Source organism: Protopterus annectens, chromosome 1.part0 (genome assembly GCF_019279795.1).
Source record: "Protopterus annectens isolate FY-2018-M chromosome 1.part0, PAN1.0, whole genome shotgun sequence".
Lineage (NCBI taxonomy): Eukaryota > Metazoa > Chordata > Ceratodontiformes > Protopteridae > Protopterus > Protopterus annectens.
Window position 1 is genome coordinate 1,392,060,580 of NC_056725.1, and position 144,179 is coordinate 1,392,204,758.

A 144,179-nucleotide genomic window follows, 5' to 3' on the forward strand; every position below is an offset into this window, starting at 1 on the left:
CCATCTTTGAAAAGAATGACACCTTTGGAAATGCCTTGTAACTCAGTCACAAAGTAACTGCAGTATGCCAGTATTCCTCGAACTGTGTCGTCAGTATGCAGTAAGTTCTGCAAAGCATCTTTCTGCTGTGCTTAATGAAGAAGATGAGTGCTGGACATTTGGAGAGGGCATTACTTTGTGCATATCATCACTGATCTTTCTCACCCGTTGTTCCTGCTTGCCATGCCACAGGTAAATAGCACAAGTACAGCTTAGATCTCCAAGCCTCATGCAAAACAGCAGACCTATTGTGCTTTACCCTGCCTCAGTAGCTGCCTTTGCATATACCCCTGTGAAGCCAGCTGTTTTTCCCATTTTAGTGACTAAACATCACAAAAGCAGAAGTTCTAGCTCAGCATACATCTGCATATAACAAAAACATGTTATGTTTTTTGCTACTCTCAGCAACCTATTTTCAGTAATGTTATCAAAAATGTGAACACAATATGCAAAGTTTTGTTTTAATAACAACCTCCGTGTTTTCATTGAAAGATGTATTTTAGTCGTTTGAGTAGAAAATTCCAACCATTGAAAATGCCCATATTTGCAGCTACATTCAAATATGTTGTTGAAATCAGATTATTTTCTTCTCCCTTATTCTCTAAAATTGGAAAACAGAGCATATAAGCCAGCGCCTTTCTTACAACAAAAGAAAATGTGTCCAGTGACTATGATGATAAAACCTGTTCCTTGCCTATACTCATCTTCGCCTCAAAGGGGGGGGGCTAGGGACCTGCTGCCATACCACTGCCTGAATGAGCAATCAGATGATAGCAGAAGATAAAGACAGCAATCATCACCAGCTTTATGAGTGCAGAGCTTTATGAACTAAATATTCTCCGGTGCCTTAGTATTTTGGACTTGGCAGAATATGATAGAAAAATGCTTCCAGATATGCTCTGTGCTAAGCTAGAGATGAAAAGTGGGGACATACCTAAAGAAGAATACTAGAAATATGGGGAGAATGGAAACAAACTCCTTACAGTAGCTGCTCTATTCCACATAAACAAATTGTCTACCAGACATTAATTTATCCTTAAGAGAAGACAGGGATTCCAGTGAGCCAGCATTGTACAGCAATACTATGACTTGGGCTAAAGGTCTAAATTATTCACAGCTGATTTCTGGGTAGCCCCACTTCCAGAAATCTACTTAGCGTGTGCTTTTAATAAGGTACAGACTTCATCTGTACATACATTTGAAATAGCAACATAAGTCCTAAGGCCTCACTTCACTGGGAGTAGGTCTTTTCTGATTAGGCTGTACCCCACTACTTCAAAGGGCCCACATGAGAAAACCACTTTAACAGGTATCGCTGAAAACCTTATATTTGCCAAAAAAGTTAGTTTAATCTCATATTTTTGTTTAAATGCTCTAATATCATTCAAACAAGCATTACAGTGTTTTCTGTGCCTCAAGAAACAATGTTTTCAAAGTTAATATAATAGTAGGCTCAGTTCTTGCTCTCTGAAATGTATTTTTCTTAACACTCAGATTTATTAAAATTGTGTTTAAAATGACTATCACAGACATAACAACAGAAAGGTACAATGTGCTGATCCCACAGACACCACATGGCTACATGGCTAAATAAAGTCTATCTATCATCATGTCCTCAAGTGGCATACAGTACTACAAACTCCTTTAGTTAGCAGGAAATGTTGACTAGCACACTTCATAAGCTCAAGTAAGAAAAGCAGCGAAGCTGAAGTGCAGTGAACACAAAGGGGCACACATGAACCCTGAAGGGAGCCACTGTGCTGATTCGGCAAAAGGCAAATTTCAAGTCATCTACATTACTTTGTTTCAGCTTTCACTTCATTTTCTGTATTTCCTTCAAATGCCTAAACTCTTGTAACACATGAGTAAAATACTTCCTTTGCTCACATGAACCCATTCATAAGCGACTGCTAATCTTCTTATAAGTTATGCTGTGATCGATTTTTTTTGTCAAATCAAAACAAAGGTCCCTTTCGCCAGTTTCATTACTCTTGGAAAAAGATGGAAAGATCTAGGTGTCGGCCATTAGTATAACTCAACATAATGATATACTTAGAGCAGTTACTAGCATCTGTGAAATTATTTTTTGACAGCCAGCTCCTTTGTTTTTAAATGCAGGCTCATTAACTAGTCAGCGGTATTCTTATATGTCAGACTTCTGCAAATTGGGTTGTTTGGATAGGCATCGCTTAAACCTAATTCACTTCATAATTCACTTGAGTCAGTCAGTCAGCTGACAGTGGATGAAAATTAAGAACTTCATAAGCAATTTGTTCTTTAAATAAATAGTATCTTAGAAGCTTGTGAATGAGAACCTACAGGCAATCCAGACAGAAACCTCCAGTAATCGACTCCATACTTCTTAGGTGCTGTTCCCCCATGAGCCCAGCCCACATTACTAACTACCCGGAACCATGGATTTCCACTTCCAAACTGGCTCTCTAGCCAGCAGCCTGGTTGAAGTGGACATCCTGAGATAGTCCTGCAATTTCTTAAGTTTACTGACAACAACCTGCTACTTAAACAAACTGACACAGTGTGTGAGAGATGCAGTTATGTAATGCTATTGGAGACAAAACTCTCACATGAAGACAATACAAATAACAAACAGGTTGTCAGTACCAAACACCATAATAAACCTACCAGACACACAGATCAGACCAAACACATAAACCTACATATGTTGAGGCTCTTAAAAGTAACCTTCCTAAACCACAAAAGCCTCATAAACGTAACCTAAGAAACAAGTGCCCCCAGCAACTTCCCAAACTACTATACAGACAGCACACACCATGAAACATACATCAGAGGGTCATGGTAACTCAATTCAAAAGCCCAAAAGGCACACCTCCATACAATCTAACATCCTATTCATAGGTGACTCCATTTTGAGATATACGGATGAACCACTCACCAGGCTGTGCAAGGACAGGGTCACTGTCAGTTGCCTACCAGGTGCCAGGATTTACCACATTATGCAGCACTCCAGTTCCTGCAGCACAGAAGTACTCATATGACACAGTCAAAGTGTGCATGGTGTAAATGATCTGATAAGTACTTCCCTGGACTAAATGCAGAGAGACAGGATGGAGGAATAGGAATCAGAGACAGCTGTGACCTTTTACAATCACTAAGAATGATGTTGCAATATGAACAAAAGATTACTGACTTCAACAATTGGCTTAGCTTCTGGTGTCATCTTACTGTGGGATCCTCCACCTCAGGCGACCCGAATGTCCGGCTCCTATGCAAAAGCTTAAGCATCGTTGCTGCCATGTGCATGGGACGTCACATGCAGGGCCATAAACCATGGCCTTTAAATATGACGTTTGCATGCAGAGGCCTCAGAACTGACTGCCCAGTCAGACAACAGTCTAAGGAATCCAAGAAAGATGCCATCTAGACAGGGTAAATGTAATGAAGGGGGAGGTGGGAGGGAAGGAATACTGCAACGTGGAAGAGAAGGACATCTACGGTTATGGTAAGATTTTACACAACTAATCTATGTCCTTCTATTCCCATGTTGCAGTATTCTTACTGTGGGGAGTGCCACAGCTCAAGAAAAGGAGTGGGTGGTGGAGGAAGCTGCAGTTTCCAAGAATCCATGGAGGATTTCCCTTGCAAATCCTGCCCTGGCTCTGGAGACATAGTCCAATTTGTAAAGTTTGGTAAAGGTATGCACAGAGGATCATGTGGCTGCCTCAAGAATTGGTGGCTGTGTCCAGGCCTTTGAGGAAGGCTCCTGACAAGTCCATTGCTCTTGTAGAATGCGCCTTAACATTGTAAGGTAAGTGTTTGCCATGGTAAGAGTAGCAGAAGGAAATAGATTTTCTTATCCAGTAGGATATAGTTTGTTTGGATACAGCCTTAACCAGGGCCCTGGGGTGGAAGAACACAAAAAACTGATTGGACCTTCTAATGGTTTTGGTCTTGTCCAGATAAAATCTTAATTTATTGTGGACATCAAGGGAGTGAAGTACTCTCTCACTGTCATTCTAAGGAGAGGGAAGAAGGTGCATAAATGAATGGACTGATTGATGGACACTTCATTGACCACTTTGGGGGTGAAGGAGGGATTGGTGCGAAGGGTCACCCTATCTTTGTGGAAGACTGTGTAGGGTGTGGATGCCATAAGGGCTTGCAGTTCAGAGACCCTTCTGGCTGAAGTAAGGGCTACTAAAAGAACAGTTTTCCAGGTGCACATCTGCAGAGAATCAGAGTTTGCTGGTTCAAAGGGGGCATTAGTGAGCTTCTCTAGCACGTAGTTCAAGTCCCAAGGGAAGGAAATTGGTTTCTCTGGCAGTCTGACGTGGAGAACCCCTTTTAAGAATAGTTTGGTATCCAGCCTTGAAAGAAGAGGTAGATCCAATGGTAAGTAGGCTGAAATGGCAGATAAGTGGACTTTCACTGAAGAGTATGAAAGTTCTGATTTTATGAGTTCATAGGCTAGGACTAGAGGAACATCCACTTGGAAGGGGTACGTTTGCCTTTGGAGACACCATTTGGAGAACCTTTTCCATTTTGAAAGATAGGCTCTCCTGGTAGTGGGCTTTCTGGCCTCCTGCAAGATGGATAACAAGTCTTCTGAGTACTGGTGTCTGAAGGGGATCAAGAGTTTATCACCCACAAGGTTAAGCAGAACATCTCCAGGTGTGGATGAATGACAGATTCCTTCTGTTGTGTGAGCAGGTCCACCCTGTGAGGCAACTTGTGGTGATTGCCCTTGGCAAGAGATAGAAAAAGGGGGAACCAATGCTGTCTTGGTCAATAGGAAGTCACCAACAAGATTCTTCACTTGTCCTTCTGGATTTTAGAAGGACATTCTGAATGACAGGGATGGGAGGGAAGGCATAAAGGAACAGTCCTTTCCATGAAATTGAGAAGGCATCCATTCTCCAGGCTAGGGGGAGGGATCCCTAGAGCAGAACAGCTGCAATTGTTTGTTCTGGGCCCGGGGGAGGCAAACAGATCTATCTGTGGTGTGCTCCACTGGTGCTCAATGTCTAAGAACACATCTCTGTGCAAAATCCACTCATGATGTTGAGAGAATGATCTGTTAAGCTCATTCACCTGATGGTTGTCCTGGGATGGAATGTAGACCTCCTGCAGTGTGATAAGAATACAGAGTAGGTAGGACCTGGTCCCCCCCTATTTGTTGATGTACCACATCACAGTTGTATTGTCTGCAAAGATTTGGAGGGGGCCTGCCTGCATTAGAGGAAGGAAGGTCTGCAGGGCTAGATGGAGTGCAGTCATCTCCCTTATCTTGATATGTTTTTTCTGGAGGGAGGGCTCCCATTGAGCCTGCACCTTGAGGCTGTTCATAGTGGCTCCCCACCCTAGATCTGTGGCATGTGTGTGTATACATTGCACTGGATTGGTGAGTTGCAGAGGTAGGCTGGGTTCTGGTGAACTTGTTGGATCCACCACCTCAATTCTGTCTTCAGGCAGGGTACCAAGGGTACATGAAAGTCCAGGGGGTGGCTGCGTTGTGACCAGAAATTTTTTAGGTACCACTGGAACGTCCTTATGTGCAGCCTGGCTAGGGGTAGCATAGGGATTGTAGCTGCCATGAGGCCTAGAAGATGTATGAACTGCCTGGCCAAAATGCGGGTGCCCAGGAGAAGCTTGTGGAAGTGGTTGACTAGGGAGCAGACTTTGTCCTGAGGAAGAAAAGCCCTCATTAAGTTGGTTCTTATCCTACAGCCCAGGAAGGTTTTGTACTGGGCTGTGGCGAGGGATGATTTTGTCAGGTTGAGGGTGAACCCCAAGCTCTGAAGTAGGGACATAGTGAACAGTAAGTGGTTATTGAGAATGCGTTCCTCTACTGATAGAATGAGGATATCATCTAGGTAGGGGTACATATGAATGCCTTTTGTTCTGTAGTAGGCTACTGCTGGGGCTAGACACTTTGTGAAGGCTCTAAGTGAAGTAGATAAACCAAAGGGCAAGGCAGTAAATTGAAAGTGTGAAGAGGGCCCAGCAAAATACAAAATCTTTCTGTAGTTTGAATGAATGGGAATGTGGAAGCATGCCTCCTTCAAGTCCACAGTGGCCATAAATGCCTTGGGTGTCAATAGTGGGAGAAGGCTTTGAAGGGATAACATTCTGAAAGAAGGGACCTTCAGAAAAATACTTAGGTAGGACAAATCCAGGATGGGACTCCAAGGACCATCCTTTTTTGGCACTAGAAAGAACCATGAGTAGAATCCCCTTCCTACTTGGCCTGAGGGACCTCTTTCTATGGTCCCTTGGGTGAGTAGATCCTGGATGATATGGGAAATTAGATCTAGCTGTTTTTGGGTGGGAAGGGGATGCCTTGTGGTAGGAGCTTTTCCTGCCAGGACATGAAGTACCCTTTTTCCACTATTGCTAATACCCAGCGGTCTGAGGTGATTTTTTTCCAGAAGGGTAGACAGTGAGAGAGGCGGGAGGTGGCTGAGCCAGGCATGCATTACTGTTTCTATCTGGAAAGGGCTGCCTAGAGGTAGGTTGAGGAGGGACTGCCCTTGGGGAAGGTGCCTTTCTAGATCCTCTCGTGTGTCTAGAGGAGGAGGAGGAGGTGGATGGGGCTGGGGCCCTCCTGACAAAAGTGGTCTTGGCAGGGTAGTTTCTGTAGAATTTGGGAATGGAAGAGACCAATAAATGTTTGAGGTCCTGAAGTTCTTTGCTCTTTTCCTGGAGGCTTTTGAACAGTTCAGCAGACTGTTTGCCAAACAGGAATTTGTTGTCAAGTGATGCATCTAGGATTTTGGTTTTAAAGTCCTCAGGAAGGGGCTGAAGCCTGAGCCAGGAGTATCTGCATAGTACAGAGGCTGAAGCAGCGGACCTAGTGTAGGCCTCAGCCACATCATACCTGCACTTTTGAATGTCTGGCAACCTGTGATGCTAAAGACAACTTAGATGCTACCTGAGATTTGTTAGGAGAGTCCGGCATGGAGGAAAGTAAGGAGGCTGCCTGAGAAACCAAGTCTAGGGCATATTTGACCATGTAGGTCTGATAATAGATAGCCCTGAAAGCCAGCATGGAGGGTATGTACATCTTTTTCCCCAGTCTGTCCATGACCTTGCTGTCCTTGTCTGAAGGTAGAAGGTAGGAGGACGGTATTAGTCTGGAGTGCTTGTCACAGGCCATTGCAATGACTGCAGGATCTGGCATATGTGGCTTAATTAGGTGTTTTGTGCTCATCAGGGACCTTGTAAAACTGGTCAGGTCTCTTGGGAGCTGGGGGCTGTGATTCGGGGGTCTTGGAGGCTACTGCAAATGCATCAAAGTAAGCTGGAATCACAGGGGGAATTGCAGAGGGGAAGGGTGACGCCACCTGGAATACTTCAAAATACCTCTTTTGAACCTCAGTCATCTGGAGTGGCATCCCACTTGAAATACTCCCTCATTTTGGTAATTGTTTCCCCAAAAAAAAATATCTTCAGGGGGTGAGTCTCCTTCTAAGGAGACCTCATCTGGGGAGTAGTAATTCCAGAGGGGAAGCTAACTGAGAAGTATAAGTTACAGATTCATCTGAGGAGGAAGAAGAGGAGTCTTCCTCTTGAGTATGGGGTTGTGGGGCTGAGAGTAGGCAATGTAGCAGCAGGGGAAGCTATGGGCCTAAGAGCCATAAAGGCCTGAACCAAAGACTGTGAAAATGTATTCCAGTCTGGTTGGTCCTCAGTGGAAGTAAACAAATGTTTAGATTTTTGCTTCCTCTTGAGAGGAGTACTCTTAGTGGATGGCGTAGGCCTAATGTTGGGTGTTTGGCCTGTGGAAGAGGATTCTGTTTCCAGAACTGTGGGCAGGCATCCAGTGAAGCCTGGTTCCCCCTCGATCTTAGCCAAAGCCAATGTCAGAGTGACCTCCGAGGACATGTCTACTGGGGTTTCCAAGGCTGCTTCCACAAAGGTAGCAGCTGAAAAGTACAGTTGTGTACACTTACCATAAATGTAGATGTTCAAGTGTATTCACTGTTGCAGTCATCACTTGCGGGTTATCCCTGCTGTGGTAGCCCTCGGCCAAAATGAATACCAAAGACAATGTTTTTCTACATCGGCTGCTGTTGCTTGTTGACTGACATCAGGTCATCAGTGCTATAAAGCAAGGCAGCCAACGCCATTACATCAGTTTTTCTTGCCCTAACCAGTCAGAAGCCCAAGGAGACATGCTAAAGTAGTCCTGGTGGCTAAAAGCCACCATAAGAAGCTTATGTCTCCCTAAGGAAGGAGGATATAAGGGGGAAGAAGAGAGGGAAACCAGGACAGCAACACTGAATACACTCGAACATCTACATTTTTGATGAGTGTACACAACTGTACTATGTTCTTCATGCTTCAATGTTGCAGTCATCACCTGTGGGAGGATTCCCAAAGCTGAGGAGAGGGGTGGAAGGATTAGTTAGAGACCTAGGCATGGGTAAGCATGCCCTGTAGAACTGCAGGGGCAAACCCTGCCCTAGCCTTAGAGAAAACAGGTAGGTGGTAATTCTTTGTAAAGGTATGGACAGAGGTCCAGGTGTCAGCTTCCAAGATGTCCCTGGTGGGAACTCCCCTGAGGAATGCTGTGGAAGTGGAGGCTGCCCTATTGGAATGGGTACGAATAGACTTAGGGGGTGGTTTCCCATGTAAGCTGTAGCAGAAATGGATACAGTGTGATATCCATTTGGAAATGGTTTGCTTGGAAATGGGCTTCCCCTCTGCCCCTGGGGCAAAGCTGACAAGAAGTTGGTCTGTTTTCCTGAAGGGTTTAGTATGGTCCAGGTAGTATCTGAGCTGCCTGTCCAAATCTAGTGAGTGTAGAATTCTTTCCCCCTATTTTGTGGGTTAGGGAAGAAGGTGGGCAGATGTATGGCCTGGTTGAGAGTCACATTAGATACCACCTTGGGCATAAAGGAGGGGTTAGTCCTCAGGGAGACCCTGTCTGCATGGAAAATGATGAAGGGCTCAATAGCCATCAGTGCCTGACCCTGAAGTTCTGAAACCCTTCTGGCTGAAGTGATAGCTAGGAGAAAAGCAGTCTTCCAGTAGAGGTATTTTAGTTCTACTGAAGCAGCAGGTTCAAAGGGTGGTAAGGTTCATTTTTCCAAAACATAATTCAGGTCCCAGGCTGGCATGGGTGGCCTTCTGGGAGGTCTGATATTAGAAGCCTCTCTGAGGAATTGTTTAATCATAGGATGTGAGAACAGGAGCTGGTCTGTATCGAAATGAGCTGAAATGGCTGAGGCATGGATTTTATTAGAAGAGAAGGAGAGGCCACTATTGAGTAACTCCACTAGATAGTCCAAGATAAGAGGGATGGAAGTTTGTGAGGAACTTCCCCCTCTGGACTGGCTCCAGGAGCAGAATCTTTTCCATTTCCCTGCATAAGAATTTCTGGTTCTGGGTCTTCTGGCCTCTGTGATAATGTCTAGGACCTGTTTGCTTAACTGGGGCCCAGTGTTTGGTTTTAGAGTATTAGCCATGCTGACAGTTTGAGAGTCTGCAAGTCTGGGTGCAGCATTCCCCCCACCTGAGTCAAGAGGTCTGAAATCAGGGGAAGCTGCCTGGGAGGCTATGATGTCAGGCTGCGCAGTAAGGGGTACCAATGCTGTCTGGGCCAATCCGAAGCAATGAGGCTAGCCTTTGGTCTCTCCTCCCTTATCTTGATCAGTACCTTGGGAATAAGAGGCAGAGGAGAGAATGCATACACAAAGAGGGAGTTTCAGGGGAAGGTCAAGGCATCCACCTTCCACGTTAGGTGGTGATACTCCCTGGTACAGAATTTTTATAGCTGGTGGTTGAGGTGCGAAGCAAAGAGATCCACCTCTGGAGTTCCCCACTCCTGAGTGACTTGCAAAAAGATCTTTCTATGGAGCTGCCATTCGTGGGGGTCTAGTAAGTTTCTGCTTAAGTGGTCTGCCAGGGTGTTGTTGATTCCTGGTACGTAATGGGCTATTAGGTGTAATCCCATGGAGGAGGCTGTCAGCCAGAGGTTCATGGCTAGCCTGCACAGAGGGTAAGGTTGGGTCGTCCCTGTTTGTTGATGTACCACATTACTGTGGTGTTGTCTGTTTTGATAAGGAGAACCTCTGGCCTGAGATGGGGTTTGAAGGATGCCAGAGCCTTTTGTACTGCCATAAGTTCCTTCTGGTTGATGTGTAAGGGAAGGTGCTGGGCATCCCAAAGACCTTGGGTGCACCTGCCTTCTAGGTGAGCACCTCAAGCAATGTCTGAAGTATTGGTGGTGATGGTCTACCCGCTAGGGTGGAGGATGAAAGGAAGACCCTTGTTCTTCACACAGGCCCCTGCCCACCAGAGAAACTTGGCCCTTACACAGGGGATCAGAGGGAGAGAGGTCTCTGGAGGCTGAGAGTGCTGACACCAAAGGTTCTTTAGATTCCACTGAAGTTTTCTCATGTGAAGCCTGGCTAGAGGAATTAGAAGAATGCAAGATGCCATGTACCCCAAGGCTTGCAGGAACTTCCTTGCCATGAGGTGACTTCTGGAAGCCAGCTGGGTAAAGGAGAGAGGCAGGAAGCTCTGCTTTTCTGGGGATAGGAAGGCCATTTGGGATGCTGTGTCCAGCAGTGCTCCCAAGAAAATGATCCTCCTGGAGGGTGTTGTCTTTGATTTCTTCTTGTTGATGGTGAACCCTAAGGAAGTTGGCTGACAGATGCCATTTTGGAATACGAGGACGGAAGATGAAAATACGTCCAAAATAAGAGCTCTACGATGAATGGTTCTCACATTAAAAAGGGCACAGAACGGGCAACGGGGGCTGTCGTGGTCTGGGTCTAAACAAGTGACACAGTATGAATGGAAGTCTCGGTGTGGGATCTGCTTTCCACAGGCAAGACAATTGTTAACTTTTTCAGACATCAGTTAGTGCAAGAAAAAAGGATCTCCAATGGGGTACTTAGCTTTAGACGTTTTCAGCTGTAATTCGAACTCTGGTAGCGACCGACCAGCACACTTGCGAACTGCTTTTGCCATGGGCTCCATGGCAAGAAAGACTGATGTAATGGCATCGGCTGCCTTGCTTTATAGCTTTGATGACCTGACGTCAGTCAACAAGTGACAGCACCCGACGTAGAAATACATTGACTCTGGTATTCGGGCTGGCCGAGGGCCACCACACCAGGGATAATCCACAGGTGATGACTGCAACAGTGAAACATGAAGAACATCTGCCGGTTCTACCAGATGCCCCTCAACCCCTATATCAGTGGCTGGCAGGGTGTCTGACATTGAAGGGGCAGAAGTAGTAGGCTATACCATGTTGGCCTTCTTTTCAGGAGGCTCCACCTCAACAGCCGATTCTGGTTACATATGTAGGGGTAAATGTTTTAGTTGCTGGTTTTTGAGATAAAAGTTTTAGGACTGACAGATGACTATGAAGGGTTTTAGGTAAGAATGACTGGCAAATGCTACAGGCAGTATGGTCGTGGTCTTGGCCCAAGCACAAACAAAGTTTGTGCGAGTCCTTGTGCGGAATCTGGCGGCTGCACTTGCATTTCCCCTTTCTAGTGGACACTGGCTAAATAATAAGGGCAAAGCAACCAAAGTGCAAGCAAAAGAAAATTTTCCCCAACGGGGTACTTATCTTTGGACATCTTCTGGAGCACAGAGCGAAGCAACTGATCTGATGTTTAACTGCAGCAGAGAAGTTCTGAGGCCTGTGCGTGCAGACATCACATTTAAGGCCCATGGTTTATGACTCTGCGTGTGACATCCCACACAGCTGGCAGCAACCAGGCTTAAGGTTTTGCATACAGCCAGATGTTCAGGTCACCTGAAGCTGAGGATCCCACAGTAAGAATACTGCAACATGGGAATAGAAGGACACACACACACACACATATATATCAGCCTGGGAGGAGATGGTAAGACAGTCCTAAATGCTTTGCCAGGGATGGCCTGTACCAGTCCTCTCAATACTTTCATATACTAGCTAAAACTTTCTCCATCCCCATAGTGCCATTTTTAGGCAATATCAGTCCTCAAAATATTCCAACAAAAATAACAGAATCTGGATAACAATGTTAGGAGCCCAAGAAAAATCTGCATTCCCAACAAGCATGCCTTACCATGGAAAACATTAACATATGTATAGTTAATGAGACATGGCTCAAAACCATTGAAAGCAATCCATCAGTGCAGGGTTTCAATGCCTACAACATGCTCAGGCCCATCGGTGGCAATGAAGGCACTGAAGGTAGCAGTGTCCCCATTTGTAAAAAGTACTTCTCCTCCCCACTAGTGACAAAATAACAATCTGGAACTCCTCATGTCCAGCATACCACTAACCCCCCCCCCTTACCACATCGCAACTAAGGACAGGACCTCCTCAATGCTCCCCTGAGTCCATAACTCTTACCTAACTAGTATGGAGTCCCTCTGCATTAAGCCAAACACCATTCTCCTAGGGCACTTCAACTATCCGACCAATAACTGGAAGACATGGTCAGAATTGCAGGTGCCACATCAGACTCCAAACCAGTTACAAGTGGCATCCCACAAGGCTCAGTCCTGGGACCTCTCTTGTTCGGTATATACTTCTCTGAGGTACAGGCTAATACGGGAGGACTATGGCTGACCAAGTTCGCAGATGACTGCAAGCTGGGCGCCATAATCAACTCTCCGGCTGACACAAGCATCCTCCAAAAGGGTCTCACAGAGACAGATAACTGGTGCCAGAGCCATGGCCTTAAGCTAAATGAGAAAAAAGTGCATAGTCATCCCCTTTGGGAAAAACAAAGTGCCCACAAATTACCACATAGGTGGCAATCTATTAAGTACAGAAGAAGTAATTAGGGATTTGGGGACCCATGTAGATAGAATCCTCTCTTTTGACAATCATGTTGCCAGAGTGGTTAGAAAGACCTTCTATATAGCCTACCTTATCATAAAAGGGTTCACATCTAGAACAAGAGAGGTCATTGTGCCCCTCTACTCATCACTCATCAGGCCCATAATTGAATACAATGCCCCATTTGGGATGCACCTTACCGGACACCTGCAGCAACTGGAGAGTTCCCAAAAGTACCTCCCAAGAAGATCAAAGGACTCAAACAGATGCCCTGTGCAGTTCGGCTAAAGAAACTCCAGCTCTACTCAGTTGCTTACCGCCTACTCAGTGGTGATCTATGTCTGACTTATAAAGCCATGTCCAACCCAGAATTAATGGACATGCTCCACCTCAGGAAATCCAAATCCCTTAGAGCTACACGCTCCAGGGACCTAAACCTCAGCACAGAAATAAATAGGACATGCTGGAGGGACAGATTCATATCCCAGAGGCTGCCCTCACTCTGGAACAGAATCCCAATCCATGTTAGGCAGAGCCCCTCACTGACTCTCTTCAAGAGAAATCTTGACGAGTGGATGGGAGATCGTAAGTTCACCCCGGGATCTCTTCTGTGTCCCTGCTAGACAGGGGCACAGTAAACTAACCTTAAAAGGGCTATCTTCTGTGACCTACTCTACAGAGGCACAGTCAACCAATCTAAAAGGGTGGTGAAAGCCAAACACACTGGCTAGGAGTGTAAATACCCCAGGGCAGATAGCCTAGTATCAACCTATGAACCTATGTATTCATCCTCTAACATGAAGGCCCAGAAATTTCTGGACTTCACCAATACAAACTCTCTGGAATTAGTCTGCATGCCAACCAGGGGTGGCAAAATACTGGACTTGGTCTTCACCAGTATGGGCCAGCTTTGTTCACTACCAGCTGTAACTCTCTACCTGGTCAAACCAGATAACAAATCAGCTCAGCCACATTCCCCTTAAAAGTGAAGCCAGAAGTATCCTCCAATATGTTGTTATTCAAGGAATATACCAAGGCAAATCTACAGAAACTGAGGGATGACCTGGCTCAATTCAATAGTCCCTTCCAACCTGATGACCCCACTGCGTATGCAGAATCCTTTATTTATAAATTATATGCACATGACAACAGCTGCATAGATGCATATCACTTACACCTAGAGGGCACAACCAATCTATTAGTGGATATGCTCAACTCTAACTTCATCCCTCCCCCTTCATAAATTCCCATATCTCATAACAACATCTACAATGACCTCAAAACTCCCATACATAAGTCACTATACAAGACCAGACAACATACCAGGCTGCTTACTGGCCAGCCTGAAATACTGAAATGTCAGCACTCGAAATGCTAACTGCCTACAAGCTGGAAAAAAAGACAGAAAACCCAGAAAAAAAGAGCAAACTTCAACGATCACACTTCTCTAAATATCTTTTTTTCGCAGGATGGCAAGCCCCCCCCACACACATACACAAACTTGTATATGCCAACTTCGAGACTGCCAAAGCCTGGAGTAAAGTGAATATTCTGGGAAACAGCCATCAGGGACTTAGTATATGTAAGTCCATTTTTCAACCATTGAGTCTCCATATTTCAGGACTTAATCTAACAGGGTCTATATTATATATTTGAAGCTTCAAAATTTCGAACCTCATATGTTCGACAACATATGAGCGAAACTTGAAACCTCGAATATATAATAAAAAAGTAAAAAAAAAAAAAACTTACCTTAATGCTCTGAGCAAGCCCCCCTGCACCCCTCACTTAAATATACCAACTCCGAGACCGCATTTCAGTGCAGAAAAGGGAAATTTTCCCATTCTGCGTGTACGGAGCCATTGCCTTTCACCTTCAAACTTTTCAAAGTTCAATCAAATGGTGTCGACCATATGACAGTCGAACTTTGAAATGTTCGACAATTTAATAGGTACCCCTCTAATGTGTCTCAACATTTCAAATGGTTACAACCTCCAAACAGGCTTTGTACCAGATGAATGGAGGGTAACAACTGTTATCCCTTTGCACGAAGGTGAGCATCAACAGACACGAGAAATAATACACCCAGAAATCTGAACAACCTTGTCAGTAAGGCTATGGAAAAGATCCTTATGGAACTCACAAATATGGACATAGGTATTCTACAAACTCTCAACCTAAGCCAATATGGATTTGATAAGGGCAGATCCCACCTACTAAAACTGGTTGACGTCTTCTAGAAGGTTACTAAAGTAATGGATGATGGCAAATCAGTATACAATGCATATCTAGACCTTGCAAAGGTGTTCAGCAACATCCCACACTCGGATATTGTAGATAATCTATCTCAGTTAAATGTTAAAACCTATGGAATCCATTGGATAGCCATCTAGCTCACAAACAGAACCCAGGAAATTAGGGTGGTATGCCTACCTCCTCCAAAACACCCACCCCGAAACATACAGCAAAGAGTTACCAAAAGCCCATAAGCAAACCTCCACACAATCTAACATCCTAGTTAGAGATGAGTCCAGTGTAGTTCACCAGTGATGTACCCCAGGGTTCAATCTGTGAGCCACTATTCTTTGGCATTTACTTCTCAGAGGTCAAAGTTACTCTTAAGGGTTTACGGCTGACCAAGTTTGCAAATGAGTGGTGCCATCATAAACTCCCCAGAGGACACAAGACCCTCCAAGTGAGACTTTCCCAAACCAATAGCTAGAACCACAACTTTGGGCTAAAACCGAATGCCAAGAAATGTACAATAGTACCCCTTGGCAGCAAGAATGTCCTTGTAACTATTACATTGACAACACACTTCTAAAAATTGATCCAGTCACTAGGGACCTGGAAAACTATGTAGACAATGAACTGTCCTTCAATCAGCACGCACTCACTATTTTAACAAAGTGCTTTTTCACTGCACAACTTATTGCTAAGGGTATGGCATCTAGGTCTAGAGATGTGATCATTCTAGTGTATGCTGCCATCATCAGGATGATCATTGAGTGTAATGCCCCCTTCGGTATATACCTGTTGAAATATCTGACTAAACTTGAATGCCCACAATGCTTTCTCACTAAGAAAATCAAAGGCACAAACCATAAAAACTATGCAGAGCATGTCAAAGCCTTGACCCTCTTGTGCCCTACAAGCTACTGAGGGGCGATCTCTGCCTTACATACAAAGTCTCAACAGACACTGTCCTTTGAGAACTATTGTATGACCTACTGTACATTCACAAGTCTAATGCAGGCGTAAACACCCTCTCAAGACATCTACATCTCCTGCAACATAAACAAAATATGTCACAGGGATAGATACGTATCACAGAGAATACTACTTTTTACGACTGTCTTTGTCTTCACATAAAGCAAAGTACTTCTCTTACTCTATTCAAATGTAATTTGTAGTACTGGATGGGTAACTGCAAATTCACCCCTGGTTTAGCACCCTTGTTTCTCATGGATAGGGGCAACATGTACATGTTTTGCTCATCCCTGGGTTATTTGTACAAAACGGTTGAAAACTTCATGGGAAACTTACATGGCTAGGCTTCTAAAGATCCTCATAGATCAACAGCCCAGTTACTACCTATGAACCTATGAGGATTGAAGTTACTAAATAATAACAGACACGTGAATTTCAGACATTGTATCCTTAAAGAAATCCATGCTAAAACCAAAGACCTATTATTGTAGCAACTTTCTAAGCTTACAAAAGAAATATTTAAAATCTCTTCCTGATTTTGGGCCTTTGCCCCCCCTTCCCCATTATTTTTGGCTTTGTACAATATTCATGTACTAAGAGGTTGAGAGGTATGTGTGTTTCAAACACTAACTACTTATTATTTAATAATGAGAGGGTTTAAACAAACAGGGATATTCAAAATATTTCTACGTTTGGAAATTCTCTTCACATACAAAAAGGCACTTTCCATTAAGATATAATGGAAATGTGTACTTCTACCTGTAAGAAATGCCTAGTCATTGAAAAGAATGCACCTTGTAAGACAAAATTAAGTAGTGTCAGGCCAGTCTCCTTATAATGGCAACAGCATGCTTCAGAAACCCCCTCAGAAAGGCGACAGCCTGCTAATGAATGGGTGGGGACTAATAAGGGAAGAGTACCTGCTGCATGTTCTCCTTAGGGATAATTGGGGGAGGGGCAGGGGCGGCTCGTGGCATAGGGCTGCCGGACTGCAGCCCCCTCAAAAAGAAAAAAAGAAAGAAAAAGAAATGAAAAAATAAAAAATATTTTTAAAATTCGCGGACTTCACGCATGCGTCCCGCGTCCCGGCTATCGTCTCTATGATCGCGCACTCAGGGCCGGCCGGTCCCCATAGGGGACACGACTGCAAGAGGAGCAGCAGGGACTCGACAGTGCCTCAGGGATCTCGTCGGCGGGAAGGAGCATGTGGATCTGAAGGATGTATGGATTGTGACGTTGTATTCATTCAGGATTCAGGTAAGGTGCCTTTCAATTTACAATGTTTATTTTTCTTTGTGTATGGTGCTTGTGCTTGTGTATGGTGCTTGTGCTTTACTGGAGTTTGTGTATGGTGCTTGTGCTTTACTGGAGTTTGTGTATGGTGCTTGTGCTTTACTGGAGTTTGTGTATGGTGCTTGTGCTTTACTGGAGTTTGTGTATGGTGCTTGTGCTTTACTGGAGTTTGTGTATGGTGCTTGTGCTTTACTGGAGTTTGTGTATGGTGCTTGTGCTTTACTGGAGTTTGTGTATGGTGCTTGTGCTTTACTGGAGTTTGTGTATGGTGCTTGTGCTTTACTGGAGTTTGTGTATGGTGCTTGTGCTTTACTGGAGTGTGTGTGTGTGTGTGTGTGTGTGTGTGTGTGTGTGTGTGTGTGTGTGTGTGTGTGTGTGTGTGTGAAAATGCCCCAGGTGCTTATGGTGGTGTGGTAGGGAATGCCTCAGGCTTGAACCCTGTACCCTGTATGCAGGTGTTAAAGACTTGAGTTCCCTACCCACCACCAAAATTTCAGATTTTTACCTCATATTTGATCTGATCTGTTCCTCATAATATCTGTGGTTTGTAAATGTTGTAATGCTTGATATTTGATGGTGTAGTAGTAGCATTGTTGCCTCACAGCTGCAGGTTCTTGGGTTTGATTCTTGGCTGGGGTTCCTTCTTTGTGGGGTCTGTATCTTCTCCTGTGTTTGTGTGGGTTTGCTTTTGTGCCTCCCATGTTACAAAGACATGTCTGCATTATTTCTTCCTGGGCCTCCGCTGAAAATTTGTTTATTTGTTCCAAGTCAGACTGTCCTGATTAAAAATGTTAAATAAAATTGATAGGCATTTGAATTTCAGACTTAAGGGTTTCTGAATGTTTAATTCCATTTGATGGTGCAGTGGTAGTATTGTTGCCTCACAGCTATAGGTTTTCTGGTTTGATTCTTGGTTGGGGTGGCTTCTGTGTGGAGTCTGCATCTCCTGCCTGTGTTTGTGTGGATTTGCTCTGGTGCCCTGCCATTTTACAAAGATGTGTCTGCAGTTTTAATCCCTAAATTGTTTTGTTCTGTCCGCAGTAAATTTGACAGGCATTTGAATTTCAGACTTCAGGTTTCTGAATGTTTAATTCCTTGCAGATTTGATGGTGCAGTGGTAGTATTGTTGCCTCACAGCTATAGGTTTTCTGGTTTGATTCTTGGTTGGGGTGGCTTCTGTGTGAGTCTGCATCTCCTGCCTGTGTTTGTGTGGATTTGCTCTGGTGCCCTGCCATTTTACAAAGATGTGTCTGCAGTTTTAATCCCAGCGTCTCTGCTGAAAATTGTTTTTGTTCTGTCCGCAGTAAATTTGACAGGCATTTGAATTTCAGACTTCAGGTTTCTGAATGTTTAATTCCTTGCAGATTTGATGGTGCAGTGGTAGTATTGTTGCCTCACAGCTATAGGTTTTCTGGTTTGATTCTTGGTTGGGGTGGCTTCTGTGTGGAGTCTGCATCTCCTGCCTGTGTTTGTGTGGATTTGCTCTGGTGCCCTGCCATTTTACAAAGATGTGTCTGCAGTTTTAATCCCTCGTCTCTGCTGAAAATTGTTTTGCTCTGTCCGCAGTAAATTTGACAGGCATTTGAATTTCAGACTTCAGGTTTCTGAATGTTTAATTCCTTGCAGATTTGATGGTGCAGTGGTAGTATTGTTGCCTCACAGCTATAGGTTTTCTGGTTTGATTCTTGGTTGGGGTGGCTTCTGTCTGCATCTCCTCCCTGTATTTGTGTGGATTTGCTCTGGTGCCCTGCCATTTTGCAAAGACGGTCTGCAGTATTAATCCCTGCATCTCTGCTGAAAATTGTTTTGTTCTGTCCGCAGTAAAATTGACAGGCATTTGAATTTCAGACTTCAGGTTTCTGAATGTTTGATTCCTTGCAGATTTGATGGTGCAGTGGTAGTATTGTTGCCTCACAGCTATAGGTTTTCTGGTTTGATTCTTGGTTGGGGTGGCTTCTGTGTGAGTCTGCATCTCCTCCATGTGTTTGTGTGGATTTGCTCTGGTGCCCTGCCATTTTACAAAGACGTGTCTGCAGTTTTAATCCCTGCTGAAAATTGGTTTTGTTCTGTCCGCAGTAAAATTGACAGGCATTTGAATTTCAGACTTCAGGTTTCTGAATGTTTAATTTGCATAATTGATGGTGCGGTGGTAGTATTGTTGCCTCACAGCTATAGGTTTTCTGGTTTGATTCTTGGTTGGGGTGGCTTCTGTTTGGAGTCTGCATCTCCTGCCTGTGTTTGTAAAATGGCAGGGCATCAGAGCAAATCCACACAAAGAGTATTAATCCCTCTGCTGAAAATTGTTTTGTTCTGTCCGCAGTAGAATTGACCGGCATTTGAATTTCAAACTTCATGTTCTTCAGAATACATAGTAGCACAACCTTTTTTTCTAGCAATTTTCTAAGTTTATAAGATGAATATTTTAAATTTGTCCCTATTTTTGGGACTGTATTTCCAGGTTTTTGTGCTAAGGTTGACAGCTATGGCAAGAACTGAATTCACTGAATATGGACTGTAGAATTGTGCATATTTACTGATAAAGGTGCACTGTAGAATTGTGCATATTTACTGATAATGGTGGACTGTAGAATTGTGCATATTTACTAATAATGGTGGACTGTGGAATTGTGCATATTTACTAATAATGGTGGACTGTAGAATTGTGTATATTTACTAATAATGGTGGACTGTGGAAGTCTGAGTAGACTTTTTATGATAAATGTTCTCAACTGGGCAGTTTGCCATTATGGTGCCAATATGTTTTGTTTCATTGCTTACTGGAAAATGTTCAAAACAAATTTAAAACACCCTCTAACAAGTGTACTGTATTGTACAAGGAATATAATTTTAGTACAATGAGGAAGGTGTATCAAAGAGCACATGTATGTTTCATATGCAAGGGGCCTATGATTCAAAACAGCCCAAAATTAATCTTTATCTGCCACTGGCAAAATGTATTTTCTTTGAATGTGGGTTTCAATGAATGTGAGTTTCAAGGGCAGAGAAGTTTTAATGCTAAGTTTTCATTGTGAGACTGCATTGCTTTGTTTAACAGATTACTTAATGTTTGTGCTGTAAAATACAAAATAAAACTTTCAAATGAAGTCCAATCATTGAAGTAAAGCAGTATGCACATTAGTGTTTATGGTAAATGGAGGAATGGAATGGCTGCAGAGGCTCCAGTTCAACCATTATTTTGTCAGGGGAAGGGCAGCAAACTCAGACAGGCCCAGCTGAACTATACCTCCCAACTGTCCAGATTTTCAAAGAATGAATAGATTTTGCTTCTTATTTTGGTTTGTTGTTCATAAAATTTGTAGTTTTAATTCCTAAATGATTTGCCAGAAGTCACTAAATAATAAGTTTCAGACTTCATAACCTTCATAAAAATGCATGTTAAAGTAAGAGCCGTTCTATCAACTGTCTCAATTTATACAAGAGCAATTTTTAGTACTGTTTATATGTTCCCCCAATATATTTGGCCTTGTTCAGATTTACTGCATTAACAGGTTGAGAGGTACATGCAAATAAATTGCTTTATAGAATTAGGCATAGCCAACCTCTCAACTGTCCCCAATTTTGGCTCAAAATGTTGCTCTTCCCCTAATAATCCCTCCATAAAATAGCAATTTTGGAAGAAAACATGGAGGGTTTACAATTAAGAAATAACTGTAATAATCAAAGTTATAGATTACTTGAAATGCATGTAGATTCTTTTATTTTGTCAGCTGCTCAAGGTAGCAGTACTAATATTAAAGTGTCCCTTCTTTGACAGGTAGAAGCTGTATTGTGTGTCTATTTTATACTTTTGCATCACATTTTTGGTCCATTTTTCATAAAATTGTGTTTTTTGGCAAATTAGTGACAAATCACTAAAGACTGAAGTTAGAAAATGACAGACATTTGAGTTTCAGATTTTATACCCTTCAGAAAATTCATACTAATGCAAGACCTATTCTATTATCTTTCTAAGTTTATTAGAGCAATATTTAAAATTGTCCTTCTTGTTGTGCCTTTGTCCCACTTCTGTGTATGGCTTTGTCCAGATTTCTTGCTCTTGAAGTTGAGAGGTATGACAAATGTGTCAGGGCCATCACAGTCAGCCAGAGAGATTTCAAATTGTGACATGCTTGTTGCCCCATGTAGTGACTCTGGATGTGTCCAAGCAAGGCAAGGAGTAGTTGTATCTACCTTGGATGGGGAGGACACACTGCATAAGTACTACAGTGGCTTTTCATCTGTCCTTGATTTTGCAGAATGGTCTGGTTTCTGTCATATTTTTGTACTGTTGATTTATGCTTATTACTCAAAGTGCCTGTTGCTCTGTGTTTAAGTAGCAATGCTTTAATGACCATAAGGTAAGCTTGTCTGACATCGTAAGATGCAAGTAAGCTTTAATAAGCATACTGTTAAAGAATTGCCAACATTGAAAGCCTTTCTGTTGTTGCCATGCAGAGAATACTTGACTAGATAATGTATAAGCCTTGGGTATTAAAGGACAGGATTCCATTATTTTAAAAGCTCATTACACTTGTTGGAGACTTCCAGTCATCTCTACAGGCTTTACGTAAACTAAACAGAATGCCAATCATGTGTGGTCCATAACCTGTACAGTAATCCTTTAAGCAATGTATCTTGAGCTTGTTTCTTGTTTGCTTTTCATTTTTACTTTTATCATGTTTTCCCCATGAAACGTTGTCAGGCAGCAGGTCTTTTTGGATAAGAAACATTTTTACAAGTGGGGCATCACATAGATTTCTACTTTCAGCATGTTGCTTGGTACTTTAATAAAGCTGAATATATTATAATTAGAACTGCAGTGCAAGGAGAAGTAGTTTGAGTTGAGTGCTTCTGGTTTTTCTTATACTTGATTTTGACTGGCATTCCAGTAATGTATTTAAAAAGTAATTTATTTTTCATGCCTCACAACCTTTTGTTTCCATCTAGATATTAAGTAAGCTGTCATGCAGCCAATGCATTGAAATATTTTTATTCTTCTACACTTATTTTTGTCTTGATTGGACTTTCATAATGATGGTTTGCCACCCAGGGCAGCGTATTTAATTAAAGTTAGTTTTTTTGTGGTTTTGTGCATAGCTCCTCCCCTTTATGGTTGACCACACCCCTTCCCTTTGACCCCGCCCATTCAGCGTCTCCTGCAGCCCCCCTGTGATTTGAAGTCACCAGCCGCCACTGGGGAGGGGGTTCTATCCTTTGCACAAGTTGTCCTGATGCAGATGAAGGAAGGAGACAAACAATGAAGGTGAAGCTGAACTGCTTGTCATAAAACCTCATGTGCTGCAGTTTAGGAAAAGCAGCAGTTCAAAAACTGCCCACAGCTGTAATATGATGCCCCAGCCTGACTTTAGTCCCACTGAGGTGTTAGGTCCAGTTCCGTCATCCTTCATTTCTGCAAGCTGTCCTTGGAAAACAAGACTTTACACAGTTAGAACATCATAAATCACCCAGCTACTCTGTTAATAAAGTCAAGTTTACAATAAAACAGTGACATATGAAACCAAGACTTTTGGTTTTCTCCTACTGCCAACGTTGTGATAAAATATCAAACTGATTAACATCCGTGGTTGACATATTATATGTGCATCCGCAGGCAGTCACAGGGACACACTCAGTAAACGAAAAGATAACAAAAACCTTGCTTCAAATTTCCAAGTATAAAACTTCGACTTATTAAAAGATACAAATGTAAATGTACAAACACACTGCAAACAAAATTATGGTCTTTTAGTCTTGAAGTACCTGCATATACAAGCCAGCAAATCCATTATTAATGAAGGAAAGTGATCGATTTATATCATCAACCTAGATCAAATTTTAATACAATAAAGCAGCAAACCATTGCTCTCCAAAAACTGCACTTCTAACAGCATTCACCTGCTTCTTTTTCTCTTTTCCAGACTATGCAGCTAAACCGCTTACACTGACTAATCCTGACTGTGAGATAATAGAATGTAAATACAGGTATCAATATTATATTTGCGCACAAATACATTATCAGCTTCATGTTCAAAAATGGAAAAGGTGAGACAGGCTGAGTAAAAGCAGGCAGTTTTGTCCCGGCAGCCATCTGCAGTATTTCCTTTCATTGTGCTGACATTTGTTTTTTTTCCTCTCTTTTCCTAACTCATTTCTCTCTCTTGCTTGTCCTCTCCCTCTGACTTTCACTCAAACACAATGCCATCAAGTCTGGCTGAGTAAAGTAATTTAGTGGAGTGGAATTCCCGTGGCACCTGCTGTAGCACTCCATGACAGTATCATTTATAGTCGAGCTGTGACACTGATACATGGTCACTTCACTGTCATTTGTTGCGGCATGCATGTTGTTTCACCTTCCTCTTTGTCCTTATATACACAGCCTGTACAGATTTATGTTTTTGTTTTTTAATCAGAAATTGCATTTGAAATATCCTTAACAGATCCACACTTCATAGGCAGATGACCTACATCACATAAAATGTTGTCAACGTTATTAGTTACAGCTGTGATGGTTCGATGCCAGCTCATGGCACAATGTGGATATTCTTTACCACAAACTAAACATAGGTCATTGCAATATTGCCTGGTAATAGGATATTCTAACTAGTTATACTGACTGCTGCTGAATAAGACTGGTTGCAGAGTCTGAATGTATTTCTTTTGATGACTTCTAATATGCTCTGTTCACTTGCTCTGCTTTCTGTACAATATTTATGATGGTTGTACTTATTTTGATGTCCTTATTTTATTGTTTTTAGTCTTAAATTCTTTCCTTTTCTCTTCTTTGCAACTTTTAGAGTCAATGAGGACCTGATCGCTTTGGGCCCCCTCCCCACTTGTGTGAGCAAGGAATCCTCTCACTCCAGCTAAAAGCAAAGAAAACTCTAACCAGCAATCATCCAACAATAGACTGCAGCCCCTGGTTTAACTCTAGGAACCTTGTTGTTGCCACTTGTGTAGTGTAGGTGCCAGCTTTGTGACTACTGTTATGCCTTGTTAAAATCTGTTACAGTCAGCTAGAGTGCTTACCTCAGGGGCAATCAGCTGCAAATCTTCTTCCTCTTAGCCCACCCTCACCCCTTTCATCCGTTTCACTGTTGACACTTTGTTATACTTTAAGGTATTTTGCCCCTCTCAATAGTCATAGCCTTCAGTCCCTCCTCCTCAATACTTGTTCTTCACTAAACACCAAACAGGGGTGCAAAGTCTCCAGCTACTTTTATCTTTAGCTACAATGAGCAAAGGGGAACACAAATATAAAAGAGAACAAAATCTGCCATTGCAGACTAGTAAGCAGCATACAACTTCTACCTGTGGTGTACTCCTACACACAGTTTTTCTTGGAGAAACCTTCCAGTCCTTGAACTAGGGTGCCTGTATGTTTACCTTATTTACTTGGCTGTCCTTTGATAATTAGCTAGGTTAGCAGAGTGTCTTGGATTCTCTCCTGCTACTTTAAATTCCAATTGATGGTTTCCCTCCCTTCCCCCACCCCCCAAGTGGTTGTTCAGGTACAACACACCAAAGGTTTTAAAAACCCTGGTTGCCATATTTGCTCTAATTGCAGATGAAAGCCCTCCAGGTGTTGCATCTCTAGTAAGTGTCCCTGGACTAGCTGATAGAACTTAGCTAAAAAAAAAACTATCTGGAAGGTGTAGCCCCGCTCCATTTGCTCCACTCACTTCGCTCTCCTCCCACCCACCCCCCATATCATTACCTTTATATCTATCCATACAACCACACACCCCCACTTCCTCCCAAATCCCCCACTCCTCTACTTCCTGTTCTCATACTACCTCCCTTCTTTGCTCCTCCCCACAAATATCTACTATCCACTATCAAAGACTACTATACCTTACTTCCACCCCTTCCACTCATCCTCTGTTCTACATCCCATAAAGTGACATGTCTCTTACAATTCAAACTATACTCTTACCTTCTCTACTCCTTATACTCTATCACCTCACCTCCTATCACTCACAGTTACCTACTCCCTATTTCCATCCCTCAGACACCACTCTTAACTCAAGTACTACACCACAACCCTATCTACTAATTTATCCCTCCATCCTTCCCCCCACCACTCCCATTCCTAAAATAAAAATATCTCCCCCCCTCCCCTTTAAAACAAAAAAACAAAGTCTACTTATTCAAACTAAAACCCTATTACAAACCTCTACTTTTATCTGGCGACATTCATCCTAACCCTGCCCCTACAGACACTACTCTGAACAATAACCTCCCTGTATCTAAACCTGCCAACCCCTCCAACCCACAAAAACAAGTACAATTCTGCTCTATCAATGGCAGAAGCCTTGTAAATAAAGTTCAAGAACTCCATGCTTGGATAGTTAACTATACTCCTGACATAGTTACCGTAACTGAAACATGGTTAAAACCACACCATCCGGACAGTGAAATCATCCCTCCTGGCTATAATATCCTTAGATTAGATCGACCTAAAAGAAAAGGAGGAGGAGTCTCCATACTCAACTCCAATTGTCTCTCCCAAATCAGTCCCATACTAAACTTACCATCCTTCTCACCAGCTGAAGTCCTACTAACTTCAGACTTAACAGTTTCAGCACAATAACTGTTGCAGCAATCTATATTCCCCCTGGTGATAATATTAACATACTTGAGAACATCCTGTCTCACCTCTCACATATCATCCACAATGAAATAACTATACTGGGAGATGTAAATATTGACTGGCTTACAATACAAGCTCCCATCACTACTTTCTGTATAAACCTACATGGATTTGAGCAGCTAATCACAACCCCAACCTACATTAATAAATCTCACCTACCTAGCTCTCTTCTTGACTGGATATTGGTCTCCCACCCTCAAAACTATCATAACTACCAAACCCCTCCAAATGCCCTCAGCGACCACTGCCCTATAACAGTTACCACATATACTCCCCACCTTACCAAACCTAACAAATTTATTACCACCCGCTCACTTTCGCATTTTTGTCCTAACTCCTTTATTCACCAACTTTCCAAAATTAACTGGTCTTACCTCACCACTCTTCCTTTAGATGAAGCTGTCCACTCCTTCAACACTACATTCCTAAACATTATTAACTCCCTTGCTCCTCTTCGCATGATTAGAATCAAATCTAATACTGCTCCCTGGCTCACTAAATCTACCAGAACCCTCATGAAAGACCGGGATAGGATATGGAAAATGTGGACTAAAACTAGGACCCCTTCTCTTCTTCAGAAATATAAAGACCTCAAAAATAAAATAAATAAAAAAATCATCCATTATGACAAAATAAACTTCTATGCCAATCCTCCCGTTACTCTCAAATCAGACCCAAAGAAATTCTGGAGCTCTATTAAGCAGACTCTTCATCCAGGAAACCCTTCCTCTCCTAACCCATATCCCATTGCAACACCTGAAGACATGGCCAACAAATTTAACAATCATTTTATAAACTCAATAACCTCCATAATAAATTCTCTCCCAGCCAGAAACAACACTAGCATCCCCACAAACACTATACCTCTTCCAAACCCTCCTAACTCCTTCTCTCTAAAAGCAGTATCAACTAACTATGTAAAGTCATTACTTTCTAAACTTAAACCTTGCTCCCCATCTGTTGACAAGCTACCCTCTTACTTCCTGCAGATTGCCTCTGAACCTCTTGCCTATCCTGTATCCATCTTAATCAACCGATCCATTTCTGAATCCTATGTTCCCACTGTATGGAAGAATTTCTTTACTCTACCCATTCACAAAGGGGGCAACTCCTCAGACATATCCAACTTCAGACCGATTGCCATACTCTCTCCACTCTCAAAAATCCTAGAGAAATTCTTTCACAAACAGGTAATGCATTATCTTCACCAGGAAAACCTTCTCACACCCACACAGCATGGTTTCCGTCCCAAGCATAGTACAACTACTGCACTCATATCATTCATCAACATAGTCTCCCTAGCTCAGGATAACAATAAACTTGTCTCCTGCCTATTCCTTGACCTTTCTAAAACCTTTGACACTGTCTCTCACCTACTCCTTCTAGATAAACTCACTAACTTACATTTCTCTCCCCCTACTATCTCCTGGTTCTCCAGCTATCTCTTTACCCGCCAGCAATCAGTTAAATGGCTCTCTGCACTATCCTCCCCTCTCACTGTACAATTGGGAGTCCCCCAAGGTCCATACTTGGACCACTACTCTTTAATATTTTCACCAACTTGCTCTACTCCTCTTGTCCCCAGTCATCTCTTGTGCAATATGCTGATGACTCAACTGTTATAACCATTGCTGACAACCCAACTGACCTCCACTCAACTACCCAGGCATCCTTCCACACCATTGAGACTTGACTTAGTGATAACAAACTAATACTTAATCCAAAAAAAAACTAAGCTCCTAGTCTTCCTCCCTAAAAAAAGATCACCACACTCAAAAGTACATTTACCATCTTATCCTTCAACAACACTATCATCTCAGCTGAATCTATTACTAAATTGCTAGGTGTTACAATAGATGATCAGCTTATGTTTGATCTCTACATTACTAACTCCGTAAAAATAACTCATCAGAAACTTGGACACCTTTTCCGTAGCCAGAAATACTTAATTAACACTGCCCGAATAACTCTCTACCAGGCTTTATTACTCCCAACACTCCTGTACAGCTGCCACATATTCACAAACCTAAATTCTGCACTTATTTCCAAGCTTGAAACTACCTATAATAAGATCGCCAGATTTGCAGCTAACCAAACCTACAAGTCACACCACTGTTTAGCACTACAGCAACTAGACTGGCTATAATTCCCTCAGCTGCTCCAACTATACCAACTACAAATCATCCACTCTATCCTCTACCTACCCTCCTTCTGCCCCAGCCTCTCCACTATCATATCCAAATATTTCCCCTGCAAGGATGCTACGTAGCTCAAATCAAGAATTATTAGACATCTACAAACCCAAAACCAAAATAGGCTGCCTTCTCTATAACTATAACCCAGCTACATCCTGGAACCAACTCCCCTTGGAAACAAAATCCCTCCAGCATAGCAAAAGTTGCAAATTAGCCACAAGGAAATACCTAAAAACAAAGTGGTCTTGCCACTGTAGCCAACCAGCATCCTTTCACCTATTTCACCACCTCACTCTTAATGCATCTCTAACACTATTCCCCTGCCTCTTCTGCCTCTTCCCTTCCTCTATCTCCAACCACTCTTAATTCTTCCATTCTCAAAACAACCTACCTGTCTAGTCTGTCTCCTATACTCTACCTCCCCTACATCTCCTACTAGCCATTCTTACTTTCCTTTCTTGTTTCCAAGCTCCTATACAATTAGATCCTACCCACTTTAAATAAGCATCTGCCTATTAACTCATTTTGCTCTAAGCAGCTTAAATAATATTGTAACTAGTCACATTTTCTTCTGCTAATTGTTTAAAACCTTGTTTGTAACAACTCACATACTTGTCTGCCAGTTGTTAATACTCTATATAATTGCATTGCCTGAGGAGCTTTTTTTTTTCTCTCCAGGTTTCTGCTTGTAAGATCCTATAGCTGATTGTTACTACTATGTAATTAAAATTTAGTAAATTGTTTTCTAGTGTTGAGGAGCTTTTCTCCCCGGGTCTCTGCTGAAAATGAGCCCAAACCTCAGCCAGACTAACCCGGTTAACAAATGTAAAATAAATAATAAAATAAATAAAATATATTTGCTGTCTTGTTACATATTATCTAGTATCGTCATTAACATGCAGTTAAGTTACCTGACTGTCGGGCTCAGAGGAATATACTTTTAAAATACCATAAAAGAACATTTATCTTCTGAATATGCAAGTTTACATACTATATATGTGTGTGTGTGTGTGTGTGTGTGTGTATATATATATATATATATATATATATATATATATATAGATATATAGATATATCTATATATATGTATATATATATCTATATATATATATATATATATATATATATATATATATATATATAAACACACACACACACACACACACAAAACAGAGGCTGCCTATTACAATATCAATGAGGTGCAATAACAAATTAGCATGTCAGGGCACATGACACTTATGTTGATATGTTCTCGAGGAATAGAAAAGAAGTATTTCACTTTGACTACAGAGTATAGGACACCCAGAACATTTATGTAATACTAGACATAAACCCCATTACACATCATTCCCACTCTAATGAAGTGATTCATAAATTAAGACCTCAAAGGAGTGTGGTTTCTCATTTTTCCAAATTCTGGACAAACGGAACTACTCAGTCACTTGGCAACCTATCACTCAACTCATATTAATATGATAAATCAAAGGCACTGTCTTACAGCACAGCCTTCTCATCTCTGCTGCCTCATAAACTACATGTGCCATAGATAGTTTTGCCAGTTATGTGAGAAGTACTCACTGTGGTCCTTCACATCTGAAATGTGCTCTCACTGCATAGCAAGCAATATTATTTATTTATTAAATCTGTAATTAAGCAAATAGGCTATTCTAAAGCCACCAGAACAAACAATTTAAAGATGCAATGTTACAAGCTGCATTCCTTTTTTTATCTAGGGATAGAAGGCTTGCATGTATGTATGTTTCTCTCCCAACCAAGCCAAGACATTGCTATGTCTCTCAGCTACACCCTGGAAAGTTGGAGACCGTTTCTTATTAAATCTATTAGGTGAAAAAAGCCACAAAAACAGGACTGGAGGGACAAATGCACAGCATTTTTCTCTCACACTGGACTCTAGAATTCCACTCTGACACTCATAATAGGAACAAGCAGTGATGAACAGATGGATGTGTCAAAAGTGCTAGATATTCTTCATATCCACTGACACATATAACCGTAAACAAATACTGACCATCCACTGGCATTCACAACAGAAGAACAAAGGTGCACTTAGCTTAATGATTCAAAGATTACTTGGTTTACAGTATACCAGTCAAGAGAACTAGATAGAGATGGTGACATTAAGTACTTGCAACCTGTAGAATCCTACTATTTTAACCCTTTCAAATGGCAGAAAGTATGTTAAATTACTAATGCAAAATTATATTTGTGCATGTGTGTGGTGTTGATTGGTTGGTTTCTTCCAATTCATGTGTTTAACAATATCTATGTTACGAGAAATATATTTGGAAGCCTTTCTGCTACTGTAAAACTTCACAAATTCTCGCACATAATGGTGTTGCTTCCTTTTCAGATTAGGTCAGTTACCATGCATCTGAATGCAAATTTTGCTGATTTTTTTTGAAGAAACTTGTGGACAATTCAGTGGTAGAAATCTCACAAAAAAATGTAGCACCTTTGGACTTTGCTGCAATACTTAGGAGAGGAGTGGAGGTATATCCTTCCCATGGCATTGGGTTAGGGGACTGCTTTGCCCCCATCCATCACACACACAGAAAACCCCTGTTATGAACTTCCAGCTAATTTACTTCTAGACAATTGGTCCTGTCTTTAAATTGAATTTGATATTTAACTGTGATTAATTAACCTACACCCAAAAACAGTGTCATTACTTAATCTTGTCAGCATCATATAATGTTTTAAATAAATCTGAATGATTGAATTGGATGATCTTTAAAGCTAAGACTTAGGAGCTTTCCTTATATGGTCCAACAAAAATGTCTGCTCTCTGATGGCATTCAGTAAATTCTACAACAGTCTGTCAGCCAACATCTGGATTATCAGGACACAGAAAAGTTTGTAAATGTGGAAAGGAGATCACTCGAACTTAAAACCAATACAAGAGAAATTGGATTTCTGTACAACTACTGAGCATTAAAATGATGACAAATGTTTTGCCCGTCGGAGTCTAAAACTGCACACACATTGATCAGGATGTATTTACCTTAACTTACTGTGTTGCCACTGTAACTTGCTATAATTTGCAATATACAGGGTCATGTACTCAAGTGTTAACCAAAAGCACTGAGAAATACTGACTGAAACAAAACCACAACTGAAGCAAGTTTTCACAAACAAACAAGTGACAGTATCATGCCGAATTACAGAGAACATTGTGAAACAGGTCAGTTTTACCCTACTGATGATGTGTTGTTGCGATAATAATCCTACTCAGTATGAGAGGAACCGCAGGTTCAGACATTTGGTGTATGTGCTTGGCTGAGGAGCCAATGGTGCGAAGCTACCATCTGTGGGATTATGACTAAACACCTTTAAATCAGAATCCCACCTAACTATAACAATATTACTAAATTTCAGAGTCCCATTTCATTGAGTCCTGCTGTGTCAATTTGCTACCTTGTTGAATGGGTATGTCGAATGGCTGCATGTGTTTTGCTGTTAATGTCGTGTGCTTTTTCTGAGACTGGTTAATTAAGTAGGGAAACTGACTTTGCAAAGTACAGACTGCTCCCCTTTATTCGTGGTCATGACTGATGATGTCATCACGTGCAGGGTAGTAACAGATTCTGCACACATTCCCTGGCATATGGTACTTTTACTCAAGCATGCTCAGTAAGTTACCTGTTACTATGAAGCTCTACACATGATACTTGCTTGACTCTTTCAAAACAGCTTAAATAAATATATCCCAGTATATATCTGTGACTACACCTGCAGACTTCCTAGACATAAATGTGTATTTCCACATAGATACCTATACATATGACCAGGAATAAACAGCTGTATATTGCTCACCAGTTAGTGCCCCCCCCCCCCAAACTAAAGTCAATTTTCTTTTGAGAAATACTCAAATCTATAAAATAGCATTTCATTTCCTCTCCTGTTTCATCTGTAACTAACCCCAGCTTTAATTCTATATCCTTTTAAGAATGTCAGAAAATTATACTCTGTGCCCATAACATAGTCTATAACTTAGTGCAAACATACAGTTTAATTACAGTTAAAATGTTCAGTTTAACATATAACCATTTAAGCTAACACTGCATACTTACCAAAGCCTAATGAAACACTTGGAGTCAGTGTTAGCCCACTTCGCTCGCCCTCACTGCGCCCAGGATTGCTCCGCTCCCTCCCTGCCCCTACTACTTCTACTTTTATTCTAACCTTTAATCACCTGACCTGTAGTCCAACCCCTAATTCCCTAACTAGCCCAACCCACTCATCCTACCTCCCCTACCTCCAGTCCAATTACATCCCACACTGATCCCACTCCCAACAACACATTCCCAAACAACACACCTCTACCCTCACACACAACCAACCAGGAATCCTAATTGTACTACTCACTCAAAGTAGTATCATGTTACCCACACTCACATCCCTATCACTAGCTCTACTATCGCTAACCTTCCTAACTTCCTTACAAACAGACCTACTGCTGCACAACTACTCCTATCACACTACCCACACTAGCCCACCCTCTCAAACCCACTCACACTTCTACATCTGCCCTACAATCATAAATCTTACAACTACATATTACTCACTAAAAAAATGACACCATCTCACCACACTAAAAAAAACTCTCATAAACCAAGCTCACAAACAATTAATATTAAAAAACACATACTGACACTCCTACAAACTCTGCTAACCTCTGGTGACATTCACCCAAATCCAGGTCCCCTCTCAGCCAGACAAACATCTGACCTGCTAATCCTAAATCTCAACATAAGAAGTATTACCAACAAGCTAACAGACCTACATGCATTCATAGCCCACTACAACCCTGATATACTCACCATTACAGAGACCTGACTTGAACCCAGTATCCAAGATGAATACTTTCTTCCCCCAGGGTATAATACACTTAGATCTGACAGAACAAACAGGAAAGGAGGAGGAGTAGCCATTCTCTTTAAAAAAACCCTTAACCTCCAGCTCCTGCACACTACACCACCCACTTTTCAAAATGCTGAAGTCCTATTTTCTGTCCTATCCATAAGAAACACCAAGAAGATCAATATGATATGCTGCTACATACCTCCAGGCAACAACTCACTCATAATAGAAGACATCCTACACTGGACAAAAAAGGACAATCTACCTCAGGAAACAATCCTACTAGGAGACCTTAACACTGACTGGGCAGCCTGTAACTCCAGCAGCCCCTCAACACATATCAATCTATATGGGTTCTCTCAACTAATTGAAGAACCAACTAGAATAGATGAGAAAACAAAGAGAGAATCCATACTGGACTGGACACTAACCAACTATCCCAAACAAAACTATACAGTAGGCTGTCTCTCAGATGACCTAAGTGATCATCTCCCCACCTTCCTACTCCACAAACACTCCAGTCACCCCAAACCAGTAGTCTACAAATTCGTACGAGATGACCGTAACCTGACCCCACAATACCTAAATACTGTCCTAAGCCACTGCAACTGGGAACCACTGCGGACACTTCGGTTAGACCAGGCAGTCGACTACTTCAATACTACCTTCTCTAACATCCTTAACAGTCTAGCTCCCAGCAGAAAGATCAGAGTTAAAGCCAACTACGCACCCTGGCTAAATAGGAATGCCAGAGCCTTACTAAAAGCTAGAGATAAAGCCTGGAAAATCTGGAAAACTGACAAAACTCCTAGCTCAAGGCAATACTATCAACAGCTTAGAAACAAGGCCAAGGCTGAATCCAAAGTAAACAAACAAAACTATTTTCTTAGCACCCAAAGGAAATATTCAAATAATTCACAAAAATTCTGGCATGCCATTAACTCCCTACTAAAGCCAGGCAAAACTACAACTCCAGCACCCAGATCTACTAACAATACCCTAGACATAGCTTCTCAATTTAATAACTATTTTACTAAATCCATCTTATCCCTGTCCAGTCAAATAACCAAAAACAGTCTACCTCAATCCCAACCTAAGCTACCCCATACCACCCCCTCTTTTAGCCTATCACCAGTGCCCACCTCAACTATCAAAAAACTCCTCCTAAAACTAAAGCCAACCACACTGGCAGCTGATAACATACCTGCTGCATACCTAAAAATGGCTAGTGACTCCCTATCATATCCTGTCTCCATCCTTATCAACTGCTCCATACTAGAATCCTACATACCCAAACTCTGGAAAGTATCTCAAATCATTACTCTCCATAAAGGAGGTAATTCTTACGAATTCTCCAACTACCGACCTATTGCCATCCTTTGCCCCTTATCCAAAATTCTTGAGAAATGCATCCACTTGCAAGTCATGACATTTCTTAATACACACAATCTACTATCTAACACACAACATGGTTTACGTCCACATCACAGCACTACCACAGCCCTTCTATCCTTCACTAATTATATAAACCTTCACAGGAATGATAACAAATATGTATTAGCCATTTTCCTAGACCTCTCAAAAGCATTTGATATGGTCTCCCACTCCATTCTACTAGACTCACTAACATCATTATCCTTCACCTCCACTACCATAGCCTGGTTCAGAAGCTACCTATCTGACAGGCAACAATCAGTCCAGTGGAAAGGAACCCTGTCTCCACAACTTCCAACCACCATAGGAGTCCCACAGGGCTCTATACTGGGCCCACTATTGTTCTCTATTTTCACAAATAACCCCAATAACTCTACACAACATGCCACACTCATACAATATGTGGATGATTCAACCCTGATCTGCTCCGCCTCATCTCCCACCACCCTACATACACTCACTCAAGATACCTTTAACTCAGTAGAAAAATGGATAGCAGGTAGCCAACTAATTCTAAATCCCAAAAAGACAAAACTGCTACTATTTACCCCTAACAGATAAAAAAAACACTCTCCTTTACCATAACATCTAAGGACGGCACCACCATCTCCCCATCTAACCACACCAAACTTCTGGGCATTGAAATAGATAATAATCTCCACTTTGATGTTCACATCTCACATACCACAAAACTAGTACACAAAAAACAAGGGTCCCTATACAGGCATAATTCCTTTCTCTCACAAAAAGCAAGAGTCACTCTTGCACAAAGCCACCTCCTCTCAACTCTATTATACGCAGCACCAATCTTTACCCAAATCAGACAATGTGACCTAGACAAACTAGAATCATGCTACAATAAAATAGCCAAGTTTGCTACTAACTCAACCTATAGAACCCATCACTGTGCTGCACTAAAAGAACTAAACTGGCTTGAGCTACCACAGCTACTTAACTATCACCAGCTGGGCACAGCCTACAATATTCTCAAATATCCTGAAAAAAACCCCTTCATTATCCAACCTACTTACTGTCTATACCACAAACCGGTACCTAAGATCCAGTGAAAAATCTGTCCTCTCCATCACCAAGGCTAACAATAATGCAGGGAAAGCGCTCTACTCCCACACCATTGCCAGAAATTGGAACTCTCTTCCCCTGTCTGTGTCCACTGCCCCCTCCACATCCATATTCAAAAACTTCCTCAAATCGCACCTTCTTAGTACCTGGTTATGCCCTTGTATCACATAACACTACCCATACTGCTACTAACTCCCCAAACTCCTCTCTGATCACATGCTGGATCTCTGATCCCCTGTGGGCTTGGTCATCTGAAAGGGTACTTTAACTATAGAATCTTACTTGATAAATTTTCTTCTCTTACCAATGTATAACTGACATTGTCTTTTTACCCATGTTCTATATCTTCTTTTACCTGGAGTGTTTTATTAATTTCTTGTTGTATTACTATGCTCAGCATATATAATAAAACCTGTTTGTGTATTATGCTGATGTACCGTAACTGACATCGTCTTTTACCTATGTTCTATATCTTCTTTTACCTGGAGTGTTTTTATTAATTTCTTGTTATATTACTATGCTCAGCATACATGATGTAACCTGTTTTGTGTATTATGCTGGATGTACTGTATTTGTATAACTTGATGCTGGAGCTTTTCTCCCCGGGCCACTGCTGAAAATGGACCTGGTCCAGTTGGAATTTCCCGGTTAACAAATGTAAAATAAAATAAAATAAAATAAATAAATATGAAATGGAATATCGCTGTTGTACTCCTACAAAATCATTCAAAGGCAACTGAAAGTTTATTACCCCCACTACAGCACACCTGCTCATGTGAACAGGTAAAACACATTTGAAAATAAATTATTCTGTGAAGGACAGAATATGACCCCTACATAGTAATGAAACTGCACAAAATTAAACAGTCACAAGATTGAACTATCCCTTTTTGCCAGTGGTTGTAAAATATTCAGTAATGGTAGATAAAACACAACGTGTAACAAATGAACTGCAAACAACACCCTATTTTCCTTACTCTATCGTCTAACTCTGGAAGTCATGGTACTTAAATAAAAGAAAACATCTGAATGCCACCTTCTTTCATATGTTTTCTTTTATTTCACTAACTTCACTAACTAACAAGAAGAGGCGGTCTTTCTGCTCAAAATTTTAGCTCAGCCCTGTGATCGGCTATTAAGTCCTTCCCACTGTACTCATCACGATGCACACCATTATAACCTGGCATAATCAGGTGTCATCACACTAGGGTTACCACCTGTCCCACTTTGCGAGAGACAGTCCCACTTTGAGCAGTTGTGTCCTGCAAAAAAATTGTAAAAATGGCAAATGTCCTGAGATTTTAGGACAAAATTACTTCCTACATTTTATGTAATAGTTGCATAAAACAGTTATTCTGTATCTGAAACACCTAAATATTATAGGAAACAGAATAAGCAACTAAAATACTACAAGAATAAGCTTTAATTAGGCAAAAAAGTGAAGTTCTGTATTTTGTACTGGCTGTGGGTATATTTTGGCCTGCAAAATCTGACGTTTGTACCAAAAATGTCCCACTTTGGGCATTTGAAAAGGTGGCAACCCTACATCACACTACGAATCAAAACAATATGCAAAAGTACCAAAACACTTTAGTGCAGCACATGGATGGCCATGACAGCACTAAGGGCACTTTGTTTATAAGCAGTGCCATTTAGTGTTGTTAGCATAAAATAAGCTATAGAAATATTACTTTGTTTGACTCTCAGAAATTGAGCTTCAATTGAAAATACTGAAAACAAGCAGGACAATAATGCTACTGTCACCATGTGAAATGCATACTCAATTTTGGTGCACTGGAAACATTTCAAACCTATATTTTCAACCTACTGACATTATGACATTACGATTTAAGGAGATAAAGTAAAAAAACATCTTTACAGAGCATGACAGAATAAAATCCAATCAATGGCTAACGGTGAATTTTCCTCTTCTGTGTTCTAAACCAGCATTTGTCAATGTTGAATGCTGGAACTACGAACATATTGGGTTTCAAAGGGCATACTGAGTGTAGTTTTCTAAAGTTTACTGATAACAAATTAATAAAACTACAATGGAAAACATTTCCAGACTGGAGCCTAGACGTTTTGCTTTATACCTTTGTCTTTTGGCTTTTCCCGGTTAGGAGTCGCCACAGCGGAACTCCGGTCTGCTAATGATTGGCAGTAGATTTTTATGTGCCGAGTTGCCGGCTCTGACGCACAACCTTCAAAGAAGGTACGCCCATTCACGCATGTCTCCACACAGAAGATGCTCTAGCTGAGAATCGAACAGGACAACATCTTACTGTGAGGCGACAACGCTACCGCAGCACCACCACCGCAGTTGTGAGAGAAAAGAAACATACATTATTTAAAATAATTCTAGAAAGCAACATTTGGCATTGCAGTGGTTTTGCTAACTAGTGGAGTTCTGACATTTCATTTTGCATTCTTTCATTATGAGGAAGCAAGGTACAATATTTTAAAATGATGCAGAAAGCAGTATTTGACATTATACTGCATACTACAATGTACTTCTGAATTTAAGAAAAAAAAGATACAGAAACTGTGAGCAATGCGGGGATATTCTGTAATACACACCTGACAACAGCCAGTGAAAGCAACAGGTGCTTTGTGCAATACATATTAACTCACATAAAAGGGGAAGCAGCATTTTCTAAGTGGAGCTTTGTCATTTTCATAGGTTCAAAGACTTATAGGTTAGTACTAGGCTAACTATCCTTGTGGCCATTTTAAGCCTAGTCAATTGCCCCATGTGAGAGTCAAACCCTGCACCTTGTGTCTGTACGGTAAACAACTTAACCATTAAACCATTTTGTCAGGGCAGAGAAAGCAAAATACAACACTTATAATTACTTTGAAAACCAGAATTTGACCAAACAGTGTTGGAAAAAAAACAAAAGAAACAGTGCACACATTGTCAGCGACATAGAGCTATTCTGAATTACTGGACTATGCCTTTTATGGTGAATATGAAACAGCTTGTAGTATTTTAAAATGATCTCAAAAGCAAAATTTGGCACTGTAATACTTTTTGAAATGCGGCTCAGCTGGGATATTTTGATTTGCATTCTGCCATGATAGGGAAGCCACATACTGCATTTTAAAAATAATTCCAAAAAAGTACTGTTCAACACTATACTGTTGAATATGAAAAAGGGTGGACAGCACACTGCTAACAATGTACTGTTGAGTTAAAAAGACAAAAACAGAGATGGTGAACAGCACAATGGTAACCTGCGATACTCTTCTGTGCGACAGACAGCTGAAGTAGCTGTGTTTTGTAAAAACAAACAAAAAAAATATCACTGTATAACCGATGCAGAAACAATTTCCAAATGCAGCTGTGACATTGTACTTTGCAAATATTTTAAAATGATTGTAGGTACCAGCATCTGACATTGTAGCGTTTAATATGAAAAGAGACAGGACACATATTGTTAACAATTTAATGCTATTTGTGGTAAGAAACACTATTCAGAGATACCCAATGAGGTACACCTCAATGGAGCACTTTATGGTGTCAGGGAAGTAAGACAGTATTTTAAAATGAAATGACACATTAGTAATTTCCCGGAGTATAATTATGATATTTTGTTTTGCATTCTATGAAGAGGCAAAACAAAATACAGCATTTTAAAATGACTGAGGAAAGCAAGGTTTAACACCATACTGCTGAATGTTATATCAACTAGCAGTAGGTGTTGGGGATGCGTTTTCCCACATGAGTTATGCAGCAGACTTAAAATTGACTACTTGTTATGATATTCTACAGTAAACAACACTTCAGAAAAATAAAACTGATGGTAATGTTCATTTCAGTCACAACACTTACCCTTAATGAAATCAGACACTGTTAGGTGGGGTACATGCCAGCATTTCAAAGAAAGGACCCTAAATAACAAAGCTGGACAGCTAAGTGCACAAAGAAAGCCAAAAGTGAGATGATGTGAGGGCACTTGCTTTTGTAAATTTTTGTAAATAAATGTGCATGCTGACTGAGAAACGGCAGTAGAATGCACTGCAAATAGAAAACAACACATGCAACATCACACACGCAGCTGCGGCATATAAATATATGTCTTGAGTTTCCATCTCTGGACTAGGAATCAGGATGGTACTGCCTCATGCCTCTTACCCTCTATAATAACCCAAAAGCTCATTTGCATATGTATACAAAGTAAAAATGAAAAAGGAAGCAAGCCCAGTTAATTAGAAGAAAAGTAATGTTCTCAAAAATAAAAAGCTACGTTTAAATTTACTTGTTTGTTAATCAGATAACTGAAATGACTTTACAAATCATTTGCAAAAAAACCCCCAGCAAATAAAGTAATACTGTTACATGTATTACATTAAAAATGCCACCTATGTGGTAAGCTATCCATATAGCCATTGTGATCTATACATATAACCATTGTGATGAGTAACAAGATAATTTCACTTGCCTTTATGTTTGTCATCAAAGCCTTGTTAATTAATGGCAGTATGTATGGGTTATCTACCCTGACTCCAACTGCACTATTTATATATATATATATATATATATATATATATATATATATATATATATATATATATATACATACACACACACACACACACACACACACACACACACACACACACACACACACACACACACACACACACACACACACACACACACCTTTAAAAAATCACTGTCACATCCTATGACAAAATTCTACCATGCCTACTTTTTCAGATTACATACTGACAAAGGTAAATCTTTTAACACATGGTTCAGATGGTAGGACTATTTGAAGAGCTTTGACATCTGTCATAACTCATGTGGAGGAATTGATAATGCCATTTGAGGTGATTAAGAATATTACTTTGCTGAGCAAGAGAAACGGTGTAAGAAAAAGAGAGGATTGAAGAAGGTGTTACAACATACTAAAATATATGTCTCAAGAGAAAAACATTTGAAATGCTACACTTTTTAGAAACAGGAGGCTTGAGTTACTATCAACAGCAACTTAAAATATGAAGACTAATTAAAAGGATAAGCAAGCTCCGCAAATCACTGTATGAGCTTATTGTTCCACTGTTGAACCCACAACAAAAAGAGCTTTTGCAAGTATGTAAACTGCCAACTAAACCTCTTCATAAAACTTCGTAACATCTGCATAAAATGTAAACATTGTAAAAAATCTAACTCTACAAGCTAATTCTCATGTACAGTTTTTACACTGTTTTCTAACTTTAGCTATTTTAATACCAAATATACAATAACTGAAAGAAGTTTACTACAAACTACTATGCTTTAATTTTGTTTTTTTTTTTTTTTTTTTTGTATTTTTTACTTTATAATTTACTGCTGAAAGTTTAAAATGTTCTGATTAGTGTAATTTATGTAAACAAACATAAATAAAAGCATACAATCATAATGGCCCTGCTAAACATGCCTCATGCACAACCAGAACAGTACATTTTACACATTTTTGTTACTATTTTTTTGTTAATTTATTACCCCTTTAAATAATTCACACTCCTAGAAGAACATTGGGTGACTAACACCAACAAACAAATGCAACACCAATGTATTATAAATCAGATCTTCCACACTGACACCAATTTTATTCAGCAGCAGCTCCATATCTGACAATATGTAAGATTAACTCGACTGAATCACTCTGTTTTAATGTAAAGACTATACAAGTGGAAACTTCCTGAAACTCAAGAAAAATCGAAGAATCATCTCTATCTAAAAGGAAAAGGGACGGGAACAGGATCTGATAACTTAAGTAACATAAATGATAGCTTCAGCAAAAAAAAAACAATAAACAGACGAATTGGATTATATTACAAATATGAAAAAGATAACATTAATAACTATTTGAGAAGCTTGGGACTGTGGTAATTTAAATCTACCTGATTACACAAAATACAAAATAATAAAAAAGGATAGGAGGGGTGAAGGAGTCGTGATCCTTTAGTTAACACTAGTTTGCTACATAAAAACGATGACAAGGAAATCATGTCTACTACGCTTAAAGGGATGCAAAAAACTTGGTGATGTTAGGATCATAATTAGATGTTGCAGTCTGAAAATTGACTCACTCACATAATATGCATTTACTGAAGATTTGAGACAAAACACAGATGTACCACTGACATTAATACTTGGTGACTTATGCAACTAGTATGGGGAACAGCTTTACTTCTAGGTACAATTTAAGAAGTAGAAAGAAAAAGAAGTGCTGGTTATCAACAACATTACATGTTAAATCATTTAAAGACATGTAGTACATATGATGATGATTAATAGGAGGAGAAAAAAGGAGAATACAGTGTAGAGAGAAAAAAACACCAAAATGTGGCTTGGCTAAAGGGACAAGTAAAAATGTCCTCAAATTACACTTGAATATCCGTTTAGTCAGGATGTGGGTACGAGTACACAGAGAGAGTGGATCCCGGTAGTGAGGTCCAGGCATGTATAATAAACATCATTGATATCAAGGAGACACAACAAAGGAAAGGAAGCAGGACAATGAACATAAATACCAGGCTGAAATCACAAGAGATGTTAAGGACATGAAGACCACACTGAAACTATCAGAGAGAAGAGAACTTAAAAGACAAAGGACCCCTTCACATAGAAATGATAAGAGATCAAATACACATTTATCCAGAAGTTATAATTACAAACAAAATAACAGAAAACAAAGGAGATAATAACTGTGAAATATGTGACAGGGCTGAGGATATAAATGAGGGTAAGACCAAGCCAAAAAACGAAAGGCAGAGAGAGGAAATTGACAGCTAAGGACACCAGCATTGGGGTAATTAGCAGGATGGAGGAGGAAACAAACAAAGCTGAAAGTATAGAGCAAAGAAAGAAATTAAAATAATCATGCAAATGAATTCAACAGGTAAAAAAGGGACCAAAAGAAAAGAGCAAAACAGTCTGCCAGAGGACAGATTTAATGTTAAAATGAAAGGACATAATCATGTACTTGCTAATCTCAAATATGACAGAGTAATTAAGTTACTGGACAGTGAAAATATAAAAAAGTTAACAAGAAGATTTTTACCGATCAGGGATTCACATCTAGCATTAAGCAAGATTAGTGTCACAGTCAGTTCTCCAAGTTGTTTAAAGCTCCATGACTTGGCTCAAACATGTGAGGAACTTAGATTTGAAAAATATGGTTATATGGACATATTTGTAATGGCAGTTACTAATGACTTAAAGTGGATTCCGCTGGATATATAAAACTGCAGTGGTGGTGCTGCGGTAGTGTTGACGCCTCACAGTAAGACGTTGTCCTGTTCGATTCTCAGCTAAAGCGTCTTCTGTGTGGAGACATGCGTGAATGGGCATACCTTCATTGAAGGTTGTGCGTCAGGGCTGGCAAATCGGCACGTAAAAATCTACTGCCAATCATTAGTGGACCGGAGTTCCGCTGTGGCGACCCCTAACCGGAAAAAGCCAAAAGATACAACATATACACACACACACACACACACACACACACACACACACACACACACACACACACACACACACACACATACATATGTATGCCCATATCTATCTATCCATCTCTCTCTCTCTCTCTCTACATACATACAGACACACACACACACACACACACACACACACACACACACACACACACACACACACACCTTAAAAAAAATCACTGTCACATCCTATGAAATTCTACCATGCCTAGCTTTTTCAGATTACATACTGACAAAGGTAAATCTTTTTAACACATGGTTCAGATGGTAGGACTATTTGAAGAGCTTTGATGTCATAACCATGTGGAGGAATTGATAATGCCATTTGACATGTTTGGATATGACAAGAGTCACTTTAGTATGAGAGGACATAACTAAAAATTATTAGAAAAACATTTGAAATGTACACTTTTTTAGAGAAAGGAGGGAAGGGAACAGGCTCTGATAACTTAAGTAACATAAATGATAGCTTCAGCAAAAAAAAAACAATAAATAGACGAATTGGATTATATTACAAATATGAAAAAGATAACATTAATAACTATTTCAGAAGCTTGGGACTGTGGTAATTTAAATCTACCTGATTACACAAAATACAAAATAATAAAAAAGGATAGGAGGGGTGAAGGAGTCGTGATCCTTTAGTTAACACTAGTTTGCTACATAAAAACGATGACAAGGAAATCATGTCTACTACGCTTAAAGGGATGCAAAAAACTTGGTGATGTTAGGATCATAATTATATGTTGCAGTCTGAAAATTGACTCACTTACATAATGTGCATTTATTGAAGATTTGAGACAAAACACAGATGTACCACTGACATTAATACTTGGTGACTTATGCAACTTATAAAACAAATATAGACGGGCTTCCCATGGAAATGATGTATGAGAATTATTTTTTCCAACAAGTAGATAAACCGAGAGGGTATAATATTGTAGATTTAGTATAAACCAGTAAAGATGGCCTGGTTACTAACATTGAAACCTTTATGCGTACAGATAATTCAGATCATGATTCGAGGTTGTTTCAGATGGATTGAACTCTGAAACAGTAATTATTGGAAAGACAAAAATATATCATCTGAATAGATTGGATAGGTTTAAAGTGAGTCATTACTTGTTAAATATAAACTGGAATGAAATTAACTTAGCATGTGAAGTATATGGTTGGAAGACTTTGAAGAATATCTGTAATTGGCATTTACATGAAACATACAAGACGATAGAATAGGGAACTTGGGCAAAGAATCCCTGATAGAACAGGAATCTACCAAAATTATTGATTAAGAAGAAATGCATTAGAAATGCTTCAACTGAAATAATAAAACAATCAAATTAATATTACAGATAACAGGTGATAGATGAAATATTGTTATACAATAACTTCTTTGGCTCCAAACTCTATACCCGGACAGTTTCTATTTCTTACATCCAATGATTTAATAATGCCATTGATTATCACAACTACTGTCCAAATGCAACAGCAATTTTGCTCTCAGTATAATACTCCAGGAAACCAAGTAGTAAAACACAATTATTTTATTCTAGTGCCTCGGTGTAACCAACTTCAAGGAATAATACACATACAAAAAAACACACCCTTTTTATATGATCAATCAAATAATTAATTAAAAGAATTCACTTAAAGCAAACAGTTCCAGTTTAACTCATTGTTTAAGCCCCTAGGAATCAAAGTCTTGTACTTTAAAATATATACACTTTCTTTATACATCAATTTTTTTTAATACATTTTCATTGTTCTCAATACATTCAATTTTTTTCTAAAATAGTGCCATGCAATAAACTCTCATCACTATTGTGATATACTTCAAAACGTGAGGATATTATTTTCTCTTCTTTTTGATTTCTTACATCCCTCAGATGTTCCATGAATCTAACCTGGAACTTTCTTTTAGTCTCCCCTATATAATACAGTTCACAAGGACATTTCAATGTGTATATTACTCCTTTACTTTCACATGTATATGTCCCTCTGGATACAACTTTAACACCATTCATACTATCAACTGTATTAATAATATGCGTGCATATACTACACTTATTACATCTAGAAGTTCCTTGTAATAAAGGTCTTCCAGTATTCACTTTTGGCATAACAAATGCACCATGAACCACCATGTATTTTATATTTTTGCCTCTGTTAAATAAAAAAAGGTCTTCTTGGTAAAATGGTTGACAAAAACTTGTCCTGTATTAAATATTCCCAATAATATTTAATCATGTCAACCATTGCCCTATTCTGATGTTACAAAAAGAAACATAATATATGGAATCCTTCATATTCTGATCACTCAAATCACTACTTTGATAATCCTTCATTACCTTTTTTCTTTTTCTTATGTCCTTTCCTTCAAGTACTTTTTTCTGTGCTGCTTTTATAGACTTTAAATTGTACCCCCTCCTCCTAAACATTTTTATTGTTTGCCCCATTTCTTGTGCCAGGTTAGTTTCATCATTACATAACTTAGATAACCTTAACAATTCTCTGTAAGGCAGGGCATCCATTACATGGAGGTGGTGTGGGGGTGGGGGGGTGGCAACTAGCTGCAAAAAGGTATTGGCTACCATCTTCAAACTTCCTATTATGTTAGTTGTGACACTTCCATTCTCTTTACCTTCTAAAATCAGATCCAAATAAACTACTTTCATTCCTTTTTGTAGACCATCAAAAGATAGGCTGAATGGATTTTTATGCAAATCAGTTACAAAACTCTCTACTTCACTCCAACCACCACCTTCACAAACAAAAATCAAATCATCAATATAACGGAAATAAAAATCAACATATTTTTCCATAAAACTTAACTTCCATAAAAATGTAACTTTAAAAAAATGACATAAATAAGTTGACATAAATAGGGACAAATGCTGCCCGCCATTGCTGTTCCTTGTTTTTGTCTATACATTTGATTATCAAAGTAAAAATAATTATTTTTCAAACAAAAATCGACCATTTCCATAAAATATGAGAAGGGAGTGTCACCTAGAAAGTATTTGATAGCTTTTAACCCATCCTCATGTCTAATTGAAGTGTATAAACTTTTCACATCAAGTACCAACCAGTATTTTTCTTTATTCCATACAAGAGGGGATATTTTCTTGAGAAAATCAAAACTATCTTGTATATATACAGGTGACTTCTGAACATATGGCAATAATATACTATGTAGTACTATACCCATATTATGAAGAAAATATCTACAGGCTAAAATTATAGGTCTACCGGGGGGATTACTAAGGCTTTTATGTACCTTTGGTAGGCAAAAAAATATATATTTTTCACTATTCCTATTGAACAACTTATTTTTTACATCCTTTGCAGTAAAATATCCTAGTCTCACATTCTTTTCCAACAATATTTCATATTTAATTAAAGCCTGTTGATACACTTCTTTTGAACATTTTTCATAAACTTCCTTATTTTCCAAGTGTTCCATACACATTTTATAATATTGGACTACATTCATTACCACTATCTTGTTGCCTTTATCGGCTGGTTTTATTATTAAGTCCTTCCTATTCTGTAGTTCCTTTAATGCTTGCCACTCCTTAAAAGTTAAATTATATTCTATTTTTCTTTTATTTTTCAAAATTCCTCACATATATTATCACCCCCAAAACCAAATCAAAGTACCGAACTGTTTTACATGTATATTGTCAAAAGGAGGAATGAACTTATTTGACTCAGGAATGTTAGAAACATGCACTTTGCAATATGCAGTGTCCCCAAAACAGAATTAATTTCATCCTGACAGGAATAAATGCTATCCTCTAAATCACTGGATGTTTGAATTTCTTCACTAACTTCCTCATTAACAATATTTTTTACATGGCAAAATAACATTTTAAATGTAAATTATGAATAAATCTAAATATTTATTGGTTTACTACATGGGCCCTCGGTGTAACCGTAGGCACAAACGAGTCCATAATTTAAAACTGTAACCTGTTCCTCTGTTAAATTACAATTAGATAAATTAAGTACAGCACTGAATTCAGTACATACCTTAGTAGTACTATCATCTACATTTTTTATTATATTGTTGTCCATTACCTTGCCCATACTTATAGTCCCTTCTTTGGCCTTCAATCGTGTTGTATTCATTTTAGGTATAATTTCTGCCCCTTTTCCAGCTCTGCTGATGCTGGTTTCGGTCCTCGTCACTCCAAAATTCCCTGTATTCTTCTGGTTATTGAGGCTGTGGTAGTTCAGGAAAATCTTCATTTTTGTCCATCACATAGTAGCTAGTCCCCTCCGACGACACAAAGGAAGTTGAGGGAGCTCTTTTGAAACTTATGCAATGATGTCGTCGATTTCTTGCCTTCCGAATGGTCATTGACAAAAAAGCATGCCCCCCTCCATAATCATTGATATCTATGGTTAACTTAGTTTTTTTATATTCAATCAAGTCCGTTTCCAAAGTGGACAACTTTTTATTAATTTTCTCCAGGAATATATACAGTAGTTGGTACGTGTGTAAAAAAAGTGGTGCCACTGCTCAGAGTTTAGCCTTCATACTCTGGATATACTTAAAACGTCTTACATATACTTATGATCTTGTCAAAAGGTATATTTTTCTGTGAGTAAAACGCAATTCTGATGTTGCCTGTGACAGTTATCACACAGCAAGTCTTTGAATCATAGTTCAGGTGGTGCCCATATACCTGATCTAGAGGAAGATCCTTCCCTGTGTATTGACAGTCAAATTTTAGCCTTACTATTGTCAAAGCATCACCAGGTTTTCTTTTTAGACAGACTGTGTGCATTTTACTTTACCTGCTTAAAGCTACTTGTAGGATAACATTAAGCGCTGCTTCTAGACAGATATTTTAAAAGCAGCCTAAACAAACGAGTTAAACAAGGCTTCACTCATATTCATTTGAATTACAGTCTAATGAGATACATTTCATTATTTACAATAAACTTAACTTGTAAATGACAAAAAGACAAAGAAGTGTTTTTGCAAGGGGGCAAAACCCACCTGCATCTCCATGTCAAAAGCAAGACTTCCTTACTTCCGACCATATGCATTTCAACCCCAAGGTCAAATAACAGTGGGGCAAAGTGAAAATAACCTCGCTAGCAGCAATCAGAATCTCACTCTAACAGTGGGAGCACTGTGAACAACACAAGTCTAATACTGTTCAATGAACTTCAATGAAAAAAAAAACAAACAAAGCCACATTCTGAAATGTTGCTAACCATTAAAGCAGAGGATGATAAAGTGTGCAGCTAGTAGGTATGAAGGAAAGGGGGGGGTGCAAGTGAAATTTAATACAAATGGAGGGTCTTTACAATATGATATCGCAGTGATAGGAGTAGGAGTGAATGAGACAGGAGAGGTGAGCTTTTGAAGTTCAATTAAAATGAAACAATGGATAACTTAAAATTCACTGCAATTAATTATAACACGTGAAAAGGGTGAGGTTGGTGGGGAAAACTGGATTCCATTGAACTGTATCCTCTGGTAGCAGCCTCAATAACATCTTTAAATGGAGTTACTAATTTACCTTAAAACAATAATCCACTTCCAATTCCTCCTCCAGTTTGCAAGCAATTATTTTGCCTTACACCTCACAAAAACAAACATGGGGTCTACATTCCACCCTAACTTATAATTGTAAAAGACCACAAAGCACTTAGATGAAGTAACGTGACACTGCAATAAGAACTGAGGAAAACTAGAGAACAGTTCAAGTACACATGCCGAAAAAAAATCAAATTTCTTCATGTACCAGTATTTTCTGGCGGTTGTCTTAAGAAAATTTTGAACTGCTTTTCATTTTTACCTTAAGAACATAGACCAGTTTTAAGAGTTCTCAAAATTTTTCAAATAACTGATACTCTTCTTCTTCTTCTTTCGGCTTTTTCCCGGTTAGGGGTCGCCACAGCGGATCACCTTGTCCGCACATTGAATGGCAGTGGAGTTTTACGGTGTCGAGTTGCCAGCCCAGCGCCCAACCTTCCACAGAAGGCACACTCACACGCACACCTAGGGCCAATTTAGAGTGTCCAATCCACCTGCAGCATGTCTTTGGGATGTGGGAGGAAACCGGAGCACCCGGAGGAAACCCACGCAACCACAGGGAGGACATGAAGACTCCGCACAGAAAGCACCCCAGCCGAGGATCGAACCGGAGAACCTCTTGCTGTGAGGCAGCAATGCTAACCACTGCACCACCGTGGCCGCCCAAATAACTGATACTCTAAATATCAAAAAATATAAATTGTGCTTTCTAACCTATTCAAGAACTTTTAAAACGTAAAGAAGAAAAATAAATTTAAAAGAAACACGTGAAACACGAGAAAAAACAAAAAAATAACTCAACTATACAAATAAAAGAAAATTATATTTTTTTCAAAAACTGTATGCTCTAGCAGTATTGTCAAGAAAATTGGTCACATCATCAGGCAACACACTGAAGAAGTCTACCACTTTTCTCAGTCAGTCAATATTTTCTTAGAACAAGGTATGTATTTCTTTGTTTTGGATTGATGACTATATCCACAACTCTATCACCTATAACCCCCTTCCTTTATGGACTTCTGAAAATACATAAAGATCTCCATAATCCACCAATGAGACCTATTGTCTCTTGTAAAGGATGGGTGACTGAACCAGTTTCCTTATAACTGGAACAGCTTTTAAGTCCCTAGTTAAGTAAGGTACAGAGTTACATTAAGGATACAGGGGATTTCCTAGGTACATTCTATCAGTGGTACGAAGCCCAACATGGTACTGATTATTATTTTGTCACTCTCAATATTACCTCTCTGTTTACAGTGCTACCAAATGTGTATGGGATGGATGTGATTAGGGAATTTCTGTGTGCGAGTAGTGAGCTAACAGGGAAAGAGATAGTACTATCTGTTCCTTATTAGATATTGTATTAATTAGCAATGTATTTTGAACATCAATTGTGCCACCAGTTATCTGGAGTAGCGATGGGTACATTTGTTGCAAATAAGTAAGCTAATTTAGCCTTGAATTGTTGGGGAGTTACTAATGTTTATAATGCTATTGATGAATTTGCTCAATTTGTTACTTTCTACAAATGTTTTATAGATGATGTGTTTTTGATCTGGACAGGAAGTGAACAGGGTTTGTTGAATTTTGTTGCATATCTCAACACTACTACCAATTTTCTAAAATTTAAGATAAACTTCTCTAAAGAAAAGATAAGCTTTTTGGATATTAGTTTTAAGTAATAAGGGAGGTAATATACAAACAAGTGTGCATAAAAAGATGTGCAAGCAAATAGGTTCTTGCCTAGGAGAAGTATGCACCCACAGCATGTATTCAAATGGATTGTTAGAAGTCAGTATTTCAGATTAAGCAGACTGAATACAAATGATCAGGTATATAATCAACAGATGCAGGAGATGCAAAAAGAATTTAAAATGAGACAATATGATGATACCCTTTTAGATCAGTCAATGAAATATGTAGACGGCAAGAGGGGTTAATGCACACTGGATATTCGAGGACAAATGAGCAGGAATAGACAGGAAATCATTTTATCAATCATTTTATTTGATATATTACGTTTTAACGTTAAAACCGATAGAATAATCCAATTGATGTAAATGAAGTTCACTACGTGCACATCCTGAATTGGGTAGAACAGTGGGAGAAAATCCACATTTTGCTTATAGAAGAAGTAAAAACTTAAAGCAGACACTTTGCTATAAGGAAATTAATAACATGAAGAAGCCCGTAGATAATTGTAAGAAAGGCTTTTTTCCCTGTTCCAATCGTGTAAATTGTAAGTACATAGCTAAAGAGACATTTTTCATACATCCCGTTACACATACAAAATTTGAAATCAATTGTTTTGCAACCTGCACCACACAGAATGTTGTGTACCTACCAGCCTGTTTAGTCTGCCCAGCAGTTTACATAGGGAAATGAAGTAGGAAGTTTAGGGACAGAACTACAGAACATATATCTGGCATAAGGGGAAGTGTTATAACAAATCTAAACATTAGACTGAGAAAGGTTCACAACATAAATTTAATTTTAGAGTAGTGCAAGTACTTTTACCAAATGTCAGAGGGGGTGATATAAATAATAGATTAGAGACAGCAGAATATAAATGGATTCTGAGACTTAATGCTGATAAAGCTTCTGGTCCCAATGCTGCTACCAGCATTAAACTTCTTTTGAAAGAAAAACAAATGCAATTGTAATTGCTGGTAGTGCTGTGATGCTATATGCTTTTTACATTAATTTATAGACACAGCTTTTTATATTAACACACATACATAGAAAAAAAAGAAAAAAATTAGCTGACTTTATGACTATTTTAATAACGTTTTGAGTATCTTGTGTAATGGCTATTTAGCTTTAAGAGCTTAATAGGTGTGCCTTTAAGTTTTACTGTTGTAAAAGCATGACTGGCTGGCTGTGTCTTTTACTTTGTATTTAATGAGTTGCACTACAGTTGTAATTTATACGACACTGATGAAGGGTTTCACCCAAAAGCTTTGTGGAGTTTTTTCATAAATAAATCAGTTTTATTGCTTCATTTAGCATTGTTAGTCAGGCTTTATTGTGTTCTGCTTTCTACATGATGCCAGAACAGGAAACACATGTAAGGTAAACTGAAGTGTGTACAACACTGTCTTGTCTCTTCTTTGCCATTTCTGTAATAAGGACTGTCTATCAGGTGTCTACCCAGTCTACTGTTCTTCTATTCGTTAACTATATCCGCATCAATTGGGCAAGCATTTAAACTGTCTTCTACACAAAGGTAACCTGGTAGTCATTTACAGCTTGTATGACTGCAATGTACTTTCTTAACGCTTCAGCTCTGGCCTGCAGAAAACAAATGAAAAGCACAAGCCATGCTTTTAGAAAGGTTTCACTAAGTCCTTCAGTATTCCATCTGGTCACAAGAAGAATCAAATAATTTGCTTCATCGATTTCCTTTTTCATTGAAATTTGTTTTATGCCATATCGATAGTGCTATGAAAGGTTGTTTCAAGATACTGAATTATGCTTGGATTTATCTAGGTTGTGTATATTTGATTATTTTCTGTGCTTGTATAAAGTGTTTTGCACGTTTGCTCTTACAGCACAATGATTAAATCTCGGTGGTATGGGTGTTTATACTTACCCCTACCGTTGTGCAGTCTCACACTTAGTATATATAGAAATGCAGGGATGTGGAACCTGCAAAATAATTTTTTTTTATTTTGATTTTTGATGAATTAGAAGTCATTGTCTTTGTGCATATGGAATTCTACTGGGTTCTGACAAAAATTACTTTTGTTGGAATGACAAACTTTCTTCAGATTTCAAACAGTATACAAGTGTCATTGACCTTTCAAGTTTTTAGGGCTACGACTTCCTGCACAGTCTCCCTCAAACTGAAGATTACTTTTCTCCATATTCTTAAATGTAAATGATGTATTCAGATCACAGCTAAGGAATGAATTCCCAAGCGTTTCATACAGAGTCCAACCTTAGCTTATACAGACATCTTGCACATCAACACTCCATGGTATTTACTTAAACAGCAATAGTATGAAACTTATGCAAGACTATTCCAAACAGCCAAATAACTTGCAGATTTCAAATTCCCCATAATATCTTTCCAGTCGCTCTGTAGAGATGCTGATAGCTGATGAATCAACAGAATATGTTAAAACTAATATACTTAAAAGCTGTAGTTTTACAATTTAAATCCATTGTCAATCTAACTTCCTGCAAACCTTCTTATAACACTGAAGCAAACCTTGTCTGCCTTCAGCTAAAACTTCACCACCTATTCTAACCATAAGCTATCATAATTTGTCTTCAAAAACATGGCTTTAACATTTTCTTCTTCTAAAAACGTAGTAGTGTTTGTAGTCATTCTAACATATTTTCCTTTTACTACACTACACTTAACGAGTATGATGATTACAACAATGCAGGTCACTATTAACAAAAGTATGTTTTCTGTATAGAATAGATTCAAAAGTATTATTGTCTGTATTCCAATTTAAATCAGTATTTATAAAACTGAAAGAAATCTCAGCTGTATTAGTTCAAGCATAAAACATAACAGTAGCATTTAGTTCACAAAGAAATTTCTCAAAATTATTAAAAACCCATCCATAACAAAACAAATAATCAATACAGCTGTCAAAAACTACATACTTAAAAATCACATCTGTACAGCTCATTCTGCTTAAAAGTCATGTTTTTACAGCTCATTCTGCTCCCCACTGCACTAAGGATATATATTTTTTGTGTATGTTATAGTTATTTCATTTTTAAGTGCCATGTGCCCCAGGAATCTGAGGAAATCTTTGGCTGAGATAGCTTCCCGACTGTGAATCTGTTTTGAAGTAACTCAAGAGGGAGAGACTCTTGTCCTGAGAAAGGAATTCTTTTTGCTGAACACAGTAGATGTCTGCTCCCTTGAAAGGCAATCTGGGTAAATAGAGCATATCTAGAACTTTTGGACACTGAGAATAAGGCCTACTTCCTGAAAGCATTCCATTGTGGTTTGCATGCCTCTGTGGATCAGACTGTGAACCACATAAGTGTATAAGTGTACCAATTTTGACCTGCGGAAAGCAATGACTGATGTCAGATATTCGTTGAAAACTCTGGGAACAGTACAAAAGCAATGGTTAGGCACAGAACTGAAAGTGGGATAGTCCCACTCTGATGTAGAGGAACTTTCTGTGTTCCTTTACAATAGAAATGCGATGGAGGCATCCTTCAAGTCCAGGGTTACCATTCCATCCCCTAGGCAGGATGACAGGTAAATGCTTGTGAAGGGTAAGCATTTAAAACTTAGGTACCACATGAACTTTGTTTAGCCTGGATGGATCTAATGTGGGTCACTATGATCTTTCCTTTCTGGGAACCAGGGAGAGCCCTGAATGAAATGTTGTGCCTGCCTCTCATAGAGACACAAAATGAAAGGATCCTTGTTGTAGGAGACTTTGGGTCTGATTGAGAATAAGATGTCTTTGTTGTTTTGGAACTGAGGACATCCCTAAAAGGGATGAATCTTCCAAAGTTGCAAGGAGATACTTTCCTTACGGTTTGGAGCATCCACTTGTATTGCATGGTTTGTTTCTAAGATGAGGAAAAGATGGGAAGTTTTCCCCATATTTTCTGGGTGGGTAGAAGGGGGGAGTGATGTAGAATTTGGGACATGAGGGGGTTGGAGGTGCTTGGAATAGCCACACCTACTCCATAGTGGGTCCTGTGTCCACCCCTAGGTCTAGATAAGGAGCTATGCTGCCGCCTTTTATGGAACTTGGTCTTTTTCCCTGGAATGCTTAGGATTGTCTTGTTTGATGGGAAAGGGCCAAGACTTAGTAGGATAATCTCTACTGTATCTAGGTGGCAGGAACAGATAGTGTCTTTGACAGACTGAGAAATTCCTTGTCCAAGGATACATTAAGGATTTCAGATTTAACATGCAAGGGGAGGATCTTGATTTTGATTTCTCAACTAGACACATCTGAGAGTAACAGGCCCCATAGCAGCAGCCCTGTGTGATGTATTTCAAGCATATTAACAACATTTAATGAGTGTCTAGACACCTGACGGCCAATATTGCACAACTACTAGCTGTCCCTCTTGAGACTCTTATTTTGAATCCCTTCTGCTTTGACTTTAAGCTGTTCCTGCATAAGCGTAAGAGATTTCAGTATGTGGAAATAAGAGCTGACAGCTCTCATGGCCTGGGTAAATGACGTATATGTTTTCTTGGCAAATTGGTCTAATATCTTACTTTCCATGTCACTTGGCAAAGGGTTCTTGGATGCAGGTCCTGCAGTTTTCTTGGAGGTCTCTAGAGACACCAGAGCTGTAGAAGCAGTCAGGCTTTCTTGGAGCAGTGGTAGGGAACCAGGCTGCAAAGATATGTATGTAAACACATAATCCAAGATTTCAGGGACTGGAAGAATTACCAAAGCTCTGGGTTTAGGCATACTCAGAAACTACCTAGTCTGACCCTGAGAGAACTCCGTAGACTCCCAATTAAAATATCCTTCATTCTGTGAAGGGTGTATCCAAAGGATAACTCATCAGAAGACAAGGCTGAGGAAAACATGCCTTCAGAATCTGAGTCAAGATAACTGGCAGGAGAGTAGGTGCTCTACACAAGCCAGTTTCTTCTTGAAGGAAACATGTGTCCCTCTTGTGGGAGATGCCCCTTTTTCTTTTTGCAGAGGAAGTTCCTGCCACAGGTTCCTTTTCTATGGAAGGCTGCTTGGATTTTATGAAATCCATGAAATTCTGTACCAGTTTGACAAGGTCCTATGGGATGACCTGGGTTGTGGAATCCTGCGACCATGGGCACTGTAGGCTGTGGCACCCTTGGGTGTTGCTTTGGCTTGAGAGGCCTGGACTTTGGTCTGGAAGATGGCAAGGCCTCAGGACATGGATGGAAGGTCATAGGCTCAGTATGGCCCCCAAGGAAGATCCTCCCTGACGATTATTGGAGGGATTCCGCCCTCTTTTTCCTATAAATGAGGCATATGAGTCAGAAATCAGAGCCTACAAAGTGGCCCAGGACTCAATATACATCTGCCCAGCTCCAGCTAGTGAGGACATGGAAGGAGCAGAAGACATGGTGGTCTCCATAGGGGTTGTACAGAGGAATTGGGCCCAGCAGTCACTGGTACAGGGGGCTCTCACTGCATGTCTCCTTAATCAATTATTTTAAGCCAGGCTGGGGAATCAGACACAACCAGTGTGTCATCAACCTCACTCACTTTCATCTCCTTCCACCACTTCTCCTTTAATTTTTTGGGAGATGAGGCTGGGAACCAGCAGACAACATAGCATGTACAGGCCTAGCATTACTTTCTCTATGACATCTGCTAAGGGAGTCGACTCTACAACTAATAGTCCTGTCATTAAAACAGGCAAACAACTGGCAGCTGAAGGCATTGTGCTCAGGCTGTGGGTAAACTAGGAAAGTAAGAATGGAAGTCCCTGTGCAGAATTTGCTTTCTATACTCCCTGCAGTTATTAACCTTAACTGGCAAGCCAGCTCCTAAAAAGGAATAAGAAAAAGTTCTCCACTGGGGTACTTAACTTTGTTGACTCTCTGGTCTCAGACCTGGATAATGGACTAACAAAGTAGTTTTGCATTCTGCATCGGATTGACAAGACAAGAAAAAAACTTAATATGTCACCAGCTGATGCTCCTTTACACCACTGACATGTTGCCACCTGTTAGGGAGGGGGTCTGACGGCTGGGGGAAAGGGGAAATTCTTTGGTATTCAGGATAACTATTGACACCTGCTAGCAGGAATTCCAAGCCTCACTACTGCAACAGTGACTACAAGAAACATCTTTACCATCTCATACTGAAATAATTACGTTAACAGCTTTGCAATACTCAGCACATTGGTAAGCATTAGCTTACTTCACACCTTTATGTCTGAGAAGAGGAGTCCAAAAAGAAGTGGTCCAAGTACCAGCAATTGTGGGACTACTCGTGAGTTCTGTTGAAACAGGCAGGTAATCTCCTATTTATTTACTTATTTCATTAATTTAATTTAATGTTTCTGTCCTTTGTTGACCAGGTTTATTCTACTAGGCCAGTAGGGTTGTGGAAGACAAGGCTGAGGATTAGGGGATACTAAGTATACCACTAGGGGATATTTGGCCAGGGCACTGGGAAACTTTCTCCACTCTTTTTGACTGGTGCTGCAGAATCTTTTACATCCACCTGATCTCCCACCAGCTCAGCAGATGGGGCCTTGGTTTAAATGTCTCATCTGAAGGATGACACACACAAGAGTTTAGCACTCCCTTACTCTTCAATGCAGTGTCAGCAATTCCTCTATCTGATGTGGGAATCGAACCCACATCTTTCTGCACCAAAGGAGGATGCTACCTGTTGCAATACTGTCATACCTGTAGTTATATGTGGGAGATCTCACCATGTCTCTACAACTCTGATATATTTCTTGGCTTAAAACAAAATTAACACAACATTTTTCTGCATGCACATTTACTATATGTCCTGTGGGTGGGTGATCACTTGATTGCTTACTGATAACATGTTATATGCACAATTTCTACTTTTAATTTTCTGTTGCAATTAAAAACATCTAAGATTTACTATTGTTATTCCCACATTGTTTAATCAATATGCAATGTATCTCTATGAAAATGTCCAAATATATAAAATATAGTACTACCACGTATCGACATTTAAACTATCATACTGCATAACACTCCTTGAAAATTGCCCACCTGTAGTACTGCTATGTGGGGGTAAGTTTTACCCACTTGGGGAAAAGGGAAAAGAGAAATATAAATCACCTTTTGCTTTTTCTCAGGAGTTTTGTGATGTGACTATATACTACACAGTCTCCTGTAGTGTTCCTGAATATCTTAGTCTTTGAGACATAATGGAGTTCACAGATCTGGTAGTTTATGTACTTCCCGTACACTGGGGTTGTTTTTAATATTGCTGCTGGTCTTGTTTTGCATATCTTATTCATTTTTTTTTATTTCTAAAAAAAAAGTTTTTGTGTTGAATTTACCTGCATATTACTGTCTTACTGGCATGTGTGTAGTAACACATTAGTTAATAATATCAAAGAACTCATAACAGTGTCTACAGCCAATTTAATCAGATCATTATGAATAGCATCCCAATCTGTTTTCATAAGTCAGTCATTTATTGTATCATAGTTTCCACTGGCAAAGTCTAGGAAAGGTGACCTGTTTATGAATGAGTTTGATTTTAGTCTCTGGCTAAAGATGGTGCTGTTATGATCTGTGTAAATTACAGAAGGTATAACCATGAGTGTGGAAAGAAAGAGTCTAGGTTTGTTAATATGATAACTAAGATAATGCCATTCCTTGCTGGATTTCATATTATTTGTTCATTTGGGCATATTTAATTGATGGTGAGTAGTTTAGCCAGTGGCCGGTTCACTGAAATTTCCCATAATGACGGTTTTTCATGTTTTTTATATCCTGAGTTCAATCAGTAAATTCATGTGGTCTTAATAACTCAGAAGGCACTTGATAAATTCTTATAAAATTACATTCAGTAGCACTTACATTACTGCATGACTACAAATACCTTTTACTTCTGAGTTGTATCTTGGCTTCTGGTTTTTAGATGTTCTCCTTCAAAGGTGGAGAAAATATTACATGTCACTGGATCTGCACCAGTGAAAGGAGGTACACACAATTTGATATGCACTTTGATCTTTTAACCTGTGCTTCCATAATGGTACAAATATCGGTATCCTCTAAACAGACAAAAGCTACTAACTCACCAGCATTACTACTGAGGCTTCTGCTATTCAGAAAAGCCACCTACTCTTCTGAGTTCTTATCTTTTGTACGGCTTACTTCTTTTTGTTTTGAAATTGAACAGTTCTAAAAAAAACAGTCTGGGGGTGAAAATTTCCTGTTTAGTACCTGAACTCCCTGGAGAGAGGGAGAGAGACATGAATTTATTAGAGGTGAAACAGCCCTGTTGGTTGCACATCTCACTCAGGGCTGACATGCACTCAAGCTCCTGTCTGGGACATCATGTCTTGAGCTAATGACTGCATGCCAAAAGTTTGCATGGCATTTAGGTAAATCACAGAGGATTACTCAGTCAGCAATTTCAACCATTACAGTTTCCTAATTCTTATTGTTCAATAAATAAATGTTGATGCAAAACCTGTTGTTCTGTTCTTTTTAAGTGAATTAGAGTAATAATGAAAAACTATCCTTGATTTTCGGCCTTTGCCCTCTGGTTATTTTTGACTTTTCTAGAATTATTGACCAAAGAAGTTGAGCATTATGCTTTCAATAGCAAAGCCTCAAGCACAATTAGCATATTCCAAATGATACAGTTCCTGCACGGCTCCTTGAATGAAATGACAATGAACTCATTACGTGTCTCCTTATGAACTTCATGGTCACTTGTAATTGGGCAGGTTGGTGGAAGACAATGTAAACAGGTTGGTAATGTGGCTGGAGACCATCCAGGTTGGATAAAATTATCTGCACAGACATATCTTCCCAAATCTCTCACCAAACTGGTCTTCTGGTGTTCTTCATGCTCCAGGAACTGGTTTCTTATGGCTATTGAGTACATACAAGAACAATTATAGTCACAGGGTGGCCACAGACCTGTTTTAAATGCAAATCCAAGAAGTATGTTTGCTTTATGAAGCAGACTGCAAAATGGGTTCGATTTAATATCAAGAAGTGAAAGCACAACGGCTTTACTTTCACAAATGCTGTCATTCAGCCAAATTCTGTTCATGTATGTAGCACATCTATTCTCTTAATATGCTGAGTGAAGGAAAAAACACAGCAGCAGATCCAATCTAAAGGCTGGTGGAAGAATGTTGTATTTTTGCCTCCTTATAAATAAACTGGGTAGAAGACACAATTAAAGTGGAATGCTGAAATCCTGACAAGACACAGTGAGTGAACAAGTTTCTTCAGAGGTAGTCGATAACATTATGCACTCAAACACTACAGCAATGTCATTATGGGCAGCCGGAGATGAAAGGATGTAAACCAACCAGAGCCACGAGGACAGGAACAGTAGCAGCCATGCCCTGTTTCCACAGGGAGATTGCACCAAACGCGCTAGGGAACAGCTGAAGTTACAGTCCAACTGACAAGCCTGTCAATGTAGTACAAAGTCAAAAACTGCAAAGTTGTGTATGCAAAACTACATGGATTATTACATCAGTAAAAGTGACACCAAAACCTACTACATGCATAAACATGGTGTTAAAATACTGTGATTTTCGCAGCATGTTTCAAATTGTGGTCTTTCAGTAAACCCATATAACCAATTGATTTTAAATTGTCATCAATGCCTCAGTTCAAGTACATAAAACAAGTTGACTAACAGAAAGGTATCTTTCATAAATGATGTTGATAATTAATTGTACTGAGCTTGAGACACATTAATAATTTCAATATAATAATAGCGATTAGGCGTAGCAGTGGTTACATCAGTCTGAGTAACAGAGTACGTACATCACAAGTTAAATTACTGTAGCTATGAAGCAAATGACTATCTGGCCAGCATCTAATGATGCAGCTGTCCATGAACTGATAAAGGAAAGGCAAACAAAGACCTCTTACAAACCAATAACATTACCACCTGTGGAAGAGATTTACAGATGAAAATACCTGGTACAGCTTACACTATCTAATATAACACTGTATAGTGTTACTGGGATAAACAGATAATTAAAGCCACACTTTATAGCATACTTAAAACTCCTGGATTACCACATTTCGTAACATATGATCAATTCCACACCATTCACTGTAACAAACTGACATTCCAGCCTAGAAACATGCATTCGTGATGCATTTTACTTGCACAAGAGTGGCAAAGCAGAATTTTTTCAAGCGCAATGTGCAAGCTATTTAAACTGAAAATAGTAGTATCACTGTTTCTAAGCTGCTGCAAGCAACTGTTCTAAAACAAGCTTCTAAATTCTAAGAACCAGGCTAGTAAACACATTCTAGCATGCCTTGCATATCGTGCAGTGAGTTTAAGTTTGCGCACAATGTGAAGACTATCGTTACTGCCTATAATTTCTTCTGGGAATGTAATCAGTACAGCTGAACTGGGCTGTCATGCTAAACAAGAACTGGATGAATACAAACTGCTGCATGGTAGCACTGTTACCCTAAACAATACTGGTTTCATTCTACATCATTACACGGTTTGCCGAATTTCTCAGCTCTGTTAAAGAAGACAGCTTATATGACGGTGCAGAAACTATTTCTGTGACTATAGTTCTTTCATAAGCTTTTAACATAGCAGGCTCATAAAGCAGAAATTGTCATTAGAAGATAAAGTTTCACTAGCACAGTAAAGTTCAGATAACCTGATTTGACAAGTACCATACTTAGTTATCCTAACATTTACCTACATACATAAAAAAGTGCTTTAAAGCCGAGATCAGGAACAGTGGTACCACTGAGCAGTAGCGAAAGTAATTTCAAACTGGCAACAAGAACCAAGATTTAAAAGTGCTAGTATTACCCTGCAGATTTCCAAGTCATGAAATTCTGTCCTTTCACCACAAGAGCAAGCATAAATCTGACTAAGATAGCATCAGTATTCTGTTACCACACACTGCTGCATCTGTTTCCACAGATCGAGGAGCTGACGTCTTCTCTCACTTTGCTAAATCTGAAATTTACTTTTATGTTAATGAACAGTTCGTAATGCACACTTAACAAGTGAAAGATCTAAAGGACATTTCTTAACCAAGAATCCTGCATTTTCTGGTTACAAGAACAAAGACCTCTCCTCCCCGACATTGGTACTTACCTAAAAGAAGTAGACAAAAATGGACAAAACTCACCCCAGTTTATAAGTCAGAATGAAATACCACAGCATGCACAGCAGATTCTGTAATGTACAGGCCTTATTTTTAGCAAAACACAAAGGGCAATAAGTGGAAAATCTTATTGTAACGATTGCTTTTTCTTGCCCACCTACACTGATACTCCTACAGGTACACAAAACCCTAAAATGGCATAAATGGCTCGTCCTTATAAGGAACATAGCATGTCAAAGACACGGTTCAGAGTGGCTCACATTTTTCCACCTTTTTTATTTTGGTATGTTGTTTTATATTAGCTTTTTAATACCACCCAAACACAAGTTTAGCAAAGAAACTGAATTTTACAGAATAAGGTACCCTAACAGCTTACTTCTAGCGATCTCAAATGCAATTAGAAAGGTAAGTGAAGAAGAAACTTTCTAATGCAGACAAGCAACTGCTGACACACTTTAAGCTCTAAGTAGAGTTAAAAGTCGTTCAGCAGTCATAAGGAAATAATGAACATTTCTGAAGCAATACACAACAGAGAGTACACCTTTGCTTCATAGGTGCATACTGGACTAACGACCACTAGGGCCCTTATAAGCCTAGATGTGCTGATTTACTGACTGCTTTGTCCATCGGAGACATAAGCACCACACCAGGGGTGAATTTCCTATTACCCATCCATTGGTTCAAGTTGCACTTATATAGGGTTAGGGAGGAACAGAGAAGTTTTTCCCCACCCACCCAACCTGGCATTGTTGTCTTTCTAGATGCCTGCCCCTTATGTTAATTTGACCACATATCTCCTTCCCTCTCCCCATTTCATTGGCTATTGAGATTAAGCACACAATTATCATTTTGTGAAATCATTCCCCTTCAGCTATTTAAATTTATTGCCTATCCCACTGTATTCCATAGAGCCAGAAAACAAAAGTACCCACCCCCTTTCAATCTACAGTGGATAAAAAGTTTACACACCCTTGTTAAAATGCCAGGTTTTTGTGATATAAAAAAATGAGACCACAATAAATCATTTCAAAACATTTCCCACTTTTAATGTGACCTATAACCTGTACAATTCAATTGAAAAACAAACAAATCTGTTAGGGGAAAAATATAAAAAATCAAAAACGTACAATATGCTGGTTGCATAAGTGTGCACACCCTTAAACTAATACTTTGTTGTGTGTGCACACCCTTAAACTAACCCTTTGTTGAAGCACCTTTTGATTTAATTACAGCATTCAGTCTTCTTGGGTAGGAGTCTATCAGCATGGCACATCTTGACTTGGTAATATTTGCCCAGTCTTCCTTCCAAAAGCACTCCAAATATGTTAGATTGTGATGGCATCTCTTGTGCACAGCCTTCTTCAGGTCAACCCACAGATCTTCTATTGGATTTAGGTCTGGGCTCTGGCTGGGCCATTCCAAGACTTTAATTTTCTTTTGGTGAAACCATTCTTTTGTTGATCTGTATGTATGCTTGGGGTCATTGTCGTGTTGAATTCCTCTTCATCTTCAGCTTTCTAGCAGACACCTGAAGGTTTTGGTCCAAAAGTGACTGGTGTTTGGAACTGTTCATAATTTCCTCCACCTTGACTAAAGCCCCAGTTCCAGCTGAAGAAAAGCAACCCCAAAACATGATACTGCCACCACCGTGCTTCACCGTGGGGATGGTGTTCTTTTGGTCGTGTGAAGTGTTGTTTTTGCGTCAAACGTACCTTTTGGAATTGTGGCCAAAAAGTTCAACCTTGGTCTCATCAGACCATAACACATTTTCCCACATACTTTTGGGAGACTTGAGGTATTATTTTGCAAATTTTAGATGGGCGTGGATGTTTTTCAGTGTAAGAAAAGGCCTCCGTCTTGCAACCCTACCCCATAGTCCAGACATATGGAGAATACGGGAGATTGTTGTCACATGTACTACAGAACCAGTACTTGCCAGAAATTCCTGCAGCTCCTTCAGTGTTGCTGTAGGTCTCTTGGCAGCCTCCCTGACCAGTTTTCATCTTGTCTTTTCATCAATTTTGGAGGGACGTCCAGTTCTTTGCAACGTCACTGCTGTCCCATACTTTCTCCACTTTTTGATGACTGTCTTCACTGTGTTCCATGGTACATCCGATGCTGTGGAACTTTTTTTGTACCCTTCTCCTGACTGTCACCTTTCAACAATGACATATCTATAATGCTTTGTAAGCTCTCTGCGAACCATGACTTTTGCTGTAGCAGGTAACTGAGTAAATGTCAGGAAAATCCTACTAGGACATTTGAACTTTATTTGGGGTTAATCAGAGTCTCTTTAATTGACAGCAGCTGTGTACCCAAGAAGACTGAATGTTGTAATTAAATCAAAAGGTGCTTCAACAAAGTATTAGTTTAAGGGTGTGCACACTTATGCAACCAGCGTATTGTATGTTTTTTTAATTTTAATATTTTTTCCACTAACAGATTTGTTTGTTTTCCAATTGAATTGTACAGGTTATAGGTCACATTAAAGGTGGGAAAAGTTTTGAAATTATTTATTGTGGTCTCATTTTTTATATCAGAAAAACCTGGCATTTTAACAGGGATGTGTAAACTTTTTATATCCGCTGTATGTTGCTCTTTTAAAATTAGTGGATGTCCACTTACATAGATAAAGCTTAAGTTACCCTCTCTTCCATATCTAACTGCTTAGTACAAACTGCAGCTCTTATGATATTAACCCATTTTTCCATATTACCTTTAAAATCCTGCAACATCTACTCCAAGACCACCAATTCCTGGACAGCCCACATTCTGCCTCTCAGTAGTCATCTTGGGATTAGTGTTTCTGTTTTGCTCTTGGTGAAAAAAGGAGCATAGGAGCATTATTCCCTTGGGAGTGCTGATTACCAGAAAGCTTAATAACTACTTCATAGGTGCCAGTTTGGAATATGTGCTTATATTTTGCTCCTGGTGAGAGGAGGAGCAGAGTGTACAGATTCCTCACTCTTTCTGGTTGGAAAGTGAGTGCCTGTGATTGACCTTCATAATTAGGTCTGGTTGCTATTTAAGGCATCTACCAGGAAAAGGCTGCAACAAGCCTTCAGACCCTTGCATCATCTAGGACATATTGTGGGTCACTAAACAGGCTGTGGCCTGCTTCTCATTTTTGGATTAGTGCTACTGTTTTGCTTCTGGTGAGAGAAAAAGCAAAGAAGGATTGTATCCCACCAGAGTGAAGCTGTGGTGAGAACAACACTAGCTGTAGTCAGGCAATAGCTATTCATGCGACCCCCGTCTCTTCATTGTTCCTGACAAGCTAATTCTTTCCTTTCAGTAAATACTGCTTGATTTGCATCTAACTTCAGAATAACAGTCTAAATAATTTATCCCTAAATCATCAGGCTCTGCTTATTAGTTTCCCCTCAATTGATTGGACCATGTACAGCCACAAACACCTTGAGTTGATATTTTTTCTGTAAAAGCACCATTGAAATGTCACCACTACCCAGCAGCATGCAGGACAACTAGCTTGCAGTGACAGACACTGCCCCCGGAGTTGCAAACTGGATACTCCTGACATTAGTTTATATTCTCACTCTGACTGTCTAATCAATAAAAAAGGATCTAATGCCATGGATATGAACTTTTCCACTATCTCCATTACCAGCTTGGTAGATATGGGCATCCTAAGGCAATACAGAAATTGTGTCATATTTACTGACAACCAGTTAATTCTCAAACAAACAGATTTGGTCTGTGAGAAATGTATTTACACAATGTCACTGGAGGCAAAGCTCTTACATAAAAGTACTCCTAATGTCAATAAGGTTGTCAGTAGGACACACTCTGCACCCATCACACACAATTCAAAGCAGACACATACACATACATACATACATATGCTGAGTCACTTAAATACCTAAACCCCAAAAACCTCCTAGACAAAGTACACATAACAAACAGCCTCAGCAACTCTGAATGCATTCTTTCAAAACAACACCGACATCAACACATATAACCATATCGCATGGTGCCTCTACTTCTAAGCCACCACACAATCCAACATTCTAGACACTGGAGACTCCATTGTGAGGCACACTGATGTCCCTCTCACCAGGCTGAGTAAGGAGAAAGTCATGGTCAATTGTTTATCAGAGGGCAGGATCCGCCACATTTTGCACAGTCTCAGGTCACTGGACCACAAGTACCAGTATGACTCGGTCATAGCCCATGTGGGTTTAAATGACCTGAGATGTACGTGCCTAGACTATATGAAGAGAGACATCATGGAGCTCTGAGAATATGTGACCCAAGTTGGTATGAGCCTAACATTAAGCAGCATTTTACCTTATCCAATGATGATGCCGCAATATGAACAAAAGATGACAGACTTTAATAATTAGCTTAGTTTCTGGTGTCATTCTAAGGGGGTGCAATACTTGTCAGTATGGAAGGAGATGGTCAACAGACCATGCTGCTTTGCCAGGGATAGCCTGTACCTCTCCCCACTAAGCTTTTGAATATTACCTAAAACATTGCGTTCCCCATAGTGCCTTTTTTAGGCAATGCCAAACTGAAAGTACTTCTAACATAGCAAATCAAAACCAAGAAAATCTAAAGGTGTTACTGCTCAATGCTAGGAGTCCAAACAAAAAAACTCAACTCCCTAGAAGCTCTCATCACCCTAAGGAATGCTGACATCTATGTAGTCACTGAGACATAGTTTAAAGCCTCAAAGATCACACCGACAGTGCAAGGTTATAATGCCTTCCACACATTTAGACCAGCTACTACACAGACAGGGACTAAAAGTGAAGGTGCCTTGAATGACATCAGAAATAAATATACCTCAAGGCTGGTGAAACAGAACAATGTACTTGAGTTCTCAATGTTCAAATCACCATAGACAAAATCCAATACCACTTCCTTGCAAAATCCAATACCACTTCCCCCTCTATGACCCAGGAAACCCATACCATGTATTTAAATGTATTGGAAACACTGGCCATCCAGTCAATACCATATTCGTGGGTGACTTTAATTACCTCACTATTAACTGAGAATCAGATACAACACCGAACGTACAGGCACAGAGATTTCTGGATTTTGTAAACACAAACTCCCTGGACCAGATTGTCAGTACACCAACAAGGGGTGCAACCATACTGGATCTGGTCCTCACTAATATGGGAGAGTGCTGCACACCCCCTAGTGTAATGTCTTCTCTGGTAAGGTCAGATCACAAAATGGTCTCCTTTGAAGTAAAAATAAAACCTGGAACCCCAGCTAACTCTGAAATATTCAGGAACTACTCTAAGGCTAACTTCCTCTTATTAAGTGATAACCTGGCAAAATTGCAGGCCACCATAAACCCTCAGAACACTGCTGCCTATGCAGACCTATTAAAAAAAAACTATACAAGCATGTTAATAGCTGCACACAGGCAGCTTTAACCACAAGAAGGAAGTACAGAACTAACTCAAAAAACAAGCCACCCTGATGAAATCACAGCAAAAATAGGCTGTATAACAGAAGGAAAAAATCATGGCAAAAATTAGGAGGTGCAGCACCCAGCAGGATAAAAGCCCTCTCATCAAATTAAACAAACAACTCAGAGAATAAATACAGTCTACCACAGCCAAGGTAGATTTGGCCTTTCACACCAAAAACAACAACAAGGCATTTCTTAGCTATGTTCACACCCTCAAAGGCAACACACATTTGTGTGCAGAGCTCATTGTAAATGGAGCCATCTATACTGAGCCAGGGTCCAAAAGGAGAGATAGGAACCAAATGGAGAGACAGGGTCCGAATGGAGACATAATAAATCAAAAAGCAAAGGACAGTAGTACTGCTGGAAATGAATTCATCCTCAAGTCTTGGTGAGTACCTTCATGAGGTGGACCCTGTTTTTCACAAAATCTCAGCAAGATGAAACTGATTATATAGACTGTATTTTATATAGCATATATCATGAACAGAAGTAGGTTAAAAATAAAAAAGATAGTTGGGTGCGCAAGACCCAGGATAAAAGAGTGCCCGATCCTGGTAGTCGTACTGGTGCTACGACTGGAAAAAAAATGCCAGTGTAGAATTATTACGACACACAAACGTTCCTACAATGGGGCTAGGCCATGCTCAGGGGAGAATGCCCCCCTGTTGTAGAAGGAAGTAGTTGTCCACAAAAATCACAAAAACTGATAGTCCAAAAAAGAACCATAAAGATGATAGAGAATAAGAAAGAAATGATGTATTATAACTGTTATGCAAGAAGCCCAGAACTTCCAAACAGAAGATATAAAAAAGATTAAGAGAGAAGTTAGAGGAAAGAAAAATACTTGCACAAGAAAAACTGTTAGAAGCTTCAAATAAAAAAATGTGTTCATTAATACAACAGATTTATGAAATACATTATGAAAACCAAGAAACCTCTGGCCATTTGTGAAAAGCAGCAGCTGAGGAAGTGCAAAAATATAAAGAAAAAAATCTAGAGATTTTTGAAAGGTACAAAAAAGAAATATAGACATGGGAAAGAATGAGAGACAGATCTGATATGGTGCAATATTTATGTAGAGGAGAAAGCCAAATTATCAATACAAAAAAGGCAGTGCCAAACATATTTGAAAAGAAATACAAGTAAAGGCATCCAGATATGAAAACTTCATAATAAAACATAAGATCACAAAGAGGGAATGTAGAACAGAAGATTAGTAAAGTAGAAGTTAAAAAATAGAAGCTGAAATTATGGAATAACTGCGAACTGAAGGATTTAGTGTAAAAAGTCTAATATAGGTTATGTCACAGCATGATGGAACAATGAGTCCCCCAAGTAAGTTGGAGCAGGAGACATCTGAAGAGCAAATATGGACATGGGAAAGAGAAAAAGATGTAATATGGTGCAATATTTATGCAAAGAAGTAAACAAAACTAATCAATACAAAAAGAGCAGCACCAAAGATATTTGAAGAGAAATACAGGCAAAGGCATCCAGAGATGGAAAATGTTACAATACAATAAATAAGAAAACAAAGAGGAAAAGTGAAAAGAGGATTAGTAACGGAGAAGGTAAAGAAATAGAAACTGAGGTTATGGAGTCCCTACAAAGTGAAGCATTTAGTGCAGAAAATCTAACTCTGATGCCATCATAGCAGGCTAGAGCAATGACTGTCCAAATTAATGAGAAACCAGTGGAGCGGGAAACGTCTGATCAGCTGACATGTGAAGATACTTTGGAGCCTTCTACAGGAAACCAGTACAAAAGTTCAGTTGGAGTTGTACAGCAAGGGAAGGAACAGGAAACCGTGGCAACTCTGACACACTCAATATTGTGGAGTGAAAGACCAGTGAGTTCCCATATGAAAGATCAACGGATGGCACAGGATGAAAGTGAAGAGAATGTGGCACAGAAAGGTGCTCTACAACTTTCTGTAGAATGACCGCAGGAAATGGAGAACAAAGAATGTGTCTGCAGTTTAGAAGAAAATTATCTAAGAGAAGAGTTGCCTGATTTAGTAGAGATGGACAGATATATTAAGATCAGTGAAAAAAAACAGTCTACAGAAAGTCAGTAACACTAAAAAGTTAGAAGTTTGACAAAACAAATGAACACAATAATAAGGACTGCTCATAGAAATTCACTGACATAAGAGAAGTAAATATGATATATTATTGTGCAGCTAAATTAACAACAGATAAATTCTTACCACAAAAATACCGGACAGTAAGGGAAAAGAAGGGGGAAATCTATTGCCATCATAGGAGTATCAAATAGAGAGAACTATAAAGCATTTAAAACAAGAAATGTCACTGTTAGAAGAGTATAGAAGAGGGAACAGAACATCAAAAGTACTCAAAAATATCAGCACACATTGAAAAACTTAGAAGATATACATATAAACATAAAAGAAAAGTACAAAATAAGTAATTTATTGATGACCTATAAATGTTTTATAGAGAAATGGGAAACAAGGCAAAAGGAATTAAAACAACACCAAAAACAAAAAAGAAAGAAATATATTTTAGAGAAATATACATGAAGATCCTGTGAAACATAAAAATACACTGAATGGACAGAAGAAGTAAAAGAAAGAATTAAGAAGTTTAACTGTACAGGATATGAAATGGGATGAAACAACAGCCAGAGAGGTTGAAACAACGTTAAGAAAAGCTCCTAATTAGAAAAACCCAGGCTCAGATGCAGTAACTAACTTCTGTCTGAAAGTATTAACATCTTTACATGAAGATTTAGACAGGGGTAAGAACTACTTATATGTGCACCCCGAACTGACACCAACCTGGTTAACAACAAAAAAACAATACTCCTACTTAACAGCAAACCTGCAAGCTATCCTAAAAAACTATAGACCAATAACTTGTCTTCCAATGATGTATAAACTATACACTAGAATTGATGCTGAGAGAGTTTAGAGTTGTTTAGAAGAAAACTCAGTCATGGCAATAGAACAAAAGGGTAACAAAAGAAAGTCATATGGAACAAAGGATCATTTGTTGTTAAAGTCACAACAGAGAACTGTAAAAGGGGGCAGAATCTTAAGTATTGCATGGATAGACTACAAAAAAAACATTTGACAGTATCCCACATTCATGAATAAAACAGTGCTTAAAAATGTATAAGATACCCCCTACACTGATCAATTACATTACAGAGACCATGCAATAGTGGCAAACCATTTTGCAGTTAAGCCATGACAAAGGACAAATTATTATTCCAGGGATAAATAATCAAAGGGGATATTCCAGGGTGACTCAGTCACTGCTGTTCTTTTGTCTTGCCCTTAACCCATTAAGCTGTCTACATAACAGATTAGGTATAATACAAACACAGAGTGTTAAAAAAAAAAACCCAACAAACTGGAAACAGCTCCACCACACAAGTCCACAGCAAGGCTTAGTTCCAGGAAAGCTTTATTCTGGTACCTTGGCTTTTCGCCTTCTAAGGAATAACTCATCAGCCTGGGACAGGAATGTGATATAAAAGGACCGGAGCAAGAGGGAGGGTATAAATATTTGGGAAATGATGAAGGATCAACAATAAAATATGAACAAATGCAAATAAAACTTAGTAAGGAATATTTTAGAAAACTAAAATTAAAACTGAAAATAGCATTGACATCTAGGAACAAAAGCTATAAACCAATTTACTCTTCCTGTCCTAACTTACAGATTTGGAGTGATTGATTGGCCCCAAATGATATTTTATCGGTTGGACTGGAAAACAAAAAGGATGCTTCATGCTTATCAAATGATTTATAAATAACTATATATTCCCCATTCTGAAGGAAGTATGGGCCTTTTAGAAATGAATTACATATACAGATCTGCAATTGTAGGAATGCATACATATCTGCTGACCTCACAAGACCCAAACGTAGTGAAAGTTTAAGTCTAAGATGACTTCCCTGCTTAGTTTAGCAGAAGGATATCGGTGTCAAGTCAGAATGGAAATCAAACCAGATGTAGATAAAAATCAGATAGCACCTGAATAGGCCAAAAAACAAAAAACAAAAGAAAGACTATAAGGTGAAGGAACAGATGAGAAGGCAAGAAATGTGTAAATTGCATAAATACAGTTATCCCACTCCACAAAGGGGGAGCCACCACTGATCCCGGGAACTATCTACCTATTAGCCTGATGAGCCTGGTCTGCAAGGCCATGGAACGTATCATCATGGAACTCATAAACAAAGACATTGGTAACCTCCAAATTCTGGATCCCACCCAGTTTTGGTTTGTGAAAGACAGATCATGCCTCCTGAACCCGATCGACTTCTTTGAGGCAGTCATCAAAGCCGTAGATGAGGGTAAGGTGGTTCACACAGCCTATCTTGACCTCGTCAAGGCTTTCAACACCATCCCCCATTCTGGAATTATAGCTAAACTCACTAAACTAGCTATAAATCCCTATGTCACAAGATGGGTTGCCAACTGGCTCTCTGACAGAACCCGCACTGTAAAAGTTGCAGACTGTCCTCAAAGCAGTGACAAGTGGAGTACCACAGGGTTCCATCCTGGGACCTGTCCTGTTTGGTATCTACTTCTCTGAAGTACAGACTAACTCAGAAGGCCTCTGGCTAATGAAGTTCACAGATGACTGCAAACTAGGAGCCATAGTCAAGTCCCCAAATGATGTGGACATCCTACAGAAGGGCCTCACTGAGACAGATGCCTGGTGTCAGAGCCATGGCCTCAAGTTCAATGCTAAAAAGGGAAGTGTCATCCCCTTTGGTAAAAACTCTGTACCCATGAACTACCACATAGGCAGCAATCTACTTAACACCGAATATGTTATAAGAGACCTTGGGACCCAGGTGGACAGTAGTCTCTCCTTTGATAGTCACATTGCCACAGTAGTCAGGAAGTCCTTCTATGTGGCACACCTCATCATAAAAGGGTTCTCTTCCTGGAAAAAAGAGGTCATTGTTCCCCTCTACTCGACACTCATAAGACCCATTATAGAGTACAACGCCCATTTTGGAATGTACCTCACAAGACATCTGCAGCACCTGGAAAGGCCACAGAAGTACCTCACAGAGAGGATTACTGGCCTCAAACAAATGCCCTACACTGACCATCTCAAAAAACTCCAGCTTTACTCTGTAGCATATCGCCTACTCCGAAGTGATCTCTGCCTAACATATAAAGCTATGTCAAACCCAGAGCTGTTGGACATGCTACACCTAAAGAAATCCCAATCCCTCTGAGCTACATGCTCTAGGGACCTAAACCTTGTCACCACAATAAACAGGACATGCTGGAGGGATACATTCCTGTCCCAGAGACTTCCCATACTCTGAAACAGGCTACCCATCTATGTCAAGCAAAGTTCTTTATTAGCACTCTTCAAGAAAAATCTTGATGAGTGGATGGGAAATAGGAAATACACCCCGGGGATCACTTCTGTGTCTCTGCTCGACAGTGGCAGAGGAAAATAACTTTCTTGGGTGGCGTAAGCCAGGGAACCTTCTTGGCCAGGCTTACGTAAGCCCTTGGGCCGATAGCCTAGTACCTACCTATGAACCTATATAGCTGCAAGTATAGAAAACTACTGTAACAACCTCATGTTGATCAGGATCGAATGCAGGAAAGGTTAAGGAGAGGTGAATTTAAACCAAAGGACGAAAGGTTAATATTGGCGGCCCAAGATAGTAGACTACTTACACATTGGTTTACAAGTCCATTGCACATGTGGGAGAATGACAAATGCAGGCTTTGTAAAACAGAATTGGAAACAGTCGCACATCTTGTTGCTGATTGTGATATACTACTGTCAGAAGGACTGTATACTGAAAGGCATAATAATGTGGCAAGACTGTTGCACTGGGGATTGTGCAAACATTTCAATACTGAAGTAACTGAAAAACATTGGAAACATGATCCACAAAGCACTACAGAAAATTATGAAGTTTATATCACATGGGATCACCCATTACCAACAATTAAAAAAATAGATGAGAGAAAACTAGCTATAGTAGTCCATGAAAAGAAGACAAAAGTAGCACTTAACACTGAAATTGCTACAACTAGTGACTACAGTGTCGAACATACAGAGAGACACAAAGTCCATAAACTACCAGGATTTGCAGACAGAAATGAGGGCAATGTGAAAAGGGGATATCCAGACAGTTCCAATAGTAATAGGAGCAAAGTACAGTTTTGTACCTACCATAAATGTAGATGTCCGATAGATATGCAACTGCAGTCATAACATATGGGTTGTCCTGCCTCAGGCAGCCCTCGGTCGGCCAAATTCCAAAGTCTGTGTCCGGCGTCGGTTGGTGTCGCCTCCTCTCCGACGTCACAACGGCTGGAGTATAAAGGCATCGGCCGACGCCATCTTCTTCAGTGTTTCTTGCCCCAGATGCCAGGTGCCCTCCTAGGAAGGCTAAATTTGGTGAATGGATAAATAATTCCAGACATGCACAACAGTAATAAACAGATACACCATAGGAGATACCCCCAGCTAAAGGGAACAGGGGGAATGGACCCAAAAGAGAGAAAAGAGGGGAAGGAGGGAGGGAAAATCCGACTGCAGTTGCATATCTATCGGACATCTACATTTATGGTAGGTACAAAACTGTACTATGTCCTTCAAGAATGCAACTGCAGTCATAACATATGGGTTGAATACCATAGCCAAGCTGGGGGTGGATGGAGCTAAGAAAAGGATGGTGTAGCTAAAATGCCCTGCAGGACTGCCGAAGCAAAGCCTGCTCGGGATCTGGAGTATAAAGGCAGGTTGTAGTGTTTGGTAAATGTATGCACGGAGCTCCATGTAGCAGCCTCTAGAATGTCCTTTGTAGCCACTCCTCTTAGGAAAGCTGTGGATGTGGCTATAGCTCTGGTGGAATGTGGCCTAATATTGGCTGGCACACTTTTTCCATGGTGAGAATAGCAGAATCTGATGCAGTGTCCAATCCATTTTGAAATTGTTTGCTTCGAGATTGCTTTTCCTTGTATGCCAGCAGCATAGGCTACAAACAGCCGGTCAGACTTTCTGGTGACCTTAGTTCTGTCCAAGTAGTAGCGTAGTTGCCTGTGTATATCCAAGGTATGCAGCAGTCTTTCCCCTCTATTTTGAGGATTGGGAAAGAAAGTAGGAAGGTGAATAGCTTGATTTAGAGACACCCTGGAAATCACCTTTGGCATGAAAGAAGGATTTATTCTTAGAGAGACTCTGTCCTGATGGAAAATGAGGAAAGGAGGTACTGCCATGAGTTCCTGTATCTCCGAGACTCTTCTTGCTGATGTGACTGCCAATAGAAAAAATGTTTTCCATGATAGAAATTGTATCTCTGAGGTTGCTGCTGGCTCAAAGGGAGGAAGAGTTAATTTTTCCAATACAAAATTGAGGTCCCATGCAGGAATTGGTTGTTTTCTGGGAGGCTTGATATTCTTTATTCCTCTTAGGAACTGTCTTAGCAAAGGATGTGAGAACACTGGTGGATCACAATTGTATCTTGCTGAGATTGCTGAGGCATGAATCTTTATGGAAGAATATGAGAGTCCAGAGTGAAACATTTTTGCCAAGTATTCCAATATCTGAGATATACTCAGTACTGTTGTATCCTGACCCCTGTTGGCAGCCCAGATGCTGAATCTCTTCCACTTGGCTGAATAGGTTTTTCTGGTGGAAGGTCTGCGTGCTTCCAATAAGATGTCCTGAACTGCCTTGGAAAGAGTGGAAGCGGAAGGAGTTAAGGTAACCTCCAGGCTGTCAGATTTAATGTTTTCAGGTTTTGGTGAACAGTCCTGTAGTTGTGTTGTGTTAGGAGCAGGGACCATAGGGGCAGAGGCCACGGTTTGGTCCGAGTTATGCTCAGCAGCAATGGGTACCAGTGTTGCTTTGGCCAGTCTGGAGCTATCAAAATGCCTGTTGGTTGTTCTGCTTTGATCTTCAGGATCACCTTGGTCAACAGTGGCAGAGGAGGGAATGCATAAATTTTTAGGGAATTCCAGCTGAAGGAGAGAGCATCCGTTGTCCAGGCTAGAGGATGGTGGGTCCTGGTACAGAACTTTTCCAGGTGATGATTCATGTGAGACGCAAAGAGATCTATGTCCGGTCTTCCCCATGTCTTTGTTATTTGTGAGAAAATGTGGGGATGCAGCATCCATTCGTGCGGATCCAAGAAATTTCTGCTCAGCTTGTCCTCCAGTACATTGTCCTTGCCTGGCACAAACTGGGATTGCAGTTGTATCTTCAGACTCAGTGCTTTTTCCCAGAGAATCATTGTTAGTCTGCAGAGGGGGTATGAATGAGTCCCTCCCTGCTTGTTTATATACCACATGACAGTGGTGTTGTCTGTCCTTATTAGTAAATGCCCTTGTTGCAGTGATTTTTCGAAACTCTCGATTGCATGTATCACTGCCAACATCTCTTTTTGGTTTATGGGCAGATGTCTTTCCTTTGGTGTCCATTGACCTTGAACGCATCTGCCCTCCATGTGCGCCCCCCATCCATGATCTGAGACGTCTGTTGTAATTATTTGACCTGCTTGAGGCCTGTTAAAAGACATGCCTTTGTTTGATTGACTTGCTTGAGCCCACCACAAGAATTCTTTTTGCAGACATGGAATAAGTGGGATTACGTCCTCTAGGCTTTGGCTGTGTTGGGACCATAAGCTTTTCAAATACCATTGCAGCTTTCTCATATGAAGTCTTGCCAAAGGTATCAAAAGAATGCATGATGCCATGAATCCCAGGGCCTGCAGGAGTTTCCTTGCAGTCAGCTGGGAGAGCTGTGCCAAGCCTTTGAAGTACTCTGGTAACTGCTGTTGTTTTTCCTTTGTGAGGTAGGCCATTTGTGTTTGCGTGTCCAGTTTGGCCCCTAGGAAGATAATCTGTTGGGATGGCCATAGTCTTGATTTCTGAATGTTGACTGTGTATCCCAAGGCCTGTAGTATTTGCATGACATAGTCCAAGTTTTTTGTTAAAGTTTGTTTGTTGTCTGCTTATATGAGGCAGTCGTCCAGGTAGGGGTATATTTGAATTCCCTGGAGTCTGCAGTGTGCCACTACTGATGCCATGCATTTCGTGAACACTCTGGGCGCAGTAGATAAGCCAAACGGCAATGCTGAGAATTGATAATGCTCTGTCCCTGCAAGAAATCTGAGGTATCTTCTGCAGCTTTGTCTGATTGGGACATGCAGGTATGCCTCCTTGAAGTCCAGAGTGACCAGCCAAGACCCCTTGCCCAGCATGGGAAGGAGTTGCTGTAACGTCAGCATTTTGAACTTTGGCACAATGAGAAAGGTATTTAGAATAGACAAGTCCAGTATAGGCCTCCATTTGTTTTCCTTTCTTGGAACAAGGAACAGTCTTGAATAAAATCCCTGGCCTTGTTCCTGAGGAGGTACCTTTTCTATTGCTTTTATACTTAATAGCTTTGAAATTTGAATGAGTGCCTCTGCCCTTTGATGGAGTGGCAGGTTTGGCATGCCTTGTCTTGTAGGTAAAGTATGGAAGTGGAATCTGTAACCCTTGTCTATTAAATCCAGAATCCAGTTGTCCTTGGATAAGATATGCCAGTTTTTTGAGAACAAGGATAATTTTCCGCCCAAGGGAGCTTCTCTCTGAGCCCTTGTAGGCGGTATGAAAGTCAAGTCATTGTGATTGTCCTTGTGGTGCAGCTGGACTGGCTGCAGCACTTTGATTTGTAGGCTGCCATTGGCGGCCCCTGTAGGAGCCTCGGTATTGGCCTCGGCCTCGGCCACGCCTGTTCTTTCCCCTTTGAAACTTGTCCGAGTCTGGGAAGGACCAATTCTTTGAAGGCCAGTTTGTACTGAATCTGGGTGGCTGAACCTGGAGGAAATCCTTGACTGTCTGTACTGACTTAGCTTTTTCCTCAATGGACTTCAACACATCTTGTGCATTAGCACCAAAAAGCTTCTGTTTCTCCAGAGGTGCATCAAGTAACTTTACTTTGACATGGTCTGGCAGTGGCTGATCTTTTAACCAAGCATGTCTATGTATCACAGCCCCAGTCATTGCTGCCCTACATGAAGCCTCCAATGCATCATAACCACACTGAAGAAAATGATTGTTAACCTGCTGAGTGTTATGTATGTGATCCTGCAATGCCTTTCTATCAATAGGCTCAGGAGAGGCTAACTTTTTCTGTAAATCATCCAGTAAAAAATCCTGGTACTGAAACATATGAAAAAGGCAATTAAGTGACCTCATGGCTAGGGTGGTAGAGGTATAAACTTTTTTACCCCATCTCTCCATAGACCTAGCTTCCCTATCCGCTGGCAAGGGATTCTTAGCAGTGGAGGTAGCCACTCCCTTGGGACCCTGTGAAATAGTTTCTAAATCCACGGTGTGGGCCTTAAAGAGATGTTTGTGAGTGTCAGGGACTCTGTAATATCCGTCTGGCTTGACAGGAGCAGGGGGGAGAGAGTCAGGGTTAGCACTGGAATCGGAGACAACATCATCCAAAACATCCATCACAGGAGGAATAGCTAAAGGTCTGTGCTGGGGAAGCTTTAGGAAGGTACGGAGCCTTTTCCTGGAATCAGAGAATTCCTGACCCTGCCATTGGAAATGTTCCCTCATTGAGTGCAGGACTTCACCAAAAGAGAAATCCTCTGGAGGAGAGGCAGAGGGAATTGACTCCTCAGCATCAGAGTCCTCATAGGCCTGGAAGGATTCTTCTTGAATATCTGAATGCTCAGAATCCCCAGAGGCTTCATCTGAAGAGAGGTTTTCAGTCTGCTCAGTTCTAGGCCTTTTCTCTGCAGGAGGCTGAGAACCTCTGTCTGGGTGAGGCTGAGACCCCCTGATAAGGGAAATAAGGTCTGCAGCAAGAGACATAATCTGTTTATCAGAAGAGGGGGCCTGGACAGCAGGTTTAGGATGGGCCTTGGCCTGGCTGGCGGGCCTTAGCATGTGCAAAGGCCTTGATGGACATAGATACAGGAGGCCTAGCAGCCCCACGTGCAGGAGTGACCTTGTCCCCCGGAATGGTGTCGGGTAAATCAAGAACCTCGGTATCCGGAGGAAAATCAACAACCGGCACCAGAGAGGTCTCCGGGACCAAAGGACTAGTTAACGCTGTGTTGTCGGCCTGGAGCGGCTGAATTACCGCTTCCACAGGGACCAAAGCGCTAGCGGAGGGTCTAGGAGTAGTATCGGTATAAGACACGGGCCGAGGATGCCGGTCCTGGTCCTTACGTTTTTTGGAAGATTGAGCTGTCGGTTGATCCGACGGCATGGTATATGCGAAGGATTCGCCAAAAAAGTCTTCAGCAAATTCTGCCCGGCGCCTGAGAGTGCGCTTATTAAAGCAAGCACAGGCAGCACAGGCCGAGATGTCGTGGTCTGGGCCCTGGCAAGGAAGACAGTAAGAATGGAAGTCCTTATGAGGTATTTGTTTACCACAAGACAAACACTTTCTCAATTTGTTCTGACATTGGCTGAGGCAAGAAAAAATGTTCCCCACGGGGTACTTAGCTTTTAGATGACTTCGGTACTGAAAACACAGGAGCTGACCGACCGGCACTTGTGAACTGCTTCTGCTTCGGGCACCGCGCGGCAAGAAAGACTGAAGAAGATGGTGTCGGCCGATGCCTTTATACTCCAGCCATTGTGACGTTGGAGAGGAGGCGACACCAACCGACGCCGGACCCAAACTTTGGAATTCGGCCGACCGAGGGCTGCCTGAGGCAGGACAACCCATATGTTATGACTGCAGTTGCATTCTTGAAGGACATCAGGTCTTATAAAAAAGAATTTACAGCTGTACTTAGATATGTTACCAATAGATGTAACCTCAAATTAATTGCAGAAGGGCACATTGCAGGTCCTGCAAAGAACACTTCTAGCTAACATCAGTGATTGGAACAATACTAATTTCATGAACTTAAATCGTACTTTGACTTAGGAATGGGGTCCATTCCCGTCATGGTATTAGAAACCCAAAAGACTTGGAGAAATTAAAAAAGAGAGACGCCAGAAGATACAGCAAACCTACTGTCTGACAAATTCAGCTCCAACTTTATCCCTCTCTCCCAATCAACCTTCTCTCAGGAAATACCATCAGATACAACTTCCCCTGTATCACTAGGGAACGGGTCCTTAATGGTCTATCTAAGGCCAAGAACACTACATTAATGGATCCAGATGATATCCCAAGATGCCTTCGAAATAGCATGAAACATGATCTATCAGGCCCTCTGGAATTGCTATTTAATTGTAGCCTTCAAGCAAGCTTTGTGCCTCATAAATGGAAAACAGCAACAGTCATCCCTCTGCACAAAGGTGGGCCATCTACAGACCCTGGAAACTACAGACCCATAAGTTGCACTAGTCCCATATGTAAAGCCATGGAAAGAAGTATCATGGACATGATCGATAATGTCACAGGAAACCTCCAAACACTGGACCCAACCCAAATTGTTTTCATCAAGGGCAAGTTATGCCTACTCAAGCTGGTGGACTTCTTTGAGAAGGTCACCAAAGCAATCGATGAGGGCAAAATGGTTCACACTGCATACCTTAACCTGGCCAAGGCATTTGACACAATCCCCCAATCAGACATTGATGTAAAAATTAAGAGGTTAGGTATAAACCCTTATGTCACCTGTTGGATAGCCAGCTGGTTCACAGACAGGACCCAGAAAGTTAGAATTGGTGAGTTCACCTCTACAAAGAGGCCAGTCACAAGTAGGGTCTCTCAGGGTCAGTCCTGGGAAGGCTCTTTTTTGTCATTTCTCTAAAGTCAAGGCCAGTGCCAGTAGCCTTTGGCTGACTAAATTTGCAGATGATTGTAAATTAGGAGCTGTCACCAAATCGCCCACCAACACAGATGTTCTCCAGGAAGGGTTGACACAGACAAACTGGTGCCAAAGTCATGGACAAAACCTAAATGTCAAGAAAAGCATAATAGTATCCCTCATGAAATCATTCACCCCTTGTAACTATCATATTGACAACACACCCCTAACAGCTGACCCAGTAGTCAGGGACTTGAAGACACACACAGAATGAAATCTAGCCTTTGACCATCATAGTGAGGAAATCAATCTATGTTGTGCAACTTATAAAACAAAGGTATGGCATCTAGGTCCAAGGAAGTCATTGTTCCTCTGTATTCGGCATTCATCAGCCCTATCATTGAGTACAATACCCCCTTTGGTATGTACCTAACCAAGCATATCCAACAATTGGAGTGCTCACAGAAATGCAATCACTAAAAGAATAAGTAAGTATCATGCCTTGTGCAGATTGCCTCAAGTCCGTATCACTGTATTCTGTCTCTTACAGGCTCTTGATGGGAGATCTATGCCTGGCATACAAGGTATTGTCAGACTCTACTCTGATGGACCTCCTGCATATCCACAAAACAAACAGAACCAGAATTGCCTGTTCCAAAGACTTAAACCTCACCTGTGATACAAATAGGACCTGATGGACAGACAGGTAGGTATCCCAGATACTACCCCTTCTCTGGAACAGGCTCCACATCCATGTGAAGCAGAGTTCCACCCTAACCCAGTTCAAGTGTAACTTGGACAACTGGATGGGGAACAGGAAATTCATCCCTGGTTTGGTACCTATGTCTTTAATGGACACAGGCAGCCTGCAAATGGTTTATCTCCCAGACCCCTGCTTGTAAATGTTTCACCTCCAAAGCCCCTGCTTACACTTATTTAGGGTACCAGAACTTGTAAGAGATTTGGGATGCATGGCTAGGCTTAAAAAGGCTCTTGTGGTCATTAGCCTAGTAAACACCTATGAACCTAAGAACTCTCTGATGCTGTTTGTTTTGGAGATGTGCAAAAGGTTAATCAAAACAGGATCTGAGGATACCTTATATACCAGGCAAAGATCACATCTCAGACATTTGTATGATACCAACACAGGGCTTTGAGGCAATCAGAATAGGGCACTGCATTTACTCACTGTATTCTTTTTGTAAGGAACCTTTGTGGACATTCCATTTGCTGCATGTGTCTGGTCAGGCCCATATCAAAGGAGGCATTATACTCTATGATGGGTCTGATGAGGGACGAGTACAGTACCTCTCTGGATTTAGATGCTATGCCCTTACTTTTAAGATGAGCAAAACAGAAGGATTTCCTTACTACCATGGAAAAATGTTGGTTGAAGGCTAGGTTACTATCCATATCAGTTCCCAGCTCTCTGAATAATGAATCAACTTTTAGGGGTGTTTTATTGGTGAGGTAGTTACCTGGGGTAGCTGACTTCCCAAAACACATTATAATGAATTTCTTGATATTACATTTTCAGCCGTAACATCTGTCAGTATTACACCTTCCTGAAAGGTGTTCTAATCCTGGGGGAAATGTAATGACTTCTCCCAGTTTGCAATCATCTGCAAACTTGGTCAAGAAGAGGCCTTTTTCATTGGTTTTGACCTTCAAGAAATAGATGCCAAAGAGAAGCAGGCCCAACACAGAGCCCTGAGGGACTCCACTGGTGAGTGGCCTCTTTGCAGAGGCAGCCTCACCAATCCAAACCTCTTGGGTCCTATCTGTGAGCCAGCTAGCTATCCAGCATGTTATAAAAGGTTTATGCCTAGTTCTATAAGTTTGTTGACAATTGCTTGAATGGGATATTGTATCAAATGCTTTAGCCAGATGTAGGCAGGCAATATGCACCACTTTCCCCTCATCCATTGCCTTATTGACCTTTTCAAAGAAATTCACCAGGTTCAGTAAGAATGACCTTCCATTAACAAAGCCAGTGTCTGGAGTTCTCCTATGTCCTTGTTGATAACTTCCATGATAATTCTTTTTATGGCTTTCCAAAAACACTAGTCAGATTAATGGGTCTGAAGTTTCCAGGATGTGTTGAAGGTCCTGTCTTATGAAGGAGGATGACCAGTGCAGTCTTCCATTCTCATGCCACAAAGCCTGTTTTAAGACTATAGTTAAATAGTCACTCCAGGGATCCTGACAAGTTGTATTTTAGACTGTTCAGGAGGCATACTTGGATGTTTCTGGGGCACACTGAGGCTGTGTTCTTGGCTTTATCTAGCTCAACCAGTACATGCTGCCTAGTTATATTTGGAAAGTTTATGTTTTAGGGCATTTGATGGGGAATGGTTGGAGGGTGAGATGGAGTAAATTTGAAAATTAATTTGTCCCCTAACAGGTTCCCTATATCACCAAGCTCTGAGAATGTGGCACCATTATCCACCAATTCAGTGCAGTGCTGTGTGCTTGAGGTTTCTGACATAGCTAAAGAAGAAGACCTTATGGTTATCTTTCACCTGAGAGGCTATCTTAGCCTCAAAGTTGGCTTTGTTTGATATAATTAGCCCTCTTATTTACTTATTTATCTTGACAAGAGTGTTTTTATCTTTATGGGCGTTACCCTTCCTGAGTTTTACTATGATTTTTTCCATTTGTTATATATCCTGTTTGATTTGGGATGCCACCAGGGTGGTTTGCTTCTGGGTCGAGTTCTGTGCTTACTTCTGGTAGATACAGAAGCCTCTACGCAGCCATTGACATGGTTGTATAGAGTTTCTGAGAGCAGCTCAGTGTAGGCTGTTGTGTTCTTGGAGACTGGAAGGACACTGAATTTTGAAAAGTCATCACTTAATAAAAGGTAGTTTACCAGAGATGGCAAAACAAAAAGGGGAGGGGGGGGGTGGTGCAGCATTCTTTCATATTTGAGAGTATGAGGTCCAGTATGTTGGAGCCTCTAGTGGACATACTATTTGTTCAAGGGTGTCCAGGAATCTGTGAGCATGTAGATTTGAGGCTGTGTAGGATTCCCAGTCCGTAGAGGAGTAATTAAAGTCTCTCATGAGTAGGGTATTAGGTTGAATGGTACGTCTCTGCAGTAGGTCCAAGAATGGACTTGGAGCTTCTTGGGACATGGAGGGTGACCTATACCTGGATATGACATGGTAAAGGATTATGTCTATTGTGTTCTGTAAATGGAGGAATTCCACTGCATCATCCTGTTTGACCAACCTAGAGGTATAGTTGCTACTGCTGTACATAGAGACACCTTCACATTTACCCCTTCTCCTGCAGCTACTGGTCTAAAAGTGTAGAAGGCACTGAAACCTTGCTGGGGTACTCTCTGCTGCTTTAAACCATGTCTTGGTAACTGCACAGATGTTTATAGTCTTGAGTGTGACAAGCGCTTTGAGGAAGTGTTTTTTAGGCTTTAGCACTGAGCAATAACACTTTAAGGTTCAGTTGAGCTGATTTTGCTATGTCGGTAGGTTTATCAATTTGGCATTGCATAAAAACGGCACAATGGTGGTGTATAACGTTTTAGCCCATATTCAAAAGTCTAGAGGGTGCAGGTGCAGACCATCCTTGGCAAAGCAATGTGGTCTGTTAACCATGTCCTCCCAAAGTGACAAATAATGGATTCCCTTAGAATGACACCAGAAAGACAGTCAATTGTTAAAATCAGTCATGTTTTGCTCATATTGTGGCATCATCCTCTGTCATGGTAACATACTGCTCAATGCCAGATTCATACAAGCCTAAGACACATAGCTCCATAATATCTTTCTTCGTACAGTGTGGGGAAGTATATCTCATAGGTTCATAGGTTGATACTAGGCTATCTGCCCTAGGGCATTTATAAGCCTAGCCAGAGTGTGTTTGGCTTTTGCAACCTTTTAGATTAGTTGACTGTGCCTCTGTATAGTAGGTCATAGAAGATAGCCCTTTTAAGGTTAGTTTACTGTGCCTCTGTCTAGTAGGGACACAGAAGAGATCCCAGGGGTAAACTACGATCTCCCATCCACTCGTCAAGATTTATCTTGAAGAGGGTCATTGAGGGGCTCTGCCTAACATGGATTGGGATTTTGTTCCAGAGTGAGGGGAGCCTCTGGGATATGAATCTGTCCCTCCAGCAAGCCCTATTTATTTCTGTGCTGAGGTTTAAGTCCCTGGAGCGTGTAGTTGTAAGGGATTTGGATTTCCTGAGGTGGAGCATGTCCATTAATTCTGGTTTGGACATGGCTTTATACATCAGGCACCGATCGCCTCTGAGTAGGCGGTAAGCAACTGAGTAGAGCTGGAGTTTCTTTAGCCTAACTGCATAGGGCATCTGTTTGGGTCCATTGATCCTCTTGGTGAGGTACTTTTGGGGTCTTTCCAGTTGCTGCAGGTGTTGGGCAAGGTACATCCCAAATGGGGCACTGTATTCAATTACAGGCCTGATGAGTGATGAGTAGAGGGGCACAATGACCTCTCTTGATCTAGATGTGAACCCTTTCGTGATAAGGTGGGCTATATAGAAGGTCTTTCTAACCACTTTGGCAACATGATTGTCAAAGGAAAGATTGCTATCTACTTGGGTCCCCAAATCCCTAATTACTTCTTCTGTACTTAATGGATTACCACCTATGTGGTAATTTGTGGGCACTTTGTTTTTCCCAAAGGGGATGACTATGCACTTTTTGGCATTTAGTTTTAGACCATGGCTCTGGCACCAGTTATTCGTCTCTGTGAGACCCTTTTGGAGGATGCTTGTGTCAGTCGGCGAGTCAATTATGTCACCCAGTTTGCAGTCATCTGCGAACCTGGTCAGCCATAGTCCTCCCGTGTTAGCCTGTACCTCAGAGAAATATATACTGAACAAGAGAGGTCCCAGGACTGAGCCTTGTGGGACGCCACTTGTAACTGGTTTAGAGTCTGACATGGCACCTACAATTCTGACCATGTGGGTTCTATCCTTGAGCCAGTTTGCAACCCATCTTGTGACATAGGGGTTGATATTTAAGCTGGTGAGCTTATTTATGATGCCCGAGTGGGGTATTGTGTCGAAGGCTTTTGCAAGGTCCAGGTAGGCTGTGTGGACTACCTTTCTTCATCTATGGCCTTGGTGACTGTTTCAAAGAACTCAACCAGGTTCAAGAGGCAAGATCTGCCCGTAACAAAGCCGAATTGGGTAGGATCCAGTGTTTGGAAGTTCCCAATGTCTTATGAGTTCCATGATGATACACTCCATAGCTTTGCAGACCAGGCTAGTCAGGCTTGTAGGGCGATAGTTTCCGGGGTCCGTTGTGGCACCACCTTTGTGGAGTGGGACCACTGTTGCTGTACGCCATTCCTTGGGTACATATCCTGTAGTAAGGCTGAAACTGAGCAGTGACTTTATGTGAGGGCTCCGTTCTTCTTGGAGCTCGTGTAAGACGCAGCCCGGGACACCGTCCGGTCCCACTGATGCTGTGTTTTTTGCTTTGGAGAGGGCAGCTCTCACCTGTGCATCTGTGATGTCAGGGAGGCTACACTCTGTTGGGATAGACATTTGCTCTTTTGGGGGGGAAGGGGGGGGGGAGTTTGCACTGAACCTGTCTGCTAGGATGTTGGCAATGTCTGTGGGTTCAGTGTATTTTTTGTCACTTTGCACTAACTCAGAGCATATCTGGGAGTTGCCACCCAGGTTCCTGACATAACTAAAGAAGGTCTTGTGATTATCTTTAGCGTCTTGTGCAATTTTTCTTTTGAACCTGGCCTTAGATGATTTTATGAGGGATCGTAGTTTCTTGCTAGTACTGATCAGAAATGCCTTCCCTTTTTGGGATTTTGCTCTATCATGTAGTAGCTTCCTCCTTCTGTTGTACAGCTTATTTATGGCTGGGGTCCACCAGACAGGTCTCCTGCCTTTGGAGGAGTGAGTCTTGGTTTTATTTGGGATAGCACGATCCATGCATTCCTGTAGGTGTCCATAGAATGCGTTTGTAAAGGATTCTGCAGTTTGGGCCGTATTTTCCACTGGCCCGGGGGCTTTGAAGGATTCCACCTCGGTTTTGAGAAGTGTGAAGTTTGCTTTTGAGAAGTTCTTCACCGTGGTTTTCTTGGCTGGGGGTGGGGACGGGATATGGATGTCCAGTGAGATTAATTTATGGTCAGATCTTACCAATGAGGGGTATACCTCTGGTATGGAACATAGAGTCCCCATGTTGGTGATGATCACGTCCAATATGTTTTCCCCTCTTGTGGGAGTGGTGACCAGTTGTTCCATAGCATTTGAGTTTATAAATTCTAGGAACCGTTGGGCGAGGGTGTTGGGGCTTAAGTAGTGCTCCCAGTCTATGTTTGGGTAGTTGAAGTCACCCAATATGATGGTGTTTGGAGAGACCTTCATATTCTCCAGTGTTCTCAGGAAAGCCGAGTGGGGTTCCTGAGTTTGGGAGGGTCGTCTGTAGCAGGCTACAAACTGAAAGGCAGTTTTGCCCACTGTTAGTTGCACATGGATGGTCTCCGATGCTTCGTGCAGTGCCATTAACCTGGAGGTGTGGGTATCTTTGATGAATATGGATACTCCCCCTCCTTTTGTGGTTCGGTCTGAGTTTTGGGGCCGAAAAGCATGGTATGAGGTATAATCTGGTAGTGCTGGGGTGCTCTCTGGAGCCTTGAACCAGGTTTCTGTTACTGCACAGATATCGATATTCTCCATACTGAGGAGAGCCTCGAGTATGTGCATCTTGAGGTTTAGACTTCTGGCGTTGAGCAGCATTACCCTTAGTTTCTTTTTCATTGTGTTGTCTATGGAGGTGGGTTTGTCTTTTGAGCCTTGACTAAAAAAGGCACTATGGGGGTGGCAAGAGCCTTAGCCAGTATTCAAAAGTTCAGGGGTGACAGGTGCAAGCTGTCCCTAGTGAAGCAACGTGGCTTGTCGAGCATGTCATCCCAGGCTGACAGACACTGGATCCCCTTTGAATGACACCAATACTTTAGCCAATTGTTAAAATTGATCATTTTGTCTTTATACTGTGGCATCATTCTTGGTGAGGGTAAGATGCTATTCAAGGTCAGGGTCATACTGGCCTGGGCTACATGATCAGAGACTCTCTTTTCATGTAGTCCAGGGAGGTACGTCTCCGGTCATTCACACCAGCATGGACAATGACAGAGTCATATTTGTACTTGCTTTGGAGTGACCTGAGTGCTTGTGTTATGTGGCGGATCCTGGCACCCGACAGGCAGCTTACAGTGACCTTCTCCTTGTTCAGCCTGGTGAGTGGGACGTCAGTGTATCTGACAATAGAGTCACCTATTACAAGTGTATTAGATGTGTTGTTTAGCCTTAAGGGCTGTGACTGTGTGGCACACTAACTTTGTGAACTATGTGATATGTGGGTATTGTTGTGGTGTAGCAGTTGTTTGGATGTCTGCTTTGAGGGTCTCTGCTGCTTGGGCAGATTTTTATTTACAGCCTCCGAGTATGTTTTTGTGTGTTTATGTGTTTGGTTTGCTGTTGCGATAGGTCTATGTGAGACTGTTTTTGTGGTGTGTGTGGTTACCTTCTCCTCCTGCCTGACTGCGCCAGTACTGGGTTGAGAGAGCTCAGCCTCGAGTTTGGCTATATAGTTGCATCTCTCACATATATTTGAGCTTGTTGGGAGGAGGAGAGGGTGGTCTGTGTACATAAGGCAGTTGTAACATTGCCTCAAGATTCCCAGATTCACCAGATGGACTGGAGAGTAAACCTGAAACTGACTTTTGGACATGTCAGAATAGTATAAGGAACTACTTTTTGACTGATCAAAAAAGACCAATAGGGAGCCAAGTACTTAAGGGGAGTATAAGAGGGTGTAGTGCTTTAGTTTATTAGTGCTTACTTATAAGATTACTTATAGGAGCAACAGCAGGGCTTTAGAATGAAAATAGAGTGCTTACTTTGAGATTTAGAACAGGTCTAACGGAAAAAGTGAAGAGCAGACTTTGTGGAGCCGGGAATAGTTTAAACCTGTTTAAGTGGCGCTGCCCGATGCTGCGCTATGCGCAAAATCGCGCAAATGCAGGTTTTAAAGCAGGGAAACCTAAAGAGATAGGAACTGACCCAAAATGGCCAATAAGCTACTAGTTTCAGGGCTGAGACCACTCCTCCAGGGACAGATAGGCTGCTCAAATCTCCCCACTTTCACTGGTGAACAGAGAAGCTTCCTCCTATCCAAGTAAGGATATGGGCAACACAGGAAACTATACCACAGTCCGGAATTCAGCAAAACCTGAAATCTGGACTAATCTATTTCAGCAAAGGTGGGAAAAGAGAATATATATATATATATATATATATTTTCAGGAAACAGCAGAAAAACACACAGAAAACACTGTAAATGCTATAAACAGGCTAGCACACTTTAGTGTGTAGCCTACAACAGTTATACAATACAAAAACGACTTAAATTGATATAAAACAAGTGCAAAAACTGTAGAAAGCAGAAGGCAAATGCAATTTAAACTTTTTAAAGCACAGATCAGTTAAAATTCACTTTTTAGGCGGGAAAAGGCAGTCAGAGCAAAAAAACAGAGAAAAAATACTTAAATCTGGAAAAGTCTCTCTTGGGTCTCTCTGTTGCCTGCATCATTCTGCAGGACACCACGAGGAGCTTTGCAGAGTTTTATACTGGCGCAAAACCGCGCAAACGCAGGTTTTAAAGTAGGGAAACTGAAAGAGATAGGAATGGACCCAAAACAGCCAATAAGCTACTAGTTTCAGGGCTGAGACCACTCCTCCAGGGACAGATAGGCTGCTCAAAGCTCCCCACTCTCACTGGTGAACAGAGAAGCTTCCTTCTATCCAAGTAAGAATATGGGCAACACAGGAAACTATACCACAGTCCAGAATTCAGCCAAACCTGAAATCTGGACTAATGTAGTTCAGCAAAGGCGGGAAAAGAGAATATTTTTTTTTTCAGGAAACAGCAGAAAAACACACAGAAGACACTGTAAATGCTATAAACAGGCTAGCACACTTTAGTGTGTAGCCTACAACAGTTATACAATACAAAACAACTTAAATTGATATAAAACAAGTGCAAAACCTGTAAAAAGCAGAAGGCAAATGCAATTTAAACTTTTTAAAGCACAGATCAGTTAGAAATTAATGTTTTAGGTGGGAAAAGGCAGTCGGAGCAAAAAAACAGAGAAAAAATACTTAAATCTGGAAAAGTCTCTCTTGGGTCTCTCTGTTGCCTGTATCACTCTGCAGGACACCACGAAGAGCTGTGCAGAGTTGTATACTGGCGCAAAACCACGCAAATGCAGGTTTTAAAGCAAGGAAAAGTACAGTTTTGTACCTACCATAAATGTAGATGTTCGAGGATCCACATTGCTGCAGTCCTAACCATTGGGTAGTCCGCTGTCCAGTCGGCCCGAATACCAAGGTATATGGCTGACGTCGGTCAAGGCGCATTAGACTGATGTCAGGACGTCAGGGTACTAATGCGCATGACCGACGTCATATCCTCAGTCTTTTCTTGCCCCAGATGTCAGAAGACCCTAAAAAGACAAGGCCCAAACCAAAACCAAAAGACCCTGCACCAAACATATATACAATATATACAAATGTACAAGAGTATATCCTAACCCACACCACCACCCCTAAACACAGAGGGGAAGGAGGGAGGGTAAACTGGACTGCAGCAATGTGGATCCTCGAACATCTACATTTATGGTAGGTACAAAACTGTACTATGTTCTTCATTCCACATTGCTGCAGTCCTAACCATTGGGTAGAATCCCAAAGCAGAGTTAAGGGAGGCTGGCAAATCATAAGGAAGCAGGAGCTGTCAACATGCCTTGCAAAATAGCTGTGGCAAAACCAGCCCTAGATTTAGAGTAGAGAGGAAGGTGGTAATGCTTAGAGAAAGTATGCACTGAACTCCAAGTAGCTGCCTCCAAAATATCCTTAGTTGCCACAACCGTTAGAAATGCTGTTGAAGTGGCAGTAGCCCTAGTGGAATGAGGCCTAATCCCAGCTGGAATCTCCTTGCCATGATGGGAATAACAAAATGAAATGCAAAACCCAATCCACTTAGAAATAGTTTGCTTAGACACAGGCTTGCCCTGAGAACTCAAAGCAAAAGAAACAAACAACTGCTGAGACTGCCTGAAATCCTTAGTCCTGCTTAAATAATAACGCAACTGCCTATGTACATCTAAAGTGTGCAAGATCTTTTCCCCTTATTTTGGGGATCTGCATAGAAAGTAGGCAAATGAATAGTTTGGTTTAAAGCCACACTAGAAACCACCTTAGGCATAAAGGAAGGATTAGTGCGTAATGATACCCTATCCTTATGGAAAATCAAAAGGGCTCTACTGCCATAAGGGCCTGCAAGTCAGAAACCCTTCTTGCAGAAGTAATAGCCAACAAAAGCAGTCTTCCATGACAAGTATTTCAATTCAGCAGTAGCCGCAGGCTCAAAAGGTTGTAGAGTAAGTTTTCCAACACAAAATTGAGATCCCAAGCAGGAGTAGGAGCTCTACGTGGGGGTCTTATATTCTTTGCCCCTCTAAGAAACTGCTTGAACAAAGGATGCGAAAACAATGGTGGGTCACAATCATAGTGAGCTGAAATTGCTGCAGCATGAATCTTAATGGAAGAGAAGGACAAACCTTTGTCCAATAACTCAGTAAGATATTGAAGAGCCACACTCAAATTAGGCTCAGAAATCTCCAAATTCTTTGCTGCACTCCAAAATAAAAATCTCTTCCATTTTTCTGCGTACACTTTCCTTGTACTAGGTCTTCTGGCTTCCATAATCACATTTAAAACTTGTTGAGGAAGTTGAGACCTGCTGTGTTTCAAAACAGAATATGCCAGGCTGTTAGATGAAGAGAGTGAAGCTTGACATTGAGCAGGTGACCGTCCTTCTGAGATAACAGATGTGGAATCAAAGGCAAAGGCCATGGAGGCTTCCTTACCAGACTCCTTAGTAGTGGGTACCAGTGTTGCGGAGGCCAATCTGGAGCTATTAAAATCATCCTTGGCTTGTCTTGTCTGACCTTTAGGAGCACCTTTGGAAGAAGAGGCAGAGGTGGAAAGGCATACACATGAAGATTTTTCCAACTGAAAGAAAGAGCATCCACTTTCCAAGCTGTGTGATGAAACCCCTTTGTGCAAAACTTTGGCAGCTGGTGGTTTAGTGGAGAAGCGAACAGATCTATGTCTGGAGTTCCCCATGACACTGTCAATTTCTGAAATACATGAAGATCCAGTTTCCACTCGTGGGGATCCATGATTTGTCTGCTTAACACATCTGCTAAGGAGTTCTGTGCTCCCGGCAGAAACCTTGCCTGAAGAGTTAGTTGCAAGCTGAGCGCAGTTTCCCATAAAATCATTGCTTGCCTGCATAGAGGATAAGAATGTGTACCCCCTTGTTTGTTGATGTACCACATGACAGTTGTGTTGTCTGTTAGAATCAACACCTGCCCTGGAAGAAGTAACTCCTTGAAAGCCATTAATGCAAACTGGACTGCTAACATCTCCTTCATGTTGATATGTAGATGCTGTAGTCTGGCAGGCCACTTGTCTTGTATCCACTTTCCATTTAGATGAGCTCCCCAAGCAATGTCCGAGGCATCTGTCGTTAAAATCTGACTTGCCTCTGGCCGGGTCACAGAGAGTCCCTTGTTTAGGTGACATTCCTGAGCCCACCACAAAAATTCTTTTTGAATGCAAGGTATTATTTGAATGACAGTGTCCAAATCCTGGCAGTGCTGTGTCCATACATTTTTGAGATACCATTGCAGCTTCCTCATATGCAGTTTGGCATTGGGAAGCACCAGAATACAAGATGCCATGAACCCTAAGGCTTGAAGGACTGTCCTTGCAGTCAGCCCGGACTGAAGAGATAGTTGATGGAAGTAACTGGAAAGATTCTTTTGTTTGTCCGGGGTTAAAAAGGCCATCTGGGCTGCTGTATTCAGTCTCACACCCAGAAAGCACATGTCTTGAGAGGGTACTAGACTGGACTTTATTTCGTTCACAGAATACCCTAGGCATCTTAGCACTGCTATGACATATTCCAAATGCTGTAGAAGGTCTTCCTTTTCTTGAGCCAGAATCAGGCAGTCGTCCAAATAAGGATAGATTTGAATTCCTTTTAGCCGGAAGTAAGCTATCACTGGAGCCAGAACCTTTGTGAATACTCTGAGCGCAGTAGATAAGCCAAAGGGCAATGCAGAGAACTGATAATGAGAATTTCCAGCTCGAAAACGCAGATACTTTCTGCAACTTAGTCTTATAGGCACATGAAGGTAAGCTTCCTTGAGATCTAAAGTTACCATCCAGTGATCTTTGCCCAGCAGAGGTAAAAGCTGTTGTAACTTCAACATTTTGAACTTGGGAATGTCCAGATAAGTGTTGAGGATAGATAAATCCAAAATTGGTCTCCACGTGTTCCCCTTCTTTGGTACTAGGAACAGGCGAGAATAAAATCCTAGGCCCCTTTCTGGTACAGGGACTGGCTGAATGGCCCCTATTTGGAGTAACAGAGAAATTTGCTTGTGAGCCTCTTTCCTTTGTGGAGGAGGAACGTCTGGCATGCCTTTGAAAGGGGCAAGGTATGGAAATAAAACCTGTAACCGTGGTGAATGATATCCAAAACCCATCTGTCTTGAGTAATTAAATCCCAATTTTCTTTGAAAAGAGACAGTCTTCCTCCCAAAGGAGCTGCCAGACGAGAATGTACTGGCAGCTGAAAAGGCAGGTCATTGGGTCTGTTTACGAAAGGACTGACCCCTGCCCTCACCAGAAGTCTGAGCAGGAGAACTCCTGTTCTAGGCCTAAAAGAACCTTGAGCTCTGCCCCTACCACGTCTAGACCTACCCCTAGACTGGGAATCATAAGCAGGATATGTCCATCCCTTAGTAGGCCAATTTCTGCTAAACTTTGGAGGCTGCACCTGCAAAAATCTTTAACAGTCTGCATAGATTTAGCCTTGTCCTCCATTTTCTTTAAAACTGCTTCCACAGGCGAACCAAACAACACATCAGACTGTAAAGGAGCATCCAAAATCCTTGTCTTAACATGCTCAGCTAAATTCTGATCCCTCAACCAAGCGTGCCTGCGAAGAACAGAACCAGTGGCAGCCACCCTCGAGGAGGCCTGCACAGCATCAAAACCACATTGCAAAGAATGCTTACCCACTTGTTCAGACACATGAACTAAATCCAGCAACTCTTTACACTCAATACCTTCCGCCAGAGCATCCACCTTAGATTTCAATTGTGAAAGGAGATAATTTTGATATTTTAGCATGTGAAACTGACAATTCAACGCCCTCATGGCTAAAGTGGAAGAAGTATACACTTTCTTTCCCCATCTATCCAAAGCCCTTGCCTCTTTATCAGAGGGAACAGGATTTTTAACAACAGAGGCCTTAACACCTTTAGGCCCCTGAGAAACAATTTCTGGGTCTGCCCTAGGACTCTTAAAAAGATACTTATGAGCTTCAGGCACCCTATAGTACCTATCAGGTTTAACAGGGGCAGGAGGCAAAGAATCAGGGTTCAGGGAAGCCTCTGCAAAAACATCTTCCACCACATTCAACACAGGAGGTATAGCTAAGGGCCTATGCTGGGGTAAAAACAAGAATTCCCTAAGCCTCTTCCTGGAATCAGAGAAATCTTGGCCTTCCCATTTAAAATGCTCCCTCATGGAATGCAGAGTCTCTGAAAATGAAAAATCCTCAGGAGGAGAAGCTGAAGGAGTGGAATCATCCACATCAGAATCAGAATAATGAGGAAACTCCTGCAAGTCTTCAGCCGAAGACTCAGAAGCCTCTGAACACTGTTCAAAACTCTCAAACTCAGGCTCCACCCTAGGCCTCTTATCAGGAGGGGGCATAGAACCTCTAATCATGGTAATCAAATCCTCTGCCATTTTAAGCATATGTTTCTTAGGCACAGAACCTGAAGTGCTAGGAGAAGCCCCACTGAAGCTAAACTTGGCCTACCTCTCAAAGAAGTCTTGGAAACAGAAGGAGAGGCTCTAACTACCTTAGGAAGAGAGGGAAGAACAGTTACCTGAGAAGCCCCTCAGCCTGGCCTACCTCCTGAGAGGGCACATCCTGTAACAGTAAAGTCTCTGCCTGAGACTCCACAGAAACTCCTGGCAAAACCTCTGGCTCCACTGAGCCTTCTAAAGAACCGGCGTCCGGGACTGCCGGTTCTTCAACCCTAGGCTTTGCTGCTTTGTCCTTGCGCTTTTGGACGAAGCGGTGTCGGAGCATCCGACGGCATTTTATAATTACAACGCTTCCCAAACACTAACCTGGCACAGTCTAACCTTCTCTTAATAGTGCGTTTGTTAAATCTAGCACAAGAGCGGCATCCAACAACGTCGTGCTCAGGCCCTAAACAAGGTATACACAAAGTATGGTAATCCCTATGAGGTATCTGTTTCCCACAAGAAATACAGTTATTCACTTTTTCTGACATCCGGTTAAATACTGAGGCAAGAAAAAACCAAAATGTTCCCCAACGGGGTACTTAGCCAACTTTGATTCGGTCTGAAACTCCAACTTCAGAAAATTTCAGAACGCCAACCTGCACTCGCAAAACTGCTTCTGCATCGGACCATGCGGCAAAAAAGACTGAGGATATGACGTCGGTCATGCGCATTAGTACCCTGACGTCCTGACATCAGTCTAATGCGCCTTGACCGACGTCAGCCATATACTTTGGTATTCGGGCCGACTGGACAGCGGACTACCCAATGGTTAGGACTGCAGCAATGTGGAATGAAGAACATCTGAAAGAGATAGGAATTGACCCAAAACATTCAATAAGCTACTAGTTTCAGGGCTGAGACCACTCCTCCAGGGACAGACAGGCTGCTCAAAGCTCCCCAATCTCCAATCATTTACACTTACATGGACTATGATGGAATCATACTGGTATCTGTGGTGTAATGACGAGTGCGTACGGCATTTGGTGAATCCTGGTGCCAGAAAAGTAGCTATCCGTTATTTTCTCCTTATTCAGCCTGGTTAGAGGGGCAACAGTATGTCTTAAAATGGAGTTCCCTATGATGAGAGTGCTGGGAAATGTGTTTGTTTGTCTTACAGATTTAGTGTTTGGGGCTCCAATGAGTGTGACTGTACATGTGGTATTAGGTGTCGTTTCTTCTGAGTGCCTTTGTGCTTGGTGAGACATAGCTTTGTCAACAAGCGGTCTAGGTAATCTTTGGTTTTCAGAAAGATTGTTTTTAAATGCCTCTACATACGTTAGGGATTAGGGTCAGTTAAAAAAAGTTACCAAGGAAATACTTTGCAAACTGTGAATAGCATCAGTTAATTAGTGGGAGGAGCTGAGAGACAGCATCTGTAGCTAGCTGAAGTGTTTGGGTGATGTGCATTGCTCAGAGTATCACTCATCTCTGCATTTAGTTTTTATTTGAAGCTCTTTATGTAAGGTTTGATCACTTCTACTTTGTATCTTATTTTAGTATTACATTTGTTTTGTTTTAAGTTTTCTGTTCTGTTGAGGTTTTAAGAGTCCCTGCCTCCCACCCAGTTCTCGCTGTGTTTTTAAATTTGGTGGCTTTTGAGTTGCCCGCCCCTACTATAAATCTCATTTTGGACACTCCTCCCAGTCCCATCTAATCAGCTTATTCTACTGAGTAGAGAGATCATTTGAGAAGGCCCACCCCCTTAGTTTCTCAATCTTAAATTATCGTGTTTCATCCCTTCTCACTTAACCTAAAAAAAAAAAAAAAAAGAAAAAAAGAAAAAAATTGCACTTTATTTTTCTGCTTTTACTGTATTTGTGTTTCTTCCTACTTTATTACCTTATTTTGCTTTTACTGCCTGTTCTTAAAAGTACTTAATTGCAATTATTCTGCTGCATTTATTACTGCCTGATAGTAGCCCTATTAAATTGTAACTGTTATTCTAAGCCTTTTGGTTTAAGCACTTGGGCTTCAGGCCAGTTGTTTTACATTAAGAAGGTTTGTGGTCTGCACTCTTGAGGGAGGAGAGGTAGCTTACATCCTTGTAATTTGGGAGTTGTTGGTTGAAAGCTTAGTGTCTGTTCTTCTAAAAGTGCCTTAGTTCTGGTTTAAGCACTTGGGCTTCAGGCCAGTTATTTTACATTAAGAAGGTTTGTGGCCTGCACTCTTGTGGGAGGACAGGGTACATTCTACCCTTCTGAGCTTGGAATTGCTGGTTAAAGGCTTATTGGGCCTGCTTATTTTAACTGTTTCTTTATGAAATCGGTGCCCCTTGTTTGCTGTAGCATAGACTAGATTCAGACCTGATGAACCTAGCTTTGTTTGTAAAACTTGAGCACTAATCCAGGCCATCTTTTTTGGAGAAGGTTTCCTTGCACCCTAATGGCATGACTGTGCAGCTAGAACTTGTCTCACTGAAGTCTGCTGGAACAAGGCTCAGTTTTGAGCATTTTTATTGCTTAATTGGTTAATTTGTTTACCCCAGTTTGCTCATGCTTGCTACTTTATATTTAAGTGTGTATCTGTTCTCCTGTGATAAAACTGACCTAAACAGAGTTTAAATATCTTTAGCATAGTCTGGTTACAGGTTTTGCTGTATACAGATCTGTCTGTGATATTCCTGTGTTTCCCGCTACGCCATCTTGTGTTGGCCAGGGTCTGTTCTGCACTTAGTGGGAGTAAGTGAACTGGTTGGAACTGGTCTGGCATAGGGTGCTGAGCTCAGAGCTCTGGGACAAGGGTTGATTGGTCAATTCCAGTGTTTCTATTTTACTGTCATTTTTGTGGTATTTAAACCCAGCATTTATATGGGTTTGTGCCTGTTTGCCTGTTGTGCACCGCTGCTGTGCTGTTTTAACCCTTTGCAAGGTATTTCAGTTGCATTTTTTCCATTACCAGAACTCCTGTGGGAGTGAGGCCCTTGCCTGCAGCTATTGTATTGATTTTATCCAGCCCTACTCACACCTATAAGTACTCTCCTCAGATAGTACCCCACTCTACTATCCCTGACCCTCTCTTCCACAGATTCTGATAACCATAGACGGACAATTTCCTATGGTTTCTCCTGCTAGTCTGGTTGATATGGGCATCTTGAGACAGTGTAGCAACTGCCTTACCTACACAAACAACCCTCTACTACTACCAACGAGGAACACAATATGTGAGAGATGCAATTACATTAAGAACCTAGAATCCTTGCTGTCTCAGCCATAAGCCAGTACATCTGGCACTAAGAAGGATGTCTGCACAAACACTACGAACACCACACCTCTAACACCACCCACATCTGTACAACACACTCCTACATATGCAGGGGTTCTCAACAAAAAACATACCTAAACAAAAGAGACCTCCAAAGCAAAAACACTCATGCACATCACAACCCACAGCACCAAGCATCACACATAATACACACGTCTGTGTCTCACAGCCTCTAAGGCCCAACCACAAACCCAATATATACTAGCATAGGAGACTCTATCGTGAGACACACAGATGTACACCTCTCCAGGTTAGACAAGGAGAAAGTCACAGTAAGTTGTTTGTCAGGTGCTAGAATCCACCATATCAGGCACGCACTCAAGTCTCTTGACAACAGGCACTATTATGACTCTGTCATAGTCCATGTTGGTGTGAATGACTTGAGATGTACTTCACTGGACTACATGAAGAGAGACGATTGAGCTCACTGAATATGTTTCCTAAGCAGGTATGTCCCTAGCCTTAAGCATCATCCTACCATCACCCAGAATGATACCTCAATACAAACAGAAAATGACTGACTTTACCAATTGACTTAGTTTCTAGTGTCATTCCAAGGAGATCCAGTACCTGACAGCCTGGGAGGACATGACTGACAGACCACGATGCTTTGCCAGAGATGGCCTTCATCTGTTTCCCCTGGGCTTTAGGCTTCTGGCAAATGCTCTTGCCTCCCCCATTGGGTGCCTTTTTTAGGTAAGTCATGAGCATAAAATTAGCAACATGAAAAATTCTTATAAACAAAATTTAAAGGTCATGCTGCAAAACACTAGGAGTCTTAGCATGAAACGGCACTCATTGTAAGCATTCCTTGCCCTGGAGGATGCTGACATTTATGCAGTCATGGAAACCTGGTTCAAAGCTGTGGAGAGCACTCCAACCTTACCAGGTTACTCATCCTACCATACTTTCAGACCCCAAATGGAGAGCTACAAAGCCAAAGGAGGTGGAGTTGCAAAATTTATTTATTAAAGACATACAGACCTCCAAGCTGGTCAAACGGTATGACGCACAGGAGCTAATGAGTAGTATGTTGTCCTATTGAGCCTACAGAAAATGACCTGCTAAATAATTAATATCACAGAATTGCAAGCACACTTATGATACTGGTTGCTTCTAGCTTAAATAAGTGAATGTACAAATGCTAACTGTGTTGTATAATATTGTGTTAACTACCATACTTTATACTAGCTTCTTGCTACTCACCACCACTGTTGTCTCTCTCTCCCCCACAAGTAATGCTCTTCATTGTGCTGTTCCAGTCTATAATTTCTGAGAACCTACCTACCTGGTGACAAAGGACCCGTTCAACAAATAAACGGTGGTTTCATCTCTCAGCTTCTACTCCCTGCTCCCTCTCTCAAGGAAACAAGAAAGTATGTTATCTATGTCCTGCCTGTAAAGCCTACTATCATCCACTGTTGCTTCAGGGGTTCTAAAGCACGCTCCAAGCCTGGACAGCCAGCAGCCTTTACCACCCCAACTATCTACCCTGTAACCAAAACTCCTCCACCACCGCATAGTACCCCTCTTACTAACCTTTCCCCCTTCCCAAATCTGACACTAGCTAACCCCCCCTTACTGAATTGCATGTAATACTAGCTTTGTCCAGTAGGTGGCATCCCTATCCCAGCCTTTATTTTCCTGCTTATCCATCTGTTATTCTGCTTTTACTACTCTAAACTCTTTATTACTCTAAACTCTTAAACCTCAAACTTTACCCTTTATTTTAACTTGCTACACCCTCCTGTTTTTCTAATAGACTCCTTACTTATCTCTGCTCCTTCCCACTTTAGACTTACTTAACTTGCCTTCAATAATCTGATCTGCTGATTGTTTCTCCTCTAGCTGCTCCATTACCTGTATCTACCCACTCTGATCGCCCTGCGGGCTTACTCCTCTCCTCTACCCTACCCCCATATCCCACCCACCCCCAGTACTGTTAACCTTATACTTCTACAGCCACACCCCCTCCACTTATCACCCTATCACAGAATACTTCTACTTAACCCACCCCAACCTCAATTTCCTTTATCAGTTTTTACACTGTAAGTCCACACCCTAACCTCTCCACTCTACTTCATTCCTGTATTGCTAACATTATACAGCCTTCTCTCCTATACCCACCTCTATTTTATTGTATTACACACTTCTTCTCTCACCCAGCTCTACCTTTTACAACACTCTCGCCTTTCTATCTCCTCTATTTTACCATTTACTAGACACCTTACCTCAACATACTCTACCACCTTATCTTCACATCCAAATGACCCTAACACACAATTTTATTCACACACACCTACTACTCTTAACTACTATTCTAGTTTTTCTTTCTCTTCCATACACACTAACCTTCTATGAACATTTTTCGCTTCCTGAACACCACTACCCCTACCAGCAAACTCTACCAGTTTCTCACATACACTCCCTCAACCACATTAATATAACCTACACCTCTATCTGCATACTTCCAATGTACCACAGATCTACCCATGTTACTTACTTCCATGACAAAAAAACTCACACAACTACTACAAAATCCTAAAGTTAATACAATATCCTGAAAAACACCTCTTATTGGATGGTGATATTCATCCAAACCCTGACCCCAGTACAGATGTTTCCAGTTACCCAAACAACCTAACATCTCATGCTACCATTACCCCAAAAAGACCACCTAACTCCATCTTGATAGCTCACATCAACATCCGTAGTGTTAACAATAAAATTACCCACCTACATGCACTCTTAGAAGTGCATGCATTCGATATTCTCTGTATAACAGAGACATGGCTAAAGCCCTCAACTCAGGACCATGAAATTACCCCCTCCTGGGTATAATATCCTGAGATGTGACCACAAAACCAAAAAGGGTGGAAGTGTAGCCATTTTGTATAAATCAGAACTCCAAGTTTCACTCTTCAATGCGCTCCTGCCCTCAAATACTAATGCAGAAATCCTTACTGCTAAACTTCAAATCAACAACTCCAAAGCTATCTATCCAATTTGTTCCTATCTTCCCCCTGGAAACAATATCAATACTCTTGAAAACATACTTAACTTCCTCTCTACTCACCAACCTCAGGAAACCATTGTGCTAGGTGACTTTAATATAGACTGGGCAACCTGTAGCTCCCCTAATCCTATCAATCATATAAATCTTTACGGATTCTCACAATTAATAACCACACCTACTAGAATCCATAAACCAAGCAGCAAGGAAACCACCCTAGACTGGATCCTTCTAAACAGCCATCTTGATACTTATAAGCCAGGAACCCTTCCAGATGATGTCAGTGACCATGCTCTAACCTATATTATTAAACAAAGAGTTCATAGCCCTAATACTAATATTTCTAAATCCTCCCATTCTAAAAAAAAATTAAAACCAGAAACCTTCCAAAATGAACTGAAAGCATGTGACTGGTCACCACTGTATCATCTTCAACTTGATGAAGCAGTGACCTACTTTAATATTAAATTCCTACAAATCCTTGATTACCATGCCCCCTATCACTCTTCCCGAGAAAGTACCAAAATTGCCCCATGGCTCACAAAACAAACTAGGCAAAAAATCCTCTTATGTGGTCCAAATGGAGAGCCTCTAAAAGTCCATCAGATCACCTTTATTTTAAACAGTTAAGAAATGCCACCAAAAAAGACATTCTACAAGACAAAAAAAACTACTACCTTCACCTTCAACAAACCCACCAACAAAAACCACAAATGTTCTGGTCAGGCATCAACAAACTACTTCAGCCAGGCCATTCTAAAACTCCTTAACCATCAGGTTTCAACCATAATAACTCTAATCAAATTCCCAATGCCTTTAATAACTATTTTACTGAAGCCATTCAAACCCTAGCTAATACATTAACACCTACTACCACCTCCCCATCAATCACCATGAATAGTCCAGCTCCAACCTTTCATATACAACCTGTACCTACATCCCTCATTTGGAACCGCCTTCAAAAACTCAAACCATGCACCCCTTCTGCTGACTGTCTTCCAGCTGAATACCTACAAATTGCAGCTAAAGCCATTGCCTGTCCCATCTCCATCCTTATAAATAGAACAATTTTGGAAAGCACAATCCCTTCCATATGGAAAGTCTCCCATATCATCCCACTACATAAAGGTGGAACATCTACTGAGCTTTCCAACTTTCGTCCAATTGCCTTACTCTCTCCAATAGCTAAAATAATAGAAAAATGCATCCACAGACAACTGCTTGATCACCTCCTCCAGAATAATTTACTTGCCAACTGCCAACATGGCGTTAGACCTTTCCATAGCACAACAACTGCCCTGCTATCCTTTTCTGACTGTATAAACAAAAATCGTAACAATAACTCTCTTTCCTCAGCACTATTCATTGACCTTTCAAAAGCCTTTGATATGGTTAACCATCACATGCTTATTGATGTACTAAAAGCCCAATCACTGGACCCACAAGCAGTACGCTGGTTTAAATCTTATTTAGAAAACAGACAGCAAGCAGTGCTTTGGGATAAAAATCTTTCTACACTCCTCCCTGTGTACATAGGAGTTCCACAAGGCTCTATTTTAGGCCTGCTTCTCTTTTCACTGTTTATTAATTATCTACATGTAAAAATTCCTCAAGCCACCTGTATACAATATGCAGATGACTCTACTTTAATATGTTCAGCCAAGTCCATTACCTCACTCCAGACCCTCACCCAGACAGTATTTAACACTGTTGAAAATTGGTTCACGCAACACTGCCTCCTGCTGAACCCCAAAAAAATAAAATTATTGCTGTTTGCTCCTGCTCAAAAGGCATCACAACTCCACTTCACAGTAACCTCTAACAAAAGAACTAATATATCCTCTGACACTACTACTCGTCTCCTGGGAATAACAACTGACAACAACCTTAGCTATGATGACCACATTAATACTACTATAAAGTCTGTCAACAAAAAACTAGGCACCCTTTATAGAATCAAACCCTTCCTTACCCCTATAGCCAGAACCACTATTGCCCAGACCCACCTGATCTCTACCCTGTTCTATGCTTCTGCAATATATACCAATCTTTCTAAAAACAACCTTTCCAAACTTTCAACCAGTTACAATAACATAGCCGATTTGCCACTGGCACCCACTTTAGAACTCACCACTGTCACAACCTAAAACAACTGGGATGGTTAGAACTGCAGAACCAACTACTTTGTCAACAACTTCTTATCACCCAAAAGATGCGTACACAAAAGCTTCACAGATGGCTAGCAAGGAGAGAACTGGTGCACTTATCACCCAAAAGATCCTTTACCACCCTAATAATACCCCTATCCTCACTAACCTGATTACCCCCTATAAAAATCTTGCAACACTACGCTCAGCTAATAAGCTTCTAGTTTCCACTATTAAATCCAACAACAAAGCTGGGGACTCACTCTTCACCAACACAGTGGGAAAAACCTGGAACCAGCTTCCTAGTGAACTTTCTACCCTTGCTTCCACACTGCGTTTTAAAAAACATCTTAAAGAATATCTTAAAACTCACTGGCTCTGTCCCTGCTCTAACCCTGACTGATATCTTATTTCCCTTTCTTGCTCTCCCAATCCTTCTCTACTCCACTGTTCTATGTTGCCTACCTGAAATAAAGATTTCTTCAAATTAAAAAAAAAATATATATATATATATATATATATATATATATATATATATAATTTTAATATTTTGGAATCTCCATATATTTTTTTTAGCTCTCAAATGTTGTTTGTTTGTTTATCTATATTTGATCTTGACTTAAACACACTAAAGAACTCTGTACAAATTTATCGTACCTACAATTTAAACAATGTACTATAACTCATTTTATGATTGATATATATTGTATGCTTTGTCACTGCCTATGCTTGAAGCTTTTCTCCCCGGGCCTCTACTATAAATGGACATATATCCAGTTAGACCAGCCCGGTCAACAAATGTAAAATAAAATAAAATAAATAAATAAATAAAATAAAATGAGCTCTCAGCTCCATTAGACACCCTATTCAACCAAAGCCTGAGCACCGGCTTCATCTCAGCTGAATGGAGGACAGCCACTGTCATCCTTCTACACAAAGGTGGAGTGTCCACTGACCAAGGTAATTATAGGCCCATCAGTCTAACTAGCCTGATCTGCAAGGCCATGGAACACATTATCATGGACATTATAAACAAGGACACTGGCAACCTCTAAATGCTTGACCTCACAAAAGTTGGTTTTGTCAAAGGGAGATCATGGCTGCTAAACTTGGTCGACTTCTTTGACACAGTCACCAAAGCCATGGAATAGGGGAAGACAGTGCACACCACCTCCCTTGACCTAGCCAAAACCTTTGACACTATTCCCAACTCGGGCATAATAGATAAACTCTCCCAGCTAGGCATCAACCCGTATGTCACTAGATGGGTAGCTAACTGGCTCACTGACAGAACCCACTCAGTCAAAGTAGGGGAAGCCACCTCTAGTAGTAGACTCGTAAGGAGCAGTGTACCCCAAGGATTGGTCTTGGGGCCTCTACTGTTTGGGATATACTTTTCTGAGGTGCAAGCCAAAACTGCTGGTCTGTGGCTGATCAAGTTTGCAGATGACTGCAAGCTGGGAGCTGTCTTAAATTCCCCTAGTGATGTGAACATCCTCCAAGAGGGCCTTACCCAAACTAATGACTGGTGCCAAAAGCATGGCCTCAAATTGAATTTCAAGAAATGCATCATTATCCCCAATGGGGAAAATGTAATTCCCACTAATTATTACATTAATAACAATGTACTAAGCATGCAATCAGTCGTGAGATACCTGGGCACCCAGGTTGACAGCAACCTGACTTTTAATCACCATACTACCTCCATTGTACGGAAGGCCTTCTACATGGCCCACCTCATAAATAAGGGTATTTCATCCAGGAACAAGGAGGTCATAACATCCCTGTACTCCTCCCTTATCAGACCCATTATCGAGTACAATGCCCCCTTCGGCATGTACCTTGCCAAGCACATGCAGCAGTTGGAGAGACCACAGAGGTTCCTGACCAGGAAAATCCAGAGTCTCAAACACCTATCCTATACAGATAGGCTAAAAGCCCTGTCCCTCTACTCAGTCTTATACAGACTGCTCAGAGGTGACCTGTGTCTGACATACAAGGCCATTTCAGACCCAGGCTTGATGGAGTTGCTGCATATCCGTAAGATAAACTCCACTCGAGCAACCTGCAAGGAAGACCTTAACCTGGTCTGTGACATAAATAGAACTTTTTGGCAGGATATATTTGTGCCCCAAAGACTCCCACATCTGTGGAATAGACTCTCTCCCCATGTCAAGCAGAGTATCTCTCTATCCCTCTTTAAGAGGAACCTGGACGACTGGGTGGGAAATAGAAAATATACCCCTGGGATCCCACCTGTGTCCCTGCTGGATAGGGGAAACAGGTGCTGAACACGGGGTAAAATTCTTGGCTAAACTTATAAGGCGCTCTGGGCCAATAGCCTAGTATCATCCTATGAACCTAAGTGTTTTGTGCTATGCGAGGTGGGTGCTGTGTGTGTGGTTTCAACAACCTGATGTGTGCTTATATATAAGAATTTAGCCTTCAGTGTCACCGTGTAAGTACACCTCTTGCATAATGTGTCTGTTTCTTTAAATAATAAGTCGTCAGTAAACATAATACAATTGCTACATTGTCTCAAGAAGCCCATATCCATCAAGCTGTATACAGAGAAATTAGAACATTGCATACACATGCTGCCTAGGCTTTTGATTGGTAAGTTACAAGAGGGTGGTGTGCATTGGGGTTAGAAGGCTACTAAGGGTGTTTTGTTAGTGCAGACTAATAAGGGTGCTTTATTGGGGTAGGTTATGCTAAACAGAAATAAATTCTACTAACTTTAGTGGTTACAGAAGACTGAATTCTACTAAATCTATAAGTATTCCCACTGAAAGCCCAAATAGCTACTCTAAGCTTGTTGGTGTGCAAGGTATTTGCTCTACATTTATTTTTTTTACAGAGTCTGCTTTTATCGACCATTCTATAGGGAAAATTTGCTTTCTAGGCATTTGCTAGTGTGTAAGGCACTGCTAACTGCTGCTGAGCAGTGAGCACCTCTGGGAAAGTGCTCCAAATTTATGGCAGCATAGAGAAAACAGAAAACTAAGTAGCAAACCTGTGACCAATAAGATTACTAAACTAAGAGCCATTTTGTGTGTTTCCCAACTCAGACAGACCAGGCACACATCTCCTGCCACAAGATGAATAAAGTTAGTCCGCCTGAAGTACACACACACAAGAAGAGACTCACAAGTGCAATGCTACCACAAACCAATTCAACAACTATCCGAAAATCTCTTGCTGAAGGCAATTTCAAGACAGTCTTACAGCAGTAACAGTCAGAGGAATAGCATTTTTTTTTACAAAATTAAAGTGAAATACACAAATAAAAGCGGAGGACAGTAGCAATCCCTCAACATAACTTAAGCAAGCGAAATTTAAAGTACTTAGAGTTGCCTGAATGGCACTGGATACAAGCAAAACACTTGTGGAACACAGGCTAGGATGTCAAACTTTGCTGAGTTCTGGGAAAATAAGCAAGAGACAATGTGCAGTAAAGGAGGTTTACCGGGAGCGCACTGATGGATCTAGGGAAAACATGGGTGGGAAGAATGCTTACATACCTTACACAACAGACAATCGCAATGAAAGAGGATAGGGAGGGACTTTGGGAAATCAGATTGCCATAAGGGGCGGAGGCCAGAGACCCAAATTCAGGGAAGATGTAGTGTAGCTAGAGAAGGAGCCAATCAAATAAAGTCAACACCGGAGTTCTTTCAGAAACTTGCAAGAACAGAAAGGCTCTGGAATGCAACTTCTCTGAGCTACAGGCCAATGACTTCAGGCAGGTCAGAATTTCAGAAACTTTAGCTTAATGTCTTAGTGGGTGGGATGGAGCAGACACAAAGAACAGGGGAACAGAAGTAACTAGAATGCAACTTTAAGCAGGGAAATGATAAACAGAATATAGAATTGTAGGAATAAAACTGGAATATCAACACAGTAAAAGCAGTGAAGCACACTACGTACTGTGGATGACATAAATATCACTTACTGCTGTTCTACTTTACCTAGAATGGCTGCAGAACCAGTATGTACTGAATTCTTAATGGTGCAGTACAGTTTGACTGGTTGTCCTTGTTTGTTGCCCTGTGTCCTTGCAAAACAAAAACACTGTATGCTGAATAAATAAACATGTCTACATATAGCCATATACTGTTAAAGGCTGAGCATGGTCGTCACATCTGATTTATGGATTTAATTCATCCAAAGTCCAAGGTCAATACTGTACTTAAAACATTTATGCAGAAATGGTGGTAGAAACTCCACTGCAGCCTTCTTGAAGAAACACATTAAAACCAGTGAATAAACTCAAGAATGTAGAGGACTGATGTATGTCAATGTTGAGCAGAGGACAGACATATGTAAATTCCGACAAAGACTGGTGTGGGTAAGTAGTTAGATAAGTAGCACCTGCGGTTTATCCAACAGGTATTAACAGCCAAGGCAGACCATGTTGTCCTTTCCTGCCATCAAAAAACAATACATCTGTCTTAATCACTTAAGAAAAAAAAACAAAAAAACAAAAAAATATATATATATATACTTGCTTCCCGCCTTTCTAAGCCAGTATAGTCCAGTTTACAGGTTAGTGCTGAATTCAGGGCTGTGTTACAAATCTCTGTGTTTGCCCATACCTTACTTGGGTGGAAGGAAGTTTCTCTGTGCACCTGTGAGAGAGGGGAGCTTTGAGCAGCCTATCTGTCCCTGGAGGAGTGGTTTCAGCTCAGAAATTAGTAGTTTATTGGCCATTTTGGGCTAATTTCTATCGCTTTCTTTTCCCAGATATAAATACCGTATTTGCCCGGTGTTGCGCCCCGGGTGGCACCGGTTAGCTAGGGTAAAAGTATTCCCGGCTCCACAAAGTCTCCTCTTCAATTTTTCCCTTAGAACTAGACAAACTTTCAACTTAAGCAATCAAGCCATTCATTTCTCAGCCCGGCACTTGCTCAAAACGTATAGCAAGCACTTACAAACCCTAGCACCAGACCCTCCTGTACTGTACAGAAGGACAAGGCTCTCTATTCGACCTTACCAGCCATCCAGTAAAACAGTTCACTGTACCTATCCAGGCATGTCCAAAGGGCAGTTTCAGGTGTACTCTCCAGTCCAACTGGTGAATCTGGGCATTTTGAGGCAATGTTACAACTGCCTCATGTACACAGACAACCCCCTCCTCCTACCACCAAACACTAATACATGTGAGAGATGCAGTTATACAGTCAAACTAGAGGCTAAGCTCTCTCAACCCAAGACTGGATCAGACAGTCAAGATGAGAAGGGAAATACTTGCATCACACCACCAGTCTTACATAGACCCATTAAACCAGCACCGGCAAAAAACACACATAAATACATGAAAACATACTCGGAGGCTCTAAATAAAAATCTGCAAAACCAACAGAGACCTCCAAAGCAAACATCCAAGCAACCTCCACCCCCCAACACAAACCATGAAACACATACTTCACAAAACCAGTGTGCCATGCAATCACAGCCCTTAAGGCAAAATAACATACCCAACATACTAGTAACAGGTGACTCTATAGTCAGGCACACTGACGTTCCACTCACTAAGCTGAATAATTAGAAGGTTACTGTTAACAGCCTGTCGGGTGCCAGGATCCACCACATAACACAAGCACTCAGGTCACTCCAGAAGAAAGTACAAATATGACTCTGTCATTGTCCATGTTGGTGTGAATGACCTGAGCCGTACCTCTCTGCACTACATGAAGAGAGACATGGAAGGGCTCTCTGATCACGTAGCCCAGGCTGGTATGACCCTGATCCTGTGTAGCATCCTGCCCTCACCAAGAATGATACCACGGTATAAAGAAAAAATTCTCAGTTTCAACAATTGGTTAAGTTTCTGGTGTCATTCAAAGGGGATCCAGTGTCTGTCCACCTGGGATGACATGCTCGACAAGCCATGCTGCTTCGCTAGAGACGGCTTGCACCTGTCACCCTTAGGCTTTCGAATACTGGCCAAGGCTCTTGCCACCCCCATAGTGCCTTTTTTAGGCAAGGCTCAAAAGACAAACCCACCGCCGTAAATAGCACAAGTAACAAAAATTGTGGGTAATGCTACTCAATGCCAGAAGTCTAAACCTCAAAAAGCATGCACTCGAGGCACTCCTCAGTATGAATAAAATAGATATATGTGCAGTAACAGCAACCTGGTTTAAGGCTCCAGAGAGCACCCCAGCACTACCAGGCTACAACTCATACCATACATTTTGGCCACAGAACCCAAACCGAAATACAAAAGGCGGGGGCATATCCATATTCATCAAGGATACCCACACCTCAAGGTTAGTGGTACAGCACGATGCTTCAGAGATCATCCACGTGCAATGAACAATGGGCAAAACTGCAATTCAAATTGTAGCTTGCTACAGATCACCCACCATGTCCCAGGACCCCCATTCCGCATTTCTGGAAACACTGGGAAACATAAAGGTCCTACCAAACACCCTAATATTGGGTGATTTCAATTACCCAAACATTAACTGGGAGAACTAGTCAAGTACTAACTCCCATGCCCAACTTTTCCTAGAATTTATAAACTCAAACGCCCTGGTTCAACTGGTCAACACTCCCACCAGAGGTGGCAACATATTGGACCTGGTCATCACCAACATGGGCGACCGGTGTTCCACACCAGAGGTCAACCCCTCGCTGGTTAGATCTGACCATAAACAAATAACTTTGGATATCCATATTCCGCCCCCACCCCCGGACAAGAAAACCACTGTGAAAAACTTTTCAAAAGCAAACTTCACGTTACTTAAGACCGAGGTGGAAAGTTTCAAAGCCCCCATACTGAAGGATAACACAGTCCAAGCTGCAAAATCCTTTACTAATGCTTTCTAACGGCAGCTACAAGAATGCATGGATCGTGCCATCCTGAACAAAATGAAGATTCACTCCTCCAAGAAAAGGAAACCAGTCTGGTGGACTCCTACCATAAACAAGCTATACAATAGAAGGAGGAAACTAGTACAGAAAAGAGTAAAACCCAAGAAGGGAAGACATCCCTGATCAGTATCAGCAAGAAACTACAATCCCTCATAAAATCATCCAAGGCGAGCTTTGAAAGAAAAATTGCCAAGGACTCCAAAGATAACCACAAGGCATTCTTTAGCTATGTCAAGAATCTAAGTGGCAATGCTCAGATCTGCTCGGAGTTAGTGCAGAATGGCAGAAAATACACTGAACCGACCGATATCGCCAACATCCTAGCATACAGGTTCAGAGCAAACTTCACCCTCCTCTTTCCCCCAAAAGGGCCCATAACCATACCAGAAGACTGAAGAAGCTCGACTGAAGAAACTCCAGTTGTACTTGGTTGCATACCGCCTACTCAGAGGTGATCTCTGCCTGACATACAAGGCCATGTCCAACCCAGAATTGATGGACATGCTCCACCTAAAGAAAACCTTATCCCCTCAAGCCACACGCTCTAGGGATCTAAACCTCACCACAACAATAAATAGGACGTGCTGGAGGGATAGATTCCTGTCCCAGAGACTTCCCATGCTTTGGAACAAGATCCCAATCTACATTAGGCCAAGCTCCTCACTAACACTCTTCAAAAGAAACCTTGACGAGTGGATGGGAAACAGAAAGTTTACCTAGGGGATCACTTCAGTGGCTCTGCTGGACAGAGGCACAGGGAACTAATCTAAGGGGGTGGCGAAAGCCAACACATTTTGGCTAGGCTCATAAATGCCTTCAGGCAGATAGCCTAGTACCAACCTATGAACCTAAGAACACCGGCTAATGTTGTATCCTGTGTCGCTGTGTCCATTACAGAAAGGGAAACCTTTAACACAAAATACCATCCTACCAGATTTATAACATATCTTACATATTTTCAACTCCATGTGACATTTTGCAGCACACTTTCACATGCTGTAGTGTAGTGTGAGTGGGCTTGCTGGAGACAGTCATGGTCTGATTTCATTCTAGATGCTGAAACAGCTTAACCTGATGCACATTTATTTTGTTACTATTCATATTTACCACCCTTCCAGAACTGAAATCAAAGCTACCCAGCCCTTTTTTGTGGTTAACAAAAACTAAGTAAACATGTACAACATTTCCTTTCCATATCCTTAACGCTCTGCAGTTAAATTAGAAAAGAATGTTGCTTCTGCAAGAAGCTGCGAAATTTACTAGAGAAGCTTCATTCCTTCAGATGTACAATGTTTCTGAAGAACAAGCCTATAAACAAGAAAGAACTTAAACTTTGTCTGACAAACAGCACAGAACCCCATCTCAAAGACAGAGAGAGAGAGAGAGAGAGAGACAACTGAAAAATCTGCAGTTTATTAAGATATGAAACCTTTTTTGCTTAACCACAATGCTCTAATTTCCGAGGGCAGGGGAAAAGGGGATGGCAGATAATACAAATAAATCTGAGCTGCAAAAAAATAAAGGTTAACAAGCACACTCCTGGTCAACAAAAAGTGTACACGTATGGAATCACTTAAGACTTAAATCTTAATGGAAACCCTATGTAGGAGGTACTGACATTAAACTTTTATCGTTTTAGTACAGCAGTTCAAGTCAATACTGCTGCGGTACCACACCAATGCAAGAAAGGCACAGATTGTCCTAGTGACATGACAAGGAAAGACTGCCATCCACGGAGTCTCATCTCAACGATGAAAATGCTAGCAGCCATGCCAAGAGGGGCAAAATAAGAACTACGCTAAGGAAACCTACTCTTTCAGAGGACCGTGTGCTGGCTGAATTTATTTTACTATTCTGTTTATTTCACATGCCTACATAATACGAAAAACTAGTGGGTCACAGACAGTTAAATTAAAAACCACAACGCCCCCAAAAGGAGACACAGAATGACTGTAAGCTGAGTAAATACAGGACTGTGAGTGCAGTAAAAGTAATATTTTTTTAATGTGGTAAAGCAGCACTTGGGTTTTCACTTTCTCCAGTTAGAAAGCCAATTTTTCTAGTGACTGACAGTATTATTCTTTTGTTTTAATATTTACAGATGTCCACGAAATACCTGGTTAAAAATAATGCTGCTCTTTACTGATTCTTTGCTGCCTTGATTTAGTGGCATAAATCCATCAGCAGTGTCAGACGTTGTCAGAAAATAGTGCGGTGGTTAGTGACGAAGCAGACAGTTGTCTCTAACTGCCACTGAATGTAATCAGGAACTGAGGTGAACTTGACATCAGCCCTATGAAAATGCACTAGAAAATCCAACAAATCTGCCTCAAGATACACACTTCTAACAGAGTACACACAACAGTTGTTGAACTACATACACAAGCCTACAGATGAACATTTTTGTCAGCTTGTTTTTCTTCCCTGGTAGGTGGCTTGACTTTATGGATTACTCTGTTGGGAGGGGAATACACTATGATAAATACACATGCAGCCAACATTAAGAAGCATATTTTTAATGTTTCTTGCCCACCCAGGAGGACATATGAAGGGAAGAGGGTACATGCAGCCACTATGCATGGCTGCAGGCAGCTTTCTGCAGCAAGAAGCAATCTCTGTAAGGGCTGATGTTTTATAAGAACTTGTTCCCGATTCTCCTTGCCAAAGAAACACATTGCTGGGAAATCAATACTTAGGCCATTTCACCTATCTTAATATGGTTTCTTTTCAATCTTTGGTAGGGTAGCAATGCATGGCATTTTCCAGGCAGTCCAGCAGAACATCACAGGAGCAGAAAAAGAGGAAACTCAATGCTTGCAGGGTGGATATGGTCGGGCAAGTCTAGAGTGGACCACAGACATTCTTAAGTCAGTGTCAGGTGAATTAACTGCCCAGCAATGTCGCTATATCTGGTTATCCTTACTCAGTACATTACCACTGACTTCTGAATGCCAAAGTCCTGGAATCTAAACATATCAGTGGTACTGGCATTACACAACAATGAATGCTCTCAGTCTGTCTAAGCACCTCATTAGAGTGCTTAAAATAGCTTGTGCATTTCATCAGGATACCCTTACTGTATGTTAACTAACACGACAGGTTACTAATAGTACTAAGCAATAATCAGGTCAAACAAGTCAGGTACATTCTGCTAATGCAAAAACGCTGCCAGCAAATGGTAGGAACTTATAACTAATTGTAAAAGAAGATAAGGAGCCGTTCCCTTGCAATTCATAAAAACTGGGATAAATATGTCTCCACTGTCTTGCATTACGAGTTACAGCAAACATTCTGCATCTTAGAAACTCAAGATGAAGGCTATATTCCTGGACACACTACACAGTCACACATTAATGCATAAATGCATGATAGTTTGTTGTTTCTACTCATCAGAAAATTACAAGCACTTGTGCAACAGATGCCAAGATATTTTGCACTTGCAGTCTCCAGTTGGATAATGTGACACACATTCTGCTCACCTGTCACAAATTCTGGTGAAGAGACATTGAGATGCGGCTGTTTCTTTAAAGGTGAAAGCAAGAAACAAGTCTGTTGTCATCTCCAACACCTCCTAACCCTCCCTCTGCAAACCCATTAACAGCACACCCCTCGCTCATGCTTACATCTGCTACTGTTGCACTGGTTTCTTGGTATTAGAGATAAGTTCCTACTTCCCTGCAGTTACTATTCTCTTATTTAAATGTGACATTTTTATATTATTTTATTCAGGACTTTCATCAAATGTCCACAGATGGGAAGTTTCTTAAAATTTTGAACCCAAATTTTCATAACATCATTTACAGGGGTCAACTTCATGAGATATGCTGTTATTGTTATACAATTATTTTATTTAAAAGTGTCTAAATACTTGAACCAGCATAGCTTTCATCTTCTAACCACAAAAATATTGAAAAAATCAAAAACAATTGGGGGACAAAGACCCAAAAATAGAGACAAAATGTAAATATTGCTATTATAAACTCAGAAATATTTCTCTTATAAGAAATTTTCTGAGAGATATGAAGTCTGAAACTCAAAGGCCTGTTATTATTTAGTGAATTCAGTTCTCACTGATTTGCCACAGACATCCAGCAAACCAAAAATTTTATGAGGGACAGATCAAAAATATGAGGCAAAAAGGCAGGCATGCTGAGAAACTCTGGACAGCACAGCTGAGAGGTACACAGCGTGGTACAGTAAAGATAACAATCAAAGGTGATGCTGTAGGCTACCTTAAGCATACTGTTGAATGAGTTGAGTGTATCAAAGGTGATGCTGTAGGCTACCTTAAGCATACTGTTGAATGAGTTGAGTGTATCAAAGGTGATGCTGTAGGCTACCTTAAGCATACTGTTGAATAAGTTGAGTGTATCAAAGGTGATGCTGTAGGCTACCTTAAGCATACCTATGAATGAGTTGAGTGTATCAAAGGTGATGCTGTAGGCTACCTTAAGCATACTGTTGAATGAGTTGAGTGTATCAAAGGTGATGCTGTAGGCTACCTTAAGCATACCTATGAATGAGTTGAGTGTATCAAAGGTGATGCTGTAGGCTACCTTAAGCATACTGTTGAATGAGTTGAGTGTATCGGGTCCTGAAATAGGATTTTGTGCAGTGAAAACAGAATTATGTTCCAAAACTGAACCGTCCAATGACATTGCAAATTCATAACACTGTCCCGTAAAATTGTATTATTTACTTTTATTTATTTATTTGACATTTGTTAACTGGGATAGTCCGACTGTGCAGAAGCCCTTTTTCAGCGGACGCCCGGGGATAAAAGCTCCTCAGTACAATTTATTTCATTACAATAACTAGTAGGAACAATAGTAAAATACATAAATACTCTAAGCAGGTATAACATAAATAACACATTACATCACAGATCAAAATGGCTAGAGAGATACAATAGTAGAAGACATTAATATTATATGCAGATTTTATAGATATAAAAAAGTGACACACATCTATTTTACAGTGATTTTTGGAATAACCAGAGGTTCAAGGAACAGATTTGAGCAGTGAATGTTAAATAGTGTGTAAGGAAGACATCCTGTAGGTAGAGAGTTAGTTAGGAGTGGGAGCAGCTTATAGAAATGGAGAGTAAGCATGTATATAAGTTTTAATGGGCGGTAAGCTAGGGGAAATAGGAATATATGAGAGTCAGGTAAATAGTAAGTAGAATAGAAGAGAAAGTTAGTGAGGAGGTTAGGTAAGAAGTATATTAGAAGAGAACACTGAGAGGGCTGGGATAAGCAGAATCAGATATGATTATAAGTAAGAGAATTTAAAAACATAGTGAGAAGAGAGTAAGAGTTGGATTACAGAAGACTGTAGAGTTCAAGTAGGATATTTACAATGAGAGGTCCAGGTAGTATTTAGGTAATGTTTTAGAGCTTTCTTGAAATCAAGAGTCTGGATTATTTTTTATAGAGACATCGGAGGTTTGTTCCATGACGGGGCTGGTAAATAGCTATTCAGTTTTTGTCCAAAAGAGCTCCTGGGTTTGTACATTTCTAGGTGAAATTGATCAGAGCTCCTTAGAGTTTGAAAGGGGGTGTAGAGGAAACTAGAGGTGAGATGGAAGGGCAGGAGGAGGGTTTGTGTATGATGGAGTGAATGAGAATAAGTAGGGAAAGTTGAAGATGGTGAGGGAATTCTAACCAGTTTAGAGATGCAGATGAAGATGAATTCGGAATGCCTGCTCTCAGATACTGGCTAAAGCCACCATTTATTACAGCAAGCAATTCATAACTAAACTAATTTTGAATACTTTGTGATAAAATACTTTGCCATACCTTATCTACAGAGTTCCACTTTCTGAGCTGCTGTATAATACAATCCCAATAGGTGATTTTGGACAGGAAATGTAAAACTGATGCAGTAAGCCAACCACGACTACCATCTGCTATGGAAATGTGCAATGTCAGTGCCATAACATACTAGCCAGTATACCCTTAAATGCTGCTGCTCAAAGGTAATGCTAATATATTCAGCACTGTGAAGGGTATAACAGTACATTAAATTCTAGGAAAGTACACTAATACTTTCTGCAAATATGCATTTCTCTGGATGACATCAAAAGTCCAAGCACAGTCATGTCTGAAGAATGAAAATGGGATGTGACTTATTATTTCAAAAGCATATCAATATGTCAGAAGAACTAGCTTATGTCAGCATGCACTACAAATTATAATAATTTTCTTGCATTAACTACCTACCTATACATAAAAACACAATTTCTATATTACATATTTATATAGAGACATGGAAGAGCTCTTGGATCATGTGTCCCAGGCAGGTATGACCCTAGCCCTGAGTAGCATCCTGCCTTCGCCCAGAATGATACCACAATATAAGGACAAAATGATTGACTTCAACAATTGGCTAAGCTTCTGGTGTCATTCAAAGGGGATCCAGTATCTGTCTGCCTGGGACGAAATGATCGACAGACCACGATGCTTTGCCAGAGATGGTCTGCACCTGTCGACCCTGGGATTCAGATTACTGGCTAAGGCTCTTGCCACACCTATAGTGCCCTTTTTAGGCAAAGTTCAAAGGACAAAACCACCACCGTAACAGGTACAAGCATGCAAAACCTGAAGGTAATGCTACTCAATGCTAGAAGTCTAAACCTCAAAATGCACTCTCTCGAAGCACTCCTAAAAATGGAGAACATCGATACCTGTGCAGTAACTGAGACCTGGTTCAAGGCTCCAGAGAGCACCCCTGCAATACCAGGCTACAACTCTTACCACACTTTTCAGCCACCAAACCAGGATCAAAACACTAAAGGTGGAGGAGTGTCCATATTCACCAAGGATATTCACACCACCAGGTTAGTTGCCCAACACAATGCGTCTGAAATTCTCCAGGTGCAACTAACACTAGGTAAGACTGCAATCCAAATTGTAGCTTGCTACAGATCCCCCACCATACCCCAAGATTCTCACTACACCTTTCTAAACATACTGGAAAATATTAATATACAACCAAACACCCTAATACTGGGTGATTTCAACTACCCTGCCATTAACTGGGAAAACTACTCGTGTACCAACACATTTGCCCAACGGCTCTTGGAATTCATAAATTCCAATGCCCTGGATCAACTAATCCATAGTCCCACAGGGGCTCCAATATCCTAGACCTGGTCATTACCAACATGGGAAATCAATGCTCCACACCTATGGTCACCCCCTCGTTTGTCAGGTCAGACCATAAGCTAATCACCCTTAACATCCACATCCCACCCCCACCCCCCGGTAAGGAAACCTCCATAAAAACTTCTCCAAAGCCAACTTCATGCTACCCAAGTCAGAAGTTACAAACTTCATGACACCCATGCAGACGGGAACTGAAAGTTCGACTGCTGAGTCCTACACTAAGGCACTGTACGAGCACATCCACTCATGCATGAATCGTGCCATCTCAAATAGAACCAAGATGTTCTCCTCCAAAAAAAGGAAGCCAATCTGGTGGTCCCCTGTCATAAACAAACTTTACAACAAAAGGAAGAAACTGTTGCAGAAAAGAGGAAAATCCCAGGATGCAAAAAAACTCCCTTACCAGCCTCAGTAAGAAGCTGAAATCCCTCATAAAATCCTCCAAAGCTAGTTACGAAAATAAAATTGCCAAATATTCCAAAGACAACCATAAGGCATTCTATAACTATGTCAAGAATCTAAATGGCAATGCTCAGATATGCTCTGAGCTACAACAGAATGGCATTAAATATACTGATCCCAAGGATATTGCCAGTATTCTGGCAGATCGATTCAGTGCCAACTTCACCCCCCTCTTACCCCTTAAATGGCCCATCTCAATACCAGAAGATTGCCAAATTCCGGTAATAATGGCCACACAGGTAAAAAACACACTCTCCAAAGCTAAGAATACAGCATCCATGGGACCAGATGACATCCCGGGCTGTGTACTACATGAACTACAAAATGAACTGGCACCTCACCTAAGTGTCATGTTTAATCATACCCTCACCTCAGGCTTCATGCCCACTGAGTGGCGCACAACTATAGTTATTCCACTCCACAAGGGGGGATCCACCTTGGATCCCGGGAACTACCGCCCCATCAGTCTGATGAGCCTGATCTGCAAGGCCATGGAACGTATTATCATGGAACTTATAAACAAAGACATTGGCAACCTTAAAACACTGGACCCCATCCAGTTTGGGTTCGTGAAGGGCTGATCTTGTCTCCTGAACCTGATTGACTTCTTCAAATCAGTCTCCAGAGCCGTGGACGAGGGTAAGGCAGTCCACACAGCCTATCTGGACCTCGCCAAGGCCTTTGACACCACCCCCCACTCTGGAATCATAGACAAACATACTAAGTTGGGCATTAATCCCTACATCACTCGATGGGTTGCCAACTGGCTTATTGACAGAATCCACACTGTAAAAGTAGCTGACTCCAAATCCAGCTCCAGACAAGTGACAAGTGAAGTACCTCAGGGTTCAGTCCTGGGACCTCTCTTGTTTGGCATCTACTTCTCTGAAGTACAGGCCCACACTAAGGGGCTCTGGCTAACAAAGGTCGCAGATGACTGCAAACTGGGAGCCATTATTGAATCTCCAAATGATGTTGATACTCTACAAAAGGGCCTTACAGAAACAGATGTTTGGTGCCAGAGCCATGGGCTCAAGCTCAATGCCAAGAAATGTATAGTTATCCCCTTTGGGAAAAAACATGCATCTGTGAATTACCATATAGGTGGCAGTACACTAAACACTGAAAGTGTGATAAGAGACTTAGGGACACAGGTAGACAGTGGTCTCACCTTCAATAACCACATCGCCACAACAGTCAGGAAATCCTTCTATGTGGCACACCTCATCACTAGGGGCTTTTCATCCAGAAAAAAGGAGGTAATTGTCCCACTGTACTCATCTCTCATTAGACCCATTATAGAATACAATGCCCCATTTGGTATGTACCTCTCAAGGCATCTGCAACAACTGGAAAGGCCGCAGAAATACCTCACTAAAAGAATCACAGGCCTAAAGCAGATGCCCTATGCTGACCGCCTTAAAAAACTTCAGCTATACTCTGTCGCATATCGTCTACTCCGAGGCAATCTCTGCTTAACATACAGGCCATGCCAAACCCAGAGCTGTTGGACATGCTACACTTAAAGAAATCCCAATCCCTCAGAGCCACATGCTCCAGGGATCTAAACCTTGTCATCACAATAAACAAAACATTCTGGAGGGATAGGTTTCTGACCCAGGGACTCCCCACACTCTGGAACAGACTGCCCATACATGTCAAGCAGAGTTCCTCTTTGGCCCTCTTCAAAAGGGACCTTGATGATTGGATGGGAGAAAGGAAATTCACCCCGGGGATCACGTCAGTTGCCCTGTTAGACAGGGGTCCAGGGAAGTAAATAGTGTGGGAAGAAATAGCCAAGAAATTGTTATGACTAGGCTTGTATAGGCCCTAGGGCCAATAGCCTAGTACCAATCTATGAACCTATGAAACTATTACTGCCTTCAGCATATAGAGGTGTACACTTCCAAAACATTGCAGTAACTTAGTAAGTAATGACACCACATAATGAAAGAACTTTGTCACTGTCGGCTATACATGTTAACACATAAAAAGATACAAGAAATTTAATGTACTGCATAACAACACAATCACTTTCCAGTGGTACGTAATTCTGTTACTGCATGTAAGTAAAGTAGCCATAATATACAACACAGAAGTGCCATTACACATTAGGAATTGTGTATGTTTGTGTGTGTTACTGGAATACATTCATGTCAAATACATTTCTATATACTATACTGTATTACAGGTATTACAGTCTACAGAGAGAAAGTGCCCCACAACATCCTTGTACATCCAGTAATAGCATGCAGAAAAGTGTTAAAGCTCACAGAAATGCATTTTTTATTACTTTACAAAGGAAAACAGTTTTTTATGCTATTCCAGTTATAACTATCCCTCTATCAGAAGATATCAGTCCTATGTTACAGTAGTCCACACAAGGGTGGTCTTGATGGTAAAATCCAAGGATGAAATCAATCCCTGAATGTGTATGAATATTCTGGAATGATGTTGTTTACATGTCTTGCTCAATAAATTTTGTGCTGGTCACTTTTTGTAAGACCTCTCATTTGTAATCAGCACACTTTGTCCATCTGTCATACTCTGGAAATACAGGATCTTATGATTAAGGAGTCTGTCTTGTCTGACGATGCAACCATAAAACAGTAAAAGCTTTAATGTGAAGAAGGAATATAAGGAAGCATTTTACATCTTGCATCACCAGACATTTTTAGATTTAATGAACAAAGAGAATAAGAGCTTCAATCACTGTTGAATAAGGCAAGCAATCACACTTTTTAATTCAAAATAAATTCTCAGAAAGACTGGTTGTACTTGTGTAGAACAAATACAACCCAATTTTGTGTGTGTGTGTGTGTGTGTGTGTGTGTGTGTGTGTGTGTGTGTGTGTGTGTGTGTGTGTGTGTGTGTGTGTGTGTGCACATGTGAACATACATTGTTAAATAATCTCCAAACTACTGCCTTCAGCCAATACAGATTTACCCATGCTCATGACAACAAACTCCTCCTCCTCCATTTTACCTTGTATCAGTGAGAAATTCCCTGTTTTTCCCCATTTTTACCTTTTGAGCATTTAAACAGTGATCCGGCCCCCTGTACTGCTGATCCAGAATTCAACAGCTAGAATTCAGCCTGGCATTCCTATGGCATGTCACATTATGCCTGTGCTACAGGATCTGAGCTGGCTGCTAGATATAAAGCAAAGAAAAGGGAAAACTAGTTGTAGAGAAACAATATCTGTATACAAATTACTAAAATAGTTTGTTGTCATAACCTTAATGTGAGATCCATGTCAAAGATTACTTTGCATTCTCAATAAAATAAGAAACCAGGATTCAAGCTGGTATTGCTTGTTTAAACCATGGTTTATTAAATAAAAACAAGACATGAGCACTTTCACCCTTGCCAGCTTCATCAGATCTAAGTTATAAATAAAAAGTAGTATATACTTTGCTATTTTCCATACAAAAAGCCATATTAATTAAAATGAAGGCATTAATCCAAGAGCACTTAAACAGATCACATTTGATGACAGTGACTGGAACACTGGTATATACACAGTTTGCATTTTATTGTGACTGACAGCTAGATACACTTAAGATTCTTACTGTCACTTTATGTGCCCTACATAACATGGGTCTATATCATATAGTCGAAAACCCAAATCATCAAATCATTATTCAGGGAACATAATTTATCAAAACCTCACTCCATCGAATGGCTGTTTAATCAAAGTTTTTCACAGGGAAAAACAACACTTGGCCATCAGTAGGAATTTGCCCTCTTCCCCACTGTAGTGCGATCTTGGAGTTGGTATATTTAGTTGGGGGGGTGTGGGGGTGCAGCCCTCCACTTGGATGGGTTTTAAATTTTTTAAATTGTGTGATGGTCGCTAGGTTCCCTGTGAAAAACTTTGATTAAACAACCGTTCGATGGAGTGAGGTTTCGAAACAGTGTGTTCACTGAACTTTGATTCCACAATTTGGGTTTTCAATGATGTGATATAGACCCACATGACATGGGTCTTGCTTATCCAAAAGAGCTGCTCTAGCCTTATGTCCTTAAAAGAGATAACTCAGGTTATCAGGTAACAGGTAGCTGGCTATCCTGAGGGCAACACCTGAAGACTTTTGAAATGATTTTGTTTACATAACTTGCTCTATCAATCTGAATTCTACTATCTTCCCTGATTCAGGAGTGTCAGATAAAATTTCACTCTTAAGATGTGTCTCAGAGATCTCTTTTTAGTAGGTTGTATTGTGAGCCTGGCAGGGTTATTCTGTCCAGCTTCAGAATATTTAACTTTTAATGGGGTTACTAGCTCATTTTTAAATTTTATTGTGCTGATTATATATCTTTTTCTGATGGATTTTAACATTCATTGTTGATTACTGTTTCAACTGTATCATGGTGGTTTAAGCATTTTAACATTTTTAAATAAAGCTAATAATAAAACATTTTTAAGAGATGGCTGGAAAGGGTTGCAAAACAAGCTGACCTACCCACTTACGAAGTAAATGAATGTGCCAGCATAACTTGAAAATAATACTTAACATACATCAGAAAATAATGGGTAGTCCTTCTCATTATGCTTGCCTCGTCTTTCACAAAACAAGAGCCATGCTACAGTTATCTATTACATTTGGCAGAATTTGCAAGAGTCACATTATATAAAACAATGCACCACTACACAGGTAAATACACACATGTATCGGCATGAGTGCAGCTCTCAAAGAACGCTGGCAAAACAAGCACCGCTCAATGCTGAGAAGCTGATATTCAATGTGAGAGCATTAAGCTAATAAATATTATTAATTAATAAGAAATTAACTGTCAGGCTGTAAAAGACATCTTTGGTTTTGCTCTAACAAATGAATTGTGGCATTCATGAGGTGCTCTGGAGGATATGTAAGCTGTAGGTGTGCTTACTAAAAGTTGGCAAAATAATGAAGATATTTTCTAGTTTTGGAGTCTTGGAAGAGGCTTCATGAAAGAGTAGTGGGGTCATGAATCAACAGGGGACTTCAGAAGTGCAAGGGACAATTAGAAGTTGCAAGGCAAGCCTGGGTGGCTGGAGGAAATATTAAATGCACCCACACCGGGTGACTATAGAGACAAAATTGCCATCAACAAAACTGTTTCATGCTTTGCATATATGCCCACGAAGGCTCTGAAAAGGTGCTAAGAATGCATTTTTTTAACAGAGTACTGTCTTGCATTGTTGCATCTTATTTAAATACTGTTCTTCTGATATCACATTTGTAATGTAATGTACTTAAGCCCACCTGCAAATCTGTGAACCACTTAGGATTCATTCTCAGTAATATACATTACCGTACAACTCAATCAGGACCAAAATTGTTTTTTTGCCTCTTTTTATTACTCAGTCTAATGTTCTCTTGTATGAGTTTCACTGCTGCTTGGAAATAATTGTGAAGTATTGCTTCATACTGTCAGTTCTACATTCTTTTAAATGTTTCTTTTTTAACTTTAGTCTGCAGAATATTTCTCTTCATGTCTCTGCTGAAAACTGGCCTTTGCTCAGTCAGACTATCCTGGTTAACAAATTGAAAATTAATAATAATAGTGTTTATTATCTGTTTTACAATCAGAATGGCTTAACAGTTACTTACAGAACTACTGGCAAAAAGGTCACAAAGGCAAACCATATAGTAAAAGCTACAAAAAAGACACAGCAAAACTAGAATCTTTACTGTTTAATACCTTATTAATGATATATGTGGTACTGACCTGACTCTTTTATCACTGATGTGAAATTATTCTATGTAAGGTTGTTTACCTACAGGTAGACAAAGACTGAATCCTTGAGCCTCACTGGCTCAAAATTCAACCTGCTGAGGACTGGAGTTCCTCCATAAGAAATCACTGTTGGTGAGTTGTGTCGGCAGTGTTGTTCTTCCAGGGGGAATTGTCCCCTTCTTTGAGTTGGTATGATTGTGGAGTTGGTATATATAAGTTTGGGGTCTGTGGGGGGGGCTTGGTCCCATCATCTGGGGTGGGGGGTGCAGGGGGGCTTGCCCGAATGTTACATTCCAAATGTGATGTCAGAAGGACAGGTATTTTTGATCCTTGCTCCCAATTCAAAAATATTACAAAAAAGTTTTTTTTGTTTTATTTGATGGGATTTAGTTTGTGGATTCAGATCTTCGGTAAGTTAATATTTGTTCACTTATAGTGGAAACATATGAGATCTGGTGTCTTATCTTTAAAAAGTATATCTCAGACAAGACCATTGCAACCCTAACTTCAACAAATCAGCAAACAAATAAACTACAATGAATGCAGACAGTCCTATTTGCAAAAACATTACAAAATGTACAGCCTAGAAGTTTTGGTGACCCAGATATACTGAGGTGTAACCAGCAGGGGTTCAAATGTGTATTTCTGGTTTGAAACTGCAAAGAGTTCTGACATGTTCATAGGTGATTACTAGGCTATCGGCTCTATGGGTCTTTTTAAGCCTTGCCATGCTTCCCCAGATGTTTCTGATATGACTTGACACCCAGGGTTATTTTAAGGGTTGGATATAGACTTGAACAACAGGTGGTCAAGCTTTATAGGTTCCTGTGCACATAAGAAGCATAGGAGTCAGTCCAGGGGCAAAGTTCTGATTCCCAGCCACTGGTCCAAGATACACTTGAACTGGGTCAGGGAAAAACTCTGCTTCACATGGATAGGAAACCTGTCCCAGAGGAGGTGTAGTCTTTGAGAAACATACCTGTCCCGCCAACATGTCCTATTTATGTTGCAGACAAGGTTTAAGTCCCTAGATCAGGTATTTCTCATGCTATTTGTTTTACAGATGTGTAACAGGTCTATCAGAGTGGGACCAGATGATGCTTTGTTGGCCAGACATAGACTGCCTTGCAGCAGTCTGTAGGAGACCAACTACAGGGATAGGGCTTTGAGCCAGTCTGCTTTGGACAAGTAGTTTATGCCCTCTACTTCTTTTATGAGGACCTCTGTGGGCATTTTAGTTATCAATTCTGATTCCCAGCCACTGGTCCAAGATACACTTGAACTGGGTCAGGGAAAAACTCTGCTTCACATGGATAGGAAACCTGTCCCAGAGGAGGTGTAGTCTTTGAGAAACATACCTGTCCCTCCAACATGTCCTATTTATGTTGCAGACAAGGTTTAAGTCCCTAGATCAGGTATTTCTCATGCTATTTGTTTTACAGATGTGTAACAGGTCTATCAGAGTGGGACCAGATGATGCTTTGTTGGCCAGACATAGACTGCCTTGCAGCAGTCTGTAGGAGACCAACTACAGGGATAGGGCTTTGAGCCAGTCTGCTTTGGACAAGTAGTTTATGCCCTCTACTTCTTTTATGAGGACCTCTGTGGGCATTTTAGTTATCAATTACCAGTCAGACAGATACAGAAGGGTGTGCTGTACTCACTGACTGGTCAGATGAGGGCAACGTACAGTGGAACAGTGCCATGCCTGGACCTAGAGGCAATACTCATACTTATACGTTGTGCAATATGGAACGATTTTCTCATCACCACAGAGACTTGATGTTCAAAGGCCATGGTTACTGTCTACAATTCCCATAACAATGCATCTATTATTAGGGGCGCATTATCAGTATGGTAATTTCCAGCAGTGGCTGTCTTTCCAAAGGATACTTTTACACATTTCTTTGCACCGAGTTTTAGACCGTGACTCTAGCACCAGTTACCTGTCTGTAGCAGGCCTTCTTGAAACATATTTGTGTCTTTGTGGGATTTAATGACTGCACCAAATTTACAGTCATCTGCAAACCTGGTTAGCTAGAGCCCCTTGACATTGGTCTTGATTTCAAGAAAATAAGAAGCCCAAAAGGAGAGGTGCCAGCACTAAGCACTGAGGGACTCTGCAAGTAACTGGCATCTTTGTGGAGATAGCCTCCCCTGTCCTAACTTATTGGGTCCTTTCTGCGAGACAGCTAGAAATGCATCAGGTGACATAAGAGTTTATGCCTAACTTAGTGAGTTTATCTACAATGCCTGTATGAGGTAGTGTGCAAAATGCTTTGGCCGGGAAGGGCTCCAGCAGCAAGATCTGAGGGACTCTGTTACTGATTGGCATTTTTGTAGAGGTAGCCTCCCCTATACTAACTTCTTGGGTCCTATCTGTGAACCATACAGAAATTCATCGGATGGCATATGGGTTTATGCCTAACTTAGAGCGTTTATCTACAATGCCTATGTGAAGTACTGTGCTGAATGCTTTGGACAGGTCGAGGTAGGCAGTGTGCACCTTATTGCTCTTGTCCATGGCTGTAGAGACCTTCTCAAAGAAGTCCACCAAGTTGAGTAGGCATGACTTGTCCTTGAAATCAAACTGGGTTAGATCCAATGTCTGTAGGTTTCCTTTGTTACTGTTTATCATTTCCATGATGATTCTTTCCATGGCTTTGCATATGAGATTAGTCAGACTTAATGGCTCTGTAGCTGCTAGGGTTCACAGATGTACCCCTCCTCATTCGCTTAGCAGGAAGCCTGTCTGGAGGCTTTGGTTGAATAGTGATTCTAGTGGGCCAGACAAGTCATGTTTATGCTACTTAGAAGCCATCTTGAGATATTATCAGGACTCATCAATGCAACAATCCTGGCTTTAGAAAGTCTATTGAGGATCTGCTCCCCAATGACAGTTTGGGGAGTTATAGTTGAGGGTATTTCCTGAGGGGTGATGGGAATGTTAAAATTGCAGCTAAATTTGTCATACAGTAGATTTGCTAGGTCTTTCAGCTCAGTATAGGTGACTCCACTCACAATTAGATTAGTACATTGTTATGTGTTACCTTTGAGGTTGTGGACATAACTGAAGAAAGCCTTGTGGTTGTCCTTTGCCTGAGAGGCTATTTTACCTCAAATTTGGCTTTGACAGACTTGATTAGTTCCCCTAAGTTGCTTGATTAGATTGATGAGGGACAGTACCATTGCCGGCCCCAGCCCTTTAAACTTTTGGCCACAATTTTCTTTCGTTATACAATGTATTGATGTTAGGATTCCACCAAGGTGGCTTGAATTTTGAGATTGTCCTGTGCTTATTTCAGGAAAGCATGGCTGTCTTTATGCAGCTATTTACATGATTGTACAAGGTTTCTGGGAATAGTTCTGCATAGGCAGCAGTGTTCTCATGGTTTGGGGGGGGGCTTGGAATTTTGATAGTGGGATGCTTAATAGTAGGAAGACAGTCTTAGAATAATTCTTAAAACAGCCAGAGTTAGCTGAGGTCCCTGGTTTAATTTTTACTTTAAAGGAGACAGCTTTATGGTCTGACGTGACCAGTGTGGACAATGCACTGGGGGAGGGGGATGGGGGTAAGTAGGTGTATGCCTGTGTATGTGCAACGTTTTTCCATGTCTGCGAGGACCAGGTCAAGGATGTTGGTACCCTTAGCTGGTCCAGGGTACTTGTGTTGATAAAGTCCAGAAATCTCTGGACCTACATGTTTGAGATCATGTATGATTCCCACTTTATAGTGGATTAGTTAAAAGTCACCCATGAACATGGTATAGGGTCAAATGGGGAGAGTCTCCAGTACACTTAAATATGTGGTATGGGCTTCATGGTTCACAGAGGAGGATCTACAGATTACCAAAATATGGTTTGGGACTTTGCTTTTATTAAGTTGGATGTGGAGATGCTCGGGTGTGTCATACTTCATACTTCTTGACCAGCATTGACATGTGTTGAGTCTGATGTAAATTGAGATGCCTCCACCTTTTATCCCTTACTATGTAGTAAATGGTCTGAATGTGTGGAAGGCATTACAGCCCTGCACTGCAAGGGTGCTCGGAGCAGCTTTAAACCATGTAGATCTACATTACAATTCATACATACAGTTGAATGACAACAGTACTGTACAAAGCAGATGCTGGGCAAAAGGCATAGCTGAGTGCCACCTACGAGGATCTGCATGTGCTGCTAGCATCACCCTGGTTCACAGTTGGCTACAACAGGAAAACAGCATGCCTCAGATCTGCAGTTCCAAACAGCTGATTAAACCACTGATCTATGGGATGCCTGGAAACCAGCATAACATCTGTGACTTCTGCATAATTTTGTCATATCTGCACACAGCAACTTGTGCGGTGGCATGCTATGTCTGCTAATTGTGCTATACATCAGCTACTGTCTTGTGGTCCTAGTTATAAGCAGGCTGTTGTCATCACCCTGAATACGATGACAGGTACACGACTGCGTAAAAGACAAAATAGAAGCAGGTCAAAATGTCATAATCAGAAATATCAGATTCAGCCCATACAGGCAAAGAACTTCAGTGCCTCTTAGTTACAGCCACCCAGACAGCATTTAAAATATGCCAGGCACATTCATTTCTACTGCCTTGTTTGGCATGTAAATTCTGTCTTTCTGTTTAGGGTTGGGGTTTGGCATAATGGACTGCAGTCTGGCATAATGGTTAAGTGTTTACCTAAAATACACAAAGTACAGGGTTTAATTCACACCTTTGGGAAATTGGCTAGGCTTAAAATGGCCCACAAGTGCAACTAGCCTAGTACTTACTAGGAACCTAGAAAAATTAATCATACCACCTAACAGTACTGTGATTCTTCAGGGAATAGTGAATTTAAGCTGATTTCTGAAATGGATACCTATATAGAGAATTTCTGGAATGTATTAAAAGTGGAGCACATAACGTCTGTGTCAAACACCTTCCTGCACAATCATTTGTAATTCTCTTTCATTTGCATCAATATTGTACAGTCATCTGTGTGCCCTCCTTTTATATTTTAATCCATATATCATGTAGTGCAAATGAAAATGGGTGGTACATTTTTCTTTGCTGAAGAGCAGTGCATTTCTATAAATGAACCAGGGACTTCTGAACAAAGACCCATGCAGCTCTGAAAATGAACTCTGTCACAGATTAGTTAGTAATTAGTTATAAGACTGGATTTAAATAAACCTTAGGCATGAGAATGAAGAGCAGGTAAAACTAGGACTCGGTCTTAAATCTGCATGATTATATATAAGACTCTTAATGGATACAGATATTTTAATTTCTTTTCAGCTGACATCTTTCCTCTTTTAACACATATATTTTTTTCTATACATGTTTTGGATTAAGCAACCAGTAGGAATGTCAAAGAGATGAAGGGTGACACACTTTCTTCACCGTCTGGCTCTGACACAGCATAGTTTTTCTGCAAATCAGATAATCTTCTGTCATAATGAAGAGTTCATACTGGATACCTGTTGTCTAGCCTCACTTCATATTCTGCATTATTATCCCTCCTACTGACTAACTCTAGTACCCTTGCTGAAAAGAAATTCTTGACGTTGCATACCTGAGCTCCATCATGTGAATGGCTTTGAAAACAAGGCCTAACAAAAAGACAAAAAATTGCAATACAACAGCTGCTAGGAATGTATTCCCATACTAATTTTATAATACCCAATTCTTAATTGTAAAAATAAATAATGTCACTGTTTGTACAAACATGACCAAAGTTTTGGTATGGAACTTCTTCATGTCGTAACCTGTAACAGTTTGATTTACTCCTGACTCAGGGGGTAACTCCTTTCTCTTAAACAAGGTAAATCACTTTTTCAGTAGCAGAAAATATTTCGACTGGCTTCAGTTCACACTGATTAAAAGAAGGGTAAAAAAGAAAGTAAGAAATAAAGACATAAACAAAGCACTGCAACTTGCAATCTAAATAAGCGATAGACTCAGTTTTTCTAACTACGCTTTTCTGTGAAAGGTAAGCCTCTCACAACCTATGCAGGAGGGTTTGTGCCTTAACATGATTCATCATCTGCTGTGTCACTGTACACACCCCTGAACTTGAGTACTGAATTCCAAGGTTGCTACCCATCAGGGCAACGACAAATATCAACCTCTGTAACATCCTTCAATTCTACAGCCTTCATAAAATAATGCTATAGCCTTTGACACTCTTGATGTTACATTTATTTCTTATACAGCTGAGATCTATGAATATAATATTGTGGATTTTAACCTAATCATGTGGTGGTGGTGGTGGTGCTGCGGTAGCGTTGTCGCCTCACAGTAAGACGCTGTGCGGTTCGATTCTCAGCTAGAGTGTCTTCTGCGTGGAGACATGCGTGAATGGGCGTACCTTCGTTGAAGGTTGTGCGTCAGGCCTGGCAAGCCGGTACGTAAAAATCAACTGCCAATCATTAGCGGACCAGAGTTCTGCTGTGGCGACCCCTAACCGGGAAAAGCCGAAAGACACAAACAAACAAAAATGCATGGTTCTCCATCCACTTACTGGAAAACATGTGAAGCTGATGCTGTTGATGGCAAGTCTTCAATAAAGATGTTTTGTCTGGATTTAATTAACTAGACTACCACATTTAAGAATAAAAGGAACTTTATTCATAGGTGACTTTGTTAAGCAATAAAAAGCTTCAGTTATTAATTAGGATGAAGAGACAATGATTTCTGGTTGTCATGAAATTTCCTATTCCTATTAGCAAAACAGCTAAAACAGGCTATTCACTTAGGCTATCCAGTGTACCAAGTCCGTATTTGAGGAAACTAGTGTTACTATTTTAGACAATTAAAAGCGTGTTTTATATATAAATAAATAAACTGTCAAATTAAGACTGATAACCATGTTGGCTCACTCATGTATAACAACATGCAGCTTCATAATGGACTGGATTAATGAATACTTTGTAATGCTTCTGTTAATAGTAATTCTTCTCCAATTAAAACCCATTATGGGTTATCTGATGAAGATATGGAGAAAAGTTACAAGAATATGTAGCAGGAGTCCTGATAAGCTATCCGGCTACAACCTAGCTCATATATGAGAATGTAACAGCTGATTGGCAGTCATTTTTATGAATCACAGCAGAGTTTTCTATTTGCTTTACAGTTGTGTGTCCTCAGAATAGGTGTAAGGTGGTAAAAGCCACATGGGGATGCAGAAAGGCTTGCCCCCTTAAAAATTACCTCCGATGTTCAGTGAAAGTTATTTCTGTGTCCTCTCCCCAGATCTACTGATATTATGATAAATGTCTGTCGATGGATCAGTATAAATCCTTCAGAATTTAAGCTCATGTTACAGCCTGAGTTCTCACTTACACTTACTGCAGTCTACTTTTTTCTTATCATCACCCCCCCTGCCAGATGTGAAGTATAGCTTGCATGCTTTCAGTAAACATTACATTTTTGCCCTAAGAAAAAGTGTGCTGACTACTTTTAAACAAATAAACTAAATTGTACACTGTTATATTAAATGCATTAAAGTGCTAAGGCTGCTGGGGAGTCAATAACTTTCAGAACTTCACTTCTCACAGTTTCATTCTTCATTTATTTTTCACTGAATTACTTGCTAATGTACCTTTAAATGTTAATTACAATGTACCATTTACAATTCACTCAGCAGACAGTGTTCTGACCCTCATAGTTAATTACTTGCACCTGCAGGTGGCTTGTCTCTAATAATAATAATAATAATAATAATAATAATAATAGTACCCACTTGTTAACCAGGTAGGCCCTCTGGATATACACTCCCTTTTTAGGGGGGAACCGGGAACAATGCCTGGTTAAGTAACTTGCTCAAGGTCACACAGTAGGCAAAAGAGGGCTGAGGGAATCTCACCTTGTACCACAGGTATTACAGCTCACAGCCTAAACCCCCTAGGACAACTGCTAGACCGAGTTGGTAATGAAAACAAACAAAGATGCACAGGTATTTACTTTGCAGATGCATGAAAGTATCTTTACAAATTTCTCCCAAAACCCACTCTTCCACCCTGATTAACAACTTGTGTGTATATATATATATATATATATATATATATATATATATATATATATATATATATATATAGACTTTTTTTCACCCAGTCCTGTTTATTTAAAATTCACTATACCTTAATCCAAGAACATTAAACTATATATCCACCTCTACATAAAAAATGAGAAATTATTATCCTAATTTTCCATATAATGTGATCAACACACTTTTATATTCTCCATCTTTGCAGATGAAAGGTCACCTCCACCTCACATTTAAAAAAACCCTTACTGCACTCTATACAAACATGCTTTACAATTTTGTGTCTTTTGGCTTTTCCCGGTTAGGGGTCGCCACAGCGGAACTCCGTTCCGCTAATGATTGGCAGTAGATTTTTACGTGCTGGCTTGCCGGGACTAACGCACAGCCTTCAACGAAGGAACGCCCATTTACGCATGTCGCCACACAGAAGAGGCTCTAACTGAGAATCGAACGGGCAACGTCTAACTGTGAGGCGACAATGCTACCGCAGCACCACCACCGCAGTGTTACAAACATGCTTTACAATATAACATGCAATTTACATCATTAAATGTTTATACAAATCTTAGAACAAAAACTGTTTTACTTAGTTACTTAAGTCCTTTCAGTCCATATTCTAAACATACAATGGGATATATTATTTGCAATTCATCCTCCAGTTTAACACAGTCAACAAATTCCAGTCTTTCACAGACATGTTTCACTTGTCTGTTCCTGTATCTAGTGGAATTTATGTTTTACAGCCTCCTATCTATTCAGTAATGTCAGAATGTCACTGGTCTTCTTCCTGATCCTCTCCATTTCCCAACACCAGTCTCTGGTTCAAGTCTAAGGTACTCCTGATTCTTCTAATCAACTCCTCTGCTTTTTATGCTGTTCAAGCATTTTCCTTTGGAAAAGGTTTCCCTGGAAAAGTCCCTGACCTGACTTTATCTCTAGCAGAACAATGAGAAGCATAGTCCCATTCTGACTGCTGGCTCAGTCTTTGTTGGCTAAATGTTTTATTTTCTTCTTAGCCTGTTGTGCATCCAAAAATATATATTTGATCCTCCAGGAAAAAGTAGTTTGGGGAAAGCTGGATACAGCAGCTTGACTCTCACATCTGCCTCTTGGCATTCCCTGATTGCTAGGATAAATAGAACTCTGTTCTGCCTGGTATACAGTGAATAACCATTTTTCACAAATGCTCTGTTGTGCTAAGTTTTTAATACTTTTCCCTTCAGCTTCGTTTTTTTCAGGAGCAACTCCTTTTGCTGACATGACTACATCTTTACTAATATAGGTCTTAGCAGTTTTCTCACTGCGTATTTCGAGCATACACACTATATATATATATATATATATATATATATATATATATATATATATATAAAAAATACAGTCTGTTCCTTCCAGTTTTCTCTGTGCACTCTGTGGTCTAACTCTACTCTTTTTTGAGAAGCTTCATGGCAGTCAGAGCCATTGTTTTCATTTCAGCCGCAGCTTTCTGCACTTTTACCAGTTCATTTGAATAGTTTCTTCTATTTTTCCAGCCTTTCATTATTTTACTTTATGCATTTTTTAGTATTTCTATTGTGGTTATTAGCATTTCAGTTACTTTAAATACTTCTTCCTGACTGCATTTGTTTTATTTTTCCTCTAAATTACTGGAAGCAATTTTCTGTACCAAAGCTGAAACTTAAACTGCTTTTTGCTGAACAGCAGCAGGATTCTTCCCAGCCAGAGTTTTTTTTTCTTACTCTTTTCTGGTTGATTTTCTCTTACTTTCTCAAAATGTCTTCTTTGCTGCTTCCAAGCAGTGCAATTACTAGCCAGTAACTGACTTTTACCAAATTTATAACTTGTGTTTTTCTTTTTCTGATTTTCAATTTTCACACTAGGAGAGCTCAAATCAACCTGCTGACTATCATGGAGGCATCCTGGAAGCCCACCACAGTCAAGACTTTATCCCTTTATACCACCTGAGCAAGATGATGTGACCTGTACTTTGTTGTACATCTACATTTTCCTTTTGTCAGCTTAGCAATATCATGGAGAAAGGATTTTTTTTTCTTTGTGTGAGGAGGAGAATTTACTTACTATATGAATTACTATCATGTAACTTGTGCCTTTTTGTCAAATTCAGCAATGCATTGCCTTTAGTTTCAGTTCGGTTGTGTAAAAGCAAAATTAAAGACACACTTTTCAAACAGACTGGCTGAAAGACTTGGCCACAGACATTATTGGCCTAGGTTGGATCACTCTCAATTAAGCATGCCTCTCAGGAGGAGCTGCACCTAAATCTCATCCTCTGCCTTGCAGATGGTGAGCCCACCGAGTTCAACCTTGTTATGTAGATGGCCTGCCAGCAGCCACAGGCCTTAAATTTTGGACTAGGTCTGTATTAACCCTACTTCAAGCAAGGTCCTTTTAGATTCATTATGGACTATCACAAGTGTCTTCTTGTAGATTTCCCTTTGTATGACCCACAAATCGCAGACCTGTTCTCCAAGGTTGACACTGTCAGGAAAACAAGACTCCAGATAGCACAGCTCTGAGGTTCATTAGAACAAAACAGCCTCTCCATCACAACAAGGTGACAATCCATAGGGGGAACATCAAGCTCCATGTGATACAGCTCGGCATCAGCATCAGCACTACTTCTACGTAATGGAAAACTACCGGCTTACAGTTACATTAAAGTCTGTCCGTTGTTCACCGGACATCTTTTGAGCATTTCCCATAAAACTGCGTGCTCATCAGTACATGTACACACACTGACACAGTGATGGTCACAAGCAGAAATAATAAAAAATCAATTACACATATAACTAAAAACATGCAGAAAAATATTTACTGTCTATTTCTGAAACTGGCTTAAAGTCCACATGTGTGTAACATTCCGCTAGATGCAAGGATATCAAGGATATCCTCTTAAGGAGAAAAATGGAAAGTTGTAATGTAAATTGTCAGATGACAAACCCTTAATACCAACCTTTTGTGCCACCGGATGCCTCAGCTATGTAACTCCCATGTTTAAAATATCTCCACAACAAATGCATTTAAGGAAACTGAAAGATACTTACTCTATGACCTTTGTGCAAGGTGTGCAGATACACATTTTATCTATTCTGAGCCTATCAGTACGTGACATCATATAAAAAAAAACCCATACATGCAACATTTTGTTTTAACAAGTCACACTAGGGATGGAAACAATTTTCAGTAGTTAATATATACCCCACTCAGCAGGAAGACAAGCACATCTGAGTACTAAGAATCAAACAAGAGACCATATGGGATAGAAGTGGCAACAGAGGACTTACTGTGAGATCTCTGAATCAACATCAACAGAAGGTATACGTCTCCAAAGGCTCTTGAGGGTAAATAATGTGAAAAACAATAACAACTTGCAGAAAAGAAAACAGGTTAAAACTGCATGTCACAAGAAGGTTGGAACAAGAATCAGAATACATAGGAAATTCGTTATTAACAGAAAGGGCAGTAGCAGTGAAAGAAAAACTTGCACAACACAGATTATTTAGGTATAGCATGTCCAACAGCTTTGGGTTTGACATAGCTTTATATGTTAGGCAGAGATCACCTTGGAGTAGGTGATATGATAAGGAGTAAAGCTGGAGTTTTTTGAGGCGGTCAGTGTAGGGCATTTGTTTGAGGCCAGTAATCCTCTTTGTGAGGTACTTCTGTGGCCTTTTCAGCTGCTGTAGATGTCTTATGAGGTACATTCCAAAAGGGGCATTGTACTCTATAATGGGTCTAATGAGTGACGAGTAGAGGGGAACAATAATCTCTTTTTTCCTGGATGAGAACCCTTTTATGATGAGGTGTGCCATGTAGAAGGACTTCCTGACTACTGTGGCGATGTGACTATCAAAGGAGAGACTACTGTCCACCTGGGTTCCAAGGTCCCTTATCACGCATTCGGTGTTAAGTAGATTGCTGCCTATGTGGTAGTTCGTGGGTACAGAGATTTTACCAAAGGGGATGACACTGCACTTTTTGGCATTGAGCTTGAGGCCATGGCTCTAACACCAGGCATCTGTCTCAGTGAGGCCCTTCTGTAGGATGTCCACATCATTTGGGGACTTGACTATGGCTCCTAGCTTGCAGTCATCTGTGAACTTCATTAGCCAGAGGCCTTCTGTGTTAGCCTGTACTTCAGAGAAGTAGATACCAAACAGGAGAGGTCCCAGGACGGAACCCTGTGGTACTCCACTTGTCTCTGCTTTGAGGTCAGATTTGGGTCTGCAACTTTTACAGTGTGGGTTCTGTCAGTGAGCCAGCTGGCAATCCATCTTGTGACATAGGGATCTATATCTAGTTTAGTGAGTTTAGCTATAATTCCAGAATGGGGGATGGTGTCGAAAGCCTTGGCAAGGTCAAGACAGGCTGTGTGAACCACCTTACCCCATCCATGGCTTTGGTGACTGCCTCAAAGAAGTCGATCAGGTTCAGGAGGCATGATCTGCCTTTCACAAACCCGAACAAACTTTTTCTAAATCCACTTGCAAAATTTTCAAACCACATGGAATAATTTAACATATTAACTATTTTAACTATAATTATTAATATACACCATGACATAATGTCCTATTTATAACTAAATGCTACATTATTTGCACTTAGAAATAACTTTATATCACTACATTGTAAAACATTACCTCTAAACCTTCTTATTTCACTGGCAAAATCCAACGTTATTCTTGTATTTGTCTTAAGTAATTCCAGTACATACCTTAAGCTTGCAACTGCTTATGGCTGGAGCCATGCATAATAAAGGTTCAAGGACCAGCCCATGAATTTGGTTAACATATATAAAATAAGCAAGTAAATACATCAATATAACTGAAGTACAACTGCAGTGCAATTCCTTGGAATATTTTCCATCCCACATTTATTGTTTGCTTTTCTTTAATTCCCCAATACCATATTTACATCAAGACAAGTGGCACCCTTAACTTTACCTCATTTAACATCTTAACCACACATCTTTCTCTCCCACTGATTAACAGATTAGTGTACTACTACCGTAAACAGAAAGATTAAGCCCTCTTTTCCCTAAAAGTATCATTTTGTACAATGTTTACTAACTGATTTGATCCCTAGTATCACATGTTTTTGTAATATCACTTTGCTACCAGTTTAACACCTTTTTTACATGTAACACCATTTATCTGGGTAAGTAATAACATTTGCTGGACGTGTCTCTCTTTACTAAATCTAAGTGCACACACCTCAATAAAATTTCTCAGGGTACAACATCTTGAAAGAAGAGGGTGGCTTTATCAAACATTCCAATTATACAATCATGTTTTCATTTCTAATACATAAAAATTAAATAAAGAAATAAGAAAGATAATATTCTAATTAAATAATCCAAAAATAGTTGCATACACACTCTTTTTTGTTCTTACAATTTCAGCTCATTCACTCACTTTACTGATGGAAACTAACTCTTCAATAACTCTGATAATATCTTAAGCCTTATTACACATGACATGCCTCCATCAAGCTCCACCTGTCTTTAAAATTGCTCATGTCATAATTTTATCAATTTTATCTTTTCTTTCATTCACACAATATCCGTTATTTCTGTAACAGACAATGTCTTCATTCAATCCTGTTACTTCATTCCCCTTAATTTTTCTGCTAGCATCTCCCCAAATTCTATACCTCTCTGGCATCATAAAAAAGATGACTTGGAATCTCTTCTTCTCTACACCTGTCCACTAAACGCAAACTTTCTTCCTTATCTTTATACTTCATGTCCTTTTTTATGGCTAAACGTTATGAGACAACAAATAATAATCAACAACTTTTCCTTTACTGTGTTCCTTTCTTTTAACTCCTTTTCTAAATTACAGGTAATATATTTCAGCTATGATTTCATTACAATAACCCATTTTTTTTACTAATCCCATGTTTAACATTCAATCTCCATAACTTTATTTTCTTGAATACTTCATATAAAACATTCCTCAGCATCTCTTTACATCTTACACCTGCACTTAAAGTGTACACCACTCTGCTTGTAGCTAAAAGTAAACAGCTGTTCTATAAATCTTTCTCTTTCAAATTATACCTAGCATATTAGGCATATGTGAAAAAGCACAAAATATGTCAGGGTTTATTAAAGCCAACTCATCTTCTTGCTTCTTCTTAATGCTTCTCCATTAAAATTAAGCCTTCACCACCACATCATCATCTTCTTTCGGCTTTTCCCGTTAGGGGTCACCACAGCAGATTATCTGTTTCCATTTCTTCCTGTCCTTTGCATCTTGCTGTGTCACCAACCACCTGCATGTCCTCTCTCACCACATCCATAAACCTTATCTTAGGCCTTCCTCTTTTCCTGTTACCTGGTAGCTTCATCCTTAGCATCTTTTTCCCAATATACTCAGCATCCCTCCTCAGCACATGTCCAAACCAACGTAATCTTGCCTCTCTGGCTTTGTCTCCAAACCTTCCAACCTGGGCTGACCTTCTAATATACTTATTCCTGATCCTGCCCACTCTCTGTCATACCCAATGCAAATCTTAACATCTTTAACTCTGCCACATCCAGCTCTAACTCATGCCTTTTTGTCAATGCCACTGTCTCCAACCCATATAACATAGCTGGTCTCACTACCCTCTTGTAGACCTTCCCTTTCACTCTTATTGGTACAACTCTGTCACAAATCACTCCTGACACTTTTCTCCACCCACTCCATCCTGCCTGTATTCTCTTCTTCACCTCTTTTCCACACTCACCATTACTCTGAACTACTGATTCCAAGTATTTAAACTCATCCACCTTTGCCACCTCTACTCCTTGCATCCTCACCATTCCTCAATCCTCCCTCTCATTCACACACATATATTCTGTCTTATTCCTGCTGACCTTCATTCCTCTTCTCTCTAGAGCATATCTCCATCTCTCCAGGGTCTCCTCCACCTGTTCCCTACTCTCACTACAGATCACAATGTCATCTGCAAACATCATAGTCCACGGGGACTCCTGTCTGATCTCGTCTGTCAACCTGTCCATCACCATTGCAAATAAGAAAAGGCTCAGAGATGATTCTTGATGCAATCCCACCTCCACCTTAAATGCATCAATCACTCCCACCACAGACCTCACCGCTGTCACACTACCTTCGTAGATATCCTGTATCACTCTTACATACTTCTCTGACACTCCCGACTTCCTCATACAATACCACAACTCCTCTCTAGGCACCCTGTCATATGCTTTCTCTAGGTCTACAAAAACACAATGCAACTCCTTTTGGCCTTCTCTGTACTTCTCCATCAACACTCTCAGAGCAAACATCACATCTGTAGTGCTCTTTTCCGGCATGAAACCATACTGCTGATCACTAATCATTACGTCCCGTCTTAACCTAGTTTCCACTACTCTTTCCCATAACTTCATGCTGTGACTGATCAATTTAATCCCTCTGTAGTTACTACAGCTCTGCACATCACCCTTATTCTTAAAAATCGGTACCAAAACACTTTTTCTCCATTCCTCAGGCATCCTCTCACTTTCCAAGATTTCATTAAATAATCTGGTTAAAAACTCCACTGCCATTTCACCTAAACACCTCCATGCTTCCACAGGTATGTCATCTGGGCCAACAGCCTTTCCATTCTTCATTCTCTTCATAGCTATCCTTACTTCCTCCTTGCTAATCCACCACAACAGTGGGAAAAATCTTAATACAGCACCCTTCTTCTTAGTACAGAATTTACACCCCATATTATACTTCTTCCAAACCCCGACTGTTACTTGAAATTCCTGGTTGTCCTGGCCATCTTACCCTTAGTTACTATAAATACCAAACCGGGTGCCCCTTGAGAACAGGTAATGGCTAATGGCATTAACCCAGTCAAACAAGCAAGTAAGCCAGTAAAAAGCAAGTAAGTAACTAAATAGAGAAATGCAAGAAATGGGAAAGTCAGTGAGGGAGGAATAAGGAGGAGCAATGAAAGAAATGAAAAAGACAAAAGGGTTTTAGAGTCTGCAGGATGATTACAGATGAATATTTTGATTATACTTACCTCTCAACAGATTCAAGGAAATTAAATGTATTACCACTGACCACGTGTGAACACACATGGCAAATGTCTCCCTGAGAAGCTGCTAAAACAATGGTCTCCATTCAACTACTTCAGTGACATGTGATACACAGGATGTTTTGTATTAACACAGCACTAGTCCTGACATTTTAAAAACTACATAATGCAAGTTATTTAATTTAACAGACCATCCACTATTGACAAAAATAGATCTGTGCTAAGCTACATAATACAATACTGAAAAGTGCTTAACTGTAGTGCATAAAGTACAGTTTTGTACCTACCATAAATGTAGATGTTAGGGATCCCTTGCAGTCCTGACTGGACTGGGTAGACCAAAAGTCAAGTCCCAAAACAACCTGTACCAATAAACATGTACAATATATACAGTAAAGTGGCAGTAGCCCTAGTGGAATGAGGCCTATCCCAGCTGGAACCAAAATCATCCTTGGCCTGTCCTGTCTGACCTTTAGTAATAAGAATACCCTAGGCATCTTAGCACTGCATGACATATTCAGATGCTGTAGAAGGTGTTCTTTCTTGAGCAGAAGAAGGCAGCAGTCGTCCAAGTAAGGATAAATTTTTGAAGCCTGATACTTTCTGCAACTTAGCCTTATATATGAATGAAGGTTAGCTTTCCTTGAGATCCAAACAGCAGAGTCCCTTGCAGCCTTGGGCACAGTTGCTGTGCGTCAACATCTTGATCAACTTAGAGTCCAGTTAGAATAAGTGTTGAGGGATAGATAAATCCAAAATTGGTCTCCGTGTTTCCCTTTCTACTAGGAACTTCTTGGAATAAAATAAAATCGAGCCCCACAGGGACTGGCTGAATGGCAGCTATCTGGAGTGGAATCAAACTTGAAACTTGCAGAGGAGCTTCTTTTTTGAGGAACATCTGGCATGCTGAGGAAGGGCATTGGTGTGAAATAAAAAAGTGTGCATTGTGAATGAAATCAGGTGATATCTGATTGAGTGATTAAATCCAATTTTCTGATTAAATCCCAATTTTCTTTGAAAGGCTGCCAGCTTCCTCCCAAAGGGCGAGAAGGCTGACAGAGATGAGGCAGGTGATCATTGCTGACCCTTCAGGAAAGGATAACTGCTGCTCACCCTGAGTCTGATCAGGGCCTAGCAGTCCTTGAGCTAGGCCTAGACCCCCTAGGGCCCTGCCCCTACCTGGGAACCATCCTACTAGACTGGCCCCCATAAAGGCCAACCCCAGACTTATAACCATTGCACCTACAAAGCCCCTTAATTTTACCTGCAAAAATCTTAAACTGCTCTGCAAAGACTAAAACTGCTCCTCATATCTTCCAAACAACCTCCATTTTCTTTAGGAGCATCAAAATCAGAAGCTTAACAACACCCAAATCATTCAGATCAGACAAATTCTGATGTCTCAAAAATCCTGGTCTAATAGCAGCTTCAGCGAAATTTGCTCCTTCAACCATGCATGAACCTGCAAAGCAATGCTGACCCAGCATACACCACACATCTAAAAAGAACCACAATTGAATGCTACACTGCTTGTTCAACTTATCCAAGTCCTCATCCAGCATCAATTGTCCTGATAATTCTGATATAATTGTGAATGAAATTTTCAATTCGCATCTCATGGCTAATTGTGAAAAAGTATATGCTTTTGATTTCAGCCTATCAAAAGCCCTTGCTTGGAAGTATACTATTTACCCCCACCTACAAACTTTAAACAACAGACCTCCACAACAGTTTAGGGGTCTCTTTTAGGCTCTTAAACAACAGTTTCTGAGCCCTAGAAACTATCCTTTAGGCCAGGCCCAACAGGTTAAGAGGCCGCCATAAGCCTGAGAACAGGATACAGGGAGCCAGGCTTAATCTATAAATAGGAGGAGCCTTAGCTGGAATCCAGGGATAGCCTCAAACCAAGACTTCCTGCAAAACATCCTGGAATCAGGGAGTCAACACAATTCCCATAGCTAGGGAAAGGGAAAGAGGTCCCTCAAGAATTCTCATTTAAATCTCCTGATCAAGGCCTTGAAGGTGGAAGCATTTGAAGTCGCTCCTCATGGAGTGAAGAGTCTCTGAAAATGAAAAATCCTCAGGAGGAGAAGCTGAAGGAGTGGAATCATCCACATCAGAATCAGAATAAGCAGGAACTCTTTGCAAGTCTTCCACATCTCTTATCAGGTCGACATCCGGGACTGCGGTTCCTCACCCCTAGACTTCACTGTTTTGTCCTTGGCTTCTCTTAGATGAAAGCGGCGTTCGGAGCATCCGGCGGCGCCAGTATAAATTATTACAGCAAACACCAAACACTAACCTAGCAGCAGGACTGCAGCAAGGGAAGACGAAGAACATTCTGTATTCTGTACTGACAAACTCAGAATATCATCTGTTTACTAGCAGTTTAGGAAAAATTATGCAACACTGCACACTGAGCAGGTGGGAACAAAATGTATTATAGTTATCCTACAAGGATTTATCTATTCTGTCCTAAAAGTTTAACATTCTGCTCCTCTGAAATTGTTCAAACCTGGTATGTATATATGTGTGCGACCCCCACCCCACCAAAAAAAATGATCATGAACTATATATAGTTCAGATGCCATAAAGAAGATTTACATAATACACTTTTTGATCAAGCTTAATTACTTACTGGATAACAATAGGTTCATAGTTATGTTTTTATCAGACCAGTTTTCAATCTGTAGGTAAAAGTACACAAGAAACCATAAACCACATGTGAAAGGGAGTATTCATCAGGATAATGCACTATCAAATTATGTTTTAAGCATTTTTTTGTCACAGCCAAGGCATGCAGAGAAAAGAAGATACATGAAAAACTTTAATGTGCACCATAGATGGAGTCAGAACTGCATATTCAAGCCCTGTACTTACTTTAAAGCTTAAAGACTGTCTACTACTGAATGTCTGAATTACTTCACATATTAATGACTGCCTAATACTGAATCTCTGAAGAAGATCAATTTGTCTATTTTTAGACTTTACAATGACTATTTAAGGTGCGTCACAGATTCAGAACTATTCGATAACATATAAGTGAAAAGAAAAATTTTTAGTTAAATGCTTTTAACTGACCCAACCCTTACAAGCTAAAAAGTAGAATGTCATGTGAAATGCAAGCAAGTTAAGAAGACAGTTCTGAAACGTCTTGGATGGCATAAAGGTAGAAAGGATGTCTCTGTATAAGTCAGTGCTAAGACAAATGTTATGCGGCTTATCCATGGATACTTAATGGAATTCTCAAAAGCTGCTGAAATCCTGCAGGTGATTTAAGAGAATGAGAACCATATGACAAAAGGCAGGTCACACACATTGTGTTTTGACACTACCGCACAGTGCCACTAAGTCTCAACAACCTCATCCATTATACTTTGCAGTCACAACAAACTGTTAATCACAACTGCATCATTTTACACAACAAATTCAGAAACGGCTCAAGTACCAAGAAGATGGTAAACTTCGGATGAACCCCATCACCCCTTTCACCCCCTATACATCTACACATAAACTCTACAGTTCACTGTGACAGTAACCACTTGTCTTATTTCTGATTACTTTTTGTTAGATGAAGAACAATTCAATATTACTTACAGGCAGTTATGAAGTGTTTTCCTGCAAACATTCCTTCTCTAAGTAAAGTAATACCTTTAAGATGTTAAATATTGTAATGTAAAGAACCTTCCAGACCACTCCCTTACGTCATCACGATACTCAGCAATATCTTATTCCCAAGCATTTGTCTGAACTACATCACACAGACTAAAACAGCATTCACACTTGTAGCATTTTGTCCTTGCTACATCAAAATGTGAAAAACACAGAACAGCATGCTTCTGTTAAGAACAGCAGTGAATGCTAAGTGAGTTGTCCCCTGCAATTTCACCTAACAACAGCATGCTACTCTGACCAAGGCAGCTGTCATGTACAGATGGGTGATCCTAATATTTCACAAAGTGACTTACTTTTCTGTATTAGCTTGCAGACCTTAGCACAACACTAAATAATGACATTGAATGGAAATGCCTGCTTAACTTGACAATTTGCTGTTACTTAACTGTTAGTACTTATACACTGTCTTCTTTCAGTTTTTTCTTTTAATACTTCCAGATAGATTTCATGCTGAGGCACTGAAGTTAATTTTTTGGTAAATGAATTTTTTTACTTAGTATTATTTTGTAGTTTTATATCTATATCTACATCTTGCTTTATATACATACACAAACACATATAATCTTATATATTTAGATAGAAATGTATCAGTATTTGACAGTTAAGAAAACTGATCACGCAGTCAAACACAAAGCATTGTCTAGTCATCAGTTGACTGTATCTAAAACAGTAGCATACACAAGCATGAACTTAAAGGAAAATAGCCTTGAATGAACAAATGCTAAACCAAATAATAATAATAATAATAATAATAACAATAATAATAATAATAATAATTAATACAAAAAACCATCACATACATGCATCTATATGAGATGTTCTATTTCTTCACATCCCTAATAAGGGGGCTTCACTCCCAAATGCCCTGTGCCAAGTCACCCTTGCAAAAAATTATCTATTGTTACTACCCCACAATTAAACAAGCACAGATGACACAAGCAGCAGAAATGCTTTACTACTATGACAATGTGAAAAAGTCTATGACTACAGAGGAGTACAGGCATGCACCTCTAATAGCAAACAATTCACAGCAAGTGATACTTAAGAAACGCCAAAACTCCTTTACAGTGAAATGGATACCGTACACAGCAATCTGCTCAGTTACAGTTACAGCTGCTTGCACACAAGTAAAAATATTTATGCAAACGAAATAATCTACAAAACCCTAGTACTTTCAAATTCCTTACTAATTCAGTACTCAAGACAATTTTAAGATGACTGTGTCAAAACTGCTGTTTTATCTTTTTCGCCCCTGTATATAAATAGCTGTATATTCTTTCTCTTTTTTCACAGAATGACACTAACATTCACAGTAATATTTGTCTAAACCAGATTCTTAGATTTTGCTCCTAGCTTCAAAGGCAAAGGAGCCAGTGTATTTTAAACTTTAATGAAATACTATCATTTTAATGTTATTTTTTAAAGGAATGAAAATATTATTTTTATAAAAATACACATTATTTACAGGACAGAATTTACAACACTGTACATTTGTTAAACCGATAGCCACACATTTGCTTTAAGGGAATATTTTGCAAATATTACAGTTTGTCAATTTGTACTGGTCATTATAACCTCAACTTGACCTTATTTAAAAATGTCACTATCTCTACAAAGCTTCTAGTGTTTCTTACAAAACTTTCAAGACAAGACAAAGGGATACTCAGCCTTATACTATAAACAACATGAGGAAACACTGCTAAGACTACAAAGACAGCATAATCTCAAATGTATGTAAAATACGTGTTTTGTGATAATATTTAAATTTAAAAAAATATCACTTTTTGCTGAAAAATAAACATTTTTGTTATAATTTCGTAACAGCACTTATGATACGATTCGTATATATATATATATATATATATATATATATATATATATATATATATATATATATATACATACACACACACACACACACATATATATATATATATATATATATACATACACATATATATATATAAATTGTTGGACAGAAAATAATGTCATAGGCATATGCTTGTTGTTGAACTGGATGGCAAAAATACAGAGCAGTCAACAATGCCAATTATAGTATTAATGGTAACAGATTCCTTGTAAATGCATATGAAGGATATTATAATTCTGGCATTGTTTATGTTCTGTAATGTCCATGTGAGAAACGTTATACTAGACAGACTACTAGGATTGTTAGGCTATGCATTTTGGAACATCTGTGGGTCATTAAA